The 144,179-nt window shown below is 35.5% G+C and overlaps 2 protein-coding genes and 4 long non-coding RNA genes across 11 annotated transcripts; 4 read left to right on the top strand and 2 right to left on the bottom strand.

Moving 5' to 3' along the window:
• The first annotated feature begins 16,749 nt into the window (after nucleotides 1–16,749).
• Nucleotides 16,750–18,962, top strand: LOC138699632 (uncharacterized). 2 transcript variants are annotated; one of them, XR_011332052.1, is made up of 6 exons: nucleotides 16,750–16,958; nucleotides 17,158–17,216; nucleotides 17,363–17,432; nucleotides 18,169–18,230; nucleotides 18,333–18,487; nucleotides 18,829–18,962. It is a non-coding gene; the product is annotated as an uncharacterized lncRNA (long non-coding RNA). The 2 variants fall into 2 exon arrangements; XR_011332051.1 differs by having other exon boundaries at nucleotides 16,751–16,958; nucleotides 18,169–18,487.
• Nucleotides 18,963–20,125: 1,163 nt separating this feature from the next.
• LOC138699624 (uncharacterized) lies at nucleotides 20,126–21,810 on the bottom strand. Of its 2 annotated transcripts, XR_011332050.1 has the most exons (3): nucleotides 21,788–21,810; nucleotides 21,250–21,499; nucleotides 20,126–20,481 (listed from the first exon to the last, which is right to left on the bottom strand). It is a non-coding gene; the product is annotated as an uncharacterized lncRNA (long non-coding RNA). The 2 variants fall into 2 exon arrangements; XR_011332049.1 differs by lacking the exon at nucleotides 21,788–21,810 and having other exon boundaries at nucleotides 21,250–21,663.
• A 1,391-nt stretch (nucleotides 21,811–23,201) lies between these two features.
• LOC138699612 (uncharacterized) lies at nucleotides 23,202–25,408 on the top strand. The gene is made up of 5 exons (XR_011332040.1): nucleotides 23,202–23,407; nucleotides 23,607–23,665; nucleotides 23,812–23,881; nucleotides 24,618–24,933; nucleotides 25,275–25,408. It is a non-coding gene; the product is annotated as an uncharacterized lncRNA (long non-coding RNA).
• Nucleotides 25,409–26,571: 1,163 nt separating this feature from the next.
• Nucleotides 26,572–28,256, bottom strand: LOC138699603 (uncharacterized). Of its 2 annotated transcripts, XR_011332039.1 has the most exons (3): nucleotides 28,234–28,256; nucleotides 27,696–27,945; nucleotides 26,572–26,927 (listed from the first exon to the last, which is right to left on the bottom strand). It is a non-coding gene; the product is annotated as an uncharacterized lncRNA (long non-coding RNA). The 2 variants fall into 2 exon arrangements; XR_011332038.1 differs by lacking the exon at nucleotides 28,234–28,256 and having other exon boundaries at nucleotides 27,696–28,109.
• Nucleotides 28,257–41,977: 13,721 nt separating this feature from the next.
• On the top strand, nucleotides 41,978–44,719 carry LOC138699597 (piggyBac transposable element-derived protein 4-like). The gene is made up of 2 exons (XM_069825613.1): nucleotides 41,978–42,242; nucleotides 42,333–44,719. Exon 2 carries the CDS (start codon nucleotides 42,342–42,344, stop codon nucleotides 44,103–44,105), a length of 1,764 nt encoding a protein of 587 aa, XP_069681714.1. The 5' UTR covers nucleotides 41,978–42,242; nucleotides 42,333–42,341; the 3' UTR covers nucleotides 44,106–44,719.
• Nucleotides 44,720–49,854: 5,135 nt separating this feature from the next.
• Nucleotides 49,855–131,851, top strand: Ccdc85 (coiled-coil domain-containing protein 85). 3 transcript variants are annotated; one of them, XR_011332036.1, is made up of 5 exons: nucleotides 49,855–51,027; nucleotides 54,150–54,378; nucleotides 81,268–81,416; nucleotides 81,866–81,982; nucleotides 111,654–111,794. XR_011332036.1 is itself a non-coding variant. In XM_069825589.1 (5 exons), the coding sequence occupies exons 1-5, from the start codon at nucleotides 50,248–50,250 to the stop codon at nucleotides 128,473–128,475; spliced, it is 1,386 nt and encodes a 461-aa protein (XP_069681690.1). In that variant the 5' UTR covers nucleotides 49,855–50,247; the 3' UTR covers nucleotides 128,476–131,851. The 3 variants fall into 3 exon arrangements, 2 of the variants coding, with proteins under 2 accessions (XP_069681690.1, XP_069681682.1); XM_069825589.1 differs by lacking the exon at nucleotides 81,866–81,982 and adding an exon at nucleotides 128,431–131,851 and having other exon boundaries at nucleotides 111,654–111,836; XM_069825581.1 differs by lacking the exon at nucleotides 81,866–81,982 and adding an exon at nucleotides 128,431–131,851 and having other exon boundaries at nucleotides 111,654–111,854.
• The last annotated feature ends 12,328 nt before the right edge of the window (nucleotides 131,852–144,179 follow it).

The raw sequence follows: 144,179 nt of genomic DNA, 5'->3' as shown, positions 1-144,179 counted from the left end.
AAAAGACATTTGGGGAGGTCGAGACGTAGATGGGAGGATATATTAAAATGGATTTTAGGGAGGTGGGATATGATGATAGAGACTGGATTAATCTTGCACAATGTAGGGACCGATGGCGGGCTTACGTGAGGGCGGCAATGAACCTGCGGATTCTTTAAAAGCCATTTGTAAGTAAGTAAGTATGGTATGAAACACATAAATGGCTAACAGGAAGTGAAGTTAAAGCTAAGCTGCAGGTGGTCACGTTTGTTATTGTAATCTAAAGAAGGTACTTGGAATCAGATCATATTTGTAACTCGGTAAGTCTAAAGAGACTTGAAAAGAATTTGAATCCAATTTCGGAAATGTTGTCTGAACAAGAAGGGTTGCAAGACAACAGTATTACAATAAACTAGAAAAAACCGACAAATTATGAGACGGCTCATTGATGTAACAGTATTGTTATGTAAGCAAGAGTTAAATTTTCGGGGGGCATGATGAAAGCGAGCTGTCATTGAATCGCGGGAATTACATAAAAATGTTCTGTCAATTTTGCCTACCCTGGACATTTGACTACGAGCCGCCACTGCACTATACTGAAATTTCGCGAAGTTCATTAGTATTAAGAGTTCACAACAGCGAAATCCATAACTACCATACTTACTTCATCAAACTTTTATCACTGATATATCTGCTTAATAGTGACAAGTGTACAAAATTGCATCCGCCTATGATACGTGGTTTGCATTTTATTAATTATTTTATTGAAATATTGAACCGCTTTATATAAAAAAAAGGCGCTTGCACTACAATTGACATTATTCTTAAGTGATTTTTACTTATATGGATCCTTACATACATGGAATCAAAGATTATTATAGGGTTTGCTGTAAAATTAATCAGTAAATTACTAGAATTTTTTATTATAAAAATAAAAAATTAATAGCCATAAAATTTCCTAGTAATTTACCCATTCGCTGTACAGAAAATTCCAATAGTAATGTTTGTTCCAATGTATATAAAGAATCATATAAGTGAATATCAATTAAAAATAATGTAAATTGTGACGCATGGGACTTTTTGTATAAAGCAATACAATATTATTCTATTAAGTTATTAATAAAATGCAAACCACTTATTATAGAGAGACGAAATTTTGTACATGTGTTATTACTAACCAGATATACTACTGATAAATATTTTGTGAATTTAGCTTTAAAAATATGTAAGTTAGTAATTTCAGTATAATGTCCCCAAGGATACACTGACGTGAGGTTTTGTCATTTTTGGTCAAAAAAAATCGTTTCCTTGTTTTTATCTTTAAAAATTCATTTTTGGTCTAAAGATGCCCTCTGCCAATTTTCATGACCATACGACCGGTCTATCAGCTATTTAGGGTCACATTTTTAAAAGGCTGCGGGCTTTGACTGTTAATTTAAATGCTCCGTCTACGCCCTCCACTCTGAATTCTGCGACAATTTTTTGAAATTACTCTATATTTCATACATTATTTATTATATTAGATTTCCGATTGAGCCAGTGTAGCTTCTCGACTTCTCGAAATATTTCTTCATAGAATCTAACAGGTGTTAGGCCTACTTCAAAGGCTTCTTTCCTTTAAAAAACATTCAGTTACAAAGGAGAACACAACTCTTGTCTAAAGAAAAATTCCACTTGTTGCTAGTTGCCATAACAACGTGCTTTCCATGCTTGGTTTCTGTTTATGATACAAGAAATATTTGCAAGTTTCTAACAGTTTTATTGTTAGTGTTATAATAGTGTCTACAGTCTATAGTGATTTGTTAATAATATTTATCTATTATAGTGTTTTCATAAGTTTACATAGTTTTTTTAGTCACCTTTGTTTACTAGTGTAGGTTAGGTGTGCACAGCGTGGTAGTGTATATAAGGGTAAGTTCTGTATATAATATGCTAAGCGGCTTCGAAGCTGGGTACCTGGTTCTAATGAAGTGCACTGGCAGCAATCTAAAACATGGGGGCATGAGATAATTACTCTGCCTACCATTAAAATTCACTTCACCAAATCCCCAAGGTAAAAAAAAAGTAAAAAAAAATAATGTGCTAGGTCTATATGTTTCAAAATGCCTAGAAAATAAAAAAGACAGATACCTGGTTCATTATTATCATCATCCAAAACTTTGAAGTGAATTTTCTCCACTTTAATATACTGTAAATTTTTCATTGCTAAAAATTCTACTCTTTCTACAGATTTTGTACTACGTGCATGATTTTTTGTAGAGTTTTTTTTAAATTTATTTATTTTATGTCGTTTTAGCTTAGGAAGTCATATCGCGAAAATACATAAACAATTCTTACAGTTTACATAGAGTTTATTGTATTACAATAATCATTAGAGGTTTTTGAATATGTTCTTAACAAAACTTACTATCAGGATTATACCTAACACTAATATTTTTTGTTGTTGCTGTTGTTTAGTCAAATGTCCGAAGACATGTTTGAATCTCATAAGTACCACCAATAAGGCATCACTCATGAGACAACTAGGCCAGGACATAATGGGGTAGGGTGGCCAGTTCCTTTCTCCCTCCAGTGCATACTTCGCCGATTAGCTACATATTCCACTAATCAGACTTCAGATGCATACCGGTACAAACAATTGTTCTTCCTCTGACATATCGTCAAGTGAGATGTACTGCCTGATAATACTATATATATGCATATCAGCCAGAATATCAATAAAAGGTATTTTTAATACTATTTTTTTACGCTCGAGTTGAATTTTTTCCTTTTTTTTACACTTTTAGTGCATTAAATATTTTTAATTATTTTTTTTTAGTAAAATAAAAGGAAAATTGTATAGTAAGTTTTGTTTCTGAAGGTCTGACAAGTAGCCTATGTAGACAAAAATTCTGGCCATAATAGTAGCAATTTTTGAAAACCTAAATTTACACAATTTAAAATTGCAAATTAAAAGTACAAAATTTCAGAGATCTACCTAGAATAGTTTAGAAAATTGAAATTTCACATCAGTCTAATCTTAATAGGGTTTCTAGTTTCTACGGTCTCTGCATTTTCCAATCGAGCCAAACAATACAATCTTGTCTCAAGAATGAATTCAGAACTTCACAAATATATTATGCCATTCTTGCAAATAGCAAATAGGATTAAATTCAGAAATGCTTGATTTGAAAGGGAGAAGATGGTAAAAATTTGGCACTGATCCTAATAGGTATGTGATTTTCATTTGTTTTATGTAGAAATATCATTGCTGAAACAACTTAAATTCTAGATTAGTTTTATAAAAATATTTTAGGGCCCAATTTAAAAAAAAATAAATATCAACATACAGTCATTCTTTAATCTCACAATGTATGCTCGCTTAGGTAGTGGATCGTTCCTTTTTATATTTATAGTCACTTCTTTCTTTTTTCCTTATTTCTTTCACCTTGTCACACAGAAAACAAATGTGCGCTTTTTTCAGTTCTCTGTTAGCAGTTCTGAACACAGCAGCATTATATTTTTTTCGCACTTAAATTACATTCTTTCCCTATGCTCCTGTATACTGCATAGCGCGCGCTGGACTAACAATGGCGGATTTGTAGGCATTTGCCGGCTCAAACGATTGCGGTACTCTGGATATCCACGGACTCTGATGCATCCAGCTCAGAAAAACCGTGCGGCAAAGGAAGTGTTCAAGTAACACATTAATACCAGGGTTCGATTCCCCCATTATAGTAATTTCTTGGAATTTGTAATAGAGAATGGAAAATTATCGTAAAATTGGAATATTTAAAGCGCCACTGCCAGGACAGAGAATGGACTGAAAAACGGAGAGAGGACTGAGAGAACAGAGAGTGGACTGAAAGCATATAGAGTGGACTAAGACGACATGAAGTGGACTGAGAGTACATAGAGTGGACTGAGAGCACATAGAGAGGACTGAGATGACAGAGAATGGATTGAGAGCACATAGAGTGGACTGAGAGAACAGAGAGTGGACTGAGAGAACATAGAGTGGACTGAGAGGACATAGAGTGGACTTAGAGCACATAGAGTGGACTGAGAGGACAGAGAGTGGACTTAGAGCACGTAGAGTGGACTGAGAGGACAGAGAGTGGACTCAGAGTACATAGAGTGGACTGAGAGAACAGAGAGTTGACTGAGAGAACATAGAGTGGACTTATAGCACATACAGTGGACTGAGAGGACATAGAGTGGACTGAGAGGACAAAGAGTGGACTGAGAGCACATAGAGTAGACTTAGAGCACATAGAGTGGACTGAGAGGACATAGAGTGGACTGAGAGGACAGAGAGTAGACTGAAAGGACTAAGAGGACATGGAATGGACTGAGAGTACATACAGTGGACTGAGAGCACATAGAGTGGACTGAGATGACAGAGAATGAACTGAGAGCACATAGAGTGGACTGAGAGAACAGAGAGTGGACTGACAGCACATAGAATGGATTGAGAGGATATAGAGTGAACTTAGAGCACTTAGAGTGAACTGAGAGGACAGAGAGTGGACTTAGAGAACATAGAGGGGACTGAGAGGACAGAGAGTGGACTTAGAGCACATAGAGTGGACTGAGAGAACACGGAGTGGACTGAAAGGATATAGAGTGGACTAAGACGACATGGAGTGGACTGAGAGTACATAGAGTGGACTGAGAGCACATAGAGAGGACTGAGATGACAGAGAATGGAATGAGAGCACATAGAGTGGACTTAGAGCACAGAGTGGACTGAGAGGACAGAGAGTGGATTTGGATAACATAGAGTGGACTGAGAGGACAGAAAGTGGACTCAGAGCACATAGAGTGGACTGAGAGAACAGAGACTGGACTGAGAGGACATAGAGTGGACTTAGAGCACATAGTGTGGACTGAGAGGACATAGAGTGGAATGAGAGGACATAGAGTGGACTGAGAGCACATAGAGTGGACTTAGAGCACATACAGTGGACTGAGAGGACATAGAGTGGTGAGAGGACAGAGAGTAGACTGAAAGGATATAGAGTGGACTGAGAGCACATAGAGTGGACTGAGATGATAGAGAATGGACTGAGAGCACATAGAGTGGACTGTGATGATAGAGAATGGACTGAGAGCACATAGAGTGGAATGAGAGAACAGAGAGTGTACTGAGAGCACATAGAGTGGACTGAGAGGATTTAGAGTGGACTTATAGCACATAGAGTGGACTGAGAGGACAGACAGTGGACTTAGAGGACATAGAGTGGACTGAGAGGACAGATAGTGGACTTAGAGCACATAGAGTGGACTGAGAGAACAGAGAGTGGACTGAGAGGACATAGAGTGGGCTTAGAGGACAGAGAGTACACTGAGAGGACAGAGAGTGGACTGAGAGGACATAGAGTGGACTTAGAGCACATAGAGTGGACTGAGAGGACAGATAGTGGACTTAGAGCACATAGAGTGGACTGAGAGAACAGAGAGTGGACTGAGAGGACATAGAGTGGACTTAGAGCACATACAATGGACTGAGAGGACATAGAGTGGACTGAGAGGACATAGAGTGGACTGAGAGCACATAGAGTGGACTGCGAGGACATAGAGTGGACTTAGAAGACAGAGAGTAGACTGAGAGGACATAGTGTGGACTTAGAGCACACCGAATGGACTTAGACGACAGAGAGTGGACTAAGAGGACAGACAGTGGACTGAGAGGACAGAGAGTGGACTGAGGACATAGAGTGGACTTAGAGGACAAAGAGTTGACTGAGAGTGGACTGACAGGATAGAGTAGACTGAGAGCACATACAGTGGACTGAAATGATACAGGGTGGACTAAGAGGACATAGAGTGGACTGAGAGGAAATAGAGAGGACTGAGAGGACAGAGAGTAGACTCAGAGGACATAGAGTGTTCTAAGGGGACATAGACTGAACTGAGAGGACATAGAGTGAACTAAGAGTTCATAGACTGGATTAAGAAAACATAGAGTGGACTGCAAGATATAGAGTGGACTAAGAGGACATAGAGTGGACTGAGAGGACAAAGAGTGCACTGAGAGCACATAGAGTGGACTTAGAGCGCATAGAGTGGACTGAGAGGACATAGAGTGGACTAAGAGCACATAGATTGGACTTAAAGCTCATAGAGTGGACTGACAGCACATAGAGTGGACTTAGAGCAAATAGAGTGGACTTAGAGCACATAGAGTTGACTGAGAGGACATAGAGTGGACTGAGAGCACATAGAGTGGATTTAGAGCACATAGAGTGGACTGAGAGGACATAGAGTGGACTAAGAGGATATAGAGTGGACTAAGGGGACATGGAGTGGACTGAGAGGACAGAGAGTGGACTGAAAGGATAAAGAGTGGACTAAGAGGACATGGAGTGGACTGAGAGCACACAGAGTGGACTGAGATGACAGAGAATGGACTGAGAGTACGCAGAGTGGACTGATAACAGAGAGTGGACTGAGAGCACATAGAGTGTACTGAGAGGTCATAGAGTGGACTTAGAGCACATAGAGTGGACTGAGAGGACAGAGTGGACTTAGAGCATATAGAGTGGACTGGGAGAAAAGAGAGTGTACTGAAAGGATATAGAGTGGACTAAAAGGACATGGAGTGGACTGGGAGTACATAGAGTGGACTGAGAGCACACAGAGAGGACTGAGACTACAGAGAATGGACTGAGAGCACATAGAGTGGACTGAGAGAAGAGAGTGGACTGAGAGAACATAGAGTGGGCTTAGAGCACATAGAATTGACTGAGAAGACATAGAGTGGACTGAGAGGACATAGAGTGGACTGAGAGCACATTGAGTGGACTTAGAGAACAATGAGTGGACTGAGAGGACATAGAGTGGACTGAGAGGATAGAGAGTAGACTGAAGGGATATAGAGTGGACTAAGAGAACATGGAGTGGACTGAGAGGACATATGATGGACTGAGAGGACATAGAGTGGATTGAGAGCACAGAGAGTGGACTGAGAGCACATTGAGTGGACTGAGGGGACATAGAGTGAACTTAGAGCACATAGATTGGACTGAGAGAACAGAGAGTGGACTGAAAGGATATAGAGTGGACTAAGACGACATGGAGTGGACTGAGAGTGCATAGAGTGGACTGAGAGCACATAGAGTGGACTGAGATGACAGAGAATGGACTGTGAGCACATAGAGTGAACTGAGAGAACAGAGAGAGGACTGAGAGCACATAGAGTGAACTTAGAGCACATAGATTGGACTGAGAGAACAGAGAGTGGACTGAGAGGACATAGAGTGGTCTTAGAGCACATAGAGTGGACTGAGAGAACATAGAGTGTACTGAGAGGACATAGAGTGGACTGAGAGCTTATAAAGTGCACTTAGAGCACATAGAGTGGACTGAGAGGACATAGAGTGCGCTTAGAGGACATAGAGTGGACTGAGAGGACTAAGAGTGGACTGAGAGGACGTAGAGTGGACTGAGAGCTTATAGAGTGGAATTAGAGCACATAGAGTGGACTCAGAGGACAGAGAGTGGACTGAGAGGACATAGAGTGGACTTAGGGCACACAGAGTGGACAGAGAAGACATAGAGTGGACTTAGAGCACATAGATTGGACATAGACGACAGAGAGTGGTCTGAGAGGACAGAGAGTGGACTGAGAGGACAGAGAGTGGACTGATAGGACATAGAGTGGACTTAGAGGACAGAGAGTTGACTGAGAGTGGACTGAGAGGACACTCCACTCCATGTCGTCTTAGTCCACTCCATATATTTTCAGTCCACTCTCTCTTCTCTCAGTCCACTCCATGTACTCAAAGTCCTCTCTCTGTCCTCTCAATCCAATCTACGTGCTCAAAGTGCACTCTCTGTCCTCTCAGTCTACTCTCTGTCCTCTAAGTCCAACCTATATCCTTTCAGTCCACTCTATGTGCTCTCAGTCTACTCTCTGTCTTGTCAGTCCACTCTCATTCAACTCTCTGTCCTCTAAGTCCACTCTATGTCCTCTCAGTCCACTCTCTGTGCTCTCAATCCACTCGCTGTCCTCTCAGTCCACTCTCAGTCGTCTAAATCCACTCGATGTGCTCTCAGTCCACTCTATGTGTTCTCAGTCTACTATCTCTCCTCTCAGTCCACTTTATGTGCTCTCAGTCCACTCTCTGTTCTCTCAGTCCACTCTATGTGCTCTCAGTCCATTCTCTGTTATCTGAGTCCACTCTATGTGCTCTCAGTCCACTCAATGTAGTCTCAGGCCACTCCATGTACTCTTAGTCCATTCTATATCCTTTCAGTCCACTCTCTGTCCTCTCAGTCCGCTCTCTGTCGTCTAAGTCCATTCTATGTGCTCCATGTCCACTCTATGTCCTCTCAGTCTACTCTCTGTCCTCTCTGTCCACTCTGTGTGCTCTACGTCCACTCTATGTCCTCTCAGTCCACTCTCTGTCCTCTCAGTCTACTCTCTGTCCTCTGAGTCCACTCTATGTCCTCTCAGTCCACTCTATGTGCTCTAAGTCCACTCTATGTCCTCTCAGTCCTCTCTATATTCTCTCAGTCCACTCTCTGTTCTCTCAGTCCACTCTATGTGCTTTAAGTCTACTCTTTGTGCTCTCAGTCCACTGTATGTCCTCTCAGTCGACTCTATGTGCTCTAAGTCCACTCTATGTTCTATCAGTCTGTCCTCTCTTTCCACTCTGTGTCCTCTAAGCTCACTCTATTTCCTCTCAGTCCACTCTATGTCCTCTAAGTCCACTCTATGTGCTTTAAGTCTACTCTGTGTGCCTCAGTCCACTCTACGTCCTCTCAGTCCACTCTATGTGCTTTAAGTCCACTCTATGTGCTGTCAGCTACTCTCTCTCCTCTCAGTCCACTCTATGTTCTCTTAGTCCACTCTACGTCCTCTGAGTCCACTCTATGTCCTCTCAGTCCACTCAATGTGCTCTAAGTCCACTCTATGTACTCTAAGTCCACTCTTTGTGCTCTCAGTCCACTCTATGTGCTCTAAGTCCGCTCCATTCCTCTCAGTTCACTCTATGTCCTCTCAGTCATTTGTATGTGCTCTCAGTCCACTCTGTGTCCTCTCAGTCGACTCTCTCTCATCTCTGTTCTATCTGGTTCTCTCAGTCCACTCGCAGTCCAACCAGACCACTCTCTGTTCTCCCAGTTCACTCTCTGTACTGATATTCCACTGTCTGAATTCTTAGTCCACTCTATGTCCTCTTAGTCCACTCTATGTGCTCTAAGTCCACTCTATGTCCTCTCAGTCCACTCTATGTGCTCTCAGTCCACTCTCTGCTCTCTCAGTCCACTCTATGTGCTCTCAGTCCATTCTGTCATCTGAATCCACTCTATGTTCTCTCAGTCCACTCAATGTAGTCTCAGGCCACTCCATATACTCTTAGACCATTCTATATCCTTTCAGTCCACTCTCTGTCCTCTCAGTCCTCTCTATGTCCTCTTAGTCCACTCTATGTCCTCTTAGTCCACTCTATTTCCACTCAGTCCACTCTATATCCTCTTAGTCCACTCTATGTCCTCTCAGTCCACTCTATGTGCTCTAAATCCACTCTATATGCTTTCAATCCACTCTATGTCCTCTCAGTCCACTCTATGTACTCTTAGTCCATTCTAATGTCCTCTCAGTCCACTCTCTGTTCTCTCAGTCCTCTCTATGTCCTCTTAGTCCACTCTATGTGCTCTCCGTCTACTCTCTGTCCTCTCAGTCCACTCTCAGTCAACTCTCTGTCCTCTAAGCCCACTCTATGTCCTCTCAGTCCACTCTCTGTCCTCTCAGTCCGCTCTCTGTCGTCTAAGTCCACTCTATGTGCTCCAAGTCCTCTCTATGTCTTCTCAGCCTACTCCCTGTCCTCTCTGTCCACTCTGTGTGCTCTACGTCCACTCTATGTCCTCGCAGTGCACTCTATGTCCTCTCGGTCCACTCTATTTGTTTTAAGTCTATTCTATGTGCTTTCAGTCCACTCTATGTCCTCTCAGTCCACTCTATGTCCTCTAAGTCCACTCTATGTTCTCTCAGCTACTCTCTGTCCTCTCAGTCCACTCTATGTGCTCTCAGCCCACTCTCTCTTCTCTCAGTCCTATCTGGTTCTTCTCTTTCCGCTCACAGTCCCACCAGTTCACTCTCTGAATTCTCACTCTACTCTATGTCCTCTCAGTCTACTCTGTCTTCTCCGTCCACTCTGTTTCTCTCATCTTAGTCCAATCTGGTTCCTCTCAGTCCTCTGAGTCCATTTTCTGCCCACTGAGTCCCCTCTCTGAGCTGTGAGTCCTCTCTCTGTCCTCTCAGTCCACTCTATGTGCACTCAGTCCACTCTCTGTCCTCTCAGTCCCATCTGCTTCCTCTCAGTCCACTCACAGTCAAACCAGTATACTCTCTGTACTCATATTCCCCTTTCTGAATTCTTAGTCCACTTTATGTCCTCTCAGTCTACGCTCTGTTCTTTCAGTCCTTTCTCTGTCCTCTCAGTCCACTCTATGTGCTCTCAGTGTATTTCCTTTCCTGTCATTGGGGATTATATGATCTGGTTTTGCAACAATTTGCATATCTGTCATACTCATACATATTTTTTGGAATTGCGTTTATTCGGGGTTCGAACCCGGGTAATAATTTGTTTGTTTTACAGTTCTTTGCCGTACGGGTATCTTGAGCTGAAAGCATAGTGTCATTGCGACTCTGGTGTTCTGTCTGTAAACTACGTCCACGATTTAATACAGTTACAACTTATTACCTTTTCAAATACATGATGGCAGCTTTTCTCTCATCGCTAAGGAGTGTAGTGTTGGCTCCCATGCATACATGCTTAATTTGATTTACGTAGTAGCCTTGCGCGCGTCCGCAATGACAGTTCGCCTTGGCAACAGTTTATTGGATTCACTACCGTCTGTATCTTTAAACTGCCTGCTCTATGCATAAGTTTTGTATAAAGTTGCGTGCAGAAGTATTTCTACAATCTGCCGTCAGAGTACACTAGTGAACACCGCATCAGTACTAATAGCACATGTCTTGCAAGTGGTTGTGAATGCATTATTTTAGTGTTATTTTCGGTTTTTGAAAATGGTAAATTGTTGTGTGCCATTATGTAAATAGAATCAACGAAGTTCTCAGTCTAAAGGTATACGATATCATGAGATACCATCGGCTAAGGAACTTCGAGAAAAGTGGCTTTCGGCAATTTCTAGACAAGGCGCGTATAAGGGTAGTAGTTGGATTCCCGCCGACCATTCTCGTGTTTGTAGTCTCCACTTTCGCACAGAAGACTATAGAGAAAATTGTGCAAGGAAAATTTTAAAACCTGGTGTCATACCAAGCAAATTTCCAAATTACCCGTGTTACCTACAACCAAGAGAGAAGAAATCGCGAAAGGAACCTGCTGTCCCCAGAGCAAAGAACGAAATTCGCATCGACATAGACTACGGTATGTAGGCCTATTTAATATTTTTTAAAAAATGTTCATTTTATGTAAAATCCTTAATACAAAAGTATGAATTTCTTAATTTAAGTACGCTCTTTGATTATTTCAGAAACTATCTCTCACGACACAAGAATCGATATCCAAGATGAAGTTACAAACACTAAATGTGACGTAGCCATTCAAGTAGACATTATTGATACAAGAAATAGTGCAAGTCTGTATCAAACGAAAGAAATTAATAAGCTTCGTTCCAAAATTCTGAGGCTACAAAAGAAAATTATGGAATTGGAAAATGATGTTCAAAACGAAAAAAAAAAAAAACAGTCAGATAGTCACACTGAAATTAATAAGGTCATGGCTCTGAAAGATGCTGCGGGCAAAAAGGATATCAAAGCCGTATATCTAATGGACCAATTAAATAATTTTGGACGAAAAAAACCGGAATGGTCAGAGTTGAGCATTCGCTATTGTATAGCATGGAGATCAATATCCCCAAAGGGTTATGAACATGCCCGAAATTCCAAATTATTGTCAGCTCCTTCGCGCTCCACTTTAGACAGGTATATAGGAAATAGTGATTGCGATGCTGGAATTTCACCACTGATTAAATGCAGACTTAGGGCTGAATGTGAAAGTCTCCAGCCAATGGAAAAGATAGTATCTATAATAGCCGATGAAATGGCAATCAAAGAAAGGTTGCTATATGATAGAGCGAGTGATAAGTTTTTCGGAGTTGTCAATGCTGAGGGGGTTTATGATGAATGTATTGGCCTTAATCCTACTTTAGCAAACAAATTACTCTGTTTTATCGTGACTGGACTCTCAACCAAGTACAGCATCCCAGCAGCTTATTTTCTTGTGAGGAGTTTACAGGGCCCTGATCTTTTTCTATTGACTGAAAAAGTAATCAGAGCTGTAGAAGACTGTGGCTTTCATGTCTTAAGATTAGTGACAGATAACCATAGAACCAACCATTCTATGTTTAAACATTTTGGTAATGGTGAACTCCGAACTTGTGTTCCACATCCCTGCCATCCGCAGAGACAACTTTTTCTAAGTTTCGATTATTGTCACATCATAAAAAATGTGAGGTCGCAATTTCTGGATAGGGAAATGGCTGATGGCAAAGGGATAATAAGTTCAAAATACTTGAAGGAAATTTATCGTCTACAGAAAGATTTGACTGTTAAGCCTGTTCGATATTTGACAAGAAAACATATAGAACCGACCTCTTTCGAGAAGATGAATGTTCTTTCTGCCATTCAGATTTTCTCCCCTGCGGTGACCGCCAGAATAGAGTTCATGAAGGACAATTACACTCGATTTTTCACTAATTTGAATTTTGCAGACGCCACTTCAACAATAAATTTCATGAAATGCGTGTATAAATTTTTTACAGTGCATGATGTAAGTGATAAAACTCAACATCTACGGCAAAAAAATCCTGATTCTATGCATTTCTATGCAGCAAATGAAGAAAGACTACAATGGTTGAAAGAAGATTTCTGTCACTATATAGAGAAAATTCGGTTGAATCTAAACGAGCCAGTCTGCAAGGACTAACAAAGGAAACGGCTGAAGCTCTTTTGTTTACGGCTAATTCCACGGTTCAATGTGTAGTCCACCTTCTTGACAATGGTTTTTTTATGTCCTCACCAGAAGATTCTCTAGCGATCCTGTGGAAGCTTTATTTAGTGCTGTCAGAATGGGTGGTGGAAGCAATGACATGACTGACGCACGTACGGCAGCATTCGCAATCAAGAGAATTGTCAAATCTGCGCTCATGACACCTTCGAAATCTGCAAATGTCGCGGACAATATATATGATTATTGTGGGACAGCCATCAACTCAGAAGGCAACAGTTCTGTCAATGGGGACGTAAATCATTGTTCCGACCAAGTTCTTCCTGATCATGTATTGTGTATCCTGGACAAACTTCGACTTCCTGATTGTAGGATAGATATCAATTTACAAACAGTTTCACAAGCTCTGGTATGTGGATATTTAGTGCACGTGATAGAAGAAAGAGTGAATTGCGACATGTGCATCAGCAATATTTCCATGCCTAAGGTATCGACACCATTAATGGACATAATTCGTCACCAGGATAGAGGAGGACTTAAGTATCCTAAACCGTACTTTGTAGGTTTAATCAAACACCTGCAGGAATTTGTTGAAGCTGCTGAGCCTTATTGTAAAAAGTCCAGCTGCTTAGTGCAAACTATTTCTACTTTCGTCACTTTGCCATTAACGCAGTGCACATTGCTGATGTGTGGGGAGCAAAATCACCAACAGATAATCAGTGAGTTACTGGTAAAGAAATTTGTTAGACCTTTGCTAACTAACATAGGAAACAGAAGAACGCAAAAAGTGTCCCGTTCCGTTTGCCATTCAAAACCTTCGTCCAGAAAGATTCTGAAGTTATAAACTGGGGTTCTTGGTCTTCAGGAATCTTTATTATATTTACCAGGTAAGATTTTACATCTACATAAAGTTTATATACTTCAATATGATCTAATTAGGGGCTAAAACACATAATACTTATGTGGAACGTATAGATATTCATAGTTGACTTGCGGTGTTCGGTGCTGCCATCTATGATGTGACTGGCTACGCGGAAAGGTTAGCATAGAGCAGGCAGTTTAAAGATACAGACGGTAGTGATTGGATTATACCAGTTGAACATTAATTTCATTTAGTAGGTTTCATTATTCTAAACTGTCTCAAAAATTTCTCGTCATCCCACTCTTCAAAATTATTTGGAAGCAGCCTAATTCGTTTTGCTGTTCTGATATAACGAAGCATCTGCTCCAGAACTTATCATCAGAATCAGTATCAAAATTAAATTGATCCTTCAAATCACCAGCTGTACCAACGAGCACAGAATGCATAGAGTAGATATAAACAGCTTGGAGGTGAAGCCGCTTTTGTGGACAGTCGCCATTATGATGCTACCAAAACATTGCGCTCCCGGTTAGCACATGGGCAGTTGATTGTGATGTTGCATCGTTGTTTTAATTAATAAATTAACTAATTTCAATATGCCTACATGTTCTGCGTATGGCTGCACAAACAGGTTTCCAAAAAAAATTCCTGGAATAACTTTTCACGGGTAAATATGCATGTGTGAAATGTACTTATTACCGGTAGGCTAGATACGGTAATGAATGATTTAGCCTAAGTTAGTCGGTTAGATTCGTATTGTTCACGTATTTGTTTGATTAAGAGAAAGGATTAGTGTATTGATATTATTGTAATTAATTCTCATAATCACTAAATCAGACATGCTTTGCAGACTTAGCATTTACGAGCGAAGCTAACCTAACAACCCATGTTGGAAGTTTGTGTCGAGTGCTATAGAAAACTGGTGTACCGAGGTTTCTCTTAAACCGAATGCACGTATTCGTTTGATGAAGAAAAAGAAATAGTGTATTAATATTATTGTAATTAATTTTTATAATCACGAAATCAGACTTATGCTTTACAGACTTAGTAGCTTCATTAACTCGGTCGTGAACCGACTTGACCCACTTGGTAATAAAACTTCACTTTTGTTCGCCGTTATAATCTAATTATATACTATAAACGAAGAGCCTATCAAATATTATATGGTTAAGAGCATTCCACTTTTTCTCTAAACAAAATCGGGACATCTATACGAAATACTGGCAAAAGGAAGAGAATGATAATTTGCGTTAAGAAGCAAGTTTCTTTATTAAATCGAAGCAAATGGATCAACCTATAAAAATAATTATTATAGGGTAGCATTTTTATTGGACTAGTAGCAAAATAAGGTCAAACTGTTATTTTCCTTTTTTATCATTATTGTTTGTTTAACCTTCCAGATTATCTATTAAATACCATACTGCAATTTGAAGAGCTGCCAATTTAAATAACCTGTATATATGTGATTTATCGATGACAGTTTCGTAATTTTTGCTAAAAATACGTGCATAGCGATTCTGTATTACGAAACAAACAAGAAAGTGTGAGTCCTACAAGAAATTAGGGACATATGGAATTCTTATTATCATAAGATCTTCTATAACGTAATAGCTATTTTGCAATGTTTTGGTAGCAACAAGATGGCGTCAGGTCCATCAAACCGGCTTCACTCCGTCCAATGGTATTAATATGCTAGTGTCTACTCTATTGTATTCTGTGCTCGTTGAGCTGTACGCAAAGAGTTTGTAATACTTAGGGCCTGTACTACGATCGCCTGTTAAAGCTCCAGATTCGTATACTCCAGTTTAGCAATCTGGAAGTTAAATATTTTGTTCTGTACTACCAGCAGATTTTAACTGCAGGATTGTTATACGGAAGATATAGTAACATTTTTATTACGTTGGCAATGAAGTTACTGAAAATGTAGTGAAATTTATTGCGTTGGTATACCTTTCCCCGCGTATTTCATGTTTATGTTCCGTGTTTATATGATACTATTTATTTTGAGGTTTTATTGTAAGCATTATTGTTATTATTTATTATAATACTGAAGCTCCAGCCAAAAAATAACAGAGTGAAGAACAGAAAATTACACATACTGTATGAAGAAACTTTACATGGAAGCAAAAGGTAAGATTTTAAAGGTTATGTTTCTTTTCGAATAGTAATAATTCCTACCATATGATAGTATTTTGGTTTTAATTAGTAGGCCCAAACAGGACGGGTGCGGGTTCCAGCAAAAGTGCGTTTTTCTCCATAATCATTGTTTTATTCATGTGTAACTGCACAAGAAGTGTAGGTGGCAATTATTTTTGTATTGCAATTAATATTAAGTGTGCTTTCAGTTTGTTGTATAGCCTACATTATTAGTGAATAGGGCCTATTTCGGTAATTTTTTAGAAATAGTGTACTTCACGGCTTCAAATCATGGGTCGAAGGCACAATAACTCGTTTAAAAGAGAAAAGTTCACTGGTACTGATAATAATGAATGATGTCTTTGGCCTGGGATTTCTAACCAACATTAGTACAGCAAGGTACACTGTTCCTAGCAAATTACCAATATTTCAGTATGTTAGGCCTACGTATTTTACTGTTAATAAATGGGCGGATATTTTGTATTAGGCCCATAATACCATTCGATCACAGATAGGGCCTAACATTATTTTTTAAAAGAACAGCATGAGGTGGAGAGACGTTTCCACTAAAATGCAATAGGCCTAAGTTATCTCTTTGTAATGCACATTCAACACCTCATAAAATAACACAGAAACAGCAGATATTAAGTTTTTTCCAAAGTTTCTATGTACAGTATAGTCATATGTTTGATATTGTACTGACAATCGTCCATTAAAAGCTTTTGCTTATTTAGGTATAGAAACTTAGATAAGGGAAAAAGAGAAATACAGTATATTTTCTAATGTTGTAGGTTCCATATGGAATTAACCTAGTTTTACTTCCTTTTTAGTAATATAAAATGAAGCATGGGAAGAATATAGTAACATCAGCACAAATACAAGGACCTGAAAACAGCTGAGAAGCAAATTTGAATTCTTGGAAAAGAACACAAATAAAATTGCTGCTGCAGAGAGACAATGCAGGCTACAAACAATTGGAGCCCCTCCAACTGAAGCAAAACCAAATCCAAACTTAGCCAAGGGTAAGTGATTTAATTCTCCTATCAATTGAGTGATTTCTCAGTGATTTTGATTCACATTCAATGCATAAGTTCACTTATATGTTAAATTATACAATTATTAAATAATAAGCAGAGGAAATTGTATAACACAAGTTTGAATTCTTTTTATTTAATTATTTATCCATTCACTCATTTATTTATTTACTTACTCTTGTTACAGCCGAAGTAGTAACTAAACCAAGTTCCACTGATACCAGTGCAGCTAATAACACGAATGAGGTTAGTGTGTAAGGAATTAAGAGTCAGAAGAAGAGATGATGAGCTTTAGAGATAAAAAAAAATATTAGATTCTTGAAAATTGTTATACAAATTTAATTTAATGTCGGTATTACATTATAATACTATTATTTCTTTTTTATTTACAGTACCATTCAGGTTCACAGTGCAATTCTTTAGTTTTTGAAGTGAAACTGGACATCCCAACAATATCTCCAGGTAATTTGATTTATACTACAAAACGTTCTTTCACATTCTACGTATGATGCTTACTTTTCCAATCTGAAATAGCTGTAACATGTAAACACATTTTCAGCCAACATGTTGAAAATAAAACTAACACACATACTATATGAAATCTGCAGCAAGCAGTAGATAAATAAGATACAAAAATTAAAAAAAAAAAATGTTAAAATATAAATTGTACATAATGATGAAATGGTCACAAGAAATGGATGTCATAAAAAGTAAACATCATTGTATTATAATATTATGTGGGATTTGAGTGGGAATTTGAAATTTATAAATGTAGGCCTAAAATAGAAAGTACACTAAACTGAAGAATTTATTTTGAGATTTCTCTGTAATGGGTTTGTAATCAGATTAGGCCACATTATGTTAAGTTGTATTTCAATTCTACTGTGAGGATTCTCACTTTGAAACTTGTGAATGATTTCTTGTGTACAGAAAAACTGAAAAATATCTCTTCATAAGATAAAACAGAAACTGACTACACTCTATTTACAATAGAACTATTTGCTTGGTTTTTTCTCTCTCTTTTTTATTGCAGCTTTACTTTCTTATTGTTAAAAATGAGTTTGGATTAATAGCACGTTAGAAAATACAATACTGTTACAGCTGCTGACTTTGAAGTGTCCACACCTTTATGATAAAACATCATCTTTCTCCAGAATTAAATATCTTAAGAATTAATTCCACTCTTAAAATATTACAGAGTTAGCTGGTGCAGCAGATGAAGGTCTTCCACTGTACGGGTGTCTACACAGTGTAATGAAAGTAAGTTTTAAGTGAAATTACTGGTTTATTCAGTGTAGGTAGTGTAGGCTAAACCCAGAAAGGTCTGAATATAAGCATATATCCCTCTCTTAAATATTTCAGCTGATAATGGAATAATAATAGCTGATCGAGTTACACCCCAAGTATGCTTAAAAAAAAAAAAAAAAAAAAAAAAAAAAAAAAAAAAAAAAAAAAAAAAAGCAAGCCTCTGAGGAATGCACTAGCCACATCGAAAAATCCTTCTCCATCTGTGAACTGTAAGTCTAATGTTGACTTAATTATACTTGAGATGTTAGAAATGCATGAACTTCAATACTATTGCAGTGATTTCTTTAAAAAATACATTAGTTGAAAGTTGGGTGCTAACATTATAACAAAGAATGATTTGAAATAAAAGTAAGTCATGTCCTCATGTTTGGAAAGAGATGGGGTTTGGAATATCAAAAGTAACATTTGGAGTTTTTACATTACTTTTTCCTCCTCTTTAATGGGTGGTCCATCTACAAGGACATCTTCAATTAGTGGCAGAAAGTAAATGCTACAAAAATCACCCATTCTTTATGTTTTAACAAAAAATATGTTTAATTTTGTTGACCAGATTTGTTTGACCTGGATGACTGGGAGATTACTTCTTCTCATCCTTCTAATGGAGTGATAATCTCTTGCAGCTGTTCTTGATCCATATGGTCTCTGCTTTATCTGCTAGTCTTCAGGATTAGGTTCGAGTCAAGTGATAATTATAAGCTAATCTAAGGTTTCTGGTTGGGTTCGGGTCTGGTTCAGATCAGGCCGAGATGGGCCGGGCCTAAGAATTATGGCCCGTGCAGATCTCTAACAAATGGGGCTTATAGCTGAAGTTGGCTCTGCCACAGTTTTCCAAGTTTTGTGTATTTGCATATGTATTTGTGTTGTGTTTAATTACAGTTACTATGTACTCTTATGTATTAGCCTGCATATTATTAATTTGTAAATATGACATGTACCATAGCATATATAATGAGACAGTGGATGTAATAAATGATTATGCTTATTGTATCTCCTGAAAAATGTCGTGTTTTGTTTACACAAAATAAATAAATAACTTTTAAACTTAATTGCAGCTATAGTCCATCTCTCTTGTTTTAAGTACACATTCACAGAGTACCTGAATATAATTGAAGCGTCAGCTGGAACAACTTTGTAAGTTACAAAATTTTCATTTGGTGTGTTTCCGTGTAATAATGTTGTATGTCATGTTACTTTGCTATACTCCTTGGCTTGCTACTGTCCATCAATGCAGTACGTGAAATTTGTCCACTCAAAAGTTTGCTACCCTCATAAGAACAAAGTTGTACGCATACACATTTTTGCAGCTCCTGTAAATTTTACCAAATGTAACTTATAATGTTGTTCCAGCCGACGCTTCAATTAATGTGCCTCTTGAAAAATGTTGTTTTACCATATTTTGCTTATGTAAAATAAATTTGAATTGCAGATACAGTGCATTAGCCTGTTAAGAGATCACTGTGAGGGATCCAAGCAATAAAATATATTTAAAAAGTAACGATATGAATATGTTTGCATACATGAATCACTAGGCCTAGCGTGAATGAAACAGCTCCCTTGCAAAACATAAATGCCAATTCCAAAACTTTCAGGAAATGAAGAAAAACTGTCACGTCTAAAATTCAATAAACTGTTACAGTTTGTTAAATAATAATATATAGCAAGCATATCTTAAGTCTGATTAGTGAAATATGTTAGGCCTACTCCTACTGGCGAGCGATATATGCAAGGAAGGAGAAGGGAACTTGCCACCCTACCACATTATCTCCTGACAGTTGTCTCATGAGTGATGCCTTATTGGTATTCCATCTATCTTTGGAGAGTTGATTAAACAACTAGCAGACACAAAATGAAACAGTTCTAGGAAAACTTTAATCAAGACCTATAATATGTACACAAAACCTGAATTAAAATACTATTCAGAAGTACTCGTAATAGCATCAAAAAGAGAGACAGAATCCCTCGGAAAAAAAAAAACAAGCCTTGCACTTAACTACTGGAGCAAATAAAACTACTCCCAATGAAGCATTAAAAGTCATCACTTCAATTAAACCAAGCAGTAAGTGCAGCACTAGCTCGATTGACAACAATTCCTGCTGTAACTTCGTGGACCCCACAAAAATCTCCTACTGTTGTCAATGTTCTCCCAGTGGCATAGAATCTCAATACCAGTAGTAATTGGTCCATTGGAGGTAAGGCATTATTTCTGGAAAAATGAACAAACAATTAGATTTGGTTACACCTTTACCGGTAAATCTTTACAATAGCGTTACCAAAAGAAAGCAAGGACTCCCTACAGGATAGCCTGGAAGAGAGAGGTTTGGATGTAGTTTTGACATTTTTTTTTTTTAGACAATTGTAAATATATGCAAATCAAACTAACCTAACCTGTCACTAAACTCGATCTTACGAAAACTTGTCTTTTCCCTTTAATTAGTAAGGAAACACAGTTAATGAAATGAATGTGCTGCCCTTTCCTGCCACCTACCCCTTCTATCTCGATAGAGCGATCCCGCCTACCCGAACCTCTCCATCGGACTCCACTTTCACAGCAACTTTCCACCTTTATTTGGGAAATTGGTATCGGCACTCAATTTTTCTTTCGTTTACGGTACATATTCCTTGACTAGAAGCCAAATATGTGAATACATTTGTATCTTAAAGTGGTAACGCAATTGTGAAGAAATGATAGTTTAACATATAAAGGATTTTGATATATTATATACGGTTATTATTTTTTATATAAAAGTATTTTGAAACTTATTGTAGGTTGCCCTATATTATTATATCAATCACCTTAATACCTTGTAAGGGCAACAGAACACCTGCATGAAGCAACATTCTAACCTCACTTCTACTGTACGCCTATTACAGGTTACTGTACTTCAAAATAATTATTATAGTGCTATTATATACAAAATATTAATGTAATACCTACCGAAATAGTGTAGCTTATTATTAACTGTGTACTTACGATCTGTGTCTTGTTTCAGTTGATCATTGATTTCATGTAGTAGGTTTCATTACTCGAAACTGTCTAAAAAAATTCTCGTCATCCCACTCTTCAAAATTATTTGGACGCAGCCTAATTCGTTTTGCTGTTCTGATAAACGAAGCATCTGCTCCAGAACTTATCATCAGAATCAGTATCAAAATTAAATTGATCCTTCAAATCACCAGTTGTACGACGTGCAGCCATCTTGATTTCAACACTGAGTTCCAACCTCCGGATAACGCCTATCTGCCACTCTGGCTTCCGGATTGCTAATCTGGAAGTTTAGCCTCCAGATTGCACATAACCAAAAGTCGTAGTACGCAATTACAACCCAACTTCCGGATAAATATGCCATCTGCCGGATAAGTTTAAACTAGAACTTTATCCGAGAGTCGTAGTACAGGTCCTTACTTATATATTACAAACTCTTTGGCTGTACGACGTGCAGCCATCTTGATTTCAACACAGAGTTCCAACCAAAGAGTTTGTTATATATTACAAACTCTTTGGTTCCAACCTCCGGATCGTTGCTTACGAGATTTCTCGTAAGCAACGCTCCGAATAAGGCCTATCTGCCACTCTGGCTGCCGGATTGCTAATCTGGAAGTTTAGCCTCCAGATTGCACATAACCAAAAGTCGTAGTACGCAATTACAACCCAGCTTCCGGATAAATATGCCATCTGCCGGATAAGTTTAAACTAGAACTTTATCCGAGAGTCGTAGTACAGGCCCAGGGCCTGTACTACGATCGCCTGTTAAAGCTCCAGATTCGTATACTCCAGTTTAGCAATCTGGAAGTTAAATATTTTGTTCTGTACTACCAGCAGATTTTAACTGCAGGATTGTTATACGGAAGATATAGTAACATTTTTATTACGTTGGCAATGAAGTTACTGAAAATGTAGTGAAATTTATTGCGTTGGTATACCTTTCCCCGCGTATTTCATGTTTATGTTCCGTGTTTATATGATACTATTTATTTTGAGGTTTTATTGTAAGCATTATTGTTATTATTTATTATAATACTGAAGCTCCAGCCAAAAAATAACAGAGTGAAGAACAGAAAATTACACATACTGTATGAAGAAACTTTACATGGAAGCAAAAGGTAAGATTTTAAAGGTTATGTTTCTTTTCGAATAGTAATAATTCCTACCATATGATAGTATTTTGGTTTTAATTAGTAGGCCCAAACAGGACGGGTGCGGGTTCCAGCAAAAGTGCGTTTTTCTCCATAATCATTGTTTTATTCATGTGTAACTGCACAAGAAGTGTAGGTGGCAATTATTTTTGTATTGCAATTAATATTAAGTGTGCTTTCAGTTTGTTGTATAGCCTACATTATTAGTGAATAGGGCCTATTTCGGTAATTTTTTAGAAATAGTGTACTTCACGGCTTCAAATCATGGGTCGAAGGCACAATAACTCGTTTAAAAGAGAAAAGTTCACTGGTACTGATAATAATGAATGATGTCTTTGGCCTGGGATTTCTAACCAACATTAGTACAGCAAGGTACACTGTTCCTAGCAAATTACCAATATTTCAGTATGTTAGGCCTACGTATTTTACTGTTAATAAATGGGCGGATATTTTGTATTAGGCCCATAATACCATTCGATCACAGATAGGGCCTAACATTATTTTTTAAAAGAACAGCATGAGGTGGAGAGACGTTTCCACTAAAATGCAATAGGCCTAAGTTATCTCTTTGTAATGCACATTCAACACCTCATAAAATAACACAGAAACAGCAGATATTAAGTTTTTTCCAAAGTTTCTATGTACAGTATAGTCATATGTTTGATATTGTACTGACAATCGTCCATTAAAAGCTTTTGCTTATTTAGGTATAGAAACTTAGATAAGGGAAAAAGAGAAATACAGTATATTTTCTAATGTTGTAGGTTCCATATGGAATTAACCTAGTTTTACTTCCTTTTTAGTAATATAAAATGAAGCATGGGAAGAATATAGTAACATCAGCACAAATACAAGGACCTGAAAACAGCTGAGAAGCAAATTTGAATTCTTGGAAAAGAACACAAATAAAATTGCTGCTGCAGAGAGACAATGCAGGCTACAAACAATTGGAGCCCCTCCAACTGAAGCAAAACCAAATCCAAACTTAGCCAAGGGTAAGTGATTTAATTCTCCTATCAATTGAGTGATTTCTCAGTGATTTTGATTCACATTCAATGCATAAGTTCACTTATATGTTAAATTATACAATTATTAAATAATAAGCAGAGGAAATTGTATAACACAAGTTTGAATTCTTTTTATTTAATTATTTATCCATTCACTCATTTATTTATTTACTTACTCTTGTTACAGCCGAAGTAGTAACTAAACCAAGTTCCACTGATACCAGTGCAGCTAATAACACGAATGAGGTTAGTGTGTAAGGAATTAAGAGTCAGAAGAAGAGATGATGAGCTTTAGAGATAAAAAAAAATATTAGATTCTTGAAAATTGTTATACAAATTTAATTTAATGTCGGTATTACATTATAATACTATTATTTCTTTTTTATTTACAGTACCATTCAGGTTCACAGTGCAATTCTTTAGTTTTTGAAGTGAAACTGGACATCCCAACAATATCTCCAGGTAATTTGATTTATACTACAAAACGTTCTTTCACATTCTACGTATGATGCTTACTTTTCCAATCTGAAATAGCTGTAACATGTAAACACATTTTCAGCCAACATGTTGAAAATAAAACTAACACACATACTATATGAAATCTGCAGCAAGCAGTAGATAAATAAGATACAAAAATTAAAAAAAAAAAATGTTAAAATATAAATTGTACATAATGATGAAATGGTCACAAGAAATGGATGTCATAAAAAGTAAACATCATTGTATTATAATATTATGTGGGATTTGAGTGGGAATTTGAAATTTATAAATGTAGGCCTAAAATAGAAAGTACACTAAACTGAAGAATTTATTTTGAGATTTCTCTGTAATGGGTTTGTAATCAGATTAGGCCACATTATGTTAAGTTGTATTTCAATTCTACTGTGAGGATTCTCACTTTGAAACTTGTGAATGATTTCTTGTGTACAGAAAAACTGAAAAATATCTCTTCATAAGATAAAACAGAAACTGACTACACTCTATTTACAATAGAACTATTTGCTTGGTTTTTTCTCTCTCTTTTTTATTGCAGCTTTACTTTCTTATTGTTAAAAATGAGTTTGGATTAATAGCACGTTAGAAAATACAATACTGTTACAGCTGCTGACTTTGAAGTGTCCACACCTTTATGATAAAACATCATCTTTCTCCAGAATTAAATATCTTAAGAATTAATTCCACTCTTAAAATATTACAGAGTTAGCTGGTGCAGCAGATGAAGGTCTTCCACTGTACGGGTGTCTACACAGTGTAATGAAAGTAAGTTTTAAGTGAAATTACTGGTTTATTCAGTGTAGGTAGTGTAGGCTAAACCCAGAAAGGTCTGAATATAAGCATATATCCCTCTCTTAAATATTTCAGCTGATAATGGAATAATAATAGCTGATCGAGTTACACCCCAAGTATGCTTAAAAAAAAAAAAAAAAAAAAAAAAAAAAAAAAAAAAAAAAAAAAAAGCAAGCCTCTGAGGAATGCACTAGCCACATCGAAAAATCCTTCTCCATCTGTGAACTGTAAGTCTAATGTTGACTTAATTATACTTGAGATGTTAGAAATGCATGAACTTCAATACTATTGCAGTGATTTCTTTAAAAAATACATTAGTTGAAAGTTGGGTGCTAACATTATAACAAAGAATGATTTGAAATAAAAGTAAGTCATGTCCTCATGTTTGGAAAGAGATGGGGTTTGGAATATCAAAAGTAACATTTGGAGTTTTTACATTACTTTTTCCTCCTCTTTAATGGGTGGTCCATCTACAAGGACATCTTCAATTAGTGGCAGAAAGTAAATGCTACAAAAATCACCCATTCTTTATGTTTTAACAAAAAATATGTTTAATTTTGTTGACCAGATTTGTTTGACCTGGATGACTGGGAGATTACTTCTTCTCATCCTTCTAATGGAGTGATAATCTCTTGCAGCTGTTCTTGATCCATATGGTCTCTGCTTTATCTGCTAGTCTTCAGGATTAGGTTCGAGTCAAGTGATAATTATAAGCTAATCTAAGGTTTCTGGTTGGGTTCGGGTCTGGTTCAGATCAGGCCGAGATGGGCCGGGCCTAAGAATTATGGCCCGTGCAGATCTCTAACAAATGGGGCTTATAGCTGAAGTTGGCTCTGCCACAGTTTTCCAAGTTTTGTGTATTTGCATATGTATTTGTGTTGTGTTTAATTACAGTTACTATGTACTCTTATGTATTAGCCTGCATATTATTAATTTGTAAATATGACATGTACCATAGCATATATAATGAGACAGTGGATGTAATAAATGATTATGCTTATTGTATCTCCTGAAAAATGTCGTGTTTTGTTTACACAAAATAAATAAATAACTTTTAAACTTAATTGCAGCTATAGTCCATCTCTCTTGTTTTAAGTACACATTCACAGAGTACCTGAATATAATTGAAGCGTCAGCTGGAACAACTTTGTAAGTTACAAAATTTTCATTTGGTGTGTTTCCGTGTAATAATGTTGTATGTCATGTTACTTTGCTATACTCCTTGGCTTGCTACTGTCCATCAATGCAGTACGTGAAATTTGTCCACTCAAAAGTTTGCTACCCTCATAAGAACAAAGTTGTACGCATACACATTTTTGCAGCTCCTGTAAATTTTACCAAATGTAACTTATAATGTTGTTCCAGCCGACGCTTCAATTAATGTGCCTCTTGAAAAATGTTGTTTTACCATATTTTGCTTATGTAAAATAAATTTGAATTGCAGATACAGTGCATTAGCCTGTTAAGAGATCACTGTGAGGGATCCAAGCAATAAAATATATTTAAAAAGTAACGATATGAATATGTTTGCATACATGAATCACTAGGCCTAGCGTGAATGAAACAGCTCCCTTGCAAAACATAAATGCCAATTCCAAAACTTTCAGGAAATGAAGAAAAACTGTCACGTCTAAAATTCAATAAACTGTTACAGTTTGTTAAATAATAATATATAGCAAGCATATCTTAAGTCTGATTAGTGAAATATGTTAGGCCTACTCCTACTGGCGAGCGATATATGCAAGGAAGGAGAAGGGAACTTGCCACCCTACCACATTATCTCCTGACAGTTGTCTCATGAGTGATGCCTTATTGGTATTCCATCTATCTTTGGAGAGTTGATTAAACAACTAGCAGACACAAAATGAAACAGTTCTAGGAAAACTTTAATCAAGACCTATAATATGTACACAAAACCTGAATTAAAATACTATTCAGAAGTACTCGTAATAGCATCAAAAAGAGAGACAGAATCCCTCGGAAAAAAAAAAACAAGCCTTGCACTTAACTACTGGAGCAAATAAAACTACTCCCAATGAAGCATTAAAAGTCATCACTTCAATTAAACCAAGCAGTAAGTGCAGCACTAGCTCGATTGACAACAATTCCTGCTGTAACTTCGTGGACCCCACAAAAATCTCCTACTGTTGTCAATGTTCTCCCAGTGGCATAGAATCTCAATACCAGTAGTAATTGGTCCATTGGAGGTAAGGCATTATTTCTGGAAAAATGAACAAACAATTAGATTTGGTTACACCTTTACCGGTAAATCTTTACAATAGCGTTACCAAAAGAAAGCAAGGACTCCCTACAGGATAGCCTGGAAGAGAGAGGTTTGGATGTAGTTTTGACATTTTTTTTTTTTAGACAATTGTAAATATATGCAAATCAAACTAACCTAACCTGTCACTAAACTCGATCTTACGAAAACTTGTCTTTTCCCTTTAATTAGTAAGGAAACACAGTTAATGAAATGAATGTGCTGCCCTTTCCTGCCACCTACCCCTTCTATCTCGATAGAGCGATCCCGCCTACCCGAACCTCTCCATCGGACTCCACTTTCACAGCAACTTTCCACCTTTATTTGGGAAATTGGTATCGGCACTCAATTTTTCTTTCGTTTACGGTACATATTCCTTGACTAGAAGCCAAATATGTGAATACATTTGTATCTTAAAGTGGTAACGCAATTGTGAAGAAATGATAGTTTAACATATAAAGGATTTTGATATATTATATACGGTTATTATTTTTTATATAAAAGTATTTTGAAACTTATTGTAGGTTGCCCTATATTATTATATCAATCACCTTAATACCTTGTAAGGGCAACAGAACACCTGCATGAAGCAACATTCTAACCTCACTTCTACTGTACGCCTATTACAGGTTACTGTACTTCAAAATAATTATTATAGTGCTATTATATACAAAATATTAATGTAATACCTACCGAAATAGTGTAGCTTATTATTAACTGTGTACTTACGATCTGTGTCTTGTTTCAGTTGATCATTGATTTCATGTAGTAGGTTTCATTACTCGAAACTGTCTAAAAAAATTCTCGTCATCCCACTCTTCAAAATTATTTGGACGCAGCCTAATTCGTTTTGCTGTTCTGATAAACGAAGCATCTGCTCCAGAACTTATCATCAGAATCAGTATCAAAATTAAATTGATCCTTCAAATCACCAGTTGTACGACGTGCAGCCATCTTGATTTCAACACTGAGTTCCAACCTCCGGATAACGCCTATCTGCCACTCTGGCTTCCGGATTGCTAATCTGGAAGTTTAGCCTCCAGATTGCACATAACCAAAAGTCGTAGTACGCAATTACAACCCAACTTCCGGATAAATATGCCATCTGCCGGATAAGTTTAAACTAGAACTTTATCCGAGAGTCGTAGTACAGGTCCTTACTTATATATTACAAACTCTTTGGCTGTACGACGTGCAGCCATCTTGATTTCAACACAGAGTTCCAACCAAAGAGTTTGTTATATATTACAAACTCTTTGGTTCCAACCTCCGGATCGTTGCTTACGAGATTTCTCGTAAGCAACGCTCCGAATAAGGCCTATCTGCCACTCTGGCTGCCGGATTGCTAATCTGGAAGTTTAGCCTCCAGATTGCACATAACCAAAAGTCGTAGTACGCAATTACAACCCAGCTTCCGGATAAATATGCCATCTGCCGGATAAGTTTAAACTAGAACTTTATCCGAGAGTCGTAGTACAGGCCCTTAGTCTTCTGTAACATAATATGGAGAAAAAATCGTCGTAGAAATTAAGGATTAACTAACCAGTGAAATATAACATTCCTTCCTTCTTTATCGTTACATCCATGTGCATTGCTGCAATAAAAAGCAGCACACGAAAGAACCATACTTATTCAGCTCTACCAAACAAATGGCCGCTCGTCGACTGTTCAATTTGGGAACAAGCCCCTACAGCCTCGGCTGCGCGAAACGAGGAAACCGGGGCAAATTGAACGCTGCGCTTGCAGCCATATTGTTGGAGAGCAGACAAATAATAGCAGTGCGTAAATCACGCAATTTAACGCTGTGATGATCTAAAATTGACATATTATGGCCATTTTCGACGTTTAACGTAAAATTAGGACGAAATAAACATATTCAAAGTTTCATTGATATGTGTTAGAGCATTAAAGAAAAGAAAATACGTATGCAGCAATTTATAGAAAACATACTGATACATCCATAAATAGGCCTACACAATACACATTATAGATTGTATAATTTTACGATAATCAGCAAATTGTTAGGTTTCAGAGAATCTAAAATTATATTAACATATTAACTCTTAGATCACAAGACATAAATATATGCACCTTGATTACACAAGTTCTTGTTATAATCAAATTCCTAAGTGAAATAAATATGCGATAATCAGTAGCCTATAGACTTGTTGTTAAGTTTTAGAGAATCAAAAATAAATTATATTACCGGTAGTTTTAGACCACAGGACATAGGTAATCTGGCAAAATATAATATGCGAAGGTAGCCAAATTACATTGAATTCATTCTTCAATTAATAAAGGGAATGCTATCAATTATAAAAAGTATCGGTACCTAATACATTGCAAACAATAGGTAACGTGAAGACCTAAAAACTAAACAATCACTTTATGCAAGATAAAAAAAAACCACATACTTTTTATGTGTGGATTTTTTACATATTGTATTTTTATTTTAAATAAATAAAATAGATATATTATCATTGCTTGCGGAGTGATGGTAAATATTTTTTTATGCACATATGCAATATCAATAAGATGCCATTCCTTGCTTTTGTTAATAAAATATATCCGGCAAAATGTAAAAGAGTTATTTATAGGTGAACTCTGAATCATAAATTCACAAAGGAGGCTTAGCTATTATAGCTATTTATTTATTTATTATCTGTATATTTATTTATCCATATATGGATCTTGAATGAAAGTTTATTATCTTGCAGATAAATTCATTTACATAATAAAAACAAAAAGTTATCTTTCCACTAATGTTTTAACATCTGATGTTTAAGTCTAAATAATTCACTCAGTGGGATTTCTCTACAGTCTGATATACCTGTAGTGAGAGGGGCGTATTTTGCGGGCTATCGGGGCTACCGGTGGTAGCCCAAGGAAATTAAAGAAGAACAAGTTTATAATATAACATAATGTAATAATTTTGTATTATTAGTTTTACCATAGTAATTAAAATTAAAGTAATTGTTAGATATATTTTGTGTAATAATAGGGTCAGCGGTAGCCCAAACCCTTTAACCAGTATACGCCGTCCTGTACTAACAATTAAATATTCTTTATTGTCGTAAACTACTGATTGATTTTAATGATATTGATATTGTAACAACAGAGATAATATTATATTTGATTTTTAATGATATTGATATTGTAACAACAGAGATAATATTATATCGTACCTTTTGCAAATAGCTTGGAAAATTAAACAGGGATGGTATTATCGCCGCGCTCTCATGGTTAACATTCGGCAGGTCTTTGAGCGGCCTCATGCGTTCGGCAGGTCTTTGAAATTTAATTGTATTATTGTTTTCAATTTCTTGTGTCGCCGCTCCAATCACTCGCCTCAATTTCAATAATGCAACCAATAAGCTGCTTCAATTATTATTAAATTACATTTACTTGTCTAATCCACACAGACTAAACCCGAGGTTGCAATGTCTTGTGCTGAGGACGAACATTAAGGTGTGTGATTAAAATTATTATTAAAGAGTTATTATTAAGAGTTAAGAAAGCCAACGTACTCGTATATGAAATAATAATAATAATAATAATAATAATAATAATAATAATAATAATAATAATAATAATAATAATAATAGCCATTGAACAATATAACAAACTAATGCTTATTCTTATCGAGAAAGTAGACGTGACAACGTGACGCTTAGAGTGAAACCTACAGAGCAACAATCGGTCGGCAAAATTATTTTTTTTAAAGCACACCGCACGTTATTGTATGATGCCGACATGTTAAACATGAGTCCGCGGCGATAATATATCATCTTTCAAAATTCTATTGCCATTACTTTCACACTATTCACTAAAAACGCCCGAGACAAAACAAAGGACAAATATGACAATCGTGTTTACCGCTCTATTTCTACCAGTAGCATGGCGGCGTAAACATGCGCAGACTGGTTTCAATTTTGGACAGCACACCAGCGCTCTGTGTGAGTCTAGTATACTATTATAACGTCTTTGTTTGGGAACATAACACTAGCGCCAGTGAGCGGTCTAGCGGTTATTTAGTAAGTCTATGCATGTATGCATGTAGTTGGGAAGATAATATTAAAATGGATTTGAGGGAGGTGGGCTATGATGGTAGAGACTGGTTTAATCTTGCTCAGCATAGGGACCAATGGCGGGCTTATGTGAGAGCGGCAATGAACCTCCGGGTTCCTGAAAAGCCAGTAAGTAAATAAGTAAGCAAGTAAGTAAGTAATAATAATTATTATTATTAATAAACCCCGACAAAGCTCTCTTCAAGGAACAGGGTATTTACTGTATAGGCTCCGTGCGTATAGCAATGTGCTGCTACATGCGGATACTACGGGAACTACTTGTAGGCTTGTCAGCAACAGCTGTGTGCTCTCTGTGTTAACAGCCGACTGCTGGAAGATTCGAATAGGAATAATTTTATACGCATTTATTCAATCTTTCATACAGTGTTGTCTTTAGATTACTATTTTGAAAATGTCAAAGTGGTCCATCAAAATTATGTGCTGTGTTTTTGGCTATAATAATAAATAATAATATAATACAGAGCAAACTGTGAAGTTTTATCGTTTTCCATCACGAACCAGTGGCGGCTCATTCACTGAGGCAAGTGAGGCCGGGCCTCAGTCACTTGGCTTAACTAAAATCAAATTTTGTGTTTTCATATAATGTATTAGTTATTTGAAAGAAAGCATATATCGCTGTAGAAGCATTTGAAAACTTTGATGTATATAGACCTGTTTTGCAGTAAAATTTGTTCCTGAGGCCGGGATCGCTCGTGCCGGGTCTGGCTTGTGATGTATATAGACCTATTTTGCAGTAAAATTTGTTCCTGAGGCCAGAATCGTTCGTGCCGGGTCTCGCTTAATGCATTTCATGTCCTTTCGCGGGCTTTGAGTTTGCGCTTAAAACGTTGTAGCTGAGGCACAATTCGTCTGGCCTGGTCAGATTTCACTCGTCCCATCCATGGGCCGGTCTCAAGGGTAGAGTGGGGTGGGAATAGCAGTGGTGACTTGTCTTCCTAACTAGGCCATAAATAACAAAATTCTAGCTCTTTGGCAGGCAGAGACCCATTCGATTCTCTCCCCTTATGTCTCAGTTTATGACATATAAGCGAGGGTGTAGTACAAAAGTGAATGTGGGCCAATGTTTTTATGTATTTCGGGAAAATATAAACAGAAACAAATTAGAGAAATAATGCTGGTGCAGTTAATTCATTGTTAGAGTGTCCTTTTTTGAGAAGAAATAATACTGAAAGAAAGGAAGTTTCAAATAAAGAGAGAGACTACCGAGGTACCTACGAGATCGCTGATAATTTTTCTCACACATAATCTTAAAACGTGAGTTTCTATTGGATCCTGGTATGGGCAACATAAATGGTTATGTGGTAATGTGGTGCAAAATAAACTTCTCTTGGCCTTGTTTGTTGCTGTCAAAGAAAAAAATAAAAAGAAAAGAAAGAAAGGGGAATTTCAACACATATGGGTTGCTTCATCACACTGAAACAATCACTGAAACATAATAGCTTATTTGGTGAGTGAAATTATTATTTTTCATTGATAATAATAAGAATAGACTAATAATAATAATAATAATACAGTAATAATTATATTAATAATAACAATAATAATTAATATCATAAACAAACATTTCCTATCGGAGGCAATTAAACTAGTTGTATCTGGCCTCAGCGAGGATTTCGATCACCGGCCGCTACTGTCACGAATCCACGAAATGGATTTGAAAAGACGGTGGATATTAGCAGTAAATCGGAAGGAGTAAATTTAAATTAAGTATTTGCGATTTAAGTATTTTAACTAATAGTAACTATTACATGAGCCGCCTAGATTCCAATCCCCCTAAACGCAATTTTTACACATTTTCATGTTTTTTATACTATTTGAATCTGTATAATGAATTCTAATACCGTTATAAATATTGAGGTTGAAAGCCCGCTCAATTGGGCTGAAATAGAGCGATGAAAATTGACTTTAGTTTCAAAATTACCTATAGAACGTAAACTTACAAAGTTGTTAGAATCGAAATCCTCTATCAACAAAAGAGCCAATCGATGATGATGATGATGATGATGATGATGATGATGATGCGGTCACGTGCCATTATGGCAGTCAAGCATTCTGTTGTAGCTTAAATACGATTCTGTTGTGAAACGTAGTTATGTTTTTTGTTGCAAATCACAGTAAAAATGAGCGAATTTAGTGCACATGCTTCTCTTGTTCCACCGGATAGATCCATAAAGCGACAGAGACAAAGAGAAAACTGGAAAAGAAATAGAATGTGCCAAGATAGGTGATTAACACAACCTCCAAGTTTGTTTACGTCCGTTTTATTATGTACGAGTACCTACTATTATTGCAGTCAACATCAACATTACTACAGGTTTTTCCCCCATTCCAAACACAAGATGAAAATATTCCGGTGTACAACATTACGAATTATTGATATAATGAAGTTCCATAAGATATTTTATCAGTTTAAAGAGAAATACAACAGGATAATTGTATTCTACAACACTGCAAGTGTTCTACAGTAAAGACTACACTTGTACAAAATTCAAAGAGAGGATTAATATTTAAATACAACATTCGTTGTTCGTCTACAGGTTCCCCAGAATAAAAACTGTATTGGAGCCAAGAGGAGTAGATTCTACTCCTCTTGATTGGAGCAGAGCAATGCAATTTTGGTAATGCCATCCTTTATGAATGAAGATCAACCTTGAACCATTGTTGACGTGAAACTGCACACTGTGCTGCTAGATGATCGATAGATTTCTTTTCACTCCTTTCTAACAATGATCTAATTTTGTCCAATTTCACTTCTTAAAATAGTCCTTCTCCTGTAGGCTTCCTTGTGCAACACCAAAGCATTACCGGTAGTCTATATTATTGACTGGTATATTTATACCAGGAAATGCTCTTATTTTGTAACTTATACGATGTAAGTATATTTCGCAATTAATAATACGCGCTGTTCCTCTTTTTTAACCGAAGAATGGAACGTAGCCCTACTATCTTGGTGCACTCCTCAGCGTATAATATACTTACTTGAGTAATGATGTGTTGCAGCCCTCTCCCTACTTGTTACAAATATACGTAACACTTGAGAGGTCCAGAGCCTTGTTTCATAAAAGCAAATAGTATTTTAATACAAGTGTCTGACTTGTTATCTTGTCTTGTTTTACTGGATATTATTGAATTAATATTAACGAGGTTTGGTGAAATTGGCCAACAATTAGAAATATCAAAACCCATATTAATGAAATCACTTTATATTCAAACACATATTATTGAAATTATTTTATTTACTTTTTCATTGTTTGAAGTTTGAAAACAATTATATATGTATTTTTATATTTGCAATAATTAATATTTTTATTTCACACTTCGTTTAGGCACCACTGATAGGGCTCATGCACTACCAGTGGTGCACGTACCATGGGTTGAAAACCGCTGCATTACATTATTGACTTGTTGCCTGAGGCTTCGTAACTTTTATGAAACAGGCCCCTGAACGCAGCAGTACTAGAGAAACTGACCATTTCCCTAGTGATTCGTCCTGGACTTCTCGATTGTTATGTTGGTAATTATATCTAGTGTGGAGGAAGTTATAAAAAATGTGTTATAAGCTTACGCTTTCACTCCTTGAACGCAGCGTTCAACGTGGATCCGCACGCTAGCAATATTATAAGAGTCATCAATTTGATCGTGTGTTAATAACCTTCATTCATAAAAATTGGCATTACCAAAATTGCATTGCTCTCCTCCAATACAGTTTTTATTCCGGGGAAACCTTTATCTTCTATAATTTGATCTCCTGGTTCTATCAGTTTCAAAATTCCACACTCATTTGTGACAAAACTATCACTGGCTCTACCTCAATAACATTTTGAAATTAATGTTACCATACCACAAGGTGCAATTCTAATAAGAACTTCTACAGTATATGAAGACTTATAATTTCAGGAGGTTATTCAGTTTTAACTTCAGTGCAGTCAATAATAGCTCTACAGTTCGGATAATTACCCTTAAAAGCAGTAGGCAATGTTGCATTAATATTATCCTTGCCGGGCCAGAAAACAAACTTTTTAGTCGCCTGTGCAAGTATAGGTAAAAGAGATTGAAACATTATAGAAATAGTACTCTGTAACATCGAAAATTACAGAAAGGGCAGCAAATGGCAAGGTTAACATAAAAGTCTATTTTATTTACTAATTTTGCGTTGAGTAGTGTCTAACAGTAAGTTCAAAAATAAATTTAAAATGTCTGTGTTATCACCAGCCAGGAGATTTAAATGTAATTCATTAGAAATTGAACTATACCCACAAAATCCTCTTTCTTCATATGGGGAGTCAGGCCCAGAGAGTTTACTAGCATACTTAGATTTAGCATAATAATGTGTGGAAAGTTGATATACATGGTTGTGTGCTAGCACGGTTTCCGTATAAGTTAACTGTTTATTATTATTATTATTATTATTATTATTATTATTATTATTATTATTATTATTATTTTGTAAATTCAATACATGACCATTTTATGCAAGTAAACGACCTTTATTAGAAGAATTTGCCCGATTACTGCCATATAAAATACTTTGAAATACCACTGATATTATTAAATAATCTTCATGACAATACACGGTGAGATGACGGCTGATGCTAGCGCGGTAACACCACGGCCGACTTGATGTCCCTTCGCTTTTTTGTATACGGCCTAAACAATAGTAATGTTTTCTTGAAATTGGATAATTTCTCAATTCCACCACGAAGCGCTGTCTGCCAAGCTCTGGTGTCCACAGAAGAAATACTCAATATCAATTAAAATAAATGATTAAAGAGTAATAATAACACTTATAAAAAATAAATAAGAAAATAATAAGTGTTATTATGTTTAGTTCTGTTAATTATGGTAAAAGTTTGAGTTTAAAAGCAGGGAAGATAACACATAGTAACCTTTTCGGTTTAAGTAACATGATGACAGAGGTGTAATTTTGTAGTTCATTCGCTGAGTAGCACCCCTAGCCTAAACTGCGATGTTTCTAAATAATCACTTAAGGTAAATATTTACCATAACTTGTACTAAGTTTTATAATTTCACTCACTGCACTGGTATATTCCACTTGACATTGCAGATTCAAGAATCATAGCTTCAAAATTTTGCGACTCAGTGGATTATAAGCCACATTCTTCGAAGGAACAAGCTTTTCAGTTAAAGCTGCTGCAATTTTATCTAGAAGTGGCCTAACAAATTTCACAGTAATGATATTAGCAAGTCGTTTTTGGCCGTCTTCGTCACAAATTGGGCATTGCAAGAGAGGGCATCTACACAGTAACGGCTCAATTTCCGAGCACAAATTTTCTAATATATTCTTGTTTGGTATGAATGGTACTGCCCGATGAACAAAATGATGAATGACTGATAACACTGAAACGAAGCTAGGTTTCGGATATCGCAGAGCTCCTAAATCTTGATTTGCTTTAAGACTCATCAATGGAGAGCTATTAATATTTTCAGCCATACAATCTAAGCACCATATGCAGGAGACCCTTTCTTCCACTATTCGTATTATATAGCCACCAATGTATGTCAAACTTGCTGTTTTCATTGTTGGTAATGGTATGTCTGTAAAAAAAATCCATTACTGGTTTACAAAAAATTGCAATAATAAATAATAAAAACCACAGAAAATTTTAATGAAACACTGTAACAGCTACTAGTAATTCAGATGACTAATTGTCATTGAATATGCCTATAGCTTACCTGATTGGTTTAGTAGCTGTTGCAGGATGTTTAAAACTGACTCAAGAGTACTATATGGTGCAGCAACGGTATCTGGCATATCTACTTCTTGAATAGGTCGTCCATCTGTGATGTCAGATGCATGGTTCTCTACACTGCTAAAGTTTGATATGCACAAAATACCCGTTTTCAATATCTTTTGCAAACAAGTTCATTGCCCTTGCATCCAACATGTAATTTGATCCGGACATACGGCGCAATGTACTAAAGAGCGACTCAACAGGATCACTTGAAAATGCTCTAGTAAGAACATAATGGGGTCCACACCGGTGGAGTAGCGGTCAGCGCGTCTGGCCGCGAAACCAGGTGGCCCGGGTTCGAATCCCGGTCGGGACAAGTTACCTGGTTGAGGTTTTTTCCGGGATTTTCCCTCAACCCAATACGAGAAAATGCTGGGTAACTTTCGGTGCTGGACCCCGGACTCATTTCACCGGCATTATCACCCTCATATCATTCAGACGCTAAATAACCTAGATGTTGATACAGCGTCGTAAAATAACCCAATAAAAGCATAATGGTACCATTTTCTAAAGGATATTTAATGCAGAGAACAGTTGATTTTGTTGTCAACGTGATAGCTTCATGTCTCGTTAGTTAGGAAATCTTTTTGACGTGTGTTACTTGCACACTTCGTTGTATGGAGATAAGAAATGAAATAATTTTCTAGCCAATCTAGACGATAATCATCCAAAGAGAAGAACTGTTGCTTATCATGATTTCTACTTTCCGCATGATAATGTGTATTGCTAATATCATGCATTGCGAACCACTTGTTGATATTTTCCATAAAAGTCAATGTCGCATCGGAATCTTTGAATTTGTGGGCTTCAGGGTGTGAGCTTGCATTTTCTTTCAATGTACTGACAGCAGCAATTACACATGGAGAAAATATTTCTTTTGCCCTTCGAACGTTCATTTTTTCAAATGCAGTAGGCTCAACGTGTTTTTTCGTGAGATATCTGACAGGTTTCACTGTATCATCTCTTTGGACTTTGTGTAAAAATTTCACATATTTCCCTGAGATTGTTCCAATACCATCAGACATTTCACGTTCCAGGAATTAGGTTCTGATGTTTTTCAATATGTGGCACTGCTCAAGACTTAGAAATAACTTTCTGTTTCATCACAAGTGTGTGTGGTCACGGGTTTCAATGAACCACCTGAAAGATGCTTCATCATTGTAGTATTGCTTTTATGGTTGTCAGAAACAATTCTAATAACTATAAAACCACATTTCTCGACTTCACTAATCACTTGCAATGTTAGTATATGTAACTCTTGCCCTGATAATTGTTTTGTGAAGAAAAATGCACATGGTATACGGTAGCTGGTTGAGAGCCCCCTTAAAACAAAACACAAGACTCGATTAGCCACTACTTCTTTCTTGGGAATATCAAGTATTTCATCCTCATTTCTTTGTGCTTCTGTTGTTTTTTATAGCCAAAAAAAGTATCAAGCTTGCGATCGTATATTATCTTGGGGTTGATTGCAGTCTCGTCTACAATAAGTGATGAAAACCGCTCAACTACAGTGAGGTTTTTTGCCTCTAAGACCAACCTTTCTTTAATCAAAGGAGTGACACCAGACGAGCAATCAGTAGGACCAGAATATCTCGTGAGTGTTCTCTTAGAAGGCAGTTTAAAAAAACCTCTTGATCGTATATGGGAATAACCTTTAGGAGATATGTATTGCAGTATTATGCATTCTCTGATTGTCTCACTATTCCACCTTGGTATTCTCTTTCGATGATTAAGCAGCTGATCTAGGATAAATTTTGCATGAATACTGCCTTCATCTGCCTCTTTCTTTACATTTTCCAGTTCCTTATGTAACGGATCTCTTTCAATTAGTTGGAGTTTTTCGGTTGTTTAAGTCGTGTAATTTTCACACGCAATCTGTTAATATTTCTTTTTAGCTCGTCAATGTTGACAGCGTCTGTTTGCGTGGCTTTATGGTCATTTTCAACTGGCAAGAAGGAAATGTCACTAACTGATGTTGAGCCACTCGGGACATCTTGCTCAAATAGTGAAAAACTAATATTACTAAAAGATTTGCGTTTCTTTGGTGGAGGGAGACCAGTTTTAATAATCGTTCGTCTTGGTCTTTTGATATTTGTCACTTTATACCTAGGATAATGATGGAATATTGTTGGCACAGCATTTGGTTTTAATCATCTAAATTTTTCATTATTAGAATAATCTTCTTCCTTGAAATGTAAACTAGTAACGACTGAAGATGGGGAGTTGCTGTTTGGAACAGTCTTGGCGTGAAATCATTTTAAGCCATTTTTCGCATCTTTCCCTATCACTCGGAAATTCGTGGAATGATATTGTTCCTCCACCCTTTTTTCTATTCGAAGTACACAATGGTACACAACAATTCGTCATTTTGAATCACATCACAATAAACTCACTTACCAGTAGAAAGAAGCACAATATTTTAGTATAATCGCACAAGAAACCATACACACATTCCTCCGCGAACCTTGGCAACTAATGCCATCTGGCGGAAATTTCACATTTTCTCGATTACAGCTTTAACACAGGGTTCAACATGAATTGTCAAGGCGGGTAAGGAAGAAGCAAAGCGAGCATCAAGTCGGCCGTGGTAACACGCAAGAACTTACAATTTTCGCCACTCAGAGCGCGGCGGTGCATTTCTCCCTGCAACGCACGGAGCCTATAGTTACTGCCTATTAGCATAGTCTAATACGTACAGTCGCAAAGCTCAATACGTAGGGAATATGCATCCAATGACAGTTGAACTTCAGTTGCTAGCCATTAGGATCGCTACTATCGCACAGTCTATTGTTCCTAGTACTCTCAGTTGCTAATCGCTTGGAGCACTGTATCGCAAGAAATGCAAAAAATCACCTCAAACTTCGTGACTGTATATTGTGACTGGTATTAGGGAGACAGTCTAATTTTGACTTTCATGGACAGTAATAGTACATATCCCATTATGTAATAGCTACGTCATAGAAATTTACAAAATAATATGTACTTAATTCTTTCGAAAAAAAAAAGTATTTAATAGTTGTTTTTCTAGGTATGTGAACGTTCACAATGAATAGTCATTACATTTTCAAGACGATTTAAATATGAATTTACACTGAATGACATCATCAGGAAAAGAGTTTTCCGTTTAATCTATTGTAAGTATTCAATAATTAGAGTCACAGTCACAGACACTTCAACCCACTAAAGAAAATAAACTGACAAGCAAAAATTTCCAGAATCATGACCGACTGAGGAAGGAGAGTGTAGGGAAAGGATAGGGTATTTTTACTGTATGTAAACATAAGCGTGAGGTTAAAGGGGCGAATAAGAGGGTAGGGTGGTTGTATGTAGGCTTAATTGCGCAAGTAAAGGCTGTATTATTCGCAAGATTATTATTATTATTATTATTATTATTATTATTATTATTATCATTATTATTCGTAAAACGCTGTTATTTACTCCTAATCCATATTTATAAAATACAAAGTTTAATAAGAAACAAGTACGACAATTATTATTTTTGTGCGAGATCGTGCGTATTTGCTTGGCTTCCGCACAAAACCAATACGCGGAAAGTCTAAAATTCCACATTCAGTATTCCCAATCTAACACACATAGCAATTTCCCTCTTCTTATCGCTTAAGTGACATATTGATTTTACTGCTTTAGGCTGTTAACATATTATATTTAGAGACGTTCAATATAGTAATAATTATAAATTGGAAACTTACCACTGCAATTTCACCTAAATTGCACTGTTAATCAGTAGCGGCTCGCCGTAAAAAATATAGGTGAAGTGCTGTTCACATAAAAAAATCCATGAACAGTTTTACCAATATAATGAATAGGTCTACTATTCGTAAACTACGTACAATTTTACTAGTTCTAGAACACATGCAAATAGGAAAACTAATTTATTTCAGGGCTCATCCAATTTCTTGCATACCAAGTCAATCCTCCTATCTTTTAAGCAGCAAACCTGTCGATGATATCTTCATAAAATATCTGAGTTTAATTGCGGGTGGACAGTATATCTCTATGCAAAGCTATGAGGCTAATGATGAAAGTCCCTCCTGTGATGTAGCATTCCGAGTGAAATTTTCGATATTTTCAAACAGAAAAGCTTCTTTCATCGGAAGAATTTTTTAAAGTTATTTTATACAACTTCTCTGTTTTCTTAGCACTTTTTAAAACAAAGAACAAATGGAACTGTAGGTCGTCCAGAATTGAAAACATTTTTTATCCTCATATTTATGTCTACAAAACGGCATTTCTAATAAATTACAAACTGTCTCATTTTCGGGATACATATTTTGCACTCGTTTACCAAGTTTTTCTATATACTGGTACCTAAGTACTCGCATTTGTATAATAGCACTATAGTGATTAAACATATAATATACCGGTACACTTAGATGTAGAATTAATACACTATATACACTTATCACTCTATACTCTAAACACATTAAATAATAAGTTAATATATACGTACACAGTATGAAACTACATGACGTGTACATTTACGCGCGTTAAACTTTCAAATACAAGAGCTGGATCAAAACTGGCGAGCTCATGAGAAGAAATAATACACGTCGCGGAAAACAATTTTCAACTTTGCGAATGTATGTGGGATGTATTCCTGATAAAATAACATAGAGCCAGCTAATTTACCACTGCAGGAGAGGCTGCTTGGACACAGGGAATGAGAATACTACTCTCGAGTCAAGTAGTATTGTCGCACCATCGAATCTGTGCCCCTTCAGCGCTGTCGTCGTTCTTGGAAAAGTTAACGCCTCTACTCACCCCATTCCACCCGCTCCTCTCCCACTACGTCAAACAGCAGGCCACGAACCTTGCCGAATAGGGATGTTGCCAAACTTCCGCCAAACAGTGTCATGTCTCTTGAATATTGCTTATAATAATGTAAGGTTAATTATTACTTATTCATAATTTAATTTAAGTAGGTCTAATGACGCTGATTGACTTACGATTGTTTGCAGATAATTATATTATTACAGTGGATATTTATTGGTTTAATTGAAATTACATCAGAAACATTATCGCTTTGCCAGCATTTTTTAACAGTATAATGTGGATGTATCCATGTTTCGTCTAAATACACAATCTACTTTCCTTCTCTGCGAAATTTCGCAATTTTTCTTAAATAACTGGCCCTCCATGCTACAATATAATTTCTTTAACCCTTCAGTACTCGCGTGGATTACAATAGTAATCCACTGATATTTAATCCTGTATTACGTCACCGCCTGCAGCACTGCGTAGCTGAGCGTCAATGCAATTTCTCGTCACAGTCTAAGTGAGGCATTACTGGTGTTTAGACGTATTTGTCGCAACGCTTTGGAAAGTTATACGGAGTTTTATCAAGTTATACGCAGTTTTTCCGAGTGGATTACCATTGTAATCCACGCGAGTACTGACGTCAGTTTCTTACTCAGGTAAGTGAAATAGTTTTTATATGGTTATGAGTGATGCAATGCAGGAACTTTATGAAAAAAGTGTGTGATATTGTTCCATCCTCTTTGTAGTTGGCTCCAATGGGCACGGAAAATACAAGCAATATTTGCAAGTGGCTAGATGAAGATCTGGATGTTGGCATTGAAAATGAAAGTGATGATGAAAGCAACAAAGAAGATCTTTTGAATGAAGTTCACGATTCTAATTCAGAACAAGACAATGAGGAGGAGGATGATGATTATGGTGATGGTGATGAAAGACTAATGTCTATAAATGATGGAAACTGCTATACGGGAAGAGACAACACTACAATTTGGCAGGAAGAACCAGTATCTCTACGAGGGAGAAGAAGAGCACAAAATATAGTGATTCATTTACCGGGCCCTAAAAGAGCTGCAAAAAATGCGCGGACACACACAGAGTGTTTTGACTGCTTTATTGATCAGACAATAATCAATGTAATAGTAAGGTGTACTAATATTTATATTGAAAAAGTGAAGCGTAATTACGGACGTGACAGAGATTGCAAATTAACAAATGACGTTGAAATTCGAGCACTCTTAGGTATTTTGTATCTTGCTGGTGCTTTGAAATCGGGAAGACTGAACGTAAGAGAACTATGGGATAAAAATGGCACAGGTATAGAGTCAATTTACCTGACTATGACCTACAATAGATTCCAATTTTTGTTACGATGTCTACGCTTTGATAACATTCATGACAGGCAGGAAAGGAAAGAAATTGATAAACTGGCTGCTGTACGTGAAGTGTTCGAGTTATTTGTTCAGAATTCACAAAGGTGCTACATTCCAAGCGAATATGTAACTACAGACGAGCAGTTGGTTGCATTCAGAGGACGATGTCCCATGAAAGTGTATATACCTACTAAACCAGCAAAATATGGGATCAAAATTTTTGCTATGGTGGATGTGAAAACATATTACACTCATAACTTGGAAATTTATGCTGGTATTCAACCAGATGGTCCATTTCACCAAAGTAACAGTGCACATGCAGTGGTGAAGAGGCTGGTTCATCCCATCAAAGGAACAGGAAGAAATGTGACCACCGATAACTGGTTCACGAGCATACCTCTGTGTTTAGATCTTCTAGAAAATGACAAAATTACACTTGTAGGAACCTTGAAAAAAAACAAAAGAGAAATCCCTCCTCATTTCACAACTACTCAAGACAGGGAAGTGAACAGTACATTGTTTGGATTCAATGAAAACTGCACAATTATTTCGTATGTACCGAAGAAAAACAAAACAGTGTTAGCATTATCAACCATGCATTATGATAAGGCAATGGATGAGGAAACAGGAGGAAGCCAGAAGCCTGAAATAATATTTTTTTATAATAGAACTAAATGTGCTGTGGATGTCCTGGACCAGTTATGCTCAGCCTATGATGTAAGCAGAAATTCACGCCGCTGGCCTCTGACTATTTTCTTTGACATACTGAACATAGCAGGTGTCAATGCTCTTGTTGTTTATTCTGCAAACAAACAAAAAATTCTACGGAAAAACTTCCTAAAAACCCTTGCTCTGGACCTAATGAAGCCACTAATTTCCGAGCGTATCACCCAACAGACAATTCCAAGAGAAATAAAGAGAAGAGGAGAGCAACTGTTAGGCATTCCACAAACAGGTCAAGAAGAAGGAACACGGCCAGAAGGTATTGGTAGGTGCTACATGTGTGGTAGAACAAGAAACAAGAGCACAAGACAATCTTGTTCCCAGTGCTTGAAGAGAATTTGTCCTACTCATTCAGATGTAATTTGTTTGAACTGTGTAGAAGATATGCATAGGCCTACTCAGATAATTGAATCAGATGTAGATTAGACTCACGTGTGTAAAGTGTGAAATGCAAACATAAACATGAAAGTGCATCAATATCCTTCTTACAATACACAAAAACATCTGTAAAATATTATAAGTGAAGTGAGAATGATTGTTACATCCCTGAATTTTTTCATTGCTACACCCCTGAGTGAGGTATTCGGTTATCAAATATGACGTAAGTAAGGTCAGCAGTAGTGAACTTGCGTTTCCCGTGGGAGAGATTAAGAGAGATCAAGAGTTCAGATGACCTTCAAACATCGAGTGAGCAACAATGCTAGATAACCTACATAATTATGATAGTGAACTAACTCATAACTATGATGCAACAATAAATTATGACTCAAAGACACGACCAGTGTTGAAATATTATGCAAACATGTCACTTGAATGCAATTTGTGTACTATCCATTTCATTATTAATATTTATATTTAATACGTTCCGTTATGCGTACCATATCTATTCTTATTACTGTAATAACTGAAAACAATATATTTCTTAACATTTAAATCTAATTCCAATGTTTAAACATTGTCTGTAAACAAAAACAAATGTGGATTACCATTGTAATCCAGGTGAGTACTGGCGTTACGGAATTTAACGCGAGTAACGAAGGGTTAAATCAAAATACATCTTGTATTTCTACAGTTTTTAAATCTAAATCCCATGTCTCGAATCACTTTCCGTAGCGTTTCTCTCCCTCCTTGGAAATTTATTGCTTCTCTCGCAACCTTCAATAATTTCTCCAATGTCGGAACTTCTTTCTGCATCGTATAAAATTCTTGTATCTTTCTTCTTAAAATACATCTGTCCATATCATCTATAAGAATTAATGGTTCCCTTGGTCTGTTCTTCCCTGGTGACTCTAGCTTTTCATCTCCTGCACAGACTCCCTCTCTCCTGATTTTCTTTATTAGGCGCTCTGATCTACCTATATAAATTACATAAAAAAGTTGTATTATGTTAGTATCAGTTAAGTAAGTAATTTTAATACGTAATCAATTGAAATAAAACAAGCATCACATATGATCGCAGCTGCTCTTTTCGTTGCCTGATTTATAGGAAACAAATATTGGCCTGTTTGTTTCTCTTCATCGCAAAATGCTATTACTTGCTGAATAATATTTCTTTCACCACTCCGTGCTACAGTATTCATGTTGAGTTGACAACACTGGACTGCAAGTGCAAATAAACTGTCCCGCAAGAAGGCTCAAAATTGCGGGTAGTGGGAGAGAGAAAGAGAGAGGGATAGAAAAGAGAGAAATAGGAATACAGGGAGAGAAATGAATTGCCGAGGCTGAAAAGGAATTAAGGTTCAGTTCGCATATCCTACGGGGGCACAGATCCAATGGTGGGACTACACATACTGTAAAATTTCACAGCCCTTTAACAATAGCCCCTGGCCTTGGAGACCAGCTTCAACCCTTCTGTATTATTAGTACCGTTAAATCTGCAAACTGGTTACTCCACCTACAAGTCTGACAATTCTCCGTACCTGAAAGACACGCACTTCACTCATACAATCTTTCTTTAGTGTGTGACGTCACGTTACCATGGAAACCAAGTCCTGTATGAGAATGGGAATCCAAATAATTTCACTTCTACTGTCACGGCCGACTTGATGCTCGCTTCGCTGCTCCGTTCTACGGTATTGTAAGTTCCAATAGCCACCGCTCGGCGCTCGTAACAGTTGACATTATTCTATTCAGCGGGCGGTTCCAGGTACTATTTATCATAACGACTGAAAAGAAAACTTTTTTTATTTTATAAATACGTACCGGTAATAACTAGAATTAATTATTAATGCGATATAAAAATGTGTTTTACACATAAATAGATGAAGTAGCACTTCATCTACTTCACCTGAATAACCGCCCCTGTTGTTAATTATTGTTTTTAAATATTTGCAAAAATTAAATAAACTCTAAATCATTACATAACCTTATCGTTTGTTTTTAGTTCGCATTTATAGACTGGGGGAAAAAAAGACAGACGTATATCACGGCCTGCTGAAGTGTAGTAAACACAGAAAACATTTTAAAGCAACAATGTTGAAGATAGATATTTTTGTTTTGCAAATTTGCCGTCATTGAACAGAAACCAAGATGGAGATTTCATTGCAACTAATTAGAAATTCCTCTTTCAGGTATGTAATAAACGATCTTCGCACAAAATAATGTACGATACACGAGTGGTATCTTTTCTTTCAATTCTCGGAAATTAAAAAAGCTCAACTATGTTTCGCTTTTTCAAACTTTTCCTCGAACATGAAAACTTCAACATACCGCTCTTGTAACGCATATTACTATTAAAAGTAGACATAAAGAAGCAGGGCGCTCGCAGGTTGCAGAAGAAAGTACCGGGGCAGCGCCCTGGCACGACTACACCCCTGCCAAGGATTTCCATGCAACATCCTTTCCGCTCTCTTTGTGGACGCTACTGCTCTCTTCTCATTTCATCTACATTTACAGATGAAGAGACGATTGGTGGCTTGTAGAGGTTTTACAAAGATTTACCCATAGATTTTATCCACGAGTGAATTAAATCCATTTATTCACAAGTGTAATAGAACCAATATAAAACTTTCCAATATCATTATGATAAATATTGCAATAGTTTAACATTAATATTATAAAGTTATCTTTTATGTTCATATTACTGTTGGTAGGATCCAGTGGATAAAAGTTTAAAAAAGTCACTCGTCGCTACAACTAGTGATTAAAAAAACAAAAATAGCAGGGGCGTATTCTGCGGACTACCGGGGCTACCGGCGGTAGCCCAAGGAAATTACAAAAGAAAAAGTTTATAATATAACATAATGTAATAATTTTGTATTATTAGTTTTACCACAGTAATTAAAATTAAAGTAATTGTTAGATTTATATGCGCTCTCTGCTCTCGAAAAGAAACAAGTTGTCAAGGCGGCATCACTGGAGAAACCGCTTGCTACGTGAGGTAGCCTGTGACCGTTGCGCTCACTCTGTCCTTCGCACAACTGCTCTCTTCTGTTTCCAACGTGCAGTGTAAGGCCGGATGAGTTGCCGCTCTCGTGATCGGTTTCTTCGCAGGCGCGAAGCAACAGTACGCTTAGCACGCTAGCTCATGAATGTAATTGTGTTCTTGCAGTGCAGTATTTTAAATTTGTGATTTGTTCGAGTGTCTAAGAGTTATATTAATTGTGAATTATTAAGTTTTTAATTTCCCAATTAAGTGATATTGTGAAAAATATGGCAGAACAAGTTTCTGGAGAGGTTTGTGTTGAAAATGACTGTGTAATAGAAGGTTTATTAAAAGTGCCTTTTAACCGTCGTACATACAACGAGGAAGTTGAAATTGTGAAAATGGAAAGACCAACTCCTGAGTTAAATTTGTCCATGGACGTAAAAGAAAAACAGCGTGAGTACACACGCCATTTCACTTCAACATCATATGGTAAGTGGAATTGGTTGTGTGGTAGTTCTAAACTGTCTAAACTATTTTTCTGGCCATGTTTGTTATTTAGCCGCGAAACTAATGTGTGGTCAAAAGAGGGTTTTCTAATATCAACTCCCTTCGAACGGCAGTCCTAAAACACGACAAATCAAAAGCTCATATTTGTAGTAGCATGAACTTTGCAAACTTTGGGAAGACAAGAATTGATTTACAGCTAGATAAGCAAAAAGCTCTACATATCAACCAACACAATGCTCCTGTGGAAAAAAAAATCGGGAGATTTTACTGCATCTTATTAACGCAGTCTGCTTTCTAGGAAAACAAGAATTGGCTTTTCGGGATCATAATGAGATTGTGGAATCAGACAATAGATTAAATTATATTGAATATTTAAGTTCCTTAAGTGAATTTGACCATTTACTGGCCAATCATCTTGAGAGTTCAACAGTATTTCGTGGTACTTCTCCCGCAATTCATAATGACTTATTATTTGCTATAAGTGGGGTTATGATAAAGAACATAAAATCTGAAATAGAAGAAGCACCTTTTGCGGCCATTGTTGTTGATGAAACAATTGACTGCTCTAATCAGAGTCAATTGTCCACTGTTTTAGGATACGTCGATAGTACTGCCAATGTTCAAGAACAGTTTATAGGATTCACAAATGTCAGTTCGGGCAAAACTGCTGCTGCTTGGTTTCAGCATGTGGAAGGTGTTATAGCAGAATACAATGTCGGCAATATGTTAATTGCACAGACATACGATGGTGCTTCAGTTATGGCGGGAAATATTAATGGCTTAAAAACAAAAGTTCAAGGAAAGTATCCTCAAGCACTATTTGTCCATTGTTACAGCCATGTTCTCAATTTAGTTTTGCAACAAATTACTTCATCCATTCCAGAATGCCGCATTTTTTTTTCAAAACACTGTCGGGTTTAGCTGCATTTTTCTCATCATCTCCTAAAAGATCAGAAAAACTCAAGAATTCATGAAAAAGAAACTCCCAAAAGTAGCACCAACTAGATGCAATTTTACATCTCGGCTTGTAAAGACAGTAAAGTAATACAGAGAACAACTGACTGTTTTCTTTGAAAATATCATTTGTAATGACTCTGAAGAAAACTGGGTTGATGATGTAATTGTGCAGGCTTAAGGATATTTGTATTTTTTCACACAGTTTCAGAATATATTTCTTCTTGAAGTCTATGCTAGAGTGTTCGCACATACAGATGTGCTCTACAATATTCTTCAGACAAAAAGTCTAGACATAGCATACTGCTTGCAAGAGGTATCAAAGTTAAAAAATACTATATTTGAGTTCAGACGTAGTGGGTTTCCGTCCATATGGAGTAATATGGAAAATGAAAATTCTTCAGCCAATACAATGGAACCACCATTAAAGCGAAGAAAAGGAGATTATGAATTGAAATACAGGCAGCTGTACTACAGCATACTAGATCGTATGCACATGGAAATTACTGACAGATTTTCTGATTATGGAAAGCTTCAGTTCACATATCTTCTAGATTCTCAAAAATTTTCTGCTTATAGAGAAAACTTCCCGAATGAGGCACTAAACAAATTATTTCAGTCCTATAACAGTCACTTTGATCAAGTACGTTTGAAAAATGAATTAAGTGTAATATATTCTGCAGAAGTCTTTGATTTTTCGAACAAACCTATCCATGAAATATTATCTGCCATATATGAAAACCAGCTGAACCAAGTTATTCCTGAAGTCCTTAAATTGGCAACATTAATTGTGACAATACCAGCTACGTCAGCATCAGTAGAAAGAACATTTTCTGCGTTGAAGAGAATAAAATCCTACTGTAGATCAACTCATACACAAGAACGTATATCCGGCTTGGCACTGATGTCCATTGAAAATTCATTTCTACAGAAACTTCGCAAGCGGCCCAACTGTAATTTCAATGACGAAGTCATCAAAGTATTTTCGTCCCAATCAAGACGTCTGAAATTCATATATAAATAGGTCAGGAATTTTATTATAGGGACTTTAAAATATATTTTGTGTAATAATAGGGTCAGTGGTAGCCCAGGCCCTTAAACCAGTATACGCCACTGAAAAATAGAGACACCGGTACTGGTATTCGTTTCTATCTAACAGAAGCATAATTTTTTGTCTATTTTATACAGTACTTATATCAAAGTATCAATGGTCTATTCGATTAGGAGGTTCTGGATGAATATTATTTACAATATTAATATACTGCGAAAATTACGAAACGAAACTTCGCAATGCCCGCGTTAGCCAACATTCCATAGTTGGTGACTTAAATATCCACCAGAGTGATCAGAGTCGCCATATTGCAATGGAGAAAGAAGCGAGTTGTGTCTGTATTGTGATTATTTTTCCCGTTCTCTGAAATGTGTTGATAGGTTTCAAATGTTAACAAAAAGTGTAGATGTTAAAATGGTGTTTGTTTATATAATGTACGTGACTGAAAGTGTTGTGCATTTTCGTGTGACTTAAAGTGCGAAAATGCGTTCAGGAATCATTTGACAAGCTGTTCACATGGAAGAAGGTCGTGTGCCACTTTTTGGTATTGACCTAATTATTGTACAATTCAATGGCTTCATTTTTGTGAAACATAACCCTTTATCATCGAAGCTCATACTTATGGAGTTACTTCAATACAGTGAAATGAAAGAGTAAAGTTGTCTGTTGACATTGCTAAGATCCTGATCATGTCAAATAAGAAACAGCAATCTTACATCAACAAAGCCACAGAACCTGGGGTTGCTCCACCTCGGTATCAGCCTCCACCACAAGTAAATAGTGGTGCTGGTATCCTAAAGCATTATCCTTCTCATACACAGTCACATCCTCCACCTTTTATTTCGGCGCCAGCTGTAAAAGATGGTAAAAGTTACCCCTCTCAAGTTGCCAGTGTAGATGGTGTAAAAACTTTTCAGTCTGACCTTGGAAAGTATTATCCGCCACCCCCACCACCACCAGTGGCAAACGGAGATTCAAGTAAACCCTTATATCCCGCACCACCCCAATATCCTGTTCCACCGTCTGTCATCCAACCCCCTCTTGTACAACGACGACCTAATCCAACAGTTGGCCTCCCACAAAGACTTGGTGACGAGGAATTATTGAGGTTAGGTTCTGTCGAAATGTTGAAGTTTGTTCGTAAGGCCGAAAATGACACAGCCAGAGTTGCTTCTGAACAGGGTCAAGCTGCACGGGAAGCAGCTCGACGAATGCAGAGTTATGTGAGTGAGATCAGAATGCTGAAAGAAGCAAATCAGCGGCTCGGTGATGATAATCAAGAATTGAGAGATCTCTGCTGCTTTCTGGATGATGACAGACAGAAGGGACGGAAACTAGCACGAGAATGGCAACGATTTGGACGTTACACTGCAAGTGTTATGCGTCAAGAAGTGTCTGCGTATCAGAATAAATTAAGAGAACTGGATAATAAGCAACAGGAACTGATCAAGGATAATCTGGAACTAAAGGTGTCTTGCACATTGATGTTTTATTGATATTTTATAATACAAGTAGCATACGTTGTAATGAACATAAAAATTTGCTGTTTAATAGATATAGCCTAAAGTAGATTCATCGGTACCGATTCGTGGTATGCATAAATTAGGCCTAATGAAGATTAGACAATATGTAGAAAGATGAAAAGGAATGAAGAGTGTGATCTCAAATCTAGCTCAGTTCATTTAGTTACTTTAATGAATAACACATAGAACATAAGCTATGTATGATTTTTTTTTAGACCTAGGCCTATGTCAATAAGTTATGTTATAAGCTTTTTTTTTTTTTTCAAAACAACAACAGTCCTTTTCTAAAAGTTTGTGTTATTGTGCATGCCACTTGATAACTTGCTCAATCCATAGACCAGTGGATAAAAGGGTGAAACGAGCGTTGAGCGACCTCCGCCGATTTTGGAATAGACACCGACGCACTTGAACTGCCAACATAGAAAACAAAAAATCACACTCAATCGCTTTCACCTTCATCTTGACGGGATAATAAAAGCCTAAACTAACCTAACCTAACCTAAGTGCGTCAGTGTCTGTTCCAAAATCGGCGGAAGTGGCTCAACGCTCGTTTAACCGATAAAAGAACTAGCCCAGTCCTGTCATAAAATGGACTGAACGCGTTTTGGGTAGACACTCTTCAATTGAGCAAATATAATACGTAGCCTATGTAATGTAACGATGGTAAAAAGTATTTAATCAAGAATATTAAAATAATACAGGCCTAATTTTCAAATATAATATTTTATTAAAATGTCCTCAAATATTCCACTAAATTACTAATTAAATTGATTTGAATGCACCAGTAGGATAAGTAACAGTGTTTTTAATTTATTCGTTTAAATGCCATATTGACATTTAAAGGGTCCCTACAGAAATTACAGATGGTAAGAACTGAATACATGGTAGGCCTAGTTAGCATTTTGTATCAAACATAGGCCTAATAGCTCTGCACACATTGCTAATTACTACGCTGAAAAAATTTCAGCTTTAAATTTTTATTGCAAGAAATGTGTAATTACTGTGATGTCTATTTCTGTATTTCAAGAATTACTTCGACTAGTAACATAACCACAGAGAGAAAATCATGTTTCATCTCTGAAAAAGTATGAAGTGTGACAAACTAAACTATAGCAGATGGACTATTGATATCACCCACACATTTCATTCTTGTGACAGACCCCATAAATATAATTTAATGAATGTCTTATAAATAAAATTTCACTGTTCAAGACTGCATTTCTTTTTGATAATATGACTGTCTGTAAGTAGATATGCACTAGTTGATTTGTTCTGAAATTCACAATAATTGTGTTGGATTAGCAGCCTCACAAGGAACATAGGCCTAGATCATTAAAGTAACAGCATGAATTCTTTACTTGCAGTTCGAAGCATTATATACAGGAAATTCCATTAGTGTGCAAGAATGTGTTTTATGCAAACATTATAGTTCATTCATTCATTACGTTCTGCCTAAGGACAGGTCTTTCACTGCAAACCCAGCATTCTCCAATTTTTCCTATTTTCTGCCTTTCCTCTTACTCTCCACATATGATCCATGAATCTTAATGTTGTCTATCATCTGATATCTTATTGTGCATCGAACTTTTCTCCTGTTCACCATTCCTTCCAATCATCCTTCAGTAGGCAGTTTCTTCTTAGCCAGTGGTCCAGTCAGTTTCTTTTTCTCTTCTTGTTCCTGATCAGTTTCAGGATTATTCTTTCTTTACCCACTCTTTCTAGCACAGCTTCATTTCTCATTATGTCTGTCCATTTCATATGCTCCATTCTCTTCGTTTCATTATGTCAATGTTTCTGCCCCCTTACAATGCCACACTCCATATAAAGCACTTCACTAGTCACTTCTTTAGTTATTTTCCCAGAGATCCGCAGAAAATGCTCCTTTTCTTATTCAAGCTTTCTTCGTCATTGCTATCCTCCTTTTGACTTCTTGGCAGCAGCTTATAACAATTAACTGGTATTCTGTATAGCAGTATATAGGATATCCCATATTCTAAATGTTATGATTATTTTAAGTGTGAGTAATGCGGTAATGCCAAGCTTGTATTAACTTCCTATAGTTATGCATGTATTGTGCTCGCATCTGTTTCAGGTTCCTGTGAAAGTGCAACTGAATAACATAATTTCTTATTATAATAAGTTGTTCCAAGAGAGAGAGAGTGTGCGTGTGTGTCGGGTTCGATTCCCAGTCAGGTCTGGGATTTTTTTCAACATTTGGCATTTATATAATTCCGTCACCATTTCTCCATTTCGTTATCATTCTGTAGCATTCCCCAAACGCCGGCTGGCGACCTCCATGCTGGCCTAGGGACGAGTGGGGTTGATTGCTCGAAACCTGGGCATGCAGCGAACCTTAGTGTGGTCAGCCTGTGTGGGTTTGGGCCTGTGTCACCAGAGGGTTAGCGCAATAGATCTTAACAGGTCGCAGTGCTGGGCCATAGTGCCCCCTTCTGTTAAGTTCAATTCAATATCCTAGTCTTCTTTCTGTTCTTATTTTCTTCGTAACAGAATTATTACTGTAAATTTTTAGATGTGAATGGAAGTGATGTAATGTAATAGCTTTGTAATTTTTACTTCTTTAATATTTTTACATACTACCGGTATGGTTTCTAAATTTCAAATGTTCATTACTTCATTATAATTCTAGAGAAAAGTGTTTTAGATGAGAAGTTGCTAACTTTTTGGGAAAGTCAGACTTTAAAACATGTATACCATCATTCCATCTGAAATTCTAAAGTTACCTCACAGTTCCCCATGAAGGAGGCATACTGAAAAGTTGTCACTGTCACTTTCTGAAAGACTACTTCTTGTTAAGTTACTGAGTTTGAAAAAAAATCAGCATTAAGTTTTGATCCATTTACAGATGCATGTATTGTGCTTGCATCTGTTTCGGGTTCATGTGAAAGTGCAACTGAATAACATAATTTCTTATTATAAGTTGTTCCAAGTGTGTGTGTGCGTGTGCGCGTGCGTGCGCGCGTTTTTTTTTTTTTCACACGGAAACAATATATTTCGAATATGATGTATTGGTAAAAATTTCCAAATTAACCTGCATTTTGTGTTTTCAGGAACTGTGTTTGTATTTGGATGAAGAGAGGAACCAGAGTGCTGTGTGTCCATCATGTGGTAATGGTTTGCGACCTGGTCCCAGGGATGATGGAGATGGCAGTAGTTCAAGTACCAATGCTGATGAACCTCCTTTGCCAACACAGTTTTCCACAACAAATCCACGTCGTACAGAAAGCAGAGAACGATTATTGGAAGAAAGCATCCAAAGACAGCGCACAGTTTTTAATGGTAACTTTAGTTTCAATAAACAATAACTAGTGATGTTATTCATAATCCATAGGCTCTACATAAGGAAAACTCTTTTCACCTTTTGTAAGCCTACTGAATAGATTGTAGAAGAAATGCAGTGCAGCCACCTGGTTCTCAGCTGAGTTGCAGAAAGCATATTATTAGAATACAGCCGTCAAGTCTCTGACCCTGATGTTTCTTGGGACAGAGAGAAACTGTGTTGCCAATCAGTGGTGCCGATTTCCATAAAGTATTGAGGGGGGGGGCACCTTCACTTAATATTTGGAAAATCCAAGCTTCAACATCACTTAGAACACATACTTTAACATTTTCAGTGTGACAACAATTCAAAATAAAATTTCTGTTTATGCTTTACGTTAATATGTAGATTGAAAGACAAGTTAGAGTTTGTACTAAACTGAAATAAGATTTATATAATTGATTAATAAGTTATTAATAATAACTGTGCTACTAGACTATGCAAATTTGAACGCAATTCAATATAAAATAGTCTAAGGAATAAAATAATCAAAACAAATTACCTATTTTGAGACGATGCCGGTTGGAGTTCCCGGGTAGCTCAGTTGGCAGAGCACTGGTACGTTCAACCCGAGGTCCCGGGATCGATACCTGGCCCCGGAACAATTTTTCCCTTGAAATTATTCAAGTCTGCTTCACAGGGAGCTTTACCTGAAAGACTAGATTTGCATATTTTAATGAAAGTCTGGCGAAGGTATGGCGGTGCAACTCATTTCTTCCAGTGAGCTGGTCAGCTATAGTATTGAAATCCAACGTGCTGGTGATGTTTCAGCGGCAGTTTAAATTGAATTAAGTCTACTCTGTCCCATTGATGACCTTAAGTAACTTTTCAGCCTTCGAAGACTCGAAAACTATCTTTCAGCTGTACAAATGGACACCGGGACAGTAAATACAAGCTGTACTAGTTTAGTTAATTCTGGAAGCATTTTTGACGCACAGTTATCACATTTTAGAAACTGTACAACTGAAGAAAAATTATCTAAGGAGTTTGTATTCACTTTTGAATTCAAAATGTCTACCACCATGTTACAGTGCAATGTCAGTCTGTCAGAATCAGTATCATCTTCAAAAAAGTTTGTTATGTCTGTAACATCATTGCTTATATTTGTGACGAATTTCTCAATGTTAACCAATAAACGTGAAGCAGCACTTTCAAATCTAGAAACAAGACACTGAATGGAAACATCCATTATTTCAAAAAACTTTGGACGGTACATACCCTTAGGAGTGGAAAAACTGTGAGGGGCACTTCCAAGATCTAGTCTTTTCGGAGTGCATCTTTGGCATGGTAGCTGTGTTTCTTGTAAGTGAAGGGATTTGACACTAAGATTTCTTCCCAAAACGTGTCATAGTTAGTTCTGGTATGTGTTAGGGTACCTGTCAGGAGCTGAATCAGAGAATAAGCTTCCTGAAAACTCAGCGTTTTCTTCTGTAGCGCAGTGTTAACTGCATCAATGTGACAAAATATCTTACATAACACACACAAGTAGAAATAGAAATTGAATGACTGCATTTGAAGATAAAAGCCACTTGATTTAAAACTAACATCTGATGGGTCTGTTTCTGACAACTCTTCAAAAATCTCAATCAATTGTTCATAATTGGAATGAAAAGATGACAGTGATAAGAAGCGAACCACCCATCTGGTTGTACAAAATGGACTTAAATTGATACATCATCGTCTTGTAGCTGCTTGAAGAATGAAAGTCTTTTTGGCGAATTTCTCACAAATAAAGTTCAGTACAACCCGGCTGCCAGAAATACTCTTGACAGTGTCTTGAATGACAAGATTAAGTAAGTGAGCCGAACAGTGTACAAGTAGTGCCCGGGGTTCTTTTTCAGACAGCCTAGCTTGAATTCCTGCCATATTCGAAGCACCATCATAGCACTGGCCTCTGCACTTACTTATTTCACAATTGAATTGTATAATAACATCATTAATAATACGAAATAATGTTTCGGCATCTGTCTTGGACGTTTCGTAGAATCCTACAAAATTTTCTTGTATTTCAAGATCGTCTGTAACTGTTCTGAAGCACAATGACACTAGTTCCTTTACAGAAATATCACACAATTCATTGACTATTATGGAATAAATAATATTTGGCTGATTGAACAGATTTTATAATATCTCTCAATACATTGTGACTTATAATTTCCAGCATTTGATTACATATATTATGAAAATACTATTTATATGATTCGTGATCCATCCATTTTTTAAATTCTGGACAGTCATTACTTCTCAGTCGCATTAGGTTAATTAAATTACTCATATCACTTATTGCAAGACTCTGCCTAGATAGATTCTGTAAAGAAGATAGTATCTTTAGTAATGTTACCTTAGATTCTTTCATCTGTATTTCCTGGCTTAATACATTCACCCCAGAATTTAAGTTATTTACAGCTAAAACACATTCACTGTGGCAATCAGATTTTTCATAAACCCAAAACTTCTCCAGAACTTTCTTCTAGTTTTTAAAACCACTGTTTGTGAAAATTTTACCATATTATAGAATAAGCTTCCCTGCAATATTTGCAATAAACAACATCTGCAGTTGTATTATGCACTAACCATGGAGAAGTTTATTTCCACTTTTCTTGAAAATTTCTTTTACGTATTTTCTTACAGTACCCAAAATTGTCTGTAAGTTCACTGGTGGACATATTAGATTGTACAGTTAGCCCATCAACACAACTAGAACTAGTAACACTGTTATCTTCATGCTTTCTATCATCGCCACTGGTACAGACTACATTTGTTGATGAGAAGGCACTGCATTACTTGAATGAGCAACACCAAATCTTGGTTTCTTAATGGTATATCAATCCATGTTTCACACATTAGATACACTTATACTATTAAATTACTGATTAACAGTTAAACTAGCAACAACTCGCTGAACAATATTGCCATGAGGCCAAGACACAGTTACTATGTGATCCTGGATACTGACTGTTAAGTGAAAATTAAATAAAGCTCAATGTATCTTGAAAGTCGCTGTCTGCAGTTTAAATGCATTGTTGATATGTTGAAATAATAATAACGTGAGCACGGTCCGTTGCCAGTTAAATGTAATCATTGTCGCCAACATGTCTTGTCACCACTTTTGCTTTCAGTCTGTAAGGCATATGCAAAACATATTTTGTTGTTGTTGTTATTATTATTATTATTATTATTATTATTATTATTATTATTATTATTATTATTATTATTATTATTTATCATCACTATTATTAGCCTATTTATTATTATTTGGGAATATTGTGGGGGTCCTGGCCCCTTCGGCCCCAGGGAGTCGGCGCCTATGTTGCTAATAGAGTACAGATGGAATAAAAACTATTGCTCACTCTCCAGCCAATTCTGTATTGTGAAATAATAACTAATGCGAAAGCGTATAGGCTATAAACCATTTCACACATGCTGATCAAATCCTACGTTAATGTACACATCTAAACACGTGTATATACAGAATATTACCACAGACTATAGGAATAGCATTAATGTTATAATGAAAGTGTATAAAATGAAAGAGACTCTAATTTACTTGGTCTTGATCTTTGCTTTCCAGGAATATGTAGCACTTCAGTCAGCATATTAAGATCAACTTGACTTTTTTATTTTTTCACACTTTTAACAATAATTCTTCTTTCCACCTTCAAAGCGTCACAAACTCTATCTATCACTTGTGTAACTAGGCGAAGAGGTACTCCATGTCTCACTTCTTTTCACAATATTTACGCAACCTGTGTATAAATTCACGGTTTTGGCTCTTATAAAATGAACCACTGGTGATATTCTTCTTCTTAAGTGGCACTACAGTCCAATGTGGACCTTCACCTCCTCCACTGACCTCCTCCAGTCGTCTCTGTCCTTAGATCTTGTGTTCAATTTGTGATTTTACATTTCCTTATGTCATTATACACATCATCCCACCATTTAGCTTTAGGTCTCCCTCTCTGTCTCTTCACCTGCAGTTGATTAACAAAAACTTGATAGGGACTTCTGTTTTTCTCCATTCTATTCACATGTTCTATCCACTTTAACTATTAATTCAGAAACAGTTAAGTAAACTGAAAGAACTCCAAAAGGAAATAACATTTCAATGAATACCTAGTCATTGTGGTATATCTGGAAACTAGAAAGTCGATAATATTTCAAAACAGGCAATATATTTGCTACCAAGACCTCTTCAAGTGATATCTCTATCCAGTGCTTTTGCTTCAGTAAAGTCTCATTTTACAAACCTATGGATCAACAATTGGCTCTCTTCTGACAAAGGAAAAATTTTACAGTCTGTACAAAAGAAACCAAATGACCTGGAAATGTACAAAAACTTGCCCAGACATGTTCAAACATTTTTAACAAGAGCCAGAACAGGTCACATTGTCACTCAATTGTACCTACACTGATTTCACATTTCTGATAATCCTGATTGTCTGTGGTGTAATAATCATGATTAAGATCTGGAACACATTTTTCTATACTGTCCATCCATAAACCACAAAAGAAGTAAATTAAAATCAGTACCAGTTGCAGAAGACACAGCCCTGCAGTATATATTGACTACACCCCAACTCTTGCTACTAGCAACAGGCATCTATGATGAACACTGATCAAAATATCTCTCATTTCTCGTGAAAACAACAACTGAATAGACTACAGTGGACTATAGTGGACTTTATGTTGTCAGCAAACAGCTGGATACATTAAGAAGATTGATTGATTCACTTTAACCACATAATTTTTATAAATTCGACCAAATCCAAATCCTTATACAGCTGCTTTAGTTCATTGTTGGTCCTTATTCTCCACTCATTAACTTTGACTGATCCCATTATTTTCCTCAAAATTTTCCATTGAAAAACAGCCAGCCGTTTACTGATGTCTTCATATAGGGTCTCTGCTCCATAGATTACTATAGGTCTTATAAGAGATTTATATATTCTTAGTTTCGTATTTCTATGTACCATCTGGCTCCTCAATATGGGTAGAAGGGTATAATATGCTCTATTTGCTGCACCAATCCTAGTTTATATTTCTGTATGAATTTCATTATTACTTGTCAAACATGTGAATTTATTTATTTTTTTTTTTCAAAACTATATTTATCTACTTTTATTATATTTTGTAGATGGGAGTTCCTTGACATAACCATATATTTCGTTTTTGCTCATTAATTTCTAATCCCAGTTTACTAATTTACTCCATTAAGGCTGTAAATGTTTCACGAACATCCTTTTGTCTTTTTCCCAGTATAACAAGATCATCTGCATGGGCTAGAATCTGGCTATATTTATTAAATATTGTTCCTTTAGTTTGAATAGAGGCCTTCCTAATTGCAATTTCAAGTAGTACAATATTAAATAATAAGGGTGTTATTGCATCCCCTTGTCTCAGACCTTTACCCAGTTTAAAATCATTTGTTAGGTTCCTATCTATGTTTACTGTTGCATATACATCCCTATTGAGAGCTCTGCATATTGTGACTAGTTTCCTCAGGAAACCTAGATGGTGCATACCTTCCCATACTTCATTTTTATCTTTCCACAGACTGTCATACGCCGTTTTAAAATCAATAAACAGGCAGTGTATGTTTATGGATTGTTCCCAACATTTTTGTTGTATCTGTCTTATTGTAAAAATTTGATCAGTTCTAGACCTTCCAGTTCTAAATCCTCCTTGATATTCCCCTATTATATCTTCAGCATATGGTCTTAATTTGGTATATACAAGGTTAGCCAGAACTTTGTATGCAGTACACAATAATGTAATTGCTGTATAGTTTTCACAGTTCAGGAAATTCCCTTTTTTATGCATTTGATTGATTATATCTTGTTTCCATTGTTCCGGAATCTGCTCCTCCTCCCAGATCTTCAACACTAGTTTATACATAACTGTCTTTAATTCTGTTCCTCCATATTTGATTAGCTCAGCTGGTATCTGGTCATATCCTACTGCCTTACCATTTTTTTTTACTTTATCTATTGCCATTTCCATGTCTAAGATATCTGGAGGTTCAATGTACAGTTCTGCTGTATGTGCCTGTATTATTTCCTTGTCCTCATCTACATCACATTCAGATTATCCTTTATTGTCTGACCATACCACTAATACTTGTTCCTTATATTTTACAATCTCTCCTTTCTTGTTTCTTACTTATGTTGAGGTTTAAAGCCTTTTCTCATGTGATTTACTTCTCTATAGAAGCTCTTCGCCTGTCTATTGTCAAATGATGTTTGTATGGTTTCTAATTTTTTGTTCAGAGATTGTCTCTTTTTCTTTCTCAGCAATTTATGTGCTTTTTCTGTCTTCCTTATATTGTTGTTCATTCCTTCTTGTATTTGTATTGATCATCTTTCTATAGGAACTATTTTTCTTTTCTCTCACACTTCCACACACTTCATCAAACCAACCATTCCTCTTTGGTTTATCCTCCTTCCCAATTATCTTCCCTCCAGCTTCTTCAGTCCCTTTTCCTGTTAAGTTGCATATCTTATCAATAGTCTCCTCCTTCTCTATTTCCAATTTCTTCATGTTTTCTGTTACTGCTTCCATATATTTAACTTTGATTCCTTCTTCATTCAATGCATTTATGTTCCATCTTTTCAGTTCTCTTGCCTTTGTCCTTCCATTCATATTAATCTTTAACTTTAACTTTTGCTTCAAGCATACCAGAAAAGGGTCTGATTCTATGTTGACTCCTCTTCTACTTCTAATGTTGCACACATTTCAGCAATGACGCCTATCGACTAATATATGATCAATCTGATTTATTGTGTTCCCATCTGGGGACTTCCATGTTCCCTTGTGGATATTTTTATCCTGAAACCATGTCCCTGTGACAACCAGGTCTTTTCCTGAGGCAAAATCCAATTATCATTAGTGTTATCATGTAGGCTATGATTTCCACATATAGGAAATATGTTTCCCTCTTTTCCCACCTTGCATTAAAAATCTCTTAAAATGATTTTCATGTCATAGTTAGGAATTGAATCAGTTACTTTTTCTAAATGCGTATAAAATTCCTCCGTAACTTCTGGCTCCTTTTCCTCAGTTGTTGCATGTACTGACACCATCGTTACATTATAAAAAGAAATCTTGATCCTAATTTTACATATTCTATCACTCAAACAAAATCTATCAAATTATTCATCATTCATCCATTTACATAAAAACCTGTACCAAATTAATGCTTCCCCTTATTATTTCCACTGTATAAAATACTGTAGTCTTTTTTACTTATTATACCCTCACCCAGCTATCTTATTTCTTGTATTGCATATATGTCCATATTATAATTCTCCATCACCTTAACCAATTCATTCATTACTCCTGCTCTATACAAGGTGCGTACATTCCAGGTTCCTATATTAAAATTCTTGTACCATATCCATTACTTGGCTTGATTCCAATAGAGTCCATCCTTTCATGTATTTGGATTCCTAACTAGACATTTTTTCAGGGGTAATCTGGAGAGCCATGGGCCTTGATTTCGGAGGCCCAAATCCTTGGAAATTGCTTTCTCTATGGCTGTAGAGTTCTTCCTACCTTCTGCAGGGTAGGTGCTGCCATTGGCCTTCTAGAGGCTCTTCCACCATCAACCACAATATGAACCCTGCTGCCGATTCACAATCTAAGATGATCTTACGCCATTTGCACTGTACCGATGGATTCCTTCTCCACCGCAGCTGCTGTTGAGGTCCTTTTCTGACTGGCCATATTGCTATAACAATAATTAGGCTTGCAGACATCGTAAATCACAGAAACACAAAACAACAAACCAACTTCACCTGTACTAACACAAAAAACTGATGCCACGTGCTTTGTATAGAAAAGTGCACCATCACTCTTAATGCAGCAGACATGCATGGCAACGGGACCAGTGGTTGTTCTAACAGACAACTTTTACCTCTGGTGCGGGTATCTCTCCCAGCAAATCAAACTGCAACTGAATTCTTCTACGCATACGAGAACTCAAGTCTTCTAGCAGCAAACTATAGTAATTAACTCTTAAGTACTATGGATAGTTATTGTCACGTAACTACTATGGAGGGATCTATCTATACTAATAATAAATTTGTAACCGAAATTTTTCTGGTAATTTTCGCTTTTTCAAAAATAATTGATGTTAACGTGTAAAATTAACCATCTTGAGACCGAAAATCGCATTTTTTTAATTTTTGTTTGTATGTCTGCCTGTCTGTCTGTCTGAATGTTTGCTGCCTTTTCACGTGATAATGGCCGAACCGATTTCTATGAAAATTGGAATATAAATTAAGTTCGTTCTAACTTAGATTTTAGGCTATGTGACATTCAAAATACTTTATTTTAAAAAGGGGGGTTATAAGAGGGCCTGAATTAAATCGAAATATCTCGCTTATTATCGATTTTCATTAAACATGTTACATAACAAAAGTTTATTTAAAAACAATTTCTGTTAAGTTTATTCTTTGCAGAATTTTTATAGGACTTACATTTAACGAGATGTATGAGTTTTAAAATAACAATATGTTTTATCAGCACCACCTCAGACTGATAGGCTATAATGAAATGAAAAGAAATGACTTCGTCTATTTAAGGTGGCCTTGCACACAACAAATGGAGAATATTATTCATTTAACACTATTTTTATACGGATATATTTGTATTCTATGATGGGAATATATAAATACTAGTGGCTTGTGCAGCAAATGCTGCAAACTAAGTCCATAAGAAGTTAAAAAAAATTGTCAGGTTTATACCAGACATTTTGAAAGTTATTTGCTTCCATAATAGTGAAACATACGCCCATTGAATGTTTTTTTAAGCCAAATACTTTTCCTTGAATCTGTCTATCTTCAGTTCTTGAGTTTCAGTGTGAAAACGCAAGTGAGTCATTCCACGTCAAACCGGACAAATTTAAAGGAAATTTAACCTTGAAGCTTTTATTTCTGTCAAACTTTTTTATTCGATTGAAAGAACAAAAATAAAGTATACGTATAGTTTTATTTTCATAAAACTTGATTCTTTCGAAAAGTATTTAAATTCAAAATTTATGTAATAGCGCGCGCACTGTTATATATAAACGGTAATATCTCCGTTACTAATTAACGCAATTTATTCAAATTCGGCTCATATTAAAGCTCATAACATATACTTTTAGCACATCTGGCCTTCGATTACATAACATTTTATGTTGTATTTTTTTCTCGAAAATATATTTTTAAAATGCCTTTTTTTAAAAGTTCAGACACTTTTTTCGAAATATAAAAAAATCTCTACATTCCTTAGTTTTTCAACTATATGCGTACAAAATTTCAGAATGGGATATACGTAAATGAATTTGCAATAAATTAACTTACCGAGCCGGGCACATGCTGTTGAGTAGGAGCATCACTGCAAGACCGCGTCACTATGTATGGATAATGTATGTACACACAGTGTCAGTATGTTATACACCATAAAGTCGACTTACGAAATATGTAAACACTTTTGAAGCACAATTATTAACATAAAATTCCATAAAACTAACTTAAAACACACAAAAACAAGTCAACCATGTTGGATAACTGAAACATACTTTTCAGCAACTCAGATAAATACACTTTTACTTTCGTGAGACAAAGAATAATCTTTAACTAGTGCTTCAGATTTTGAGACCGTTATGAAAGCATGTAGTGTTCTTGTGTCACTTACTGCTTTTGCCCTCTCATATCGAGACTGCAGTAAGTCACATTCATTTTTATGTTCATCATTGGTGAAAAATAGAAAATGAATTCCATTAATATTCTTTGCAGCTCACTCAAACAATTTTCTTGGTGTCGTAATGGGGTCCTGATGTGGCTGAAAACTTGCTGTTGTTGCTAGTCTTTTAGTGGTGCCGCCAATCCCATCACAAGGGCCCTTCCAATGTGAAGTTCCAAAAAAAATGCCATTCAGCACTTACTCCAAAATCTTCTTCGTGAAAACATAGATTTACAAATTTGTTTTTGGTTTTGTATTGGGCACTAGCCCCATCAGAAAAATAAATAACTCTTTTCACATTTCCTATTTCATTCTTCAGAAACCGTATTAACTGTCGTTCAAAAAGGTGAACAGCATTTGTTTCATGTTTAAGACTCCCTGAAATTGGTACAAAGTTTTTAAGTTTTAATTCACTTCTGTCTTTAAAATAAATTACAAAGGGATGGAGTGTGACCTGATTTTTATTCCAATGAACACCCTGTACTGATGAAAGAGTACTTCGGTACATTAAAATAATATAAATAATATATACCCTGTACTGAGTCTTAAATCACGCAGGCATAATTTTCGGAAAAGTCACAAATTACAAGGCATTCACCATCCAGGAGACCTTCTTTCTTTTCCGCCAGAAACGCAATTTGCTGCTAAACAATAAATGCGTGAGGCGCTAGCGCTTCTAACTTGGTCGAAAGTTTATCTAAAAATTCTTCTACTAAAGAGTGCAACATTTCTAAATTAGTTCGGTCAATAGTTACCCATTGTTTGTAATTGACTACATCTATCATTTCTGTTTGAAATGCTTCCTGTAAATATTGAATTAAGTCTGCTGGACAATTTTTACACTTTCTGAAATAACAATCAGGGGATGCAGGGTTACATACAATTTGTGAAATCAGATCTTTGTAATTTCTCAGTGGCAGTTCTAGATTGGCTGTCAATTTCCCAATGTTACCACCATCAGTAATTAACAACTTTACATTCTCATGATGAGCACACACACAGACAAAGTGTTCCCCAATTTTACTCTATGGCCAATCCTCAAATATAGTTAAAATCTGAATTTTAAGTTTTCTGTGAATAGTGTTCCTGAAACACTCTGCTAGCTTATTAATTATGTCACTGCTACTCTTCTCATCTGGTGTTGTTTCTACTTTTTCTCAACACAAAAAATCTTTTCCTTAAGCGTTTGTTTTATTTTCTGATATTTCTGTTGGGGATACTTCTTCTGTGATAATTTCTTCTTCTGAATTGGTGTTTCCCCCATTGACACCATACTTCCATTCAACTTATCAATGTCCGTCACTGACACCTCTGAATTACTTGAATTACTGGACACTAGAATCAGCTAAGATATCAACACTGCTGATTTGAATGGCACTTGATTCACCAACATCTGACATTAACAAAATTTTCTTACGTCAATTTTCACAAATCTTAGGATTGTATGACAACTTAATGTGTTGCATGTTCAATTTTTTAAACATGTTGAAAGTCACACACCTTAATTTCCCTTTCGTAAACCTACGACTGTGGTTGCTTATTTTGAAAGAATAAAACACTGATAATGTCTAGGTTGTGTTACATTACTCATTGTGACTAGGTTACACAGTAATTGCACCATCTAAAAACAATAAGAGAAACTACGCCATACACACTCACAGTAATACTATAGTACTGTGTTATTAATGCCCGAACGTTTGAAAATCTCGGAACAAACTGAAGAGAATTCATTCTGCCTTGGACCTGGTTTAAGTATTATATATCACAGCTAAGCTTCTGCAGATGTAAACAAAGATGACTGGCAGTCGCCAGTGTGGTGATAACAGACAAAGGCAGCAATTGACAGTTTATAGGCTTCAGCAGTTTAACGGTGTGGTGGCATGGTGCGGCAAGGGATTAAGATTAGCGCAACAGAGCTCTGTGCGCGTATTTCTTTAGTATTTTTTTTACTCTGTCATTTATTGCTTTCCCACTACGAAATTTGGCATACTTACGGATAATTAAATGGAGAACATGGTGATAATTTAAAAATGGTATTCTAAGTGTCCGAACATTATGAATATGAAGATTTATATAATAATTATGGCATAAAGTACTGTGAATACATAAAAATGGAAAGTGAATATATACAGGCTAAAAGCCATATATTTAACCTTCCAAATGAGATTAACCTCGATTTCATACAATACACGTAATGGGCGATACGAATATTTATATATGTCAATGTGTGCAATTTTTCAATAATTTTGATGCAGTATATATCTCAAAATAATCAGAATTGGGGCCAACATAAAAATATGGGTCTCTTATTCTTACCCTGAGAAAGCATAAAAAAATTTTCAAACAATTCTAAAAATTTGAGGTCAAAAATGTGTCCGGTCTGACGTGGAATGACTCAAGTAACACTGTCAGGATGATCAGTGGGTTTTCATGTGGGAGTAATGCAGTAGCTATTTCAGGTCATTGCGAATTATAGATGAGAGTTAAGGAAATGTCAGGTTTGTCATGCTTTCGAGCAATAGTCATAGCACCTTGGTATAGCTGCTGCATGTTTCTTGAACTACCTTGAAATGTAGAGAGCAGAATCACTTTTTCCTGCTAAGAGATCTTGCTGAGGTGATCGGGAGACTACAAAATCTTATAGGCCTCTTCATTTTATCAGTAAGTAATATCTTTTGGTATTTCCTAAGGAATTGTAATTTTTGCTCTGCCTCCAGACAATACTGATATACCAAATATTTCTGGATTGACTTGTGTGACTAATGAATGTGTGAGAAATGGTTACAAATAGCAATCCAAAATGGTACAAACTGAAGTAAAGTCATTCTAGTGGGCTTGTTTTGCTGCCATGTATCACTGTGTTACAATTATGATTTATCAGAGAAGAGGAGGTGATTAATCAGATCACAGTGAGGGCTTAATTTGGTCCCCCTTGTCTGCCATGCACAACATAACGGTATTGGTGGCTTATCATCTGTGGAGACAAAAACACCTAACATCTAACTCAGTGAATGATCAACGAAACTTAAATCTGCAGATGGCACGTTTTTTTCTTCTGCCAATATTTGTCCTGCATTTGTGTAAGAAATAGCATAAGGATTGATAGCAACAATATCTGACAACATTTGGAGTGTATTAGGTATTTGTGAATTCTGGACATCATTTTGGCAACATAAAACATTAGCATATGTTGAATCAATGACGTATAATTTTTAATAAGCTTGTAATGAATTGTTAATGGTGGGAGATCAGAGATGTAAGTTATTTATGTCTTATCCCGTATATTTTCAGCATTATAGGCTGTTGTGAGGAATCTATTGCTGAGATGCGTAAAATGTGACAAATGCTATATCAGAGTTGTAGAATCTTATATGCGCCCTAAATAAAATTGTTCATTGTAAATCATTAGCAGTTTCAGTGTTTCATTCGTTGCTGGTTGCGGGAAATAAACATATTCATCATTGTACCAAGAAGTGAAATGGCCTACTGTTTTCTCTACAACAAAATATGCTTGGCAGAGATCACAAATCTAATTGATTAAACCATAGAAACATGAAATTAATTTTGATGTAGTTTAAAGATGCAGCTAAAATAGGAAGCATGACTCAATTACTACTTAGGAAAATTAGAGAATCACACATATAAATATCTACATCACACTGCCATTAAATATATGAAAAAGACCCACACCACTTGATTAATAACTAGAAAAATAAATATTTCAATTTTAATAATAACACTGTTACCTTTTAAGTTTTACAGTTTTCAGTAACATATATATATATATATATATATATATATATATATATATATATATATGTAGCGGCCTGCGGTTACAAAGGTTGGTAGTTCTGCATGAAAAGTAGTGTATTTAGCAAACACATGCTGTTTATTGCATCTAAATTGGATGACTCGTGTATTTACAGCCCCTTCTCGAAGTTGACTGTGCACCCAAAATTCTACTCCAAACATCCGTGCGCTACACCTCACCCACCTGGTACAACTAGTCACGTAGTGGAGATGTGCCCCACATGCTTTTCTAGTTTTTTAAGTCAAATTAACTAAATCCTTCACTCCGGTGTTTGTCCATGTATTTTCTCCTCTAAACAGAATACACGGGTGGGGGAGAAAGCGTTTTCATGAGCGCAGCAAAAACCAGTCGTTTCCATTACACATTTCGGTATTAAAATGACTAGTAGGCTGCATGATTTTCTCAACTTTTTCAGAAATTTCAATATTTAAATTTTGTGTAGAACGTCCTAATTTTTTACGTTAACATGCAATTTCTCTTTTAATTTCGAAAAGGGTTGGTTGATTAGGTTTTCATTTCATTCATTTTTAATATAAAATATTTCCTTAGACACACTGACTAATCACACCACACCACACAGTACTATAGCACACTGGAACTGTAATGATATACACTAGTCCAGAAGCCTGTGTGCTCTAACGCAGGTCATAAAGAGATGAGGGTGTTGGCGGTTCTTTTGTATATTCGGAGAGAGCTGCTTCGGTTGCAGCTATAATGCAGTCTTATGGGACGGTGAAGAAAACCAGTTTTCTGCTGCCGACTACCCTACGTTGAGCTTCAGGAACTGCCGATCACAGATCCGAAAAGTACACTACAGCTAAAATTCTCGAGCAGTTCAAGGCTCCTACAGACAGTAAAATCTCGAATCGAAAGGGAATGAAAATAAATAAAACAATGAACTAGATTATATATAGAAGCACGTTTTACATTTTTAATTTTTTCAGGTCCATTTAAGTGGCGGTTCTGCAGCTCTGCAGTTCTTATTGTAGAGCCGCCCCTGATATATATATATATATATATATATATATATATATATATATATATATATATGGCCGTTACTCAGTAAACTATACAAATGAAGATCTAATTTAAAATATTCTTTCTCTGCATCTACTTATATAAAACCCCAAAAGGTTTCACTGTCATATCATCAATATAGCATTACTGTGTATAATTAGTGACAAATACATAATTGCATTAATTATAATATTTCATTTTTAATGGTAATAATGTCATCAAACATTCTTAAGTTTTGTAGTTCTTAATTCCAATACACAGTTGTACTCAGAAAACTACAGACCAGAGAATCAAACCTATAAGTCTTGAAGTTTTTATACGTTATCAAAAAATTACACAAATGAAGATTGACTTGGCATTATGATGTCAGAGAATCTGAGCCATCTGAACTCTAAATATATCAGCAATCCTGCAGGTCATGGCCTTCGTGCAGTATTGTTTCTTGTAGTGTGTGTTTTGTTTTATTCTGAAATGCTATTAGTTCTCAAAACTGACGAAAGATGAATTTTGGAAAATAGGAAAATTAAGTAGGAAAACTACCGCTTCATTGAAAGTTACTTCTTCTGAAAATCCTTGGATGCCAACTTCAAAATGATGGGTCATTCATTAAAATCCATTCAGCCATTTTCCCGTAATTTCCATTAGCAGTTGAAATTATATATATATATATCCCATTGTGGAATCCTGGGAAACGAGAATGCAGATGCTTTAGCAAAGAAGGGCAGCACTGCTACTTACAGACCTGTTACTAAATCTATGTATTCCTCTGTGAAAAGATTGATTAAATCTACATACTTAGACTTCAACAAACAAAATTTGATAACACAATCTCAAGGGAAAAAATGGAACTCTCTGCATCATAATCCACAGTTGATTCCCGATTTACCACGCAAATCGTCTGTAGCTGCATTTAGATTGGCAACAGGCCATGACTGTTTAGCCAAGCATCTGCATAGAATTGGAATATATCAGTCCCCTAACTGTCCATTGTGCAACTCAAACCAAGAAATGGATTCAAAACATCTCAAAATCTGTGCGTCAGTGGCTAACAATGACAATATCTTTGAAAAATATTGGAGTGCAAGAGGTCAAATGACTTTATTGTCAAATGCCTGGCATTAGAAAACAACAACAACATATTTCGACAGAACATAAAGTTTTCTGTGCATAACAATCTATTTTAATCTTATCTCAGTCCTCGTGTAGCATTACATCCATCAAATAGTGAAGGCAGTATCCAAATCGGTTAAGTAGCTTCTGAGGTTAACCTACTTCATACAAACATTCTCTGTATATTGATATTGATAGACATATATATATATATAATTTGAACTTGTAATGGACATTACGGGAAAACGGCTGAACAGATTTTAATAAATGACCCCTCATTTTGAAGCTTGGAACCCGAAGATATGCAAAAAAAAAAAAAATAGTAATTTTCAGTGAAATGTCAGTTTTCCCACATCATTTTCCTATTTTCCAAAATCCATCTGGCTATACTACACTACACTATAGAAACAGGAACTCAACAAGAGTAAAAACGGCCTACTGGTATACCCACACATTCTAAACATGTGACATGACTACAGATGTTAAAGCATATATAAATAAACTTAACAAAGAAAAAAAAATGCACAGTGAGGTCAACATAAAAATTATCTTCGTGCACAATCCACTCTATATTGACATTAATGTGGAGTGATTTATTAAAGAATGGATTCAAGACTAATTTAGAAAAATGTTAAGCGAACTATCCTTGCACCAAAAACGGATGTTCTCTGAACCAAATGATCCTATTTTAATTATATTTGCATATAATAACAATTAAGAAACATGTTAAAGGAATTATCCTTTCAACAAATGAATGCTCTCTGGACCAAAATGATCTGTTTTAATTATTTAAATACAATTTCAGTTAAGTAACACATTCAACGATTTATCTTTCTATCAAACACAAATGTTCCCTGGACCTAATGTCCTATTGTAATTATGTAATTACTTTATATTTATGTGTAACAATTGCAGCACGGGTATGGCTAGTATATTTATAAAATAAGAATTTATTATGTACAACATCTGCAGCATTGACCATTGATACATGACTACAGAATATTATAATATGTAAATTTAAATCGTGTGGAAAATTTAAATAGTCTAAAACAGTTACAACAATAGAAATAACAAAAAATGCAGTAATGGCATGCTGTTTTTCTTAATGTTTTCATTTTTAAACTTATTGAACGATTATCATGTTTTTACGAGTATATTGTCAAAGTAATAAGAATTCAGAATATAATGCTAATATTCTACTACATTTCAACATGTCAATAAAATATTTTGTTCAATTAATTTTCTGGTGCAGAAATGTTTACTATATAAAAAACATACTTTTCACTCTCCAGTTTTTCAAAAATTAAAGATCACAACACTTTTTATAACACTGCACTCCTTCAGAGGACGACTCAATCTTCATGCAAACACCTCACACAAATATTTTCCTGGAACATCCAAGTAAATAGGAACTCCACATCAAGAGCATGGATATTTGTTTTTTCTCTTCATACATGGGAACCACGTTGCCTAGAAGGTCCTGCTTTTTCCGCCTTGTTTACATGTAGAGATGACAGTTATACCACACAAAAATCCGAAAAATTAAAAGAAATAACGAAAAGGTGAAAAAGAGAAGAAATGTCAGAAGGGAGTGAAATAGGAAGAGGAGTACAACAAGGATGCCCTTTATCACCTACCCTGCTCAACATCTACTTGGAAGATTTAGTTAAGAACTGTTTTCAGAACACAGGAGGAGTAATAGTAGGAGGAAGAAGAATAAAGTGTATAAGATTTGTGATGATATGGCGTTGTTAGCAGAAGAGGAGATGATACTAAGGGATATGCTACTGGAGCTAAATGACAGCTGCGAACAGTATGGAATGAAGATAATTGCCAACAAGACGAAGACCATGGTCATAGGAGAAAAATAAAGAAGGTAAACTTGCAGATTCTAAATGAGGCAGTAGAACAAGTGGACAGATTCAAATACTTGGAGTGTACTATAAGCAGTAACTTGAGCTGCTGCCAGGAAGTCAAAGGAAGAATAGCAATGGCAAAGGAAGCTTTTAGTAGAAAAAGGAGCATGTTCTGCAGACCTCTGGAGAAAGAACTAAGGAAGAGACTAGTGAAGTGCTTTGTGTCGAGTGTAGCATTGTATGGGGCAGAAACATGGACATTATGACGAAGTGAAGAGAAGCGACTAGAACCATTTGAAATGTGAATATGGAGAAGGCTGGAGTAAGTGAAATGGTCAGACAGAATAAGAAATGTAGCTGTGTTGGAAAGAGTGGATGAAAAAAGAATGATGCTGAAACCGATCAGAAAGAGGAAAAGGAATTAGCTGGAGAAGAAACTGCCTTTTGAATGATGCACTGTAAGGAATGGTGAACGGGAGAAGATTTTTGGGGCAAAAGAAGATATCAGATGATAGACGACATTAAAAGGATCATACGAGGAGACAAAGAGGAAGGCAGAAAATAGAAACCTGGAGAATGCCGGGTTTGCAGTGAAGGACCTGCCCTTGGTCAGAAAACTATGAATAAATGAACGAAAACATGTATGTGAAATACATTCACGCAACTATTATAGTACGTCTGTGAGACTGCTTCAAACAATCTGAACTGAATATTACTTGAGAAAAAATTTAGATAACCCGCGTGACCTTCATGTGATGCAGGTCTTGTCAGAATTGAAAGGTAGACAAAGCAATGGAGGAATTGGCTTGAAGATAAGATAGAGAAGGGGGAAAACAGGGAGTGGTCTAGCAGACTATCCATAATACTTAAGGGTTAAAAACATTCTATGAGAAAAAGCAAACCAGAGCGTTTTAAGGTTAAAATTTGGCAGAATAATTTCATTCACGGTAGAATTTCGAGATTCTGTTCACAACTTCAAAACTTCGAAACGCCATAGGTTGACAATGCTGGTCTCTCTCCTTCTCACTTCTTACCGCATGAAATGTCAGGGCCAGGGATAAAATGTCTTTACTACAGTACATCAATAATTCGATACACCACAAACTATTATAATGTAAAATATTGCTAAATATAACCAATTCAAACTTATTTACTCACCTAAATTAAGAAAGGATGCTGAAACTGTCTGCCTCTTTGTTCCAAATATTTTTGTCATACCAGTTTAAGAAGTGACTAATCCTTCATTGCAGTTCACGTTGAGAAGTAGAGGTGATGTTTTCCTGGTTGTTGATTTTCAGTTCTTACAGAGTATGTGGATTATTTTTGTACATTTTGTCTTTTTGAGTTCTCTACAGACAAGGGTCACAAGATATTAGGGTGGGGGATCCAGGGGTCCACACATTACTATAGGCAATTCTATCCTCGAATACTCTATTAAGTTTCTCCATAGAATAGTGGGTTGTATGTGTTGTCACAGAATTGTTGGAAAAAGATAACTTTCTGCTAATGATAACCATCATAAAAGAGACACAAGATAATTTCTAAATACTTCTTGGTAATAATAGTTTGAGTATATAATGACACTTGATTATTAACTATTTAATGATACTATTCCCTTCCATTAACTTTAGTCTTACTGTTCTATATAATAGAATACTCATCTGTATAAGTGAGTGTTGAAGAGACCTCACATTGTTACAAGAATGTTCATTTATTGAACTAAGATAATTAAGTTAGCAATGTTGTAATGTCAAGCAGTTCAGTAATTGCCAAATTAAAATAATTTTGATCTTATATGAATGTGTACACTACACTGATAGCATGTCATACAGTTATGATATTTACGTTTGGCTGTATGCAGGCCATGCTAATAACCTTAACAGCAGAAGAAAGTGATGTTTCACGTTTCTTTTTTTATTGTGCCCTTTTATACCTAAGTCTTTCCACGAAAAAGAGCATCTTCTTGGACCTCTGGATAAAGAACTAAGGAAGAGACTAGGAAAGTGTTTTGTGTGAAGCATGACATTGTATGGATATTATGACGAAATGAAGAGAAACAACTAGAAGCATTTGAAATGTGGATATGGAGAAGAATGGAGTGTATGAAATGGACCAACAGAATAAGAAATGAAGCTGTGCTGGTAAAAGTGCGTGAAGAAAGAATGATGCTGAAACTGATCAGGAAGAGAAAAAGGAATTGGTTGGTTCACTGCCTAAAAAGAAACTGTATACTGAAGAATGCACTGGAAGGAATGGTGAACAGAAGGAATGTTCGAGGCAGAAGAAGATATCAGATCATGCAGTGGAGAAGCTAAGGTGTAAACACTGGGTAGGCTAAAAAATCTGCTTACTTTATATCTTTTTATACAGCAGATGTTTCTCGGCTTGTCTTTAAAAATATTTTTTGTGACACAGACCTCATAAGATGATGATGATGGCACTCATTTTCACTCCCAAATAGAATACAGGTTTAACAATATAACTTATTTGTCTCAAGCACTCTGTAAGCCAAGAATATTTCTTATACCACGAAAATTAAAAATTTCTATTTTTGTCTTCCTTCATCTGCTATTTTAATATGTAAATGTGGTGTTGCTCTGCTATCTTTGTAAGCACATTTTGTTTCATATGTCTAACTAAAACTGTTTCTCTTTAAATTCTACAAATTCTCTCAGTATGAGCCATTTTACACAAAATTAATGTGAAATACACACATATGCACTTTTGATTATTATTGTGATGGTAAGACTAGCCTCGTTTTGTATGGAGATGTAGTGACTTGATATCCCCTCCCTGGTCCCTCTCAAGCTTGTGAGTCAAGATCGTCCTGCCACAAGCCTCACACTCAACTTTCTATTCTGAAATGACTGCCAACAGTGAATTTAATACACTGACAGGCACAAAAAAACACAACACTTTAATTTTTTTTTAAACTAAGATTTATTTTATATTTCTGAATATTACCTTATTCTTTTATGCTGCAGTATTAAGTTATAGTCAAATTTAAAATTCTTTTTATGAAAAGAAGTTTATTTTTATAACAATTTGAAAGAACGACATAAGTAACACAAAATGTTTACACTATTTTTTTTTCGAAAACTCATTATTTACCCACTCCAACACTTATTTTTTGTTTACTGCACTTCACTGACATTTTCTTCTCACCTTTAGAAGCATGTATTGCCACCTCTCACATTGTACATCATTCAACCTCTCAGGGATGCTCCTTACCAAAGTTGCAATATTCTCCTGAGGAATCAGTTCCCACTCTTCTTGGAGAGCCCCCTGCAAAGTCAGCAACAGATGCCCCACTGTTTTAATGAACTATAACTTTGTGCCAATTCAAAACTGGACTGTCAGGCTTTTTTATAATGTTGTAAAAAATTATTTCTCACTGTCAATAGATGATAGATCTTCAGAGAAATATAAGCAAACTGAGGTAAATTTGAAAAAAAATTTTTTATGAAGTTCACCATTAAGTTTCATAAAATGTTTTTTTTTTTTTTTTTTAGTTAGTAGGGTATTTATTTTATGAATATATAACTTTATTTAATTTAATAAATAGCACAATGAATTTAAAATGTCTAAAATGCCAGTTTCTCAAGTTTTTCTTTAAAAATCTAGAATTTCGCTAATTTTTACAACACCCATCTGGCAACCCTGTTTATAAAACATGTTTAATATAAAAAAAAACATGTAAACTTTATCATTTTCAACAGTTAAAGGATTAATCAACTCATAATATCAGCCATTTCCACGAAATTTCAAATAATAAAAAGGGAGATTCTCAATGTACAAAATATAATTTCTGAGTATCCAAGAAAAGATGCAGTTGAATCCCTTCAATTACTCACAGAGTATGACTATTTGTCAAAACACTTCAACAAAATTAGAATTTCTTCTTCACCACTTTGTCCATTATGCAGTCTTCAGAAAGAAATGATCAGAATCATTTGTCCTGTGTAAGAAATATAGGAGAGAAGCGAACTAATGGCTTCATTGCCAAGAACTCAGCATTAGTTAACAACAACAACAACACATTTAAAAACGCACTATTTCATGACAGTGTTTAAAACAGTATAAAAACAGTTTAAAAAACATGCCTTTTTTTATTTTTTTTAATAAAACAATTTTTTTTCCCCCAACCCTGCCCTACATACAGGATGTCTCAGGAGCAATGTAAAATACTTCAGGATAATGTGGTTTGGGTTAACCTGCATCAATTTAACCTGACATACCTAGGTATGTCCAAAATGATTGGGAAGTTATTGATGAGCGAACTTTTAAGTGGAGGCAGGCATTATAGACGTATTTCCACATTTTAGAACATTGTGACAGGATATATTATTGAAAATGCTGCATCTTGTGTTGTTCCAATAAGTTTATTACATAATGAAGTAAAAACTGAGCTAGAATATAAAATAGTTATACAAGACAAATTACCTACAGTTGCTCTTCTTATGGATTCCATGAATTGTAAATTCATATCAGGTACTGGTACCAGTTCTCTTTCCGACCTCAATGAAACATTTGGTATCTTGCTAGTTTCAGATAACATCTGGTAAACACGGGGAAACACACAGCTAAGTGGAACCCTTCGATTGGGAAAAGTCTTCTGTATTTCTCATCAGCAGTCAATACATTGCCACCACAAAATCCATAAACAAACAGCATGTCTGCATATTCACTATGCGAATACACGAATTAAATGTCAAGTGAACGTGTATTCATTTGTCTGTATTGCTCAGACGTTGCAGTGCTTGGATGCTACCATGTGCAAAAGATCTGGCATAACATGTCAAGTATAGTACACGGAACTGCAAGACATTCCAATATTTCTCCCTTTAATTTCTTCCCAACCGTTGGACTTGGTACATAGGTAATATAATTTCTGAGTAGGGCTTGCAAGTATGATCATAGTGCACTCCAGTACATTTATTTGCTGGAATTAGATTCTGTTTACATTGCCTTAGATGAACTGTTCAAAATGTCTACTGTCTGCATGAATACAGGCCAAAGCTCATCATCTCATCGAAATCTGAACATGCTCTGCCTCCATGCTCACCAGATTTTGCAGTGCTGTCAGACAATAAGAACTATGTCAGGAATTTGGGAGCATGTTCAGATCTTGATGAGACGAGCTGTGGCGTGTATTCAGATAGGAAGTGGACATTTTTAACAGTTCATATAAGTAAATGTAAACAGAATGCATCAAAATAATTTCAACAAAGAAACGTACTGGGGTGCACTATGATTATAATTGGAAGCCATACTAAGTATTTACAGACCTATGTTGATATAAACATTTTTTCTTCTATACAGATAAGGAATCAATACCTGAAGTTTTGCCCACTTTTTTAGTTACACTCTATATATACAGAGTGGGTTAAAAGTTGCTTTCCCCAAACACTTCCTTACATTTAATTACATTCAATTTACACTTGACTGCACATTCATTTACAGATTTTGTTTAAAATGGAGGCCCTGTTTCTCGATACACAATTCACAACGTTTAGACACTGATTTACAGATGGCAGAACATGACTCACGATTTTTATCGATTTTCACGAATAATTGTTCGATAATCTATCCCAACTGATGGCAGATGCTGCAGTCTCTGAGCTAGAACATCATTTTTCAGGATACCCCACAGCAAAAAAATCACATCGTGTCAGGTCGCATAATCTGGGTAGTCCTTCTGTTGTGCCATGACTGCCAATACATTCATGGAATTGCTGGTTCAAGAAATCCCTCCTGTTACCATATCAACTGCATATCTGGAAAACGAGAGCTGTTTTCAAGATATGACATCTGAAAAACATGGTCAACCCCACCACTTATTACACCAGCTATTCGTTTATTTAAGTTATGACATCTGTATATGTGTACAAGTATGAAACCTAAGAACGAATATTGGGGAAAGTGACTTTTGACCCACCTTTTATTTATCTCATTTTGTTTATTATTATTATTATTATTATTATTATTATTATTATTATTATTATTATTATTATTATTATATTATTTTATTTTCATTTTTGCGAGATGAGGTGAAGAAAGAGTTTGGCCTATTAAGATGCTCGTGCCTGGATATAGTTCAAAACTGGTTGGAGTTATAGTTCTGCCAATAAGATATCTTCATTATTCCATTTGTTGAAGCCTGCTGTTTGGCACATGAATTTCATTTCTCCAATTGTTATTTTTTGATCATACTTACAAGTGACTGGCGTAGCTCAGTCAGCTAAGGCACTTGGCTGCCAATCTGAAGTTGCACTCAGCTGCGGGTTCGATTCCCAGTTGGGCTGATTCTCTGGTTGGGTTTTATCCGAGGTTTTCCCTAACTGTAAGACAAATGTTAGGTAATCTATGGTGAATCCTCGGCCTCATCTCGCCAAATATCTCGTTATTACCAATGTTATCGACGCTAAATAACCTCATAGTTGATACAGCGTCATAAAGTAACCAAGTAAAAAAATTAATATACTTCTGCAGGGCCCATGCTTCACTTCAGTAGATAAGGACAGGTCTTACCAGGTTTTATGATCTTGAAAACATGCTGTTGATTATTAGAATTGAAATTGTTTGGTCATGCGTGAAGTGATTTGGCTTTGACATACTGTGGGAATCCTTAATAATCACTTCTTCACTCTCCTTATATTTTCTGTCATGGGTAGATTGTCCCTGGTTTCATTGCCAGTACGAAATTTTTCGTATGAAAGAGGTAAGAAATACAGCGTCATCATACAGAGAAGAATTTCTTTAATTTCTATTTCCGTTTCAAAGAGTTTGCCAACGGTGTCTATAGAATTTATTTAAATGTCTGTGAATATTTTCAGTAGCTTCCAATTGTAATAAAATTTAAAATTAACGTGCTTTGCTTCTTGTTAAATGTATACCATAAACTTCTGAATGTTTTGCAGTGTTTTATTTTAGTTTAGGATGATATAATTTCTTTTTTCGATCATTCGGGTTGGTTGCCTTCTGCCACCTCCATTACAGAAATATATCCTTAAAAGTCTATTGCAGGTTGGTATTGTTTGTTCCTAAAATTTCGAAAAGTATGATACTTCGTTTATAAAATGGTTTTGTGTGATATCTTAATTTAAATAATTATACTGTGTGGGTAATTATTATTATTATTATTATTATTATTATTATTGTTATTATAACTAAAACTGAATAAAATGGTAAAAACACAAGAATGATTTCATTTTTAAACAGAAAAATGTTTGATATACAATAATGGATTGATATTTATAAAATTAATATTGGCCTTGAGTATTATATCATCACGAAAGAAATGAAAACTACGTCAGCAGTTCATACATCTCATCTTCGTGGCTACAATATTTTGTCTGGGCCCATGTATTATTTAACTTACCATAACTAATAGCAACCGAGTCTTAACATTACAAGTATGCAATGTTGCTTAAGCACGAATGGCTCATGTTGTTCTGGGTGACTAAAAGCTGCTACCTCCATGAACTGAGTTGCATGAAAAGATCTCTATAACTGTAAAGTTGCGAAATTGAAGCTTGAATAAGTCGGTAGTGCACAAGATCATCTCGCAAGTCACATGACAACAGATACTCACGTCAGATGGCAACTCAGCTATTGTCTCCAAGTATGCATTGTTGTTTGTAACATAACATTCCAAATAAGTTTTCATACCCTTACAATTTAGTATGGTCAACTTTTATATATACAGGGTGTTTAAAAAATACGGGGCATAATTTCAGGTATGTATTTCCCACATGTAGACAATCAAAATAGTTCATTACAACATGTGTCCGGAAATGCTTCATTTCCGAGTTATGGCTTTCACAACATTGAAATTCACCGGAACTTTTTTCTTTCCGCAGGTCGTTGTCATTACAGAAGATGTTCAAAATGTCCACCTCCTGCTTGAATACAGACCTCACATCGATGTCTCATTGACCTGCGAACACGATCCCAAACTCCAGGAGTATTGCGTATGTCCTCAGAACATGCCACAATTCGATTTCAAAGGGATTCCAAATCAGACACCAGAGACGAATAAACCAATGATTTTAAATGGCTCCACAAGTAGAAATCGATAGGGTTCAGATCAGGTGAGCGTGGAGGCCAAGCAATTGGGCCACCTCTACCTATCCATCGATCAGGAAACCTTCGATCCAAGTACCGGCGAGCCGTACGACTGAAGTGTGCAGGAGCGCCATCATGCAAGAAGTGAATGTGTTGACGATTGATCAGTGGAGTGTCTTCTAAAACATGAGGTATGGTGTTTTCCAAGAAGTTTGTGTACGCCTGCCCCGTAAGTCTGTTTACAAGTACATGGGGTGCAACTAATCGATCACCAATGATACCGGCCCACATGTTGAGGGAGAACTGCACCTGGTGATGAGATGGAACAGTTGCACGTGGGTTTTCATACGCCCATACATGCTGATTGTGGAAATTTGTTATGCCATCTCGTGTGAACTGTGCTTCATCTGTAAATAATACTAAGGCAGGAAAGTTCGGATTTACACCACACTGCTGCAAGAACCACTGACAGAACCTAACTCGTGCAGGGTAATCTGCTGGTGACAGGGCCTGTACACGTTGCAAATGATAAGGATACTCTTTCAACAGTCTCCAGACAGTCGTATGAGGAACATTGACTTGCAATGCTACCCTTCGTGTGCTGATAGAAGGAGTCATGTTCACAGCCTCCAGAATCTCCTCCTGTACTTCTGGAGTTGTAGATCTTGGTCGTCCCCTTCCCAAACCAGGAGAGTTAAATTTTCCATACTCGCATAGACGGTAATGGAGACATACAAATGTCTTCTGATCTGGACATTGTCGCTGTGGGTAGGCCTACCTCTCCTGGTACAAACGACGAGCCAGCACAGCATTGCCATCCGCCTTACTGTACATGAAGTGTATCTCTGCCAGCTCTTGATTTGAATACATGTCGCACAGTCTAACGCCTACACAACACTGAATGTAACCTTCACCTCGGAATGAACTGTCAGAGTGCCCTCTTAATGTCTCCTTTGACGGCAACGACCTGCGGAAAGAAAAACATTCCGGTGAATTTCAATGTTGTGAAGGCCATAACTCGGAAATAAAGCATTTCCGGACACATGTTGTAATGAACTATTTTGATTGTCTACATGTGGGAAATACATACCTGAATTATGCCCCGTATTTTTTAAACATCCTGTATATATGTATATTTGTCTAGCTCTTGTAAAGATCTGTGATGCAGTTTGAGGGGAGCTTATTAACAGACCTTTTTGTGTTACACTCAAGTAAAAATGACAATGTGTGTGCTCGATCTTCAAGTTCCCCTTTTGTTTCAGACCAAATGATGCATTACGTGCGCAACTTGGAGCAGCGTGTGAAGCAACTTGAAGAAGAGAAGTTAACATTACAACAGAAGCTTGGTCAAGTTCCAGGAACAAATAATAGTACAAATGATCTTCGCTCCAATGGGAATTGGGAAAATGATGTAAGTGATACATTATTTCATTAAACTTCATTGCTTAAATTTGTACAAGACAAACGCATATATAGCAATTGCAAATCAACAAATAGTGATATTACAACTTTTAAAGTTAATTTAAGAAACATGGCTTCTTTATTATTGCTTGGAGTCCAGTGTAATGTTGTAATGTCTAATTATAGTAAAAATATTTTTTTGACAATAACAAATTTCTTTTTCTGAATAAACCCAGTTCTTTTCATGCTAAAGTTCTTGCTGCCATAAAAAATTGTCACATTTCTCTTATAGTAGGGTTATTGGTAAACATCAACTATAAGAATATTATTTCATTCCATATTCATGTTTTTATTGAGAGCAAAATAATGATGCCTGTGTCTATGCTTTCCTAAATTATTTTGAATGGATATGGATAATTTGGAATAACAGATAATCCAAAATCTCTACTTTTACTGTAGGACTGATGCCTCTCAGATGAGCTGGCGAACTTTGGCAACAGTATCGGGTCTTGTGAAGTTGATGGGTCTCCCTATGTATTCGTCATCTTCAACAGATGTTGACTGGCCCTGAACTGAGTATGTCATTCATATACTCATATATGGCTCATGCTGTCACTTCCAAACACTCGTAATCATTGCAAATGTTTCTGATGCTCTTTTCTCTAGATTTACACGAAACTTGATGCATACATGGTTCCTTTCTCTGATCCATCGGAAAATTACCACTACACCAATTACACAAGTCCAAATAAAGGAATGTAAAACATCAATGCATCCACTCACTTGCCTGACTTACGAGATATTATAGTATTGCCATCTCCCACAGGATCATGCTACCAACATTGCTGATCAAATGGCAGCATCAATCCCGAAAATTTTGGATACCATGGGTGCAATTATCATTACTTTTTTATTTATTTGTAAAAATCCATACATCAGACTGTGAGCCAGGCTTGTAACTTGTGTGCATCTTAATACAAATAGTGGGACGTGCACTAAGGGGAGTGGGGTTCCGTTGTGACATGAAGTGTGGGGAGAGGTAGGATAGGTCAGGTCTGGTGATGTCATCTGTTGATGAGTAGGGCTAACATTAGCATTTCACAATCTTACATTGGAAGATGCCCTTTTAGATACCAAGCAACATATTTGATCAACTTGATGAATCCCCTACATCACACTTCACAGTTCACATCCGTGGAGCCAAGTACATTGAAGAGGAAAAAGAAAGATTTAAAAATCTGCTTTTAAACTGAGATAAGCTTATTTTCTGTTTTAATATCATATTTTTTTAATAACCTTTCTGTGTATTTTTAATTGATTCCCTTTAATTGTGCTCACAACTGCTTCTACTTTCTGAGGATTCGAACAGCTATAGCTACTTAAATATTGATTATCGGACTTATATTCATATAGCATTTTTTTTTTTTTTTTTTTTTTTTTTGCTGACCTGTAGAACTGATTTCTAAAGAGTGGGTCATACTTCATGAATCACCATCCTATATAACATGAAAGTATAAGTTTTTATGTAATTTTTTTTAAGTTCATTATTGAGCCAAAATCATGCATGGTTAATCCACAAAAACTGGTTATACGCACACAGATAATCGGGAGTCAACAGTATTCAGTAACTAAAACATACTTGCGTGTATGCCAGTAGAGTAGCTAGGAGACCTTTATCATCCCCATTATGTTACTGTGCAGCCTGGTTGATATGTTTTGGGTTTTAATTGCTATAACTGAATAGTAACTTGCATTATACACTACTATTACACTGCCTTCTTCTAGATCAGGGTGATCCAACCTTTTATTACTTGAGGACCAATCAAAATATTTTATGACCAAGCGAGGAGTGAGGGCCATTAACATCAACTTCAATTTAAAGTTGGACCTGTCTATCATTTACTCTACATTTACACTAAAATTCATTCATGGAAACTTCAATTTACTCATTTTACACACCTTACAAATTGTTAAAATAGATTAGAATTATATGCAATAAACAGACAGGCAGTTTAACACAAAACATTATGAAAGCTTCAACTAATTTACTCATTTGACACACTTTAAAATTAGGAAAGTTAATGTGAAGATTGGCACTGCTTTTCTGACATAAGTTCCTCAATGTCCACTTTGAACTCTGTCAGGGAAGTCTCAGACAGGCTTGATTCTAGTGCAGCACTTTCAGTGCAATTCGTCGTTTTTTATTTAATTGCTTAAAAAGCACTTCACACATGCATGTACAGCCAAATAATAACATTCCAATGAGAATTTATGCAGTTTATGAAAACATTCATTTGATTTGAGGAACATCACATTTTTTGGTCTGAAGAATGGATCAGTCTGAAAGTCGCAAAATTCCATAGATCAGAGGGCACCTGGCTCGCATAAGTTTCCATGGGATGCACAGTGTTTCCTAGAGGCATAAAAGCTGGCCAAAAATACTAAAAGCCACTTCAACACTTTTTTTACCAATTTTTGGTACCAACTGAAAGATAATATCATATTAACAATATATCAGCTCTACTGGCTTATCTTAGGGCAATGTTTCTCAACTGATGGCTCGCGTTCCGCTGGGTATACTTGAACAGTGAAGTGGTAGACCCAGTTTTTTTTCGTCCATGATAAAGACGCTTAATTTAATACTTTATATAAAGTATTATATATATATATATATATATATATATATATATATTAGTATTGATTGAATTAATCTGTGCATTAAGTTATTAGAAACATTTTACGATTATGTTCATGACTGTTTAATATTAACTTTTTAATGTTGTTACACGTTAAAGTAACTACACTGTTTATTATATTTATTACGGAGGCACTTAATAAATAATAAATTCTAAGTGAGCACGTACACAATACAGAATCAGAAACACTTTAGCACTTTAGTAGGGTAACGAATGTTCATTGATCACTGTTACTAGTATTGGTACTGTCCTCCCCTCCGAAAGTTGTGACTGCGCTTGCAGTAGGCCTGAGCCGTCCCTTGTTTGTTTCAGAACTCAATAGATTTATGACTTCCACATGTAGTGTCCTTTTCTTGTATTTTGTTCGGTTCTCTTGGCGGAAGGATGTTATAAAAGGATCAGAGGTGGCAAGGAGTCGATTGAATATATCCCGATTAGTGGCCTCTCTTGAAATCTTTCTGGCATACAGTTCACGAAATTGCTTAAGGTGTTTATACCTTGCTTCTTGTGCTTCTTCCGACATTTGTCCAATTGAATGATAAATTTGCAAAACAACTTAAGTCCACATTTTGGGAGTTTTGAGTTGAGAGCATGATTATGTTACTATGTGCAAGGGTCATCGTTTAGTAACAGAATGACTTTAATCCACGACTTTTGTATAGTTTTCCTTAGCAGCAGAATGTTTGGTTAAGGGGTAAAACGAATTTAGTCCTGGTCTTAAGTTGTTTTGCCTGTCAAGTACTGAAGAAACTTACATAATATGTAATTTTAATTATACAATCAGCTGACAAAATGTTTTTTGTCTGTTGTCATTGGTAATTCTTCAGTTGAGAAAATTTACTACGTTTGAAAAACAGAGCATGAAAATGAAAAGCAATATGTTCAGTAATCGTGCTGAACTTGTAGCTGAAGTGAAAAGTATTGCAAAATGGAGCCAAGTTAAGTATCTAGAGAGAGAGGATTTTCTTGCTGTCACATTTGACTACATGAAAAATGTAGCTTGCCTAACACCAGTTCAGGATATGTACTACTATCGCCAGCTCACCGTCTCAGTTCTCTCTGTGCACAGCATGAAAACTAGTGAAATGTCCTTTTGTGTCTACCATGAGGGACAGGCCAAGACACGTCTTAATTAGGTATGTAATTTTCTCCTGCACACTACTTCGATAACTATGTCACATCCAGTATATTAAAGAACTGTGGTTGTTCTGCAACAGTTGTCTGGGACAAAATAAGAACAGCCTACTAATCAAATTCTTAATGGCAATAAGTGCTCAGAAAAATTCCTTCAACATCATACTTTTCTCCATCAGAGGTCTGTGCTCTTGTGATTAAAAAATTGTTCAAAATAATGTTGTTCAACAATTGCAATAAGGTTATTTTATGATTTTGGTATAGGCTAAATACATTTAGTTAAACATGTTTATGTGTCAATAACCTAATAATTATGATGCAGAATTGAAGTTAATTTGCAGAATAACTTAAGTCCTGAAGATAATTAAATTTTTTACAACCTGAAGAAGAGTACAAAAGTATGAATTTTTATACTAAAAATTTTTCTCTTACATATCTCTTACATATAAAAAATTATATTGTAACAATATATGGTTCAGCGAAGTCAAAAACAGTTTTCTTTAATTTTCTCAAAACTACTTCTAGGGACATAAGTCGTTTTGTAAATTCAGCATTCAATTGGAAGTAATGCCTCGGAAATAATAGTCCAACCATGAATGTGTATTTTATGTACAGTGACAGGCATGGGATACCAAGAGTATAGTGAGACAAATAATCTGGCAGTCTCAGTTGCATATTTTTCAAATTCATTTGTGTTTATTTCAGATCCACAGGATATGGTTTTAAGTATAATTCCACATCTGTAGATGAGATTCCTGTCAATGCCGGTTATTTCTGCACTTACTTTATTTTTGCAGCGAATGTTAAATTTTTCGCAATCTCTGCAGATTTTCTTACATTTTGAGTTTTTCTACGCTTAGACCTACTACTGCTCTCTCCAAACTTTGCCTGTGGTCCTCCTCTTTTCTGTAGAGTAGGTTTTATAGCATTTAAATCACATACAAACTCTTTATCTAAACTGCTCGTTTTTTTTTAAATCAAACACTCATCCTGTTAGATTGATTGATTCTGCGAAACAAATTAATGCAAAAACGAGAACCATGTCTTTCTAACAATTTAATTTGATCATGGGAGACTTCTAGACCGATTTTTGTAATAAGAAACTGCAATACTACGTCTTTCTGTTTCTTACGACCACTTTTTTCCTTCTGTAAAGTATCAAACAATTCTTTCCTTTTGCAACGGTACTCCATTCTGAAACCAAAATAAATGACTAAAAATTTGTTACTTTTTACTTTTATAACTATTTGATAGCCAAATTGAACATAGTTTTGCTGTAGAGAAGAAATTAACTGATACTGAGAATATTCGTATTTTAGACGATTAATTTGAAGTACGCCAATACATATATTTATCTAAATTTTATCAAAAGGGGCAAATATGGGCAATTTTACCTTTCAAGATCATCAAGTAAACATGTCAGGCTACATGTTGGTCAAGGAAATAACACGGGGCAACGTGAGGCAATTTTTGCTGGTCTGCATAAAGACCGAACTTAAGGAATCACAAAATAAAATTTTACATAATATGATTATGATTCCTCAGCAAAGTATAATATACTTAATCATTATAATAATAACGTATTCTTAATTCAGAAACATAACTCTAACAATCCATAATAACATTTACCTGATAATCAACCACAGAAGTACAAAAGATATAATTGAAATTCTAATTGAAAAACACACAATCGCAACACAGCAAAAACGACACTTCATGCACTACTTTCAAAGGTTCGAATACAACTGCGTAGAATTAGACCTGCTACGAGGGTGGCTGTTTTATGACCGCCAGACCTTGGAGATAGTTGGGGTATATTGCAAACATCATAAAATTAAAAATGAAAAAATCATTTTTGGCCAGCTTTTGAGCCTCTTGGAAACACTGTGGGATGGTTGAAGAGGGTAAGTTTTGGCTTTAGGATATCGAAGTCTAGGAATCTGTTCTTGATGTCATCACTTATGATTTCCTGAAATTCGCTGAAATTTGTCATTTTTTTTTCTTCTTTTAACTGTTGGCAAAATGGTAAGTGTACTTAATTATTTGCTTTCAAGGTAGTATACATTACATTGAGTTTACTATGGAATCCTTTAACATATGCAAATCAAGATTTTCAAGTATAACTCCCTGTAAAGTTGATTTGAATAATTTCGAGGGAAGAATTGTTCCGGAGCCGGGTATCGAACCCATTAAACCAAAGGTCCCGGGTTCGATACCCGGCTCCGGAACAATTTTTCCCTCGAAATTATTCAAATCAACTTTACAGGGAGTTATACCTGAAAATCTTGATTTGCATAATACACGTCACTGTTCGTCAACAGAAAACCACAATTTAAGTCACACGGAGTTAGTGTGCACTCGAAGTTGGTTGCTTGACGGTTGTCAGCCCACTTTGAGGTCTGTGGATATAGAGGGAAAAATTGGATCGGTGTCTGTTAGAGTTCCCGAGTAGCTCAGTGGTAGAGCATTGGTACGTTAAACCAAAGGTCCCGGGTTCGATACCCGGCTCCGGAACAATTTTTCCCTCGAAATTATTCATCCTTTAACATATCCGTAGAGATGGAATATATATTTTCTACCTTCCAATTTTAGATTTAAATATTTAGATGGATGTTCAATCAGTCAGTGTATGTACGAATTCGTTATCTCTCAGCTTCTCTTGATATTCATACCCAATATTTTCATTTTTCATAAAGGTAAGACTTTCTTCATTCTTGGATACACTCTTTTAACACTTGTATAATCATTGAATAAGTAATAACTGCTTTACTTTGCTGTACTGTGCTGAAAATGGCCCCCATTTGCCACCACACACAACTATCTTCTGATGAATGAATGAACAACACTCTGAAGTTCCAGATCATTGATAGCTTGGATTTCTTCTCGTATGCAGTCTTTTAGTTCATCTATAGAATTAGGATTTTTCTTATAAACTCTACCTTTTAGTGTTCTCCATAAATAAAAGTCACAGAATGTTATATCTGGGCCTCGTGGAGGCATTAAAATATATACTTCTGGATGACCAAAGAATCAGAATAAGTGTTGATATAAAATTGGGTCCCCTCCTCCGCCTCAAATTATTACTGATTAGTCTCGTACCGAAAATACACCTCAATTCCCTCATTGACACTGCAGCTGTATGAGCAGTGGCAGAATCTTGTTGGAAATAAACTGACAGTCATTCCACTTAAGAACACTACGTTTTATACTTGATTTTCGATTCTTCACTGAGCCTGTTTCTTTAAATCTTTTAGTGAGTCATCTAATTGTTTTGGTAGAAGGCACAGGTCTGTTTGAAAACTTTATTCAAAATTTTCGTCTTGTTTTCGCACACGACCTTCTGCCTTTTATGTACAGTTGTCAAAAGCAAAAGTGGCCGCTCTCCAGAAACAAAGTTCCCTTCGGGTATCTTCGCTACAATTCGGAGACAGGCAATGTTACATGTTGTTGGACCACATTGCCTGATACCTACAGTTATAATTAAAGAATTTCGTGTGTTACTTGCTGGTGTAATGGTAGCGTTCTGGCCTGGTATTCGTTAGGTCCTGCATTCGAACACAACCTAGTGCTTTTTATGTTGTTTTTTGTTTTATTTTTAAGAGAAAGAGACAAAACATACATAATTGCTCCTTTCTCTTTTATGATTATTTTAGTAATTAACGTGAAGTTCATGAATGTATTATGCCATGACTTTATCATTATTTATTATGACATTATGGCTGCAATTGGAATGAAAAAAAGATTTTATTCTCAACAAGAATATCTTTCGTGGCATAAACAAAACAAACTTACTGGCGTCTGCCTTACAACATTCAAACAATTTTAAGCGTTCAAAAAACAAAACAAAACAGTACGATTCAATATTTAATCTATCTTCCCCACATCTCGATCACATCTCACAGTCTAGTGGGCATGGAATCGACTAGAGTCTTTTCAAATAGTGACTGTTCTCAGCCACGACATTCAAAGCATCCTGGACATACATAAGTGTTCTGCCCATGGCAGGTCTTTCACTGCAAGCCCAGCATTCTCCAATCTTTCCTATTTTCTACCTTCCTCTTAGTCTCCCCACATGATCCACATATTTTAATGTCTTCTATTATTTGATATCTTCTTCTGCTCCAAACTCTTCTCCCGTTCACCATTTCTTCCAGTGCATCCTTCAGTAGGCAGTTTCTTCTCAACCAGTGACCCAACCAATTCCTTTTTCTCTTTCTAATCAATTTCAGCATCATTCTTTCTTCATCCACTTTTTCCAAGACAACTTCATTTCTTATTCTGTCTGTCCACTTCACACACTATATTCTTCTCCACATCCACATTTCAAATGCTTCTATTCGTTTCCCTTCATTTCATCGTAATGTCCATGTTTCTTCCCTATACAGTGCCACACTCCACACAAAGCACTTCACTAATCTCTTCCTTAGTTCTTTTTCCAGAGGTCCACAGAAGATGCTCCTTTTTCTATTAAAAGCTTCCTTTGTTCATATTTGCAGTTTTTCTTGGAAAGGATAAATGCGGTAACTTCCCGTTGTTTTCCACACACCACTGTCTCTTTCGCATCTTAATAGATCCCAGAGGGCCCAGGCATGGAGGTGAAGAAAATGGATCTGACTAATTGAGCCCTCCGGACTTCACCGAAATTCATCGCAAGGATTAAATATCAGTTCTATGAGGATTTTTGATCAGATCAGATACCAGGAAATGCCAATTAGCCTTTGCCCCCCGAATCCTGAACGAACTTTTACAAATCATCAGAAAATCTTAGAGGGAGACTGGACCAATTTTTCGGCAAATGTTTCCACACTTGTGCTCTCGTAGTTCAGTCGGAAGAACGTCAGAATTTAGATGTCAACGTCTCATGTTCAATTCCTCGTCACTATTTTTCATTTTATTGTGTTTCAAGATAATGTAAATTAATGTAATAATATAAAAATAAAAAACAAACACTAGTATTATGCAACTGTATTGTTCCAGGCCTAATATTAAATTTATGTTATTTATTTTGCTAAAGAACGATAACAGAATATAAATGATAACTTGAATATTATTTATCATTAAAGACCGATAACAGAATATAAATTATAATTTGAATATTATTTATATCGCTAAAGAATGATAACAGAATATAAATAATAACCAGGGAACGGATTTATATGGACTAAAAATATATGAAATATGTAAATATATATGTAGTTATTTTTACCAAAATATGGAATTAAATATGGATTTTTACCAAAATATGGAATTAAATATGGACTTAAAATTATAAAAAAATGACTATGTACATTAAATATTGGTACATTTTAATCAAACTAAACAAAAAATATAATGGACGTACCTTATCTTCCAATGTAGTTTCAACAAAACACAATTTTTATTGTCTGTTACCATAACAATAGGTTACAAACATTTCTTTCAAGTGCTGAAAAGTGAATCTTCTTCTATTGTCTCTGAGGATAGATTTATACTGACTAAAAGAGCGTTCGACGTCACAAGAAGTAACTGGTACATAATTCAATTTCACAATGTCTGCTGGGGATAAGTCCAAGTTAATCTTCACTGTTGATTCACCACTCATCACAGCAACAACCTTTTGTAGTTCTTCATATCCAGGGTTTTTTGAAAGTACAGTGTCCACCTTAGCTCTTACTGCATCTGCAACTTTACCTCTACCACGATTCAGTTGTTCCACAGTACTATTTATAATTTCAAAACTTTCAGATAGTGAAAGGTGCCTATTTTGGAGACTTTTGAGCGTTTTTATGATGCATGAAAATGTATGCTGAATGTGAGCTAAGTCATTCTTCACACTTATGTCACAGGTAACTGTTTTCGCAGTATCAATTGAGACTGCATCTTCAGAGTCCAATGCAAGGAGAACATTGTTAATAGAGTCTATATGTTCGGCATAATATTCAACTGCTTCTAGCCATGTACCCCATCTAGTTAAAATTGGCTTTGGTGGCAATGGAATTTCAGGGTACATTTCTTTCAACACGTTAACTCTACTGGGAGCTTTGAGAAATACTTTTTTCACTGATGAAATCAACAAATCTACTTTAGGGAAATTGTCTCTGACCACTTCTGCCACACGATGAAATGCATGCGCCACACAAGTAAAATGAGTCAATTTAGGATATACAACAGATAATGCTTGTCCAGCTTTGACCATATAAGGGGCAGCATCGCTAATAAAGAATAACACATTATCGTACATAATACCCTTTGGCCACAGGATACCCATAGCTTCGTTGAACAGTTTAACTATAGTTTTGTTATTGCACTTTTCTAGAACATCACAATGTAAAAGAATTCGTTCAGAATATTGTTCACTTAACAAACCGATAACTACATTACCAACAAGTCTACCTTCTTTGTCGGGAGTCTCATCAATGGAAACCCAAATTGAACTATCTTTAATTTCATCTCTTATCTTCTGTATTGTCTCATCGTAGATGGATGGAGCATACGTCTTCCTAAGTGTTGACTCATCCGGGATTGTATGTTGAGTATATTTTTCAAGGAATTCCCTGAAGACCTTATTCTTTAGTTTGTAGAGAGGAATATCAGCAGAGATGAGAGAACGGCACAGGTCGATGTTAAACTCAGATCTTACATTCGATGTTGTTGGTTGTGTTAAAAACAATTGTCTCTGCTTGGAATTTAGTTGTTTGTTGGCCTGATGTTTACTAGTTGTAATGTGTTGTTGCACCAGGAACTTTTGTGTAGATGATACTGCACACTGACACAAATTACAAAATAATATTTTATTGTCAGTTGATAAACCATCTTCTTTAAATTCTGAAATGTAACTTGTTAGTTTTGATTTTAAATTGACTGAATGACGTACTTTTGGCATATTTACCGTCTTTATAGTATGATTTACAAAACTGAACCTATGTGTACTCTGACTGGCATTTAACTGTTGAGCTGCACAACTGAAGTCTGTTAAAAATTTTAAATTAAATTAATACAGTTTTGTAACTTACTTTCCCATTGTTGATAGGACTGCTAATTTTCAAATAACTCTGATGTTAAAGGGATTACTGAACATGTGTTTAAATCTCTATTGTTGAAATGTATTTTTAAAAGTTAATGAATTTTGTTTTGTTTTATTGTTAAACCTAATATAATATGGACTGTTTTATATGAAATATGGAAAATATATGGAAATTAACGAAAATATGTACTAAACTCTAAAATATGGAAAAATATGGAAAATAAAAGTAGGATTTTTCAACCCTACACATTGTGAAACATAAAGATAATGCAAAATATAAATTATATTAGCTTTATAAGTAAATATGTATTTACATATAAATCCTTTCCCTGATAATAACTTTAGTATCATTTATATCGCTAAATAATGATAACAAAATACAAATGATGACTTGAATATTATTTATATCACTAAATAACGATAACAGAATATAAAAAATTATAACTTGAATTATTATTTATACTGCTAAAAGAACGGTAACAAAATATAAATAACTTGAATATTATTTATATCGATAAAGAACGATAACAGAATATAGGCCTAAATGGTAGCGTAAATATTATTTATAACGTTAAAGAACTATAACAGAATATAAATTATAATTTGAATATTATTTATATCGCTAAAGAGCGATTAAAAAATAAAATGAAAGCTTAAGCAAGGCCCGAACCCACAACCTTCGAATCATTAAGCGAGCACTCTACCGCTGGTGTACAAGACGCAGATATGGAATAGTTTTATACTTCCGGAACTGCTTCTACAAGCACATGCATCGTGTAATATCGCCGTGACCCGAAGTGGACTAGAAAATATTCACTGTTCACGAGTCCGGCCACCTTTTTTTTTTGACAACTGTACATGTTGTACATATACACACATTCACACAATGAGAATTTGTTGCTAGGCATTACCTAAATACACAACAATCACTAAACTTTATACACTAATGTTGTACACTTGAAGAATTTGAGAGTTTCATTACACGGCTTCTAAGCACACTGAAACTGAATGTCATATGGTTACTGAAGGTCGATTGTGCAGGAGAAATGGTCATACGACACAGGTGTGGCCAACCGGCCGGCCACTATTTTCTAGGACATTTGATAATAATAGCTCTGTATATTGGATAATTCTAATATTCTAATGGTAGGTATGTTTAACTTTTCTACCGGGTCATCTGTGATGATTGAGTCGACTCTGTAGTACTCCTTGGAATCTTCTACAATAATGCATCACTTCCTTGTTGATTTTATAACAATTGTTATTGAAAAGACACACAATAACTTGGGTCGAATATTTAACCAGGCTGACAACCGAGTTTTCCTTGCACATAAAGTTATTTGAATGTTAATAATATTTTCACCAAGATTATTAGATTGATGTGTTCCATTTCCTAATTGAAGTAACCTCTCAGAAAATGTTGGTTCATTGACATTGGCTCGCATATTTTTGGGTCAAATGAAGAATAATAAAGAAATTCCTAATTTTACTCTTCTGAATGCAGGATTCTAGGATTTGAACTCGGCTTGACATTGGCACCACTGGCAATACTTGCCTGAAATCACCACAGAAAAGAATAACTTTCCCACTCATTGGAATATTACCTAATTATTGATCATTACAGTTCATAATGTCTCTTAGCAAACAGTCCACACAGTCAACTGGTACAGTAGGGATCATTGATGCTTCATCAATGAAAATAATAGATACTTTACGTAAAACCTTAACTCTTTCAGAGTTAGTCTTGAATCAAGAAACTGACGAAGATGTTATAAGAACAGGAAGAAGTTATCTCACATTTGCATTACGGTTGGGGAAAATCTCGGGAGGGGGGGCAGTTAATCAGCTCGAGCGCAACTCCAGATCAGCAGGCAAGCGCCTCAGCAAACTGAGCCACGCCGATGGCCAACATTGTTGTTAACTTTTATACAAGATACAGTACATTGTTCAATGTTTAATTTTTTCAAGGAAATTTCAGTACTCCATAATTTTGTTATTACAATAAAATTGAAATTATTACTATCAGTACAATAGTTTCTGATGCAACGTTAATTCCTATTTATTACCTTCTGCTTCAGTTTGAATCAGAGAACTTTATCTCCGAAAAGTACAAATTTTTGCTAAGAAAATCAGTGCTATTGTTCTGTAAGAATAAATTTCCTACATGTTGTAAAAATATAAAAAGTTTATCTTCATAAAAAAGAAATGAACAGTCATTAAATAAACAGCTGTATTCACCTTTTTTCCTTCCTCCTGTAAAGTTGCGATTTTGGAGTTAACGTTGTCTGACTCTAAGTCCTCTATTCTCAAAATGTTGTCGGTCTCTCACATTTCGAAACGGATTATGCAATACACTTTTAAAAAAATACCAAAAAAAACTGATGTAAAACAATCACATGACCTTCTTCGTCACTCTTACTTTATATAAATTAATTGAGGTTTAAAAGTACCCTCCAATAAAAAAAAATCTTGAAATAAAAGTTGTAGTTATTTAGATGAAAGTAACAAACTCTTTTTATTTCACATTGCAATCTTGGTTGTGAACAACAGTCGTGATAAATAGCTGCAAAGCATACTTTCATTATTTGAACCACAGTCTTTTCTATAGGCCTACACAAAGCCCCACATTACTCACACTATTCAGGACCTCTAACTCTCTAACGAAGCCATCTATACCAGCTAACTTGCTATGACTTGAAAAACCTAATATCATTAAAACAGCAGTAATTAATAAATCAAATTAATATACTACAAAATTTCTTATTAAATAAGGTTAGATAAAGTAAATTTATCAATAAAAAAATTTCATGCACAATTCTCGAACCCTAGCCCTCTACATCCTCTACATAGAAGACCAGTATGCAGATTACTACACTACCAAACAACAATGTGTTTAGTTGCAATAACGAAGATAATATTTAAAATCCCGCGTCACATAAAATGGCGTTGAATGAACGAAACCAAAGCCTTCTTGATACGCATTACATTATGAGCAACAAAGAAAACTGAAGCCTTACGAACGAAACATAAGCCTTCTTTATACACATTTCTTATGTATATTTGTTAAATTGTAAAATGTATAAATAAATGTTTAAAGTTTTTAGTATTTTTGCAAATTTCTTGTTAATAACAAATCAAATGAGACATTTCCCATCATGATAGGTGGTGTAGTTTTCTCAAAATTTTTTGTAAGCATCGAAATTACATATATAGATTCTCTGGCTGACTAGTTTTGACATGGTGTCCGTCATTCTCTGAAGCCTAGTGAGGTCCAGCACTATCTTCTGATTCCCTGTTGTGGTAGGGTGTGTTAATGATTGTGTCGAAAAAAATGTTTGTTACTTAGTCAACTGTCCGAAGATAGGTCTGAACCTCATAAGTGATATCAAAAAGCACCACTTATGACAGTTCCTTTTCCCCTGAAATGGGTGTGTGTTTTGAAATTCAGTTGAGTGTTTAGAATGTGTTGTGAGTGTGTTTTTGTGTGTTTGTAAATTTCATACTGTTCTACAGTGTTAAGTTTCTGGTTTTTTGGCTGGATATGTAGTATTTCGTTGTTCCTGCAATAACTCCTATGTGCAAAATATAAACTTTTTCAGTAGGAAGAAAAAAAACATTTATTCATTCTGTGGTAGTGGTACATAGGTGATTGTGAATTCTTACATTTTCGAAAGAAAGAAATATAATTACATACAGGAGATTTTATTATGTGTTGTATCACTATTTAAGTTATTTAAAGGAGCAGTCCGCGATAAAATTCGAAATTTTGATTATATTATAGGATGTTTACCTAAGTAATCCTTAGATTAACGGTGTTTGTTTCATCTCTCTACGCCTTTTAGTTTGTGAAATATTAAAGGTCTTACTGCAAGCTCTGACGTCATAACCACCGATCGCTTCATAATACTGCATTGTAGTTCCGTTTGACATACAGTGGTGTAGAACGAGTAAATACATATTCATATGTTACAGTCAGTTATTATTGACTCACTTAGGACCTATCACATGCATATACTGTAATAATAATAATAATAATAATAATAATAATACTAGTAATAACTTACCCAAACTTTATCCCACTTTAAATCCCGTGTACAATGCATTCTGTTCCATTCTGTGATTAGAACGACTGGGGTCTGGTAAGGGTTCAAACTGAAAAGGTTTAATATTTTGATCAATTATAACCTAAGTCAACGTCTTCACTGAGTGAGTGAATATGTGAGACGTGAAATATTAGTTATGTTGGGACTACAGATACATGTTTATCTCACGTCAACAATAAATTAGTACACGGTTTATATATTCTATTACGCCATAGTTGTTGACTCACACGGTTTAGGCACCGGGGCTATGTTTGAGAGAACTAAAAAACATGTGGATCATCGAATTGTAGTAGTTGATAATCACGAGCTACTTACAACACATTTCTCTGTATATCTTCTGTCCACACGTTTTCCTTCCTGCTGTATGTTTTCTTTTCCACCCATCGTTTAGTGGCTTTAGAGCAGCGGTTCCCAAAGTGTGCTCCGCGGAAGGGCTCCGCGCATGATTCTCAGGGGCTCCGTCCGCGGAAGTTATGAAGATGACAAAAATTGCTGCTTCCATCTAGTCTCTAGCGGGAAAAGGGAAACTATTTCCATCAAGCAAAAAATACTTCCTGAGAAAGTAGTTTGCATTCTTCTTGCTACATGAAAGCGTTAATATTAGATCTACTCGTCACTGGAACTATCTCAATCTTTCTTGCTTGCCAAGTACTCAATGATTCTCGAAATTTATTTTATTTTTTATATACTGGGCAGGCAGAGTTTGTTATTCGTAGCACGTGGAATCTACAATCTATTGACTGTTAAGTTACCTCAAAAAATATATATCATGTTTATCTGCATGTTAATTTGATAGCAGATGTGTTAGCTAAACTTTCGTTGAACCGGAACTGTGGCTTAAGACGGGCTCCCTGAGACCTAAGAGTCATTAGCCATCAACCAGTGCTCAGTCAAAGAGAGATAACAACAGCTATAACCTTACTTTCAAAGAAGATAGTGCGAATTCCTGGGAATTGAGTTCGGAATATGTTGAACATGATCCTGTCTCAGAGTCTACGATGCCTAATGTAGAGGTATTGAAAGTAACAAACGATAATATTGTGATTTATATTTGGACATGGGATTCACTGAGTTTGCTGATGAACGTCCACAGTGTGTGATATGTAACAAAGTTTTTCCCAATAGTTCTATGTTCCATGCCAAGCTTAGACGGCATTTCTCAATTCAAAAATTCACAAATAAAACTGCAGACTACTTCCAAAGAAAAAAGTGACGAACTCCATGCAGTTCAGACAAAATTTCTCCTCGTGTAAAAACAAACAACGAGAAAGCACTGAAAACGCCGTACTTGGTTAGACATGACCAGGCTCTTGCTGGTAAATCTCACTCTTGCTGAAACTCTTATGAAACCACTATTAGTGAAGGTAGTGAAGTGCATGGTGGACGAGAAAACTGCAAAACTTGATTTCCAGTGTGTCCTTACCAAGTAGCACTGGGCATATTCGAATCCAGAATACTTATATGAAAAGACGTAAAATATATCATGATTTCCCGTATCAGTTAAACGAAATTTTCGTTACTACTTGACAAATCCACAGTTTTTGCCGGATTAGCTATGTTAATGATGTTTGTGCGATATGATTTTTCAGTTTTTTTTCATGAAATATTTTGTTCTGCAGCCATTGCCATCCTCTACAAGCAATACTGAATTTTTTCCTTCTGCATTGAAAACTCGATACCGTGGGGCAATTGCATTGACGTGTGCACAGATGGCGCAAAGGCCATGGTAGGTCCTGTTGCTGGCGTTGTTACAATGATCAAGGAAGTTTTAAAAACTGAACAAGTAGTCACTGTGTACTACACCAACATGCCCTCGCAATGAAAAATGGCATCGTTATTAAAGCAGGTACCAGACAACGCCATCAAAATTGTCAACTTTGTTAAGGCACGGCCTTCGCAGTGTAGGCTACTTAAAATCCTGTGTGAAGATATGGGTAGTATACACAAGTCATTGTTAGTAATATTACACACAGAAGTGCGATGGTTGTCGCGCGGTAAAGCGTTGTCCCAATTACATGAACTTCGAACGGAATTTTCTTCACTTTTGAATTACCAGAATAGTTTGCTAGCAGATTATTTTAATGATCAGGAATGGTTGTACAAATTATGTTACTTGGCAGACATTTTTCAAAAATGAATTCAGCACATGGGTACATACAAGGTAAATACCTGGTTGGGGGTTTTTCCGGGGTTTTTCCTCAACCCAAAACGACCAAGTGCTGGGTAAATTTCGGTGCTGTACCCCGGACTCATTTCACCGGCATTATCACCTTCATCTCATTCAGACGCTAAATAACCTAAGCTGTTGAGAAAGCGTCGTAAAATAACCTAGTAAAAAATACAAGGTAAATGGAAGATTATATTCGATGCTGATGACGAAATTGTCGCACTGAAGAAAAAGATAGCGTTCTACATAGAAAACGTCGACAATAAGGATCTTACGTTTCTGATTGACTTCAAACTTTACAGAAGAAAATAACATAATGAATGTCTCATTCATAGCAATAATGAAAGAACACCTTGACAATTTGCTTCAAACTATCAATTCATACTTTCCAAGGGACACTCGGGAATCGATTCTAAAGAAATATGAGTGGATTGTAGATCCATTTCCAGTGATGTCAAAACCAGCAACCCTCACTGCTTCAGATATGAGGTCCTTATAGACATAGTTTCGCACAGCCACTGTCACGCATAATTTAAAAGCAAACCATTTCCCAAATTTTGGGCTAAGTTAGGGGAGGATCTTTTGATATTAAGTTCAAAAGCTAAATTTCTCTCACTGTCTTTTGGTACTGTGTACCTCAGTGAAACGACCTTTTCGAGGTACACCGCTACAAAACAAAATATCGAACTTGTTTGGACACAGAAGACAATATACGTCTTCAACTGACTTCTATGACACCGGTCATTGACAAACTCTGTCGCAAGAAACAGGAACATTCTTCACATTAACTTCGGGTGTACATGTGGCATTGCAACATTTTTTAAACATCTTAACTACTTGTTAATATCATTTTGTAGATTTAAATAAATTATATCCAATACTTTTTTACTATTGTTTCCTTTATTAATATATATATATATATATATATATATATATATATATATATATATTCATACTTCCGTTTATGTTTAGTGTGAAATATGCTTCATAGAACGTAGACAGATAAAACTAAAAAGTAAACATTTCTTGGGGCTCCACGAGAAACTTTTGCTTCAAAAAGGGCTCCGTGGCTGAAAAATTTTGGGAACCGCTGCTTTAGAGTATTGGAGTCTATTTTTACGTTGTATTTATGGTCCATTATCGCAATCATAGTTCTAGTTACTATTCCATCATATGAAAAGTGTTTGCTCTTAGGAATGTAAACCAATCTGTCGTTATGATATGATTCAAGTTTGCTGGTGTGACAAAACTAATTAGTCTGCTTTAAGTCTTTTAAAGGGCAGGGTTGCATGCAACATTTTTCAGAGCATTGTTGGTTCGGTCCATTCCCTCTCGCTATTGTATGGGTGAATGTGTGCACATTTTTCATATGTCTCTGTTCGTGTATATTACAAATATGATTTAATACAGAAATGAATCTGTCTTCTAAGTCGTCAGAATCACCTTCACATGTAGCACATAACCACCACGAGTGATTTATGATGCTGTCTTTCCACATTTGTATTTTCTCATATGTTTTTGCGGCGGCTTTAAGGCTTTTAGATAAGCTTTTTGCAATGTGCCAAATGTCAAATGATGGTCCACCATTCATATTTGGTCCTCATGAATTTCCTAATTCCTCTATTGCGGTCCAACAGAGAGAGGGTAATGTTCATTTTTTTCTTTTAGGCAATCTAGAACTTTTTCGCATGCTGCTTTTTCAAGATTGCCTACAATTAGGCCCTTTTGCAGAACTATGAAGTCTATAAGATTATCTGAATCGAGGTCCATTACACTGTAAGTGACATATTTTGCACTGTAACCAGGTGAGTCAAATTGGTCATCACCGCGATTCGCACGTTTTTATCTTTTACGGAACTGATAAGTTGTTCATGAATCTGAAAATAACTATACCTGCTGTTGGTTCTACGAACTTTGAAATTGTTTTATAAAATATTGTCTTGCCGATGAAATATAGTTGTAAAGTTTTTGAAAAATTTTCAAACAATTTGTACCTTATACCTGATGAATTAGAATTTGAAGTTTCTTCTTCTATTTGAAAAGATCTAAGTCAGTTTATGGCTCACTCACATCTGATTCACCACACACATTTCTTAGCGTCTCGCACCCTATCTCACACTGCACAGCTTTGTTTATAAATTAATATTATTAGGTTTCCGTGAATTTTCAGCCTCATCAAGAACTACACATACATCAATATTTTCAGCTATAGGTGCATCACTGCAACTTGCTATTACTTCTTCGACGACCTTTTTTCATTTATAAGCAGAGGAGCACTTAGTATTAGAACTGTCTTGGGGAGATTCTCTTTTCAAAAATAAGGGACAGCAGTTTTCTTCATTTTCATAGGAGTTCTATTGTCTTTCATTAAACGTCTTTTTAGTAGAGACGATTCTTCAAAATTAATTTCATGGAAATGATTAGAACACACAACAGCAGTTTTCGATGGTGTAAAACCTTTTCTGTTTATTTTCTTTACCCATGTTTTATATATTTGCGGTGACTTTTCTCTGCTCGGAAATACATGAAATGATACACCTTCTCCATGTTCTGCTTTTGTTCTTCCCTCTGAACACGAACAGTCACAACACCACGGCATTTTAAACTGTATTACAATACAATTTTTTCTGTTTAGTCTACTGTAGTTCAAAATCGTTCATATAAAAGAAAATAGCCCTATATAAAACCACAACGTTGGTATGTGCTATTTTATGATTAAATGAAAAGCAAAATATGACTTCACTCAATCACAACTAAGTCCGAAATTCTGTTCACGTGTACTACGGTGCGAGAAGATTATTTAATACAAAGCACTGCACTCGGGATGTTCTCGGTCTACTACGCAATCACACCAGTTCAGTGGCTGTGACGTCATAAGTATTTGTGCGGAGTCAGTAACTCAAGAACCATGCCTCGCATTGACATGCGGCAAATTACATTCTACTTGGATTGAAAAACATGTTTCATTAAAGCCAACTTAATTTTATCGCGGACTGCTCCTTTAATAGAGAATAAATCTGAAAATCGATAAATATGTCACATAGGAGTTATTACAGGAACAACGACAATTTTCATGAAAGTGTCTATGTTGCTGTAGTTATGATTGGAGTTTGTGATGTGTTCTGCATAGGTTGAATTGTTGTGTGGTTCGGTTGTGGCTGTGATATGTTTCTTATAACTTGTTTCAAATGCTCTTCCTGTCTGTCCAATATAGAAGTCGTCATAACTATTACATGATAGTTTGTAAACACTTGTTAAGTTGTATTTGTTTGTGTGTTAAGATGTTTTTGTAGTGTTTTCTGTGTTATGTATGCAATGTTATATTTTAGTTTCTTGAAAGATGATGCAATTTTATATGTGTTTTTGTTTTCGTATGTTAGTGTGATCTATTTGTTTTGTTCTTGTGCTTATGTTGTGTTTTCTTGTTTGCATTAAGTCTTACTTATGATGTTGTCTATTATGTTGGGGTTGTATCCATTTTCCTGTGCTAAGACATTCATTCCTTAACATAATATATTGCTTCACACAATTTCCCGCACTAAGCCAGCACACTTCACAGTACAATGAAATGTCGCCAAATTCAGTTTCCAAAGTATTCAAGATTGCAACAGACACTCTGTGTCTTTGAGCTGTCCTTGAGCTTTACGCCTTTTTCTTATTAGATTTGAAGTATTTAGACTGTTTCCACTGTGTTACTGAGTGTTACAGTTTTTCCACAGAGTGCCTCTTGGTGGATAATAGCACCATTGAAAAAAAAAAAAACAAACAAATGTTGTATTCCTTTTTCCTCTAGAAAGTCTTACTAGCCCAGTATTATGACCAGCCATAGCTTTAACTCCATCTGTTGCTATGCTAGAACATTTACCAAATCCTCCATATTGAGAAATTACATTATCCAATGCCCTAAATATGTCTATTCCTTTAGTACTGCCTTCTGTGTGTGTGACATTGTATTGGGAAGTAAAACAGTGAATGACAATACTATGTCAAGTGCCTGAACTTAAAAATAAAAATAATGATAATATTCTTCTGCTTAGTCAGTTTCTGCCTGAAATCACTAAACACAACACTTTGTGGCTCCTTTGTATTTTTTATATTTTGTTTTATGCAAAGTAATATAATGGTTGCTTACATTATACTCCTTTAACATTTATGACTTTGGAACAGATAACACATTGTCATATTCAATAAAAAAAATTCTTGCACTTTGACTGAAATTGTCGTTTTTCTTCTGCAATATGTCGTCTTTTTTTTTCTGCCATTTTGAACTATATTAAATGTTAGAAATAACACAACTTTAAGCAGAATCCTCTGCCTTGGATAGTTTTATATAATCTGCATTTTTTGTAAACGTTAAGGGTCCAAAGAGATATGGTACTTACAATACAAAATCTTAAAACTCTAATTGAATGAACCACCGTCTGTCGGAAACTGCAAGACTTGAATGTAAAATTTTCACTGAAATCTAACTTACATTTTCTCTTGTTAGTTTATACATAATTATTATAAAAATGTATGAAAAGGTCGAGAGCCAGAAAAATCAGTTCAAGGGGCACATGCAGACCACTGGTTGAACGAGACTATTCTAGATAATTAATAAATCTTCACAACCAATTTTAAATCTGTGGACTGCCATGGTAATAGCTTAATTGTTATTACTTATTTAGTATCTCTTTTCAAACACGCTGTAATTTAGGGTTGCCATATTTTGATAAGCACACCTACTTCCGAACAGATCGCTATCATAGATCACATACAATACTGATATATGAAGGGTACAAGGGAAAAACGATCAAGGTCCATAAAAAATCGAAATTGAGTTAATAATGCTATCTTATAGTGGAAAAGAAGTACTATCATGTGGTCTAGCTAGTAATAAGAAATCATCGTTCTTGACATTCCACTACGTCAATTTCTGTTAAATACACACATACCAAAGTATTAAGTGCTTAAACTTTAAAATTCGTTTTTCTCGAAACTTTATAAAATGGGCCTTGATCGTTATTTCCATGTACCCTTCATATGTATAATGTGTAGACTTGAAGCTGTGAAATATTGCTAGTAGTAATTTTCTTAACCTCAAATATCAAAATAATGATACAAACAAGTGAATTGGTTATAATTTAATCTTATAACTATGACTCTAATTATAAATCACAAAAAAAAAAAAACAATAAAAATTACCCACAATTTCAATATTTTGGTATCCTATATTGTTACAAAAATTTTACCTTATGATCTGTCACTTTGAGATACACTTTGTCCACCTTTCTGACTCTGACTGGCCCAAACATATTTCTCTGTAGATCTGATTTTGTTCAATAATTGCTTATTACTTAAAAGATAGCTCTGAAACTCTTTGCAAGTAACATGCTTATAATTATACTGAACTAGCAATATACAGTACAGTACTTTGCACTGATTCCACAGATGTTTCCTTTTTCTTTGCTCCACTGACTTTGCATGAAAGAGAAAATGCATTCCGTATTTGCATTATGTGATGCAATAGCGAAAACAAACAGTGCAATCTTCAAAAGTTCTGAGTGGCATACAGTGTTAGAGGACTCAAAATACTTGGTGCACTTCTGTTGTGTCTGAAGATTAGCAAACTCATCTTTGTGTTGATTCTTGAGGTTGCAGAATTGATCAAAGCATTTTACATGATCTATGGAGACATCCCTATCCAAGAGAAATTTGATGGAAGATTATACTTTGTCCCAGTCAAGTGATTCACTAAGAGACAGCCAAATGAAGTACGACATCTCTTTCATGAGCTCCAACCAATTTTCAAGATACTCTATGCAACTGTCATATAAGCCATCTTAGCATAGAATTTGTAATACTTGGCACCAAGACCCTCCTTACAGTTTTCTACTAGAAGGCTCTTAACTTTGAGAGACATAAAGTTGTTGCTCTTATATTCAGTGAGCATGTCCTGCACACGAATGAGGATTTTCAGAATCTCCACAGCTGGATTATTTTCCCTTTCACGTTCTGAAATATACGAGTGAAACTCCAAATTAAATATAATTCACTAAACTGTCTCTTTTAACACAGTTGGTGGCTTATTGAGTGAAAGGAAAAAATCTGTGGTGTTCAGGTAAAGGGGGATAAGTCATTTTTTGTGCAGGTGGAATTTTGTTCCCCAGATGAACAGACAAGTTAAATTATATAAGTGAGTGTGCAAAAATCGAAAGAATACTAGCCGTTGATGTGTTTTATTTGTGTAGAAAATTATTTGCCATATGAGTTCCAAGTTCAATTTTCATTTGTCTCCAAATTCATTTTTATGAATTACCTCCCTTTACCCAAACAACACAGAAATGCCCTCAGAGCTGAAAACATGTTAATGAGTCGAGAGATGCCTGGAAATAATGACAACCACCTTGTCTTGTTATAAGATAACAGTTTTTTTGTACTCAATGTCTACAAATTCGCAATATTGTTTTAACTGCTCCGTTCACACTGTAAAGATGTGAAAGTACTGATATATCTTGAAAATAATACTTCCAACATCAACATCCAGAGTGTCTGTTGCTTGATGAACACAATTATTCAAAATGTGTGCTGGGCATTCCACACCAATTAAAGATTTGTTGTGTACCAGTAACTCTTTCTTCCTTCCGAATTCCATCGTATCCCTCCAAACATCATGTTGCAGTTATCACCTGTGAATGCTATGCATTTTTTAACCAGTCCTTTACTTTCCAGAGTTTCCTTCGCGTATGGATTGCAAACCACCATTCTTCCAGTCGAAATACTGAATAACTATTGGAAAGAGCTTTATTGAACCATAGTTATTTCATCAGTGGAAATTCCACAATAAAGTACTGTATTTCCTTTTCTTCAAAGGTTTTTAAAACATTTCCCAAATAATCAACACTGAGTTTATAATTGCCTCTCTCTTCGTTTTTCCACAATAAAACTTCTTCACAATATCCGAATCTGGGAACATCGTCTTCAGTAGGCCAGATGTGCACACATCACATTGTAACTACAGAGTGTCCCATATTGATGTATACACATTTTGAAACACTATTTCTCAGCAACGAGATGAGACAAAAATACGATTTTTGTGGTTTTGTATTCCTTAATTCCGTACATGTTCAAAATGCCCCCTTCCACCACAGTACACACAACGATGTACAACAGAGCAACATATCAACTGGATTGTTGCTAACAGAATATCATTACAGGCATATTCAATCTGAACTCAGTCCCTCCAGTGTTTGTGGTTTTATGGCGTACACTGTGTCTTTTAAAGCTCCCCAGAGATAGAAGTCTGGAGGGATTAAATCCAGAGTTTGAGGTGGGAACTCCACAGCACTTTCTCTTCATCCTATCCATCTCTGATTGAGTGTGCGATCGAGAAAATTCCTCACATTGACATGGTGAGCTAGAGCCCTGTCTTATTGAAAGTAAAACTCATTTTCATTCTCAAAGAGGTCATTAAAATGTGGAATCATGGTTTCCAACATTTGCAGGTATTACTCACCCATGACAGTCCCTTCGCAAAAGTACAGCCCAATTATTCCTCTGGAAGACAGACCACACCATACTGTTGCTCCTGGAGGATTGATGGTCTTTTCTTGAAAGATGCATGGGTTTTGTTAGCCCAGTACACACAATTGTGCCATTAAGTTTAAATGTGGCTTCATCTGTCCAAACAATTAAGTCTTGAAAATCTTCCCTTTCATCACATATGTTCAAGAACCATTCACAAAATTTCAGTCTATCTGGGTCGTCCTCATTTAGTATGTGGACAAGTCTCGGAATGTAAAGCTTCCATTTTTGAGCTGGCAAAATTCGATGAACACTGGATTTGCTGATACCAATCTCACGAGAACATTGCCTCATTGACTTCTTTGGGAATTGTACAGAAGCCAGCATGACTGCATCAACACTTGTTATCAATGAAACTTCTCTTTCTTCTGCACTGTCCTTTCAATACATCTTGCACCGTTTGATCGACTTCAAACTTGTCTCGGATTCTTGTGATAGTTAACCTTGTTGGTGGTTGTGTTCCAAATTCAACCCTCCAATATCGTTGAGCCTCAACAACATTCTCCACTTTCCAATAATATTTCAGTATCCACTTACGTTCATCGAACGATAATTGCACTGCCATGTTTGTTTATAAATAGATGTTTCTATGCTTTCCACTGCCTTCTGAATCATAAACCGCAAAAATCGTATTTCTAACTCATTTCTTTGCTGTGAAATAGTATTTCAAAGAGTGTATACATCAAATTGGGACACTCCGTATTGTGGTGTTTAACAGTGTGGAATGTAAAAGTTCCTTCTGTAGGAGTTAATTCATCTTCCAATTTGCTGCCAGGTTTTACAAAGAAGTCGGTTAATTTTGTAGAAGAACTTTCTCCTTGAACTGCTCTTTTATGTTTTTCACAATCCAGATGTGCTTGCAAGTTGAGTCCTCCTTTATTCGACACTGAAACAAATGTACCGGCTTTATATATCATGCATTCACCTTCGAAATAATCTCCACCTCTTCGAAAACAAGGACACTTCTTTTGTAACACAGCAGAAAATTTACACTTCTTTTCGGCATTTCTTCTCATACAAACTACAAGTGTGCAAAGCACAACAAAAAACAGTTGTGAAAGGTGGCAGCCAGCAAGCAATAGTAACCAGAAGACGACATGTAGCATTGCTTCCTAGTGGCGACAATTTTAAACACAAGACACAAGCTGCCAAACATTACAAAAATAAAACATTGATAATGTTGCGGTCAAAGAGTACAGAAAGGGAAGTTCATGAGAGCATTTAAAGTGGGGTAGGCTAAAGTGTTGCTTAACTGTAATGATTAGCAGGTTTCCGGTTACAACAAAGTAACTGGTATAAACGTTTGAGATGTTTTTCTTCACTAGTAATGTCGTATTTTAAACTTGACCTAAAAACCCGGACAATTAGCCAAAATCTAAAAACCCACCCAGATGAAATATTTAACCCTAAAAAAGAGGACTGCATACCTCCCCCATGCCTGATGAGTGGAGCCCAATGGAATGTCGTCCATGACACAGTCTGAAAGGCCCCCTCCTCTAATGAGGTTTTGAAAAATCATCATTTAGTTTTATTGATACATTTAAGAGAAACTAACTTGTAACACTTTATGTGGGCCACTTTGTATGTATACTTTGTATATGGACCAGCACACAAATCACAACACTTGAAATTAAAAAAGAAAATGACAGGAAATATAAGGAAATCCCATTGATTGCTTAAAGGTTTGTGTTCGAATTAAAGTTACGAAACATAGTATGTACTTCCTTTTACACTGTAGTGTATTTTATCTGATATTCAGGTATTTACATAACCCACATATCCAGTATTTCCATGACTGTTGTGTGGAAAACCTCGAAGCATATTCAATAGAGAATGGAGTGAGATTAACATATACTAAGTTTTACATAAAAATTAACTATGTATTTTATGCTTCTGTGAGTTTCATGAAAACTAGTCTATTATTTTATTAGGTTTTAAAAGTTTTATAGGCCTAATACTTTTCTTAAAAGGCAATTTTATAAGAGTTGAATTGAATTATGCAAGAGTGACACAGATAACATGTAATCAATATTATGACACACAATTTTTTAATTAAAACTCGGTAATTTTTTATTCACTCATCTTTTTCTGTTTGGTTTACAGTACTTCATAGATAGTTTTCTTTTACCTTCAGAAGCATGTATTGCCACATCTTGCATTAATTACGGCTTATAGTATTTCATGCATGCTCCTGATTAATGTAGCAATCTCCTCCTGAGGAACCAGGTCCTATTCTTCTTGGAGGGCCTCTGGATGTCTGGATAGTGTTCACTTATTTGAGATGTAAATTATCTTTTGAAGATGAACAAGATATTTCCCAGGAAATTAATAAATACATCATCAGTAACGTTTCCAAGCCTTCATGTATCCAAAAATATACTGACTTATGCCTCTGCAACATTCTCACATGACCAGTACTCTCTTATGGAAGCGAAGCCTTCATAATTAAAGTGTAACCTCACCAAGATCTCTCAAGCAACTGAGTACATGGTGAAAACACGACATGTCAGTCAGTCACTGTACCATTGTTGGCAATGGAATCACTTTAGAAGAAAATATTATAACAATTTTTTTTTGTCTGTGATGTAGTGATAACATAGAATCCCAAAGGAAATTTTAATCTGTCAATTATTATGCTGTATGGGAGAGTTTTTGTATGTTTAGCATGACTGTAACTTACTGTACAAATAATTATAGGTTTTCTTTATGTAAAACCTTAGGATACTCCTACTATTTTCATATTTACTTGAAGGAAAGACTAAATTACGGTAAACAAAAAAGAAGGCTTGAAATAAAACAAATTCACATGTACAAATTATGAATAATTGATTAAATGGCGATCTTACTCGTGTTAATTGTGTAAGCATGTGCGGCTTACAGCTGTTGCGGTGCTTCACACCATCCTCAGAGCCTACTAGATCTCGACGTCATCTCGAACTTCGCTGCCTGTTGTGTGGGTGCGTTCGATTGTTGAAAAGTGTTGAAGTGTGCTGTCAAATACTGTGTGTGTTCTGAAATTGATCTGTGTGTTGAGAATTTGATCAGGGTGTGTTTTAGTGTGTCTGTATAGTTCATATTGTTCTAGTGTGTTGAGTTTTTGGTTTTTGGGTTGTATGTGTAGGATTTCCATGTCTGTATTTATGTTATTGTATGTGTGGTTACCATTAGTTATGTGTTCGGCATATGTGGATGTATTGTGTCCTCTGGTTATTGCTTTAATGTGTTCTTTGTATCGAGTTTGGAATGATCTGCCTGTCTGTCCAATGTAGAAACTGTAGCAACTATTGCATGTGAGTTTGTATACGCCCATGTGGTTGTATTTATTTGTTTGTGTTGTTTGTGCGTTGAGATGTCTTTGTAGTGTGTTTTCTGTTCTGTATGCTATGTTGTATTTCTGTTTTCTGAATGAGGATGCGATCTTGTGTGTGTTTTTGTTTTTGTATGTTAGTGTGATGTATTTCTTGTGTTCTTGGGTTTATGTTGTGTTTTGTGTGTTTTTGTGTTTGTTGAGTTTTTGTTTTGTCTTCCTTATGATGTTGTCTATTATGTTTGGGTTGTAACCATTTTCTTGTGCTATGTATTTGATTGTGTTCACTTCTTCATTGTAGTGTTGTTGGCTCATGTGTATGTTGAGTAATCTGTATACCATTGTCCTGAATGCAGCATGTTTGTGTTGTGTGGGGTGATTAGATGTGTTCTGTATGTGTGTGGTGGTGGTGGTTGGTTTTCTGTATGTTTTGAAAGTGTGTTTGTTAACTTTTGTTATGGTGATGTCTAGGAAATTTATGGAGTTATTGTTTTCGAGTTCCAGTGTGTATTGGAGTTTTGGGTGTATTTTGTTTATGTATTGGTGTAGTTTGTGTATTTGTCGTTTGTTTCCTTTGTATAGTATGAGTATGTCGTCTATGTATCTGTGCCAGTATATTATGTTGTCTGCATATTTGTTGTGTTCATTGTTGAGTATGTATGTTTGTTCTATGTTGTGTAAAAATATCTCTGTTAGTATGCTAAATATGGGTGATCCCATTGGCAATCCTTCTGTTTGGGCGTAGTATTTGTTGTTGTGTGTGAAATAGTTTTGCTTTGTTTGAAGTTCGAGATGACGCCAAGATCTAGTAGGCTCTGAGGATGATGTGAAGCACCGAAACAGCTGTAAGCCGCACATGCTTACACAATTAACACGAGTAAGATCACCATTTAATCAATTATTTATATTCAAGTGTTACAAGTAGTGTACGAAAGATTCAACATGGATTACAAATTATGTTTCCTTATGTGTTTTTTAAAGAGTTGGACTATGACAAGATTTGCACCAAGTTGTAGACTAAAACAAAGGGTATTTGAAGCATTCTTTTAAGGAATATGGTAACTTAAACTAAAATAGTACATTATACAATGAGCCTATAATGATAGTAATTAAGACGCGAGGATGTTTATGAAATGAGCGCAAGCGAGTTTCATAATTTTCATATGAGCATCTTAATTACCATTATAGGCAAGTTTCATACGACTTTTTATGCTCGATCATATTTCTAACTTGAAATTATTCATAAGTATTCATTTTATTCTTATGTGAGTGGGGAGTGAACTGACCTTGTGCAATCTCGTAAATTGTGAGATGTGCGCAGACGCGAAAGTATTGATTTTTTCCGGGCAACGAATGTCGACGACCTTGATATAACCTAGAGAGTAAACTTGATATAACCTTGAAATTGAATTCGACATTGAAAAACGAGATGACAAATTGAATTTATTTGAATATTATTTACAATTAACGCTAATTATTATCGTAACAGAACATAACCTTCTGCGACAGTATTGGATTTCCAGCCTGTGTGACTTTTGCTAGTTGTCTTTCGATTGCATATCCGAGAATAATCAAAAACCTGAACTTTAATGAATAGGTGTACTTTAATGATATGCATTAAAGGACTGCTATCAGATGTATAATTACTACATTTCGGCATGGTCGAGCATAAAGAAATATATTTTTTCAACAAAAACATCCCTACATTATACTATTAAGTACGAGAAAAATTCGTACCGGCACCGGGAATCGAACCCAGGACCTCTCAGCTGTGCGCGCTGAGTGCTCTCTAACCAACTGGGCTATGCCGGGATCCGATTCACGACGCCGGCCGAACTCCTCTCGTAGTATCGTGTTACGGCCTTACTGCCTGCACTTGAGACGATACACGTCATATATGTACAGGAGCGCATATTACATGACTTTATGGTCATATTCAACAACAGTTTCTTTAAACTGTTAGAGAGCACTCAGCGTGCACAGCTGAGAGGTCCTGGGTTCGATTCCCGGTGCCGGTACGAATTTTTCTCGTACTTAATGGTATAAAAACAAACTGACTAGTCATACTAGTCGAGCAAAATATAATGAGGTGGGCGAGACCTCATTCATATTTGATACATATCCCTACATTAATTTCAAGAAGTTCACCTTGGTATGGCATTTTCATACTATGCTCTACATAATATGTCTCATGGTTTTTCATGTAGTTTGTGACACAGCTGCTGCTAGTATCATATATTTAAGATTTTTTAAAAATGTATTTGTATCTTTTAGAGTTGTGGTAGTTCCCGTCCAGAAGCTGTGGTGCAAGCATTGCAGGTGCTTGAAGTTCGTGAACAGTTGGAACGAGGAACAGGAGCTCATGAGAGTTGTTCTGGTGGTCTTGAAGCTCTTGGAGCAGCAGGTTCTGACTTGGATATGGTTGCTGTCGATTTGGATGATGGTGAAAAGGCCCTTGTGAGGGAAATGTGTAATGTAAGAGTGGAAACACTAATCCAGTAATTAATTTTATTTAGTATTTAGGAAGCAGGGGGGAAAAAAAAAAGAGAGATACAAAAACCCTTAAGATTTTTATCCATGATTTGGCTTTATGACGAGTTTTCATACTTACAACTAAAGAAACAGTGTTCATTATTCGAAATTTGTCACATGTACTCATGTTGTCTTTCATATAATTTCTACTATGGACATTTGAATGACCTGGGCTGTCTGGATGGAAGCTCAGTGTGCTAGGCTTAAGCCACAGATTTGGCTAGTACTCGCCTTACAGTGCTGCTACTTTTACTGCATAACTGTACACTGGACTGCAAAAGAAGTGCTGTTACGAAATTATATCGTTTTCTGAGGACTTTAGCAAATGTGGCGAGGTGGAAAACTATTTTCCTGAAATTAGTTTTTTATAAACAAGTAAATACGACTTTTATAACATGTTCATATTATCATTTAATATAAATTGATTTTAAATTATTCATATACTTTTATTTTACAACATTAATGAAAATAATACACGAAAATAGTGAAACTGCAGTTTATATGGTGTTCCACAGCCTTTCTTATTATCCATGGATGCTGTCTTTGTTACAATCGATATATATTGTATTAACAAAAAACGGTTATAAATTTTATTATAAATACAGATACAGAAATGAAAATTGAATCATTTAACTACACATTTCTCCTTTGCATGGAATAAAAACTCTTTAGAAAATTCAGGCCAGTTCAGATGTGTTTGTATAATTATTCTTGTACTAGGTGAAGTCCTCATAACATGATATTATTTAAAATCGATAGCGACTTCAACTTGGCATTTCTTTTCCAGCCCAATGTATTAGAATGTAAACGGCAACACCAGATCTCCCAGAATTGGCCATGTGCATTTTGAAATCAAGTAATATCAGCTGATTATTAGGAGCTGGAATTTCATGCCCAAAAAAATACTAAATATGCATGCAAATATGCCTGTAAAAAGTTAAAAAAAAAATTCAATAAATGTGTAATAAAAAATAAAAAAAAATACGTTTCGAGTAACAGTACAAATGCTAAGTGAATAGTAATTCACATTATTCCTTAGAGGTTGAAGTAGAAACAACAGCAACAAATATAAATGACACTCACGAGGAAATTAAAACACACAATAAATATGGGAAATGCCTGTTATTATTTGGTTGAGGAGCTTTTTTCATCCAGTCTGCTTCCAAAAAGCTGAAAGTTAGAATTTATAAAACACTTATATTACTGGTTGTTCTGTATGGTTGGGAAACTTGGACTCTCACTTTGAGAGAGAATAAGGTTCTTAAGAAAATATTTGGGGCTAAGAGGAATGAAGTTACAAGAGAATGGAGAAAGTTACACAACTCAGAACAGCATGCATTGTATTCTTCACCTAACACAATTAGGAACGTTAAATCCAGACATTTGAGACGGGCAGGGCATGTAGCACATGTGGGTGAATCCAGAAATGCATATAGAGAGTTAGTTGGGAGGCCAAAGGCAAAAATATGTTTGGGAAGGCTGAGACATAGATGGGAGGGTAATATTAAAATGGATTTGAGGGAGGTGGAATATGATGGTAGAGACTGAATTAATCTTGCTCAGGATAGGGACTGATGTCAGGCTTATGTGAGGGCAGCAATGAACCTCCGGGTTCTCTAAAAGTTATAAATAAGTAAGATTGAAGTAGAAGTGATTCTATTGTCTAAAATCAACAATGAATTGTAGTTCATGACCAATGCTTGATTGAAGTTTTCAATTGAGAAACTGCATCTGTTGTTCCTCAAGATGCTTTTCCATTGTGAAAAATTCTTTCTATATCGCACGAGGTTACTGAAGCATATTTAAATGATGCAAATCAAGCCGAGATTTCAGTTACTCCATTGTTAACAATGCCAGTCAACAAAAGGATAATTTTATTATTGTAACTTTTGCAGTGTTCGCTAATTTACATTGTTAATATCACATCTCTGTTATTATTAACTCTTGGCATACCTTTATTTATTTGTCTTTAGAAAGAATACTCCATCTTCTGTAGAGTTTGAAACGCATTCTCTTAAGCTGATAATGTTATCGAATGCTTCATCCATTAATCCATCACAGTGCCAATATTCCTCTTCCACTCTTCAACATGTTTATCGCAGTTCAGCATTTTTCCCTCGAAAATTCAGAAAATAGTTTTTCACAGAATTGTTTCGTCTCATTCAGGTTAGTCGATAAACATTCACGTCTATATCATTACAATATGGCAACAAAAGCCTATCTAAGATAATGCAGCAAAACATCTTGGAGTTGTTTTTGATGACTATAATGGAAGAACCACATAGATAATATTACATAAAAGAGAATAAGAAGACTTGCACTTCTAAGAAGACCGGCAGGAAAAGAAGTGGGGATGCACAAGAGAAACTCTCAATACAACATAGAAAATATATGTCAAATTGATTATCCAATATTGTGGAAAAATATGTAGGCCTATGTATGTATGTATTTATTTATTCACACTGCAAATGGGTAAATACCCAGTGACATTGGTAACTAATTACACTCATTAATGACAATAATAAACACAATTAATAATAAATTAATAATAATACTAATAATAATAAGTAATATTAATAATAAATAATACTTAGTTACAAATGGCTTTTAAGGAACCCGCAGGTTCATTGTCGCCCTCACATAAGGCTGCTATTGGTCCCTATCCTGTGCAAGATTAATCCAGTTTCTATCATCATATCCCACCTCCCTGAAATCCATTTTAATATTATCCTCCTGTCTACATTTCGGCCTCCCCAAAGATCTTTTTCCCTACAGCCTCCCAACTAACACTCTGTATGTATTTCTGGATTCGCCCATATGTGCTACATGCCCTGTCCATCTCAAACGTCTGGATTTAATGTTCTAATTATGTCAGGTGAAGAATACAATGTGTCTAGTTCTGCGCTGTGTAACTTTCTCCATTCACCTGTAGCTACATCCCTCTTAGCCCCAAATATTTTCTAAGAACCTTATTCTCAAACACCCTTAATCTCTGTTTCTCTCTCAAAGTGATAGTCCAAGTTTCACAACCATACAGAACAACCAATAATATAACTGTTTTATCAATTTTAACTTTCACATTTTTTGGCAGCAGACTAGATGATGAAAGCTTCTGAACCAAATAATAACAGGCATTTCTCTATTTATTCTGTGTTTAATTTCCTTCAGAGTGTCATTCATATCTATTACTGTTATTTCAAGATATTTGAATTTTTTCACCTCTTCAAAGGATAAATCTCCAATTTTTATATTTCCATTTCATACAATATTCTGGTCATGAGACATAATCATATACTTTGTCTTTTCAGGATTACTTCCAAACCTATCGCTTTACTTGCTTCAAATAAAATTTCCGTGTTTTCTCTAATTGTTTGTGGATTTTCTCCTAACATATTCACGTCATCCGCATAGACAAGAAGCTGCTGTAACTCGTTCAATTCCAAACCCTGTCTGTTAACCTGAACTTTCCTAATGGCATATTCTAGAGCAAAGTTAAAAAGTAAAGGTGATAGTGCATCTCTGTTTGTTAAACCAAAGATTTGCCTTTGTTTTGTGTAATTTCACCTTAGTATTCAAGTAATTGTATGCTAGTTTTTTAGCCTGACTGGCTTCAATAAATTTAAAGGTCATATTGTTTCAGAAAAGTGTTATGAAGTATCATTCAATAATAATTTATATTTTCAGTCAAAACACTTATCAATATGTGAAGTCAGAAAATAATTCTGTTACATCATATTATAATTTAAAAATCACAAATATTTTCGACTTCTACAAAAAGTCATCTTCAGGTGAATCCTTAAGCAAACAATTTTGAAATTAGGTGAGAGACTAATCAGGTACATTTTGATCTAATAGTTGAATGCACATGCAGGCATTTTACAAATATATACTTGTCATGACTCTGAGGTTAAATGGTTCACATACAAAATAAGACATTTATTTACAAAGATAACTAAAATCTCTGACTTTTGCGTGTGTATAAAACTATTGGCATTTATGGCCTGATATTAAAAACTTGTGCAGTCAAGTAATAAACTTACACTATATGTCATGGGGTTAAAATTAACATATAAATGTATATAAATGATGAATTCTGCAATATTAATGTGTTGTAGGGTGGAGGGAATTCACAGTCTGTTTCACCGTGGTGAAAGGCATATTTATCTGAAAAGATTAAATTAAACAGATATTTAAAATTTGAAAAAGAGTGTAAAGGCCTATATAGGCATTTTGAATTATTATACTTACAAACTGTACAGTTGATGGAGTCCAGACAGTGAAGGCCTGTTTCACCCAGCGTTACATTGCAGACTGAACAGTGATACACGGAAGGGAAGCCAGGAGAAAATAAAAACATCCCGAACATACTAAAACAGCATAACATTAAAATCTATTCCCAGTATGTGGATGACACCTTTATCATACATAGTAATACGTCTTCTGAATCTAAAGTCGACTCATTTAATAAATTACACCATAACCTAAAATTTACATTTGAAGAAGAATTCCAAAGAACAATTAATTTTCTTGACCTAACCATTAAAGTAAATAAATCAAAACTCACCTATACTATTTACCGAAAACCTATGTCAATTGATTACACTATACATAAGACATCTAACCACCCACATTCACATAAGTTATGGAAATTGAGATTTTTAATTGACCGTCTAATAAATACACCATTAAGTCAAACAGCCTATACAAAAGAACGTAAATACATAATACAACTCGCCACAGACAATGCCTTCAATAAAAATACAATACAAAATTACATTCGGAATAGAATCAGAAAGCTAGGAAATAAAACCTTTACCCCTCTGCAACCCACAACCCCAAAAAAAGATACAACACGACACCCCATGACATACATCGGAAAAGTTAACAATCAATTATCCTCCTTTATCAAAAAAGAAAACATACACATTACCTACAGAACCAATAATAAACTAAACAGTATTATTCCCAATAGATTGTGCAAAAAGAATAAATTCTCACAAAGCAGCATTTACCAACTGGATTGCACAAATTGCAATAAGAAATACATAGGACAGACTAAACGAAATTTTCAAATAAGATTCAAAGAACATAAATCAGACTTTTTTAACAACAGGAACAAATCAAAATTCGCCACCCACCTTATCGATTCTGGCCACGAAATTAATAATACGCAAAAAACTCTAAAAATACTAAAAGTAATAAATGATCCACATCTCATTAATACTGCCGAGGAATTCTTTATCGTCAAAAATCACACCCCCAAAAATCAATTACTCAATGAACAAATACCAAACCTGCGTAACCCCCTATACCATATAATAAAATAATAGGTTATCGACCAGTCATGTCTGGTATCCTCTCCTGGCTTCCCTTCCGTGCATCACTGCTCAGTCTGCAATGTAACGCCGGATGAAACAGGCCTTCACTGTCTGGACTCCATCAACTGTACAGTTTGTAAGTATAATAATTCAAAATGCCTATATAGGCCTTTACACTCTTTTTCAAATTTTAAATATCTGTTTAATTTAATCTTTTCAGACAAATATGCCTTTCACCGCGGTGAAACAGACTGTGACTTCCCTCCACCCTACAACACATTAATATTGCAGAATTCATCATTTATATACATTTATATGTTAATTTTAACCCCATGACATATAGTGTAAGTTTATTACTTGACTGCACAAGTTTTTAATATCAGGCCATAGATGCCAATAGTTTTATACACACGCAAAAGTCAGAGATTTCAGTTATCTTTGTAAATAAGTGTCTTATTTTGTATGTGAACCATTTAACCTCAGAGTCATGACAAGTATATATTTGTAAAATGCCTGCATGTGCATTCAACTATTAGATCAAAATGTACCTGATTAGTCTCTCACCTAAATTCAAAATTGTTTGCTTAAGGATTCACCTGAAGATGACTTTTTGTATAAGTCGAAAATATTTGTGATTTTTAAATTATAATATGATGTAACAGAATTATTTTCTGACTTCACATATTGATAAGTGTTTTGACTAAAAATGTAAATTATTATTCTGAACAAGATGTTACTGGCAGATGATTTACAAAAGCCAAGAATAGAAAGGGCCACAAGACACTCCCCTGTGGGACTCTGCTAGTAATTTCTATTGGGCTCGATAATTCCTCCCCCACCCATGCTCTCTGAGTGCGACAAGTTAAAAATTCCTTGATCCATTGGAGTATTCTGAAGTCAATCCCTGTTGATTGTAGTTTAGCCAACAATATGTCGATTGCGCATGAAAAGTCAATAATCACTGCATCTACTTGACCATGGTTAACATCAACCAAAAACTGTCTTGATAAACTCAATTTATTTCAAAATGAGACCCTAACATTAATTACTGGAGCAGTAAAAACAACTTTAATCATTGCTGTGCAGATTCTTAGGAATACTCGTAATATAATGAGGAATTTAAAAAACAAGCACTAATACAGTTTAGGAAATAAATTAGATTGCCATATACAGTAAATATTATAGTTGGAATAATATGCAAACTGTGGATAAAAGATTTATAAAGTTAGTACAGGAAATTAAAAAAGACTCTAAGTGTTCCTCAGTGGAAAGAAACTGTAAACTAATATTACTTCATTATTAATAATAAGTTACATTTTGAGCATGTTTATCCGTCTGAATGTATTCCTATTAATTCTTATTGTTCATGTGTCCTTTTTATGTATATTGTTTGGTATACCATGTCATAATGGCAGAGGGAGTTGCTGCTTTGAGAATTGAAAATAAATATTAATAAAAGACAACCCATGAAACACCAATCATATGGAACATGGTTTGACCTTTGTGGATGATGTTAAAAAGTCTGAAACATATGAACTACGAGGCGCGTCCCACAGCTATGTTCCGCGAAATGACTGCGTGTATGTGATAGAGTAATGTCCTGGCATGGCGCATGTGCTAGCGGAACTTCCCGAGTGCTCTCAGTAGCTTCGTTTCATTGGTTGAAGATGGACGTTCCTATTCCAGCTCCCGCTGTGTGTGAAATGCAATCAGTGATAAAGGTTTTAAATGCAAAGGGCATAGCGACGATTGAAATTTATTGTCAGCTGTGCCAGGTCTATGGGCCTAATGTCATGAGCAGCAGATGGTGTGTTGCTGCTGCAGGACGCCAAAATGTGCATGACGAGGAGCGCAGTGGGAGGCTAACCATCATCACAGACGCACCATCTGCTTGCTCATGACATTAGGCCCATAGACCTGGCACAGCTGACGATAAATTTCATTCGGCGCTATGCCCTTTGCATTTAAAAACTTTATCACTGATCGACTTCACACGCAGCGGGAACTGGAATAGGAATGTCCATCTTCAGCCAATGAAACGAAGCTACTGAGAGCAATCGGTAAGTTCTGCTAGCGCATGCACCATGCTAGGACATTACTCTATCACGTACACGTAGTCGCTTTGCACAACATATGGTTTGCTAGCTGTGGGACAAGTGGGAAAGTTACTTTATGGACTCGCCTCGTAGTTTGAAGACTCTGGCTATGTTTTTATTTTATTTGCTTCCTCAAAATTCAAGACTACCTCTTATTAAAGTTTAATAATCAATTTGATTTACAAAATTATTAACAAATGAATTTATATAAAGATATTGAAATAAATGTATAATGGTCAGGATTGTTGGAATTAGCGAAAATGTTACAGAAGGCAATAAATATAATAACAATTTTTGGAAGGTAGAAAATAGTTTTCTACTTAATGAGCTTAAAAATTATTGTTTTTTAACGTTTAGAAAAAAATTAAGTCTAATAGTGATATGTTTTTTTTATAGTTGTAGTTGGAATACCTAGTTTCTTGCACACGCCAACAAAGATTTTAGAGACCAATTGAAATTTGATGTTTCTCACAAGATTTGGGTTTTGATTTATCTTCTCAATTAAGGTTTCACAGAATTCATTTCTTCTGTCAGAATTGCCTTCACTTAATTCTTGCAAAAACTGGATTTTGTATGGATGGTATTTGTATGATTTCAGTAGGCCTCAGTAACATCTATACTGATGCATGATTGACATTATAGGCAAATGTCACCTTATGCTGGCTTAAGCAGATTTTCTCATTTGAATAACATCAAATTAAAGATATTTTCTCCTCTTGAAAAATGTATATATATATATATATATATATATATATATATATATATATATATATATATATATATATGTATAAGATTTATTAAACATATTGTTTACAACAATTAATTAGAATTAGTTAAAATTCTCTTTTTGTGTGTAGTAATTATTGCGGGAGAATATCTTAGTTGTACAATACAAGATACGATGAAGGTACAGTATCATTCACAAAGAGAGTATTGGCAATTCTAGTTTACTTCATTGTATCCACAGCTTAAGCAGATTCGGAAATGGAAGCCATGTATTGCTGCCATAGGTAAAAATTTGCCTCAGCCCATTTCTTCTCCTGAATTTCCTTTAGTCTTCTTCCAGATTGTGGCTTTCTTTGCATTTCCAGTTTCATAGAATTTTTGCACTATTTTCGAAACTATAAAATGTGTTATATTTCTGTCCAATATACTTCATTAAATAAATTAAATTCCTCATTCTATCCCCTTAATGAACTATCATTAGGACTTCTATTCTTTCCGTTTCACTTCGAAAACCATGATGAAGAATTTTCTGCTCAGGAATAAACAGTTTTCGTTCTTGATTTACTTGATTTTTCTGTTCACAATATTAGTTTTGTTTAGTTTCATGATGTACTCTACATAAATACACAGGTGTTTATTTTCTGTAAGTTTTTAAGGCTGTTGAAAGAGGCTTCATTAATATTTCAAATAATATTCAGTGACATTAATTAAATGTTTATAATTTCATACATAAAATGACTGGATTTATTTCCAGCAGGTTTCATTTAGAACATTTTACAGTAATGCTAAAAATTATATACAGAGCATTCCAGCGTTAAGTACTGGTTTATTCTTTGGCCCTGGGTGGCATGGTGTTTGAGCAACCGCCAGCAATCAGGCCCTTAAACTCACTGCGCTTCACTGAATTAAAACTTAGATGCATACTTTCTAACCATAATTGTATTTAGCATTAATTATTATAATTAAGTCTTCTGTTAAAATCAAGGGGTTGTAACTGATGAACTACAGTTATTACGAAGGGCTTTAATTGTAATATTTTTGTTGCTTAGTGAGCAGATGTTTGTGAAATTCCGGTCTCCTTTGCTACACGTCTCAGAAATTTTTCAAGTGTAAGTTCCAAAGCAGCTCCAATTTCGTCAATTATTTCTTCTGTAAGCACACGAGATGTGGTTGTTTTTTTCTGTCAATTACACAACCTTTTTCAGTAAACTTTTTCGCTAATTGTTTTATTGCCCTCCTGATTGGAACTGGGTGGCCTGAAAAACGAGTTCAAAATTTTCGCCTTGTTTTGCCACACAACTTTTTTTTTTTTCGTATAATAAGTTTTCACAATGTATGTACAGTTGTCAAAAAAAAAAAGTGGCCGCACTCGTGAACAGCGAATGTTTTCAAAGTCCACTTTGGGCCGCGGCGATGTTACACGATGCATGTCCTTGTACAAGCAGTTCCGGAATTATGGAAGTGTTCCATATCTGCGCCTCGTAGACCAGCGGTAGAGTGCTTGTTTAATGATTCAAAGGTTGTGGGTTCGGGCCTTCTTCAAGTTTTCATTCTATTTTTTAATCGTTCTTTAGCGATGTAAATGATATTCAAATTATCATTTATATCCAGTTATCGTTCTTTATGGATATCACGTTATTTATATTTTGTTATCGTTCTTTAGAGATATGAATAAAATTCAAGTCATCATTTGTATTCTGTTATCATTTTATAACGATATGAATAATAATAATTATTATTGTATCTCCAATGGGGGTTAGCCCTATTTTACATATGTATGTTAGGGCTATAGTTTTATACACAAAATACATGAGCATAAAGAGAAATGGAAAAGAAAATTAAATTAGCTTACGCGATGTAAACAAAACATAAACAATCCGCAAATTAGGCATTGCGATTGCAAAACAAATATCAGTTATCAATTTGAAACATACAAAAACATTAACAACACACATACGTAACACTTCTATAACACAAATATGCAGCTTTCCGTACCATACATCATAAATTAATACATAATAGTCACACAAACACAATCAAACTATAATTACGACATTGCGACGACATCAAGCATTCCATAACTGACTCACATACATAACAAATCAAGCATCCGTTACAACACATACACTTCAACATAGTAACCACACTTTTAAAAGTTACAAATTTCGCTCCAAGAAGAATAAATAGGACACTGTTACTAATTACTATTCTTCTACAATTTCTTAAATACATCTGTAATGAATCTGTGAAATTCCGATATGAATAATATTCACGTCTTTTAAATTGTTATCGTTATTTAGCGATATAAATAATATTCAAGTTATCATTTATATTCTGTTTTCCTTCATTAGCATTATAAAATAATATTCAAGTTATTTATATTGTTATTGTTCTTTCGCAATATAAATAATCTGTATTTTATGTAAGTAATTATTATAACTCAAATAACCATCTTTCTTTGTAAAATAGGTTATTTTATTTAGATAATTAAATAAGTATTATATAATATCTTATATTAATTAAACAAACCGATATTTATCATTTATATTCTGTTATCGTTCTTTAGTGATACTGTATAAATAATATTCAAGTTATTTATATTGTAATCGTTCTTTAGCGATATAAATAACATAAATTTAATATTAGGTTTAGAAAAATCCATTTGCATAATACTGGTATTAGTTTTTCTTTTTGTATTATTACATTATACTATCTTGAACCACAATAAAATGAAAAGGAGTAACGAGGAATTGAACCTGAGATGTTGACATCTAAATTCCGATGTTCGTCTGCTGAGCTACGAGGGCAAAAGTGTGGAAACATTTTCGGAAAAATTGGCCCAATCACACTCTAAGATTTTCTGATGATTCGTAGAAGCTAGTCCAGGATGCGGGGGGCAAAGGCTAATTGAGATTTCCCGGTCTCTGATCGGGTCAAACATTCTGATAGAATTAATATTTAACCCTTGCCGTGACTTTCAGTGAAGTCCGGAGGGCCCAATTAGTCAAATCCACTCTCCTCATCTCCACGATTGGGCCCCCTGGAATTTAATAAGATCCGAAAGAGATAGTGGTGTGCGGAAAGCAACGGGATGTTACCGCATTTAGGCCTATCCTTCCCAAGAAAAACTGCAAACATGAACAAAGGAAGCTTTTAATAGAAGAAGAGAAATCTTCTGCGGACCTCTGGAAAAAGAACTAAGGAAGAGACTAGTGAAGTGCTTTGTGTGGAGTGTGGCATTGTATGGGGAAGGAACATGAACATTACGACGAAATGAAGAGAAACGAATTGAAACATTTGAAATGTGGATGTGGAGAAGAACAGTGCGTGTGAAGTGAACAGACAGAATAAGAAATAAAATTGTGTTTGAAAAAGTGAGTGAAGAAAGAATGATGCTGAAACTGATTAGAAAGAGAAAAAGGAATTGGTTGGGTCTCTGGTTGAAAAGAATAATAGACCACATTAGGATATGTGGATCATATGCGGAGACTAAGAGGAAGGCAGAAAATAGGAAAGATTGGAGATTGCTGGGTTTCTAATGAAAGACCTGCCCATGGGCAGAACACTTATCTATGTATGTTCAGAATGCCTGGAATATCGTGTCTAAGAACAGTCACTATTTGCAAAGACTAGTCAATTCCATGCCCACTCGACTGCAAGATGATCGAGATAAGAGGAAGATAGACTAAATATTGAATTGTGGCTTTTTGTTTTGTTTTTTGAATGCTTAATTGTTTGAATGTTTTAAGGCCAACGCCAGTAAATTAGTTTTGTTTATGCCACGAAAGATATTTTATTGAGAATAAAATCTTTTTTCTTTCCATTTGCAGCCACAATATCATAATGATAAAGTCATGGCATAATATATTAATGAACCTGATGTTAATTACTAAAATAATCGTAAAAGAGAAAGGAGCCATTATGTATAGTTTGTCTCTCTCAAAAAAAGAACACAAAAAGCACGTGGTTGTAGTCGAACGCAGGACCTCATGAATAAGAGGCCTGAACGCTACCATTACGCTATCGAATAACACACAGTATACTTCAATTATAACTGTAGATATCAGGCAACGTGGTCCAACAACATGTAACATCGCCTGTCTCCGAATTGTAGCGAAGATACCCGAAGGGAACTTTGTTTTAGGAGAGCAGTCACTTTTTCTTTTGACATCTGTACACTCTTAGACAAAAAAAAAATGACCGGACTCTTGAAGCGTAAATTTGTCTAAGTTCTGTTCGGCTGTGCGCCTGGTACACAAGACTAAAATCAGAGTAGTAAGGACGAAACCAGCAAGATCCAAGAACATACTCTTATATCGGCAAACAACGATTTGGAGAGAGAGAGAGAGAGAGAGAGAGAGAGAGAGAGAGAGAGAGAGGGAGGGAGAGAGAGAGAGAGAGAGATATCCGTAGTAAAACTCTGACTTCACACACAGAAAACCCGGGTTCGTATCCGCCTTGATATAAGTATATGTATTTGTTTCGTTTTATTTTTTCTCTAGCTAGAAACAAATGATACATTTATTAACGTGCACAGGAGTTTAGATTAGTTCAAAAATTAAACAAAAACATTTAGTAATATCAGAGACTTCTTCCTAATTACCCTTGAATAAAAATAGATGCTCAGTTCTTGGATCTTCTCCCTTCTCCAGAAGGAGTATTGATCAGTTACTATAATTTGTATTAGTATTAGTAGTAGCTGTAGTAATAATAATAATAATAATAATAATAATAATAATAATAATAATACAACAACCAGAATACTAACAATAATAATATTCATAGTATTACAAACACAATAATAATATTCATAGTATTACAAACACAATAATAATAATAATAATCATCATCATCATATTAATAGTATTGCAAAAACGAGATGAATAATGTTAAAGACAAAACCAATGTGTTCCAGATATTGGCTACACTCTTAAATAGTGCCGTTACATATCTGCTTTGTAATAACTCCATGGTAACAGTCTAGCTTCTTGTGTAGGCAATTCAAGGTCGTGTACCCCATAGGATGCAGGCAGTTATAGATGCGGAGGGATTACATACCAGGTATTGAATTTTTTGTCTATTTTGATTTTTTTTTTATTGGTCTCCAAGATGTATTTCTTTATTTTGTTTAATACAAAGAAAAGGATGATGTTTGTTTATTCCTACTCGAGAAGGATTTCTTTTACTTAAGGTTTATTTTTGTTTATTTCTATCCAAGAAGATTTCGTTTAGTCTCTTTAAATATAGGATACAAGGAAAAGGATTGCTATTATGTATCTAACTTGCCCTTTGTAAATATTAACTTTCTGTTAAATATTTCACAATACTGGTTATTATCAGTATACAAGAAGTAAAAAATGAGAATGAAAAAACAAAGTATAGACAGAGATTCGAACTGGAATCCTTTCGGATACAAGACCACAATGCTACCGACTACGCTATGCGAGAGAGACGATGACTCTTTAAGAAGCATGTTATGTGATCATCATATAGTGGTGGCAGTGGAGTGTTTGAAACATTTGCGACAGAAGAAATTCATCCGCGTGTGTATCATGTCTGACGAATGCACCCGAAGTCTTCCGAATCGGACATAGAATCTGGAGCTGGTCATTTTTTTTGTCTAAGAGTGTACATTCAAGCACAGAATATCTTACCATTACACAATCTCTACGTGGTAACCAAATAAGCGGCATGACACAACACAACACGACTCCTCTCTACATATTCCAATCTCAGACTGACTAGTCATTGAAATGTTACATGAGGTATTAGAGTGGGAGCTGTCTGCCCGGCAGTTGTTCAACCACCACTGCCGCTGCCTAGTGGCTGATGAATAAACTGGTACTTATTACTGAAACGCTCTGTATATAGAGCCTAACATGTTATATACAGATTTTGGCAAATAAGTATTGAGATTGCATTATCTAGTTTAAAAAAAAGAAACATTATTCAGCCACTTTACTGCACTTGAAATACATTCCTCTAGTTTTAATATGAGTGGTACAATGAGCTAGGGACTGGAAGGACTTGTGATCCTGTTTTGGAACAGTTTGCAGACAACTCACGACGAAAACTTGAGTGGAGCTGATGTCATCGAAATGTTTTCCTTTCAGTGGAAACTTTTAGTTTTGGAAATAGACAGTAGATTCAGAGCACCAAATTTGGAGAATACTTTGGTTGAGATTTATCTTTTGGGTCATAAATTCTTGTAGGCCCTATAGCTGCCATCCTTTGAGCTGGCATGTTGTCACAGAGCAGAAACCATTTGCCTGGTTCATAATATATGAATTGACTTACATAGAATGTTTCGGTAGCAGAATAAATTCATAGATATTATAGAAATGGCTTCCGCAGTAATTCTAAAATTCAGTTACAGTCACAATAACTGAGACAGATTTCTGATGGATAAAATCTCGGTTTTCTATTTCTGAAAAACACCGTTTGTTTTCAGTGAGTTTTTCGATATTCATTGTGCACTTATAATTAGACATTTCTTTTCAGGGTCGAACTAATAGCGCCATATTTCATTGTCATGATTTATTTCAAGAATATTGTTTCTTCGAGCATTTTCAGTGATGCCTTTGTCTATATTCGTGATTAAAATTTTACCTATGATTTTCTCTTGCATACTGAAATAGTCTACCAACTATGCTCGAAGTTAGACAACATTCAGTTTTCCCTCTTTACTAACTTTATTACTACTACTGCTATTATTATTATTATTATTATTATTATTATTATTATTATTAATGAATGTAATAATGATAAAAAGAATAAAATCTATAATGAAAACACCCATCAAAATACCCCTCATTTCTCATGGAAAACAAAAACTTTTATACAACAATGTGACTTTTATTTCTAACTTTAACCACACACCCGTCAACAATGGGTATTCCACTCAACACAGCAACATAGTAGTCGTTATTGCACTTCACCAAACGACAATGACAATTGACAATTCACTTGTATTATTGAGAACAACAACAATGTACTCCTAATTTCAACTAATGTTCACAAAGCACTATGCACAAAACAAACTGAGAGTTCACAGTTCGTTCTCCTTGGCTAGTTCTTCTAGCTCACTCACTCAAGTTCACTGTACGTCGAACCCAAGCCTTCCAGATAGTTCACTGCACTTCGAACCCAAGACTTCCAGATACAGTTCACTGCACTTCGAACCCAAGACTTCTGGATATGCCGCACTCGCCTGGACACTGCCACGGTTACGGACTCACTCAAGTTCACTGCACCTAGAACTCAGATCCTCTGGATATGTCTCCGCTGTCCAAGACTAACTAGCTCTCTCTCAGCTGACTAACTAACTGCTCCGAAGGCTGCTCGTGCTTTTATTACTAGACCATAATATCTCGAAACTTCTATCAGCGTGGCTTACAGAATCTTCAGGAGAGAACTGCTGCCAGATGTTTTCCCCTGCTTTCTCCACTCTGCGTCGGGACCATAGTTTTCCTTCCCCTCGCCCCGTGCCGTCCCACAGCGTCTACCGAAGCCCGAGTTCCGTTTCCCCATGCCTCCCTCTCACTCCTTGCCACGCTGGATTTGCGCTCACACTCCCAAGGCCACCAGGATTTTCCAGAACGCTCCAGGCGGGTGCCATATTATTATTATTATTATTATTAATGAATGTAATAATGATAAAAAGATTAAAATCTATAATGAACACCAATCAAAATACCCCTCATTTCTCATGAAAAACAAAAACTGAATAGGCTACAGTGGACTTTATGTTGTCAACAAACAGCTGGATACATTAAGAATATTGATAAAAAAATAAAGTGCAGGCCTTTCAGGCTATATAACTTTCAGAAACAAAATAAGAAGGAATAATATACTGTATATTTCTGCAGATATGATGGTAGTTAAATCATTAAAAAATACCCACAAAACTGAGTGCCATTTTATATGGCAGATACAAAAGTAGATACCTTAAAATTCTACACTAAAACCAACATTCATCATCCAAGACAAAGAGCTCGTCAAGTATGCCCTGACTTTCACTGTTGACAGTGTCATCATATAGGTCCCATTCTGAATGTGGCAAGTCAGTTTGTTCTTTGTCATCAGTATTTCATAACAAATCGTCCTCTGTGCCATTCTCAGCATTAGAAATTCCGCACTTTTTAAAGGATTTTATCATTGTTTCCACTTTCGCTTTTCCTAGGAACAAAGGTTGAACATGACGTAGATCAATGGCAATTTTGTGTTTAATTGGGTAGGTAAGAAGGTTTCTTGATACAGTATTTTCATTAATTAAAAGTAAAGCTCATAAAAAGCAGTCTCATTAATTGCCACATTGTGTCTGGATAATATTGTCATTTATTTATTTATTTTTATTTATTTATTTTTTTTTTTTTTCAGGTCGTGTGGAGAAAATTGGAAGAAGGTCCAGCTCAGAGACGATGAAGATGTGCTTGCTGTTTTTGACATGTTGCGAAGTTTAAGTTGGTATCTGACTTTGAATTGTGCTCATTATATCATTATAAATTTGGATGAACTGAAATGAAAAAATATAAATTATTATATCTGAGGAGATGCAACACTCGAGCATCATTTAGGATTATTTTGTAAGTAAATGGAAACAGTTCTGCTTCTGTAATCTGCAACATATCAGTTATATATATTCACTAAATAATAGCTTCAAGAAAGGTACCTGGATCTATAACAGATAACAGGAGCATATGACTGCAGATATAATGTATGGATTTCAAATATAGAATCTGAAGTTAGTCTTAATTCCATGTCAGCATGGCACAATTCAAGTTAATAATACTTGTGAGTGGTCATTGATCCTATTTTGTGCAATATGATTATTAGATTTTTGTACAGAAAGGTAAATGTCGCCTTCTATATAGTAATGGTATACACTGCACTTTGGTTTACAACTATTTGTAGAATTTTCTATAATATGAATATTTTTATTTAAAGATAAAAAAAACGAGAACTATAAATGAATTATATCATCTAATAACAGAAGTTGTTTTACAAGTTGTGACAGGAAATTGTTTATTGTTGTCTGTTACGTTAATATAATTTAATATTTCCTGTTACTGCTTAGTGACTTCAGTGTTTATAATGTCATAGATGCAATGGCGAAAGTGATAAGCTGATAACTGTTACATATGTGGCACTATCCATGAAACCATGAAATTATTAATTATATATCTTGTGAGTATGATTAGACACAGAAACCTAAAAAATGTTCATTAAAATATTTTGCATCGTACATGAAGACATCAGTTTCTTGTGCAGGTGATTCTTATATATCGGGTGAGTTTTGTGATCCTGAGGATTAGTAGTTACACAAACCTACATTTATAGTACCCGTATGATGCCAAAATTGAGGTATCCATTACTGTGCTATGGAACAAGAAGTGTAGGTAGAACAGTGTGAAGAGAAAAACCCTAAAATGAGATGCAATAATATTAGGTACAAACCCAAGTCATTTATTGATTTATCTTTATATTTCGTCTTTCTCTAAATATATTTGTAAGATGTGTTCGAATTGGTGACTCTGCCTATCAATATAATATATTTGTAGTATCTTGAGCATCATCAGCGTTACCTGTAGTAACATGAATGGAGTGATGTTGCGACAAGCTACCATGGATGAGGTGCTTCTTGAGCTGCTGAGGATTCATCGGGTACTCCTGGTACACAGTATCTTTCAGATAGCCCCACAAAAAAGAGTCTGGTGGAGTTAGATCTAGTGACCATGCTGGCAAGGCTACTGGTTCATTTTTACTTAATCCGATCCACTGCACATCATCCAGTAGCATCAGCAAAATATACTGCAGAAAGAGGATGTTGCAATCTCCTGTAAGTATATGGTCGTCCACCACTATGGAGTAACAGTTAGCTTGCCTGACCGTGCAATGGCTGGGTCAAATCCTGGTTGGGACAATTTACCTGATTCGGAGTTTTTTTCCGAGGTTTTTCTTCAACTTGAAGCAGAATTGCTGGTAACTTTCGGCATTGGACCTCGAACTCATTTCGTCTTCATTAGTTTCAATTCATGTATCATCTTAATAGCTTAAGATCAACTAGGAGATCTTGGCAGATGTAGTTCCAGGACTCGTCTATAGGTATCATCTTCTGGAGAAGCTGCACAAATCCCGTAGGGCCGTAAGGTCTTCTAGAGTGAACTACAGCAGACTGGGGAGTGTAACTCCATCAGATAGATGGCACCTTTGTGAGTCACGGAATCTGTGGTGGTGCATTCTTCATGTCAAAGGATGCAACAAAACGCAAGCATGTGAATTGCGAACAGATGCCATTAATCTGAGAAGGCAGCATATTAATAAGGAAGACAGATGGATGTTTGTGGACTTCATCAGAACTGGATGCCATAGCCGAATTGATAAGATGGCACCAAGAAGTGAATCACATGCTTGAAGAGCAGCCCTAAGGACTTCAAAATCGTCTAATATACGAAGGTTGCACAATAAGCATAAGGTTGCAGTACTTGCCTATAGACCCTCCTCAAAAAAAGAAGTATATGGTCATAAAAGAACGATCCTATCAGGCAGACATAGAATATATTTCAGTCTACAGTGGACTTCAAATGCAGACTCCCACATCCAGTAAAGTTTCATATCACTCCAGTAATAAATGTTGTGGCCAACATTGACGATGTTGTGGAATGAAGCTTCATCTGTGAATAGCACAGTGCCAAGAAGTTGAATTCTTCTTTTGTTTGTTGTTGAACCTGCCTGACAAATGCTAATTACTGTTTATGATATGTCTCACTCATCTCCTGATGTAGCTTCTCATGGTAAGACGGGAGTCTTCTGCTGTACAGTGTTCTGCAACCTGAAGACTGGCTGATATTGGATAGCCTGGTGATTTCTCTCACACTAACGTGAGAACGATTGATGATCTAATCGATCACTTGCCCTAAAGTGTGATCTGTAGGAACCTGCTTTGGGAAAGATGATGTGCTTCTCTTGCATTCCTGTATAACAGCAGCATGTCCAGATACTCTGTATTAGAATATATTATTGTGCACTGACAAGCATCTGAGGATCATGTATTTAAAGGTAAAGGTAGCCTTCAAGAAAGTTTCACTTTTTAGAATTCTGACATAAAGTATAATTCGCGAAGTACCGGTACTCGAAAATGTGCAAAGATTAATAAAAACCACTGCCTTCCAATTACGGGATTTGAACCCGTGATCTCTGGTTCAGCATGATAACCATGATGCTAGGAAAACACATTGGTAGAGCAGAACAAAGTGGCATGATTGGTTGAACAGTGGGATTGCATAACTTAACAATCCACAGGATCAGGTCATTCTCCTGGTATGTGTATGTACACACACATTTATTTATTTTATTTATTTATAGTGATTAAATATATAGGCCAATTTTTTTTATATTTTGCCCCTTAACTACTTTCCATTCATTTTGTGAGCAGACATTGACTATATAGGCTATTTCATATTTGTACTTTACATAACTAGTATCTGATGATATCTATTTATTTTTTAATATTAATATTTACTAATACATTTTTTTGTATTCTTGCTCTTAAATATAACACATTAATTCTTAATTATTATATATTAGAGAAATTACCTTTTTTATTTCTAATATTGAATCATTACTTGATGCCATTGAGACAGTACAGTCGCCTATATTGAAAATTGTCTGCCCTTCTGCAACACATTGTTTATGGTTTTTTGTAAATATTTTATTTCTTTAGTCTGAAAGAAAATGTGGAACAGTTTATTTCTCATATCTTTTCTTGTTCTCAATAAAATATATCTGTTGTAAAGGTGTAGCAGAGTTGTCCATTGTTATACAATTTTGTTTGGTACCGGTATTTCTAATCTCTCACTAATTACAGGGTGATTCACGAGGAAAGGTAAAAAATTTAGGATAATCTTAGGCCATTTTGAGTGAAAACGTTCATTATGAACATAGGTCCTTTTTTGAACGATGGCAGAGCTAGATGCATTTTTTTGGTAAAACGTCTCACCCCAATGTGAATCAGATGTTACCATATGCTGCTGATGTGAGAACATGAGACAAGGTCACTGATCTCAGTGAGTGACGTAACATTGGAATCTGCATTGTGAGCGATGTAGATAAGAGAAACAAACCGGGTGGTGGGGCATTACAAATATCCAGTTGCCTGCCCTTGTCTGATGTAATGACACAGAACAGCACATAACACAAATAGACTATCACTTCAGTTCACAGCAGTTCAGTCAGCTACCTACACTATAGTAGTTACACAGGTACAGTTATCGGAAGTGGTAAGTTGTGTTTTTCAAGATGCCTTATAAATTTTCGACTACAGAATAAGCCAATATTGTGTATGTTTATGGTTTGTGTGATGGAAGTTCCTTGCATGCCGTCACTGAATATTAACGACGCTTTTTGAACAGAAGGCGACCATATTGAAGAGTATTTACAGTCTATAGTGTTGGATGAAAGACTTGATATAGCAAAGGAAGGGGAAAACGAGAGAGGTGCTAATCGATCGTATTTTGGATGCGACATAAAAAGCAGCCATGAGCAACTTTCCTGCGCGACGAGCGCGATTCACGCCTGAGCGCAACAATGCATTAAAGCAGAAGGAGGTACCTTTGAAAATGTGCGAAAACATCGACCCCGACATTTAGAATATTAAGTATGTATGCATACGTGAATATAAACTTTTAATTTGTCCGTTATCTATCTCTAAATGCGAGTTAGTACAATGGAATCTCAGAAGTTTTTGTGAGATCAAAGAGCCATATCTCCATAACCATTCGAAAACGGACCCATATTCATATGAACTTTTTGACTTAGAATGACTTAAGAATTCACATCCTAAATTTTTTTACCTTTCCTCGTGAATCACCTTGTATGAGGGGGATCCAGGAAATAACGACCGTTTTGTTGTAATAATTAAAAAAAAATATATATATTTATTTGAAAAAACAAAGTCTGTTACATAACTGAAGCTTCCTTTACTTCTCTACATAATCACCACCTACATTTAAACATTTGTCGTATCTGTTCACTAGCTTTAGAATTCCCGTGTTATACTCCTCTGCCGCCAGTTCATTAAGCCAGGTGTTCACTGTCTTCTTCAACTCTTCATCACTTCCAAAACGCGTACCACCCAGAAAGTCTTTCAGCTTAGTGAAAAGGTGAAAATCGCTAGGAGCAAGGTCTGGACTATAGGGCAGATGATCAAAGATTTCCCAACCGAATTGATCCAGCAATTCTCGAGTTGAAGCAGCAGTGTGCGGGCAGGCGTTGTCGTGAAGAAGCACAACTCCTCTCGAAAGCATTCCTCGCCTCTTGTTTTGGATGGCTCGCCGTAGTTTTCGTAAAGTCTCACAATAACGATTTGCATTGATCGTAGTGCCTTTTGGCATGAAATCCAGCAAAAGAACACCTTTGCGATCCCAAAAGACAGTAGCCATGACTTTTTGTGTTGAGAGAGTCTGTTTGAATTTTCTCGGTTTCTTGGGTGATGAGGGATGATGCCACTGACGTGATTGGCGCTTGGTCTCTGGGGTGTTGTGAGACACCCAGGTCTCATCACCAGGCACAATTTGATCAAGAAAGGCGTCTCCATCTGTGTGATATCGCATCAAGAATGTCAATGCTGAGGCCATTCTCTGAGTTTTGTGTTGGTCACTCAGTTGCCGTGGAACCCATCATGCACAGATTTTGTGGTAGCCAAGATGTTGCGACACAATTTCACCAAGCAGAGAACGAGAAATGTCAGGAAAGGCAATATGCAATTCGTCGAGTGATGTGCGCCTGTCTTGCAAGATTCTGTCGTTCACTTTAGTCTTCAGGTCTCCTGTGATGAGTGATGGGCGTCCGGGTCGAGTTTCATCGTGGACATTTGTTCGCCCATTGTTGAACATTTCGCACCATTTTCTCACATTTCTTTCATTCATTACAGTATCACCATACACTTCTTTCAATTGCCGGGAAATTTCTGCAGGTTTCAAATGTCGGGCATTCAAAAATCGAATCACACTCCTCACCTCACAGTCGGCGGGATTATCAATCACGTCGTTCATTTTGAAGTAACACAAAATGCACAATGGCGACTTGTTGCAACCAGTACTCACAACATTATGAGAATACATGTTAAGGAAGCCAGTTGACCTTCAAACAAGGAAGGGGAGTCAGCTGCGCGGCGGGTATGCGCGAACGGTCGTTATTTCCTGGATCCCCCTCGTATATTTAGCATGAAGAAGATAAAGATCAGTCCACACCTGTGGAGTAACGGTTAGCACGTCAGGCCGCGAAACCAGGTGGCCCGGGTTCGATTCCCGGTCGGGGCAAGTTACCTGGTTGAGGTTTTTTTCTGGGGTTTTCCCTCAACCCAATATGAGCAAATGCTGGGTAATTTTCGGTGTTGGACCCTGGACTCATTTCACCGGCATTATCACCTTCATCTCATTCAGACGCTAAATAACCTAGATGTTGATAAAGCGTCGTAAAATAACCTACTAAAAAAAAAAAAAAAAAAGGATAAAGATCATTCTTTGACATTTCATAAATTTGTAATTTGTCAGCATTTAATACTACATAACCTTTCAATACCAGTATCATTAGAAATAATAAAGAGAGTGAAAGGCTCTCTCCTTTATATTGTCAAAGATTCACATTCTTCTCTCATCTTCAATTTATTATTTTAATCTTCTGCCAAGCCTCAGCATTTCTGTCATCTGGAATCTTGCAGTCCAGTAGATCTCGTGTGTTTCACTTGACATATTGTGTGCTTAATATGACATTCTGTAGTGGGAGCAGCTGAAAAGTAGTTGCTTATTATCTCTCTTCCATTCAACAGCGAGCATATAGGAATGTGAGCAACACTGGTTTTCTTTAGATCAGTGTCATAAATTGCCGTTCATTATGTACGAAATACTCCAGCTTATTTGATAGGTGACTTTTCTATCTTAAAATAATGAAATTCATTCACAATGTCTCATTTCACATCACTTATATACATATGCAGTAATGAATTCAGGGAGAGGTCTGGAGCTTGGAGATTTTAGATGCGTCTAGAATTTAATTTTAAGCCATTTATGCCAAGTTTAACTGATGATAATGATGATAATAATAATAATAATAATAATAATAATAATAATAATAATAATAAATCAAAGGACTTTATGGAATGTGTCGACTCCATGTCAATTTCACAAAATGCTTGCACTGTGTTCTGTCTTTTGCTAATTCCTCCCAGTTGGTAATTCCCATTTCCATGCATTCCTTCTGAATTTCATCTTTCCATCTACTTCGAGGTCTTTGCAGTGGCCTTGTGTTGTTAAAGGTGTTCATATTTATTCGTTTTGCGCTTGAGTCATCCATATGTATAACATATCCTGCTCAATTTAATATTCTGGTCCATATTACATCTAAAATTGACAGTTAGTTATAAAGTTTGTGAATATCATTTTTATGTCGAATTTTCCACTTGTTCATAATCATAATCATTTATTACATCCACTGATCATATACATGATATGGGACATGTCATACTTACAAACTAATAATTAATTACATAATATACATAAAAGTAATAACTGTAATTAAATGCAACACAAATACAAATATAAAAAACTTGGAACTTGATTGAAGAAAACTACAGGTCGGTCGATTTCAGCTATAAGTCCCGTTTGCAGTATTTCTTGAAGTCAGGAGTCAATTTCAACCATTGCGTCTTTCATGAGAAGACATACTTCTCGAAGTCAGGATCTGGAAAAGAGGAAGTAAAGTTTTTTGAAGTAAGGCGTTCTTTCTATTCAGTTATGACAATTTTCAATAAATTCATTCATACTGTAAAAGAGTTTTTGATTAAAATTTTATAAAGAGCTTTCTTAAATTTCTGATGTGTAAATATTTCTTTAAGATAATTTGGTAGGCTATTGTACATAAGAAGACCAGCATGAATGAAACTGTTTTTATATAGAGTTGTGTTAAAACTTTCAATAAAAATATTATCTTTATTTCTTGTATTGTACTGGTGTATGTCTGAATTTGTAGGAAAGCTATGCAAATTATATTTGATAAAATTTAAGGTTTCATAAATATAAATACAGGGTAATGGCAAGATATGTAATTTTTTGAAGAATGGTCTGCAGCTGGTAGTTTGAGACACTTGAACTATGGTTCTAATAGCTCTCTTTTGTAGTTTAATATTTGGATTGCATTGGGTGAATTACCCCAAAAGATTATACCATACGTTAGGATAGAGTGAAAGCATGCAAAGTACAATGTGCGAGTAGATTCAATAGACGATGCTCTTATTAGTAATTGCAAGGCAAAGCAAATTTTACTTAATTTTTTCCGTAGTTCTTGAAGGTGTACGGACCATTTTAAATGTTCATCTAGCCATATACCAAGAAATTTTGTGTTGTTAGAATATTGAATTGTTTCACTTTGATATTCTATGACCGGCCACTCAGAATTATTATTTTGTGAATGATGAAAAGAAATGGCTATGGTTTTTGACTTACTGATTACCAGTCTGTTTCTCTCAAACCATTCCACTAGTTGATTTATTGTCTTTTCTATAAGAAAACCCATCGTATTGACATCTTTTCCTGATAAAAGGATACTGGTATCATCTGCAAAGAAAGTTGGTTCTCCATGACTGATGTATGACTCTAAATCGTTTATATATATATCAAAAAGAGAATTGGTCCAAGAATTGAGCCCTGTGGAACACCATACCCTATGCACTTTTTATCAGACAGATAATTTATTATTTTACCATTTTCTTTACAAGTGATCTCTGTTCTTTGTTCACGGTTTTCCAGGTAGGAAGTAAACCAACTGTGTGCCAAGCCTCTAATTCCAATAGTTTTTTATTTTTCCAACAAAATAGTGTGATCCACTAGATCAAATGCTTTTGAGAGGTCTAAAAATAATCCTATTCCTCTTTCTTTCTTGTCAATAGATTCATATACTCTTTTTAAAAAGTTTATAGTTGCCATATTAGTTGATTTACCCTTACAAAATCCATGTTGGTTTTCAACAATTATATTATGTTGGGTTATAAATGATACAAGCCTCTTGTGCATAACCTTTTCAATTATCTTAGAAAAAACAGAGAGTAAGGAGATTGGTCTATAATTTTGAACTTCCGTCTGTTGTCCTTTTTTATATAAGGGTTTCACTTTTGCCATCTTTAAACTGTCTGGGAATTGGCCTGTTGACAGTGAAAGATTTACTATGAAAGTTACAGGAGTAACTATATTTAGAAAACATTTTTTGATAATAAAATCTGGAATCCCATTGATGCCAGCTAATCTTTTATTCCCAAATTGTTTAATAATTTCCGTAATTTCTGTTTCATTAGTAGGATTTAGGAATATGCTATTACAATTATCCTTGTGTTTTGTTATATTATTGTTTTTAATCTGTGTACTGTTACAGTATAGTTTCTGCGATACCTACATAATAATCATTAAATATGTTTGCTATTTTATTGGGGTCACATATTTCTCCACCATCACATTTCAGTTTGATATTTTTTATATCATTACTATTTTGTCCCAGTTCATCTTTAATAACTTTCCACATAGCCTTTGACTTGTTCCCAGCTGGATTTATAAATTTATCATTGTGCATTTTTTTTGGCTTGACATATTACTTTATTATAAATTTTCTTGTAATGATAATAATAATAATAATAATAATCTTTAAACGTTTTTGAGACATTCCCCCCTTTTAATATTTTGTTAAGAAATCTTAGTCTTTTTCCGGATTCCCTTATCCCTGTAGTGACCCAGTTTTTTGTATTCCCTGTAAATTTGATATTAATTTCAGGCAAAGCTGTCTCATAATAATAATTGAATGTTTTAAAGAATTCATCATATGCAAGATTTACTGATGTTTGTTTGAATATGGAGTTCCAAGATTCTTTCTCAAGTAGATGATTTCGATACTGAATATTTTCTTCCTTAAAGGATCTTACTTTCTTGTATACAGCAGAACTGTTACAGTTATTTTTATTCCTATCTTCTAGATGTAACTGCAAGATTTGAGCATCATGATCAGAGAACCCAGTTGTTATTACATTAAAACTGTAGTTCCACAAATCCTTGTTTAGTATGATTTGATCAACTGCTGACTGACTGCTGCTTCCTATTCTTGTTGGGACATTTACTATTGCCTCTAAGCCACGTGTGTTTAATACTAGTTGTAATTTCGAAGTAATATTATTATTATTTTAAAAATTTACATTTATATCACCCAAAATTATAATATTTTTGTTTCAATTTTGCAAAGTATGAATTATTATATCCAATTTGTCAATAAGGATCTGGATATTACTGCTGGGAGTCCTATATATATACAGATTATAATTAGTTTCAACTGGGGAAATTCCACCATGCTAGCTTCAAAATGTTCTTCAATATTAAGATGGTCAAATAATGTAAATGGTATTGCTTCTATACTTGTTTTTACAAATATACATGAGCTTCCATGTTTTTTGTTTTTCCTACAGAATTTTGATAAAAGAGTAAAATTATTAAACTTATAGAGGTCTAAATCATCTTGGTTTAACCAATGCTCAGTAAAACATAAGACATTAAAATCAAAAGATTTATCAGTGACTAGTATTTCAAGGTTTTCTTTCTTGTTACCTAGACTTTGCACATTTTGGTGAAATATTTCAAATAAATACCTGCACTATCACTAACACCCTGTACTTTACTTATAAAAAATCAAAACTTAACTTTTGTGGAGGTCTTCTGTTCCTAGTTGATACTTGCAATGGTCCCTCAATGGTCACTGGAGTCGGAGTTTCCTCTTTTCCATCATCCATGCTGCCAGGTCGATCATCATCTACGTTGGTACGTGTCGTCACTTCAATCCCTCCACTCGATGCAATTGCAGCACTTTCCATCGATACTCGCGATGGTCCCTCAGTGGTCGCTGGAGTCGGAGTTTCTTCTTTTCCATCATCAGTGCTGCCAGGTCGATCATCATCTATGTTGGTACATGTTGTCACTTCAATCCCTCCACTCAATGCAATTGCAGCACTTTCCGTCGATACTCGCGATGGTCCCTCGGAGTTTCTTCTTTTCCATCATCAGTGCTGCCAGGTCGATCATCATCTGCGTTGGTACGTGTCGTCACTTCAGTCCCTCCACTCGATGCAATTGCAGCACTTTCCGTCGATACTCGCGATGGTCCCTCAGTGTTTTCAATGGGTCAAAAATTGGACCGAAAATTTTCCTCAACATTTTGTTTTCAGAAACCATTAATTTGTGTTTTTCCTTTTTAGTTAAGCTCCATGTTTCCAATCCATATAATAGTACAGGTTGGATTAGTGTTTTGAACAATTTCTGGTTAAAAATGGGACGATAATAATTTGTGAATAGCATAAAAGGTTTTGTTTGCATTATGTAGTCTGTTAAGTATTTCATGTTTTCTGTCATTAAATTGTCTATCAAAACACCAAGATATTTGAACTAGTTAACTGTTTCAAAAGTATAATTGTTTATTTTAAGGCTATTGGGGATCCTTTTTGTTTTAGTGATTACCATATACGTTGTTTTACTCTCGTTAATATTGACTCCAATGTTTGTTGCTTTTTCCATTAATTCAATAAATAGCTGTCTTATTTCAAGCTCATTTCTTCCTATTAATAATAAATCATCGGCATATGCAAAAACTTTATGCTGTCCACCCAGGTTTATTCCAGCTGGTATTAAGTCTGATTGTCGTATTATCTTCTCTAAAGCTATATTAAATAAGATTGGCGAGAGATCATCACCTTGTTTTAATCCTGTTTGATTTACTAATTCTTCTGACATAATTCCATTTGTTACTACTTTGCTTACTGTATCTTCCACACATATCTTGCATAATCTGATTAATTTCAAAGGTATTCCAAATTCTGCCATTATATTCCATAGACTTTCTTGATATTGTAAATTTTTATATTAGACAACAATGTAACTTTATTATCTCAACAATAGGATTTGCTCTCCACACAGTAACACAGTATTCGTTAGTGCACTCCACAGACGACAATGACAATTTACTTGGACTATTACGAACAACAATGAACTGTTAATCTTAACTAATATTTACAAAGCACTATTTACAAATCAGAACTGTCAGTTCTCAGTTCACAGTTCTTCTAGCTCAGTCACTCAAGTTCACAGTATCTCGAACCACAGACCTTCAGAGACGATCCGCTGTACTCGAACTCAGGTCCCTCCAACTGCTGTCCACTGCACCCGAACTCAGGTCCCTCCAACTGCGGTCCACTGCACTCGAACTCAGGCCTTCAAATGCTCACACAGTTGCGGACGCACACTCAAGTCGAACTCCGGTACACAAGACTGGCTGGCTTGCTCTGTTCACTGGCTTACTGACTGAACTAATCATGAATCACACTGTCCGAGTTCACTCGCGTTTCTTCTTTTATAACCACAGCGACGTAGCCTGGAAAGTTCGACGCGTGTCCAGAGATAGCACTCTCGAACAATCCAGACCCCTCTCCTCTCTGCCAGCACCAGATGCGCGCGCAATCTCCCCACGCGCGTCGCAGTAGCACACCGCCCCTCTACCCTCTCGGCATCCAGATGCTCCCCTCGCCGCCACACCTAAGCGACCAACGGACACGCTTTCGAACTCCGGTGTAGCCGTCACAATATATTGAGTGATATGCTTTAGTAAAATCAAGAAACAGATAATGCACTTCCTGATTATATTCCCATACTTTTTCGTTAATCAACCTGATGATATGTATATTCTCTGAAGTAGATCAACCATGAAGAAAACCATTTTGATAATCCCCAATAATTTTTTCAGTATATGGCCGTAATTTGTTCAATATTAATGAAGAAAAAACTTTGTATGTAGTATTTAGTAATGATATGCCTCTATAGTTATGGAAATTATCTGCATCTCCTTTTTTATGTATGGATATAATGTATGCGATTTTCCATTTTTTCTTCGTTCCAAATGTGTAGTATCATCACAGTCTACTATATACAGTCACGAAGCTTGAGTTTTGAGGGTGCTAGAAACAATAGACTGTGACGGTTCTATTTTGCATTGCCTGTTATGAGGCGATATTAGCGATCCTAGTGGTGAGCAACTATCTAATGTTTGCATATTTACTACGTATTGAGCTTCGCGACTGTATATACGACTGTGGTATCATATCATGTATATATCCATGAAGTGTTCCTCCACCATATTTCAAGAATTCAGATAGTATATCATCACTGCCAGAAGCCTTGTTATTTTTTAAATTGTCAGTACATATTTTTAATCCAGTAAATCTGGTTCCTCAATATTTTCATTATTTTCTATTTGGAAATGAAAGACATTCTTTGAGATGAACAGTTTAATATTTTATTTAAATTTTTTTTCCATGCTTCTGATATTTCATATTTACAGGTAATTAACTTTCCATTTTCATCTTTCATAGTTGGACAATGTGATTTATATTCTCCTTTAATGTTTTTTACAGTTCCACACATCTTTGAACGCTTTTATTGTTATGTTATTCATGAATGTCCGTGACTTTTGTCTATAAAAACAATTTTTTTTTTTGTTTTAAAAGTTTTATTATGTTCTTTCTGCATATTTTTATATAATTAAGCCGGTCAGAAGCAAAGGAGTGTAAGTGCACTTAGGTTATTTTCCATAAAATGTGATTAAAAGTTATATGCTGTTACCACTGAAATTTTAAATGCTTTAGTTTACCCTGGATGCACTTAAATCATTTTTTTTTTTTTTTAGAAATTTCACACCCCTTTGCTTCTAACTGCCTCAGTAGTTCGTTTGTTGGATCCTTCCTCAATGATTGATGACATATATCATTAAACCATGGGTTTTCTTGCGAACAACATTTTCTGTTGCTTCATATATCACTGTCTTAATTTTCTTCCATTTTCCATTACAGTCATGAGTTAACTTATTTTGATTCTTTTCCAAATCAGCCATAAACAAACTATTATTTATTTGTAATTTATATTCTTTCTGATCATTATCTATTTCAATGTATCTACCTCATACTTTTTACGTTTTGTCATAAATTTGTTGTTACAATTTTTTTTAATCGAAATTTTACCAAAGCTATGACTAAATTATGATCTGAGTTGATTTCAATTCCCCTAAAAAGTCTTATATCTTGTATCGAACTTCTAAATTTATTATCAATAAGTATGTGGTCAATTTGATTTGCAGTTTTTCCATCACATGAATACCATGTTTCCTTATGAATTTTTTTATGTGGAAAAGTGGTACTTCTTATGTTCATATTTACAGATGCAACAAAATTAATAACTCTAATTCCATTGTCAACTCATTGTCATTACTTACGTCATGTAAGCTCTCTTTACTTATGGTTGATTTAAAAATGTCTTCCTTGCCAATTTTTGCATTTAAATCACTTAAAATTGAGGAAAGTCGATAGATGCAGAATTTTTCGAAAGTGAGTTACATATGGATATCGTATATTTTCTACCTCCGGAATCGATCTATGAAATCAGATTTACCAAAACTTGATTCATACCGTATGTAGAGACTACCAAACCTTCCAGGTTTTTTTCAGAACTCGATAGATCCTGTCACTTAGTGTAATTTCTGTAAAATCTTGATTTCTGCATCTATCGACTTTTGCAAAAATGCTCCTCAATTATTTTCATATCATATTTCGGAAGTATTTGGTAGAGCATATTCATCTCATCGTAAAAGACATCCTTTTCTATATCCTCTTTCTTATTGTGTGGGGCATGAGCACAACTAGCGATAAATTAAACCATTTAGTTCAGATACATATATAACATAAGCATTTACTGCTTCAAAATGTATGACTGAAGATAACAATTTATTGTGTATGTAAAATGCAGTACCAAATTCAAGTTTTCTATTTTTTGACCCACTGTTGAAAAGTGTATAATTCTCAACAATCTGTATTATTTTACCAGTTAATCTTGTTTCTTGGAGCACCACTATCGTGATATTGTATTTATTCAGATTTTCCTGAAGACTGTGAAAAGATCCTGCTGAATATAAACTTTGTAATAATAATAATAATAATAATAATAATAATAATAATAATACTGTACTATTATTATTATTATTATTACTTACTTACTGGCTTTTAAGGAACCCGGATGTTCATTGCCGCCCTCACATAAGCCCGTCATTGGTCCCTATCCTGAGCAAGATTAATCCAGTCTCTACCATCATATCCCACCTCCCTTAAATCCATTTTCATATTATCTTCCCACCTACGTCTCGGCCTCCCCAAAGGTCTTTTTCCCTCTGGCCTCCCAACTAACACTCTATATGCATTTCTGGAATCGCCCGTACATGCTACATTATTATTATTATTATTATTATTATTATTATTATTATTATTATTGTTGTTATTATATGCTATTATTATTGTTATTATTATTATTATTATAAAATTAACAAAACCTTTGTTTTCAATCAAATATAAATCATTTTAAAACAATAGTGATTCTTCCTATAGATAAAAATCCCTCAACTTTAAAACTAGCAAGAAATGGTTTAACATTGACAAAGTATAGTGTTTCCATCAGAATGAGTATGCATCTGATAACGAATAGCAATATTAATGCTCCTAAATTCAACAATATTATGGCTTATTAATTCCTTGGAGTTCAAAGAAATAACATAAAATAATAAAATCACTGTATACACACACATTTATAATGAATTTCTTAATAACGGATTCTTCCTCAAATGCTGGAAAAACACTGTTGTACCTGTTGTACTTCCTACAGTCAAACCAGGGAAAGAGGTGCTCTATGAAGTAGCAAAATATTGGCCAATCAGTTGACTGAATACTGGAAGTGGAGTTCTGGAAAAATTATTGATGGACAATATTTCGCCATATATTCTTGAAAAATCTTCTACACAATAACCAGTATGGTTTCATTTCACAAAATAGAACAGTCAACGCAAAACAGTAGTGGCTAAAGAATTTGTGGAGAAGAGCCTTAAACTAAACCAGTCTAAATGTTAGAGGGTCCTTTGACATGGCTTGGTGGCCAAGCATACTGGGGAATTTGCAAGATCTCAATTGTCCAAAGAATCTCTCTATATCTTGACACAAAGCTATTTCAGCAACAGAACAG

This window comes from Periplaneta americana, chromosome 1 (assembly GCF_040183065.1).
Source record: "Periplaneta americana isolate PAMFEO1 chromosome 1, P.americana_PAMFEO1_priV1, whole genome shotgun sequence".
Lineage (NCBI taxonomy): Eukaryota > Metazoa > Arthropoda > Insecta > Blattodea > Blattidae > Periplaneta > Periplaneta americana.
Note: the sequence above shows the minus strand (reverse complement) of the source record. Positions and strands in the feature narration are given on the sequence as shown.

Coding starts and splice junctions, on each gene's coding strand:
- Ccdc85 (XM_069825581.1), top strand. CDS start 50,248: ATGTCAAATAAGAAACAGCAATCTTACATCAACAAAGCCACAGAACCT. Junction 81,417..111,653: donor ATGGGAATTGGGAAAATGAT/GTAAGTGATACA, acceptor TGTATCTTTTAG/AGTTGTGGTAGTTCCCGTCC. Junction 111,855..128,430: donor TTGTGAGGGAAATGTGTAAT/GTAAGAGTGGAA, acceptor TTTTTTTTTCAG/GTCGTGTGGAGAAAATTGGA.
- LOC138699597 (XM_069825613.1), top strand. CDS start 42,342: ATGGGCACGGAAAATACAAGCAATATTTGCAAGTGGCTAGATGAAGAT.